The following is a 135,858-nucleotide window of genomic DNA, read 5'->3' as shown; positions in this document are numbered from 1 at the left end:
TTAAATATACATACAGTTATTATTATCATCATCCTTTATTTCATGTACTAGATCTTCTATTCGAATAAAACTTGAACAAGCCAAGCTTTCAGACTATTTCACAGTTCCTCTCCAATTCTTAACTCAGGCTCTGGACCTTCTACTGTGGCTCTGGATAACTTGAGCTGAAATTATTTTAAACCATCAACTGATTCTATAAATATAGATGAGCCCACAATAGAAAATGAAGGTTTAACTAGCTTTTCAGAGTTTTCATTGAATATTTTCCGCAACAGAATGACAGTAAAACTAACATTTTTAGATCTATTTCGGCTTGTTTTTAAATCATTTTCCACTTAAATCAGCATCCCATTGAAAAATATCCACACTTTTTGCTATTTGTTTTATTTATTTTTTCAAAAACAACAACAAATCTCTCATAGTAAATATTGAGGGGAGAGAAAAAACTTCACTGACTTTAATCTCTGAAAAAATTCAGATCTAATCTAGTAAAAATGACTTTTGTCCACAAAATTCAGAGAACATTTAATCAAGGATTCCATTTAATTCTCTCAGCATTTCTTCAATGTGCTTTAGAGTTTAGCTTGTGTGCATCTGAAGCACAGCACCTGTGTTTGTGGTAAACACTACTTTAGGTTATAGGATGGATCTGTCTAATTACTGGAAAGCCTGCTTCTGGCCAACATGTTTTATGTGACTCGGATTTTCTACTCAGCGCTGTGACACCAAAAAATGACTGAGAAAAAATACTCTGTCAGTCTCCCTGAAAACTTTCAACCCACAAGTTTAATCTAGCAGCATTTTCTCCACCGTGCTCATTGACGCTTCTGCTTTGGTGGTTGGGTTGCGCGCTCCATGTGCATCGGCGCAGAGGTAAAGTCCGCCTCCTAGTTCAGTTGACAGTGACAAGCAGCTTTCTCCACATAGTTTATGTAAAACTGAAACTCGAAACCGGAGAATGTCAACAATGCGGGACATTAGTCTCAATTTGCAGGATGTTGTCATGGTCTGCGTTTGCCCCTTCCTTCAAGTGCCTCCTGGTGTTCTCCACCCCTCTCTAGATTCCCTTTTGTGTCTTATAGCGCCCTCATGTGTCCTTTGTCTGCGTCTCATTTATATGTTTTCTGTTTGTAGGCATTCGATCATCCCCATCCCCTCCAGTTGTAGCTCCAGCCTCTTTGTCCCCAGCTCTGTGTCTGTGTGGGTGTGTGCGTGTCCATTCCCCAACTCAGTGTGTGTGTGTGTGAGTGTGTTGTCGGTTCATTGTCCATTTCTTGGTCAGCGTTGTTTTGTCTCCAGTCTCCAGTCTTTTGTCTCTAGTCTCAGTCTTTAGTTCTCTGCTCACAAGTTGAGCTTTTGGATTTTTGTCTTTGTTTGGTTATTGGGTTTTTGCCTTCGCCCCCTTGGATTTTTGGTTCTCCTCCTAAATAAAGGATTTTTACTTTATACCAACTCCTGCCTCTTGTCGTCTGGGTAATCAACACTTTGGGTCCTAACCATCCCCTCAACGTGACAGATGTGAGAAAAGTGATGAAAACGCGGGACTGTCCATCACAAAGCGGTACATCTGGTCACCCTACGAAGGAGCCTGCATGAGACGTTACAACTAGTGCAACATTGGCCAACTTTTAACCCTGTTGTGGTCTTTAAAACATCTTGCACTATTTTATAAATCTTACCATAAATTTAGCATCATGCAGTTGATCACATAGACCTCTGGTTATTTATAAGAGCAGACAAAAACATGTAAAGTGTAAAGATTTCTAAAATGATCACATGACATTTCTGCGATTAAAGTTGGCTAGTCGGATGCTAGCCATGCTCAGACTAGCCGTTAGCTCGTCCACCTTGTTAGAAATAGTCCATTCTCCAAACGGAGGTTGGTGAAAAAGCTACCTACAACAGTTAAAATGCTATCTGCAGCCTTGAAGTTTCACTCCAAGGCTGGACATTTCTACGCAGACAGTTTCTGGCAGATAATTGGCTGGTCCATCTATCACTGTCAATCACAATATAACGACTCAATTAAAAACCATCGGCTTTGAGTTCAGCTGGAGACTTTCTTTTATTCTACAAAGGAACTTTTTGGGGTTTTGAAAGGAAGTTTTGTCAACGTGTAAATGTATGTTTAAGTAAATCAGGTCTCTAGTTTTTTTTCCACCAACATCAGTTAGATATAATGCTATTTTTCAGAGGAAATGGTTCCTGTTTCTTCTGACAACTCCTCCACCAAGCTGCTCCGCGCTCCCCTGGGTGCATTTTAAGAATCCTGACATCTTTCAGAGCCTTTTGATGCCTTCGATTTCTGGGTCACAGGCAGGAGGGCAAAGTGGAGACACATTGTAGCGTTAAACCATTAATGTGGAGCATCCTTAAATAACCCTCAATAATCTTTATTGTCTATAGCCGCGTGTGTCCGTATAGTCTCTCCTCTCCAGAGTTGTGTGTGTTCTAACTACAGGCTGCATGAAAACACCACATGACTCACAGCTTTATATTCAGCAGCTCGCCACCTTTCAGCCAAAAAGCCAAGCATCAATTTGTTCCGTCTGCTCTGACAGTCCACGCTCCATCAGAAACTGTACGTAACCATGACCACCGAGGATGATCTGTCCACTGCTCCGTTGACTCATGGATGGGATGTACAGTGTGTAGGATTTGTAGAGCAGAACTTTCTGCCACAGCCTATTTCACTGACAAGCTGTTGCTCTGGAGAGGTGGAGCTGAAGCAAGCTTCTTACTGTTTGCTTGAAATATATTTTCCATCACAAAATGTGACTAGTTCCTCTTTCTTACAGCTTTAGAGAAACTCTATCAAATTATTAAATTATCAAAACAAACATCTGAGTCATGGGTGTGTGTTATATGACTGTTTTACAGACACACACACACACACACACACACACACACACACACACACACACACACACACACACACACACACACACACACACACACACACACACAACAACATGCATGAACTAGAACAAGATGTTGATCCAGATAACTTTTTTGATCATCTAAACAATAGCTGCTTCTATTATATGGATGATCAGTTCAACAGTATACTTACCCCTGACCAAGGTTTATCTATTATCCATTTTAACAGTAGAAGCCTGTATGCCAATCATGAAAACATTACAGAATATTTAAAACAGTTCAAAAAATCATGTGATATCATAGCTGTATCAGAAATCTGGTTGAAACCTGAAAAAGGAATAGATTTGGATTTGGATGGATCTATATTCAATTTTATGAACAGGAAAAACAAGGTGGGAGGAGGGGTTGCGCTGTACATAAACAATACTCTTCGTTGTAGAGTGGTGGAAAAGATGACATTCACAATTGTTGATGTCTTGGAATGTATAACTGTGGAGAAAAATATGGAAAAACATAAAAATGTGATAGTGAGTTGTGTATACAGGGCACCAGGATCTTGTATTGATATTTTTATGAGTAATATGGAAAAGATATTAGCTCAAAATAATCAGAAGGTCATGTTCCTCTGTAGAGACTTTAATATAGATCCGTTGAACTCAAACAAACACAAAATGACAGAAGAATTTATAAATACAATGCTCAGTATGAGTTTCTATCCATTGATCACAAAACCCAGTAGAATAACTAAGCATGGCTCAACTTTAATTCACAATATATTTACCAACAATATGGAAAGCACATTAATCAGTGGACCAATGATAAATGACATAAGTGACTATTTGCCAGTGTTTACAATCTATGATTGTGAGTGTGAAAGGATAACGAAGACATACCAAAGGAAATATATCAGACTGAAAACAGAAGAATCGATAGAAGCATTCAACAGTGATTTGCAAACTCAAACCTATTCACAACTGTATAATGAAACTAATGTCGACAGGGCATATGAATAATTCCTTAATATATTTAAGTCACTTTATGATAAACATTGTCCAATATGTACATATAATATACTAAAAAAATAAAACCCAACAAACCATGGATAGAAGGGACTGTTAAATGCTTGTAAAAAAAAGAATATTCTCTATAAACAGTATATAGCAAATTGAACGATAGAGGCAGAACAAAGGTACAAGAAAGATAATAATAAATTGACTACTGTAATGAGGGTATGTAGGAAGAAATATTATACAAACTTATTAATGAAAATAAAACCAATAGTAAAGACATATGGAAATTATTGAATGACATTATTAAGAAAAATAAGGCTAGTCATAATTATCCAGAATGTTTTATTGATGGAAATAGAGTGTTACGAGCCCTGAGTTCCCCAGCGCCCAGCTTCTACTCCGCTCCGTTTCAGCACCATGGTCAGCACCCTGGAGAGCGCCCAGATACACTCGCGCAGCTGATTCGCATCAGGGAATCCCCGGCTGGAGCAGATTAAAATCAGCGCTGCACAAGAGGAGGACCGAAGGAGAGGACTGGAGAGGAGGACAAGAGAGGATTATTGAGAGAGAGAGACTTGTGTTGGAGAACTTTAGAATTCATAGTTGCCCCCGAATGGTTAAAGTTTCCACCTGCATGGGAAAACCTTCGGGTTTTGAGACTTGGTTGTCCCTTGCTCTTGACTGAGCTTTTGGTTGTGTGGGTGAGTTAGTTCACCAGTGGACTTTTTGGGTAAGGCCTCTGGGCAAGCTTCTTTGTTCCTGGTTTTCCTTTTTGGAACCAGAGAGTCTTAGTTCTCATTCTAGTGCTCTCTGAGTTACTAAAGCTCTCAGTTGGTGGCCCCACGAATGAGAAGAAATTCACCAGAGCTTTTGTGACTGCCTTTGCAGTGATGGATGAAAGTGGGATGGCTTCAGGGAAACAGGTGGCAGTACACATTATAGTGACGAAAAACCGTTTTCCCGATTTGCTCCGTGGCAGAGGGCCCACACAGTCCACAACAACATGGTCGAACGGATCTCCTATAATAGGAATTGGTTTCAGAGGGGCCGGAGCCAGGGTCTGATTTGGTCTTTCCACTACTTGACAGAGATGACAGCTGTTACAGAACCGTACCACATCCTGGAGATATCCAAAACCTCATGTGTTTTCTTAGCTTGAGATCGTGTACACACACAAGCGGGGAGAACTCCTGCAGGAGCCTCCTCACATTCTCCAGATGAGATGCTCTCATTGCTCACCACTGGGGGAGGAATGACTGCACCACTGGCTAAGTCATTCCCTAAGAGAAGAGCTACACCTTCCACTGGCAAGGAAGGGCAGACTGCTACTTCACATGACCCAGTAAAAAGTCCACTCCATAAGTAAATCCTGTGGAGGGAGCGAGAAACAGGCACAGCATTTACTCCAGCCAACATTACAGAAGAGCCGGTAGAGCTCAGTTCGTCAAACGGCAACACCTTTTGCAAAATCAATGTTTGGGAAGCCCCAGTATCTCTTAAAATCTTTACAGGGGTCAGCGTGGCACAGCTTTCTGTAAGAGATACTTGTCCTTCTGACATAAAAGGACCGAAACCAAGATTATCATCTCCAGACTTGGAGACAAAACCCATGGGCTGCGTATCAGACCCTCTTTTTTCATTCCTCCGCTTGAGGATTACACAATCTCTCGCAACACGCTCTACCAGGTGGCAGTAATAACAGCGAGGTTTTTGAGGACGAGGAGGAGGAGTTTTAAAAGGTTTGACGGACACAGGGCAAGCAGATTTGCCCCGATGATCATTACCACCAACTCGGTGCGTTAACACAAACTCATCCGCCAGGAGGACGGCTGAGGAGAGAGAGGAGACTTTTTGCTCATTTAAATATATTGCTAGCATCTCTGGCAAACATTTCTTAAATTCTTCCATAAGAATTAGCTCTTTCAGATCCTGTAAAGATCTGACCTTGGAAGCAAGGATCCATTTTTCAAACATTAGAGCTTTCTCCCTAGAAAACTCAATGTAAGTTTGAGTGGAGGGTTTTATGCTCTGTGACCGAAACTTCTGACGGTAGGCTTCAGGAACCAACTCATAAGAAACAAGAACAGCAGCTTTTACTTTATCATAATCCATGCTGTCAGACAGAAAAAGAGAAGCAATTACCTCTTGAGCCTTTCCGGTTAACTTACACTGCAGGATAGTGGACCACACCTCCCGAGGCCAGTCCAGAGCAGCAGCAAAGACGCTCAAATGTAGCAAAGTAGCTGTCAACCTCATTCTCCCGGAAAATCGGCACCAGAACAATGCACTTGCTGACATCGCACTCTTTACTCCGTTTGTCCCTTGATCTCTCATGCTCCGAGTCTGTAGGAGAACCACCTCCATTCACTTGGTAATTCAACTCCATGCGTTTCAGCTTTAGCTTTGTTTCAGCCTCGATCTCACAGCGGCGGATCTCAAATTCAATTTGCTGCAATCGGGCTGTCTCCTCGGCCTGTCAGGCCTTTTCCTCAGCCGCATATTCCATGCGGGCCAGCCTGAGACGAAGACGGGCATTCTCCATACCAGCAACAGAGGAAGAAGAGGAAAAACTCCCTCCTGTGAGCGGCGTCTGTGGCGGAAGAGCATCCTGTTCATCTGGGACGGAAGGGCGCTCGGGTGCCGCACCCACAGTAGCAGAAGCAGCAGCATTCCCAGTCATTTCACCCCCAGAATCCTCAAAGTCCTGTTTCAGGGGCAAATTAGAAGTGTCACTCAAAGGAGACTGCAACAAACCTTCCTTTTGCAACGCGGCCATCACAGAATCCTTTAGGTCCTTTTTCAGCAAAGTCTGGATGCCTTGGAGACCAAGGTGTAGAGCTATCTCTGCCAGTTTGCTCTTTCTGCAGCTCTCGACCAGGTCCCGAGAAGGGGCAGCCAGAAACTCCTTCAAATTGAACATACTCATGTTATCACAAAAATCAGAATCAAAAGCACGGGTTCTCAAAGTGACCACTAATCATTCAGTGTAATCAAATTAAAACAAAATAATCCCGGACGAGCCCCCAATATGTTACGACCTCAACCTGGTCTAGGATACTGGGAGGCCTAACACAGAAACATGAATATGAACAATAAACGGTCTGACACCAAGTCACAACCAAAGAAGTAATTTTATTAACAGAAAGCATCCCTAAGGGAGAAAACCTGGTCAATAAACAAAGGAAGTTCCAATCTCAGCAGCAGAAACAAAACGGAGGACTTTAGTAACTTAAAGAGCACTAGAATGAGAACTAAGACTCTCTGGTTCCAAAAAGGAAAACCAGGAACAAAGAAGCTTGCCCAGAGGCCTTACCCAAAAAGTCCACTGGTGAACTAATTCACCCACACAACCAAAAGCTAGGTCAAGAGCAAGGTACAACCAAGTCTCAAAACCCGAAGGTTTTCCCATGCAGGTGGAAACTTAAACCATTCGGGGGCAACTATGAATTCTAAAGTTCTCCAACACAAGTCTCTCTCTCAATAATCCTCTCTTGTCCTCCTCTCCAGTCCTCTCCTTCGGTCCTCCTCTTGTGCAGCGCTGATTTTATCTGCTCCAGCCGGGGGATTCCCTGATGCGAATCAGCTGCGCGAGTGTGGCTGGGTGCTCTCCAGGGTGCTGACCATGGTGCTGAAACGGAGCGGAGTAGAAGCAGGGCGCTGGGGAACTCACAAGCCCCACAAAAGCCTACATGGGTCCATCAGACCCTTCGGATCTTCAGGAACTTTCATCAAACTTGAATCACAGTTTTCTCACCGTGACATTTTTAGGGTTGTCTCTCATGAATGGACAGGGAGCAAGGGACAAAGATGGGCTGTAACAATGGTAACCACAATGAGTGACTGGCAACGGCCTTCACATTTCTGTTTATCATGGTTCTCTTTGCATTGCTGATTCATTGTTTACATCCAAACATTGGGATTGTGCCGTGGTTTCGATTGTGACAAACGTAAGCAAATATTTGAATTTGTTAAAGAAAGTGGGTGTGTGTTGGAATTTCTTCAGTGGCTTCAAATTTTCTTCTGAAATGTTCAAGTAATTGATTAATCTTGAATCAAAATTAGATCAACAATAGGGAAGTTACTAACTTTCCTGTTCTGGAATTTATTTTACACCAAATTCTTTGGTCATCCCTGACCTTCGGTGCCACGACTGCATTAGAGCATCCATAGAAATGCATGGCCACGTGGATGCTGAGATATATGTGCTGCACATGTGCCGCACAATCAAACCCCAAAATATACGACGGCACGATTGAGTATGCAATCTGTGTGTTACATAAACCTGCAAGAAAGGTTTCAAAGGAGAATCTGCTGGGAAATTTATTTACCGTCTGGAGGCGAGGAACATAGCAAACAAGGATGCAGATACATTTGGAGAGGAGGCTATTAAAAGACACCCTTGCTGTGCGAGTGATGCATTGTCAAAACCAATGAGTTGCAAAGATCAGGTACACACACACACACACACACACACACACACACACACACACACACACACACACACACACACACACACACACACACACACACACACACACACACACACAAGACTGCTGCTCTAATAGTTTTCACTTTCAGTTCTGACTGGAAAAAGCTTGAAGTTGCTTATTTACTTTCTCTAACGACTACTGATTTATGTCACCCGATGCACATTTTGACAGCAAATACCCTTAAATAAACTAGCTCCACACTGTGCCACCTGTAGCTCATGGAAAGAAAACCTGCAAGATTTCCAGAACATGATCTCTTTAGAACCATCCGACCAATTCAAGATTCATGTTTTTGACCAAAGAACGTTAGTCAGGACCAATCAGCACCCAATGTAGCCCAGAAGGTTCAACACAAACAGCCACAACCAAAAGCAAACAGCCGCGTGTCAGTTGTTGTCACATTGTGTTGTTGTGTTGCCGCTTGTGTTGTGGCTTTTATATTCTGTTGATCATTCTGGGCCGTTACAGTTAGTACCAGGGCTCTCCAACTCGAGATCCCCTATCCAGCATGCTATAGTTGGTTGGGGGGGCTAGGTGTCTCCCCATCTGCCAAGGTCTAGTAGGGGTGGGTGGTTAGTGGGACTACAAAGAGGGGGCCGCCTTGAGTACCACCGGTTTCGGAGGTTTTCAGGTGTGATTTAAAAACGACGAGAGGGCGCTTGCCTAACCTGGAGAGGAAATCCCTTTCATTTTCAACTAATATGTCAGTCTTGTTTTGCACAGAATTTTTTGCAGTTCTTGACTCAATCCTTATATTGTATGCACCACCGGGTCTTTAAAGTCCCATTAGTTGTCACACACATAGGTGTGTGTGCGAAATTTGGTCTCCGCATTTGACCCATCCCCTGGGGGATCGGTGAGCTGCAGACACAGCCGCGCTCGAGAATTATTTGGTGGTTTAACCCCCCAATCTAACTACTTAATGCCGAGTGTCAAGCAGGGAGGCATTGGGTCCCATTTTTTCAAAGTCTTTGGTATGACCTGACCAGGAATCGAACCCCTGATCTCCCAGTCTCAGGGTGGACACTCTACCACTAGGCCACTGAGAAAGGTAGAAAGGTTAAAGCAGCAACTCAGAGATTTCCCCCTTTTAGAAATTATGCATGACCCAGCATTAGCCAATAGCATTACGCACAGATGTCAATCACAATGTGTGTGTGCGAGTGTTTGTGGATGTACTGATGCAGAGTGATTGACCTTTCTTACGGACAAGTCTTTAAACTATGTAACTATGAATAAACAGCATGATGTGAAAATACTAATTGTACAACATGTTTTAGCTCTGTTGGCCAGCTACAGGTGCAGAGGCCTTGCGTCCAGCCGTAATCATAGAAGTATGGAGAGGGGCTTAAGGTGCAATACATGTTTCTGCCTCTAGATGGGGCACAATCATCCTGATTCTAGAACCACATGTGAAGAAACTGGACCAAGTTCTGCGTTTGTGGTTTGCTGCAACTCTCCAACAATATGAGGTCAATATTATCCACAAAAGCGATAATGTACCAAATAACCACAACCACAATCAGCTGACAGAAAGAAGGGACTCCAATATAAAAAATTGCATCTGCTGAGAATGTTAATGTAAAATGCAGGGGAGACAGAAATGATGTACCAGATGTTTTATATGGACAAAAGTACACTACTGCTACTGGTAGTGTTGCCTCTGATCCCTGCTGGGATCCCTGCTGTGGTTTATTGAGCTGCACACTGGATCTGGATTTTTGGATTAGTGCTGATTAGTTTAACCCAAACAGAAGACTTGTTGTCTGACATTAATGATTAACCTTTAGTTCATAAAACAAGACATAAACGCATCTATAAATCCATCAGCAGGCAGCACTCGACCACCACATGTCAGCTGGGTCAGGAAGCATCAATGAGCTGGAGAACAGCACCATCTAGTGGTGTCTGTGTATTTATCACACCCATTTGTTCTAATAACTTTATTTGGTCAATTCACCTGATCTCTATATTCTTTTATTAATAATTTACACAGGTAATGACTTTGCTCTTATGCCGTTAGGGCTATGAAGAAAACACACAAGTGTAACTGAAATTCAGATGTTTGATAAACAAAATTAATCATTTAACAATTAATAAAATAGACCGACAATTCATTTTTTTATATCAAGTCAAAAATGTAAAAGTTCTGAAAACTATTTCACTGCATCAACATTTTATAGTTGACCCAACAACCTTATCGGACACACCGAGCTGTGGTTTAGTGAGTTTAACACTGGATGTTCTGCAAATGTTTTATTGAGTCAACCCATCCATCCATTTTCTGAACCTGCTTTGTCCATGCGGGGTCGGGGGGGGGTGGGGGTGGGGGGGGGCTGGGGGGGGGTGGCTAGTGCTTATCTCCAGCAGTCACCGGGCAAGTTGGCGGGGTGCACCCTGGACAGAGAGCCAGTCCATCGCTGGGCAACACAGAGACACACGGGACAGTCATGCACACACACACACACACACACCTAAGGACAATTTAGACAGACCAATCAACCTAAAAGTCATGATTTTGGACTGTGGGAGGAAGCTGGAGAGAACCCACGCATGCACAGGGAGAACATGCAAACTCCATGCAGAAAAATCCCAGGCCAGGAAGCGACCCCAGGACCTTCTCGCTGCAAGGCAACAGCTCTAACCACTGCACAGCCTATTGAGTCAACCCAACTATTTTATTTTTATTGAAATCTATAACTTTTTACTTCACACACCTAAAGCGCTGACTCACTGTTGTAGTGTTTTAGATGTGGCTACATATTAAATTAAATGATCAATAAGATGTGATATTTTATATGAATATGAATGATCAATCTGATTGGTCTTTGAATATTTGATTTAATATTACCTTTAGGCTCTTTGACTATTCAGGGAACACACACTTCATATTCATTCAGTCAGTCAAGGATATAGTTATAAAACTGAATTTAACTATCTTTCTAAACTAATGATTATGCATGACAAAGTATGAATGAAATTATGTTTGAAATTGTGGAAAGTAAGCTAGATGTTTGTAGCAAAACCTTATTAAGTATCTGAGAGACGTGATGTCTGGGTTGTAAAATCTGCCTGACTGTGTGGTTTAATAAGCTAGAGATTATTCAGAAAACCATCCGACCCCATTGTGCAGAGTCTAAGTTACCCTTGTGTAAGTCGCTCTCGGTGGACCGGAGGAAAAGCAGCCAGGAGTGGTGAGTATACCAGATGTTGTGGCTACAGGAATCTCAGAGTCGTAGCTCCCTTTGAATTCAGATTTCACCGGCCATGAGATGCAACCAGGGCCTGCAAGTTTGACGTTCCAAGTCTGAGGAGCTGTAGTGTCTGATATCACTCGCAAGCATTGCAGAGAGGCTCTGACCTTGGTCAAAGAGAGGATGGTTCTAAGTGCTTGCTCACTCAGTCGATCTGGGAGGTGGCGGAGAACTGAGGGATCAGGAAGTGATCTGCTTTTATCAACCGTTGTTGACAAATTTAGACAAATCAGAATTTGACAAGTTTAAAGAGGCATTACCAAATCACCTCAGATCCCTCCCTCCCTCAGATTCTTAAGAGAGGTTATTTTTTAGTGTGAAGTGAAAATGTTAAACAGATTGTGTAAAGCATGGATGTTTTAATATTAATATTACGAGGTGTGAATATACTGATAGCATTAAGATCAACAAACACTAATCTGGTGTCATTTAAGATCTGAAATGAATCAATACAGGAAAAATATTCATTTTAACCCACAATGTAAAGTATAGGGCACATTATTCAAACACTTTGGATTTAAAACAAATTGTTCATTCAACAGGGTTTAAAGTCCCATGTGAGCCAGGGAAGATAGACCTTATTCAGAGAGTAAAGGGTAAGAAGTCCTGTGTCTTGCAGCCTGGACGGCTCATGACACACGTAGGATGTGTTAAGAATATTGGCTCAAGTTCATTTCTTCATATCGGCATCAGGGTGAACTGTATGAAGCGGTTCGGCCATAGAGTTAAAAATTAACTTCTGGTCATTTTGATGAAATACTTGGCCTTTAGATCTAAAGTCTGTCCTGCTCAGGGTCATGGAGGTCTGGTTTCTGTCCCATCAGGATAAAGGGATGAAGATTATTTAACACGACGACTCACTGAGCCAATCCAGTGGAACTGCTATTAAATAGTAAATTAAAAACCCAGGGTGTGTTCCAACTACAGGGGGATCACACTCCTAAGCCTCCCAGGTAACGTCTAGTCAGGGGTTTAGGACAGGGGGGTCAATTGGATTGTCGAGTCTCAGATTCAGGAGGAACACTGCGGTTTTCGTCCAGGCCGTAGAACACTGGACCAGCTCTGGTCCTGGAGGGTGCGTGGGAGTTCACCCAACCAATCTACATGTGTTTTTTAGATTTGCAGAAGGTGTTTGACCACGTCCCTTGGGGGTTGGGGGGTGGGGGTGGGGGGATGCGCTGTGGGGGATACCCTGGGAGTATGGGGTACCAGACCATCTGATGCGGGGTGTTAGGTCCCTGTATGACCGGTGTCAGAGCTTAGCCTGCATTGCCAGCAGAACGTCGGGCTCGTTTCTGGTGAGTTAGATTCTACCAAGGCTGCCTGTTGTCACTGATTCTGTTCATAACCTTTATGGACAGGATTTCAAGCAACAGCCAAGGTGTGGAGGGCATCTGTTTTAGGTGGCCTGAGGATCAGGTCTCTGCTTTTTGCAGATGATGTGGTCCTGTTTGCTCCATCAGAACACGATCTCCGGCTTTCGCTGGAGCGGTTCGCGGCCGAGTGTGAAGCGGCTGGGATGAGAATCAGCTCCTCTAAATCCGATACCATGATCTTGATTTGGAAAAGGGTAGAATGCCTTCTCTGGGTCAGGGATGAGGTCCTGCCCCAAGCGGAGGAGTTTAAGTATCTCGGGGTCTTGTTCACGAGTGAGGGAAAGATGGAGCGTGAGATCGATAGGCGGATTGGTGCTGCATCTGCAGTGATGCGGGCGTTGTACCGCTCTGTCATGGTGAAGAGAGAGCTGAGTCAGAAGGCAAAGCTCTCAATTTATTGGTCGATCTACGTTCCTACCCTTACCTATGGTCATGAGCTTTGGGTAGTGACCGAAAGAACGAGGTCACGGAAACAAGCGGCCGAAATGAGTTTTCTCCAGAGTGGCTGGGCTCTCCCTTAAGCCGGGCGTACACTGTGCGACTTTTTAACTTTTTTGAGCCGATTTTCCAGTCGTGCGAGAATCCACGACATCGGGGCGAGTTTTGCGCCGAGCGGTCGTGTAGTGTACAGGGGGTTACGAGAGGCGATTAACACCACGTGACCAGCTGCCGATCAGCAGTCGTGAGGTCGCACGGACTTCTGGCGTGTTTAATATTTCGCTCGTCCCTCGTGAGGGTATCGCACTGTTGAAGCGGCGCTGCGAGCAGCTGCAACCCAAAATGTATCAGAACCGCTCACGGCGCATGCGCAATCCTGCATCAACGCCGCTCGCTCGCTTTTCCCTAATAACACACGCTGTTCGTTTTTGTTTCTACACGTCTTTTTTACACACATTGACAAAGATTGTCAAGAAAGCGTGTTTGTCGTGATCATGTCAAATTAAACTGATCACTAAACACAGATTTACTTTTTTTATTTCGTTTAACTCATCCAACCCCCATAAATCCCTGTGTGTCCTCCTGCAGCACTCCCGAAGGACAACAGGCAAAACAAGACAAAAAGTTTGACGTGTTGAGTAAAAACTGCTATTTTTAGCATATTTTTAGGGCCGACGTGTTGCTACCAGACGTACAATGTGAGCAGTCAGGTCGCATCCGAGAACTGGGTCGTGCAGTGTGAGCGCATGACTCGTGAGATCTGCTCTGCGAGGAAGTCGTACAGTTTGAGCTGAAGCGGAACGCTACGAGTGAAAAAGTCGCACAGTGTACGCCCGGCTTTAGAGATAGTGTGAGAAGCTCGGTCATCCGGGAGGGGCTCGGAGTAGACCCGCTGCTCCTCCACATCGAGAGGAGCCAGTTGAGGTGGCTTGGGCATCTGGTAAGGATGCCTCCTGGATGCCTCTCTTGTGAGGTTTTCTGGGCACGTCCAACTGAGAGGAAACCCAAAGGAAGACCCAGGACACACTGGAGGGACTATATCTCTCGGATGGCCAGGGAACATTTCCCCGTAGGAGATGGCCCAAGTAGCTGGGGAGAGGGAAGCCTAGGTGCCTCGGCTTAGGCTGCTGCCCCCGTGACCCGACTCCAGATAAGTGGCTGAAAATGGATGGATGGATGGATGGATGAATGGATGGAGCCTTCAATTCTCCTCTTCAGACAAAATAAACAGGAGTGTTGCATTGCGGCCCATCAAAATAAGAGCATGAATGTAAGCTGCTACAAAAGCTCACATGAGCGCTGATGCATGGAAACAAATCTGGACTGCACCGCAGAGGCATGGTCAGAGATGAGTTTATTGAAGAGTTCTTTATGAAAACATTGGCTCACAGGGTTTATGTTTGGTTTTAGTCCCGGTTTGTCGGTATATGTGGGTGGGGCCAGTTTCTGGACTGAAAGTAGCCCCTGAGCCCTTCTAGGTCCACAGCAGGGAAGTAAACTCCGATGCGTTTCCTCAGCCACCACTGGCCCTGCGCTGCACTGGCACTGCCCGGCTGGCTGAACTTGTATATGAAATGTTCTCCTCGAACCCACCTGAGGAAAAAGAAAAGCTGGGGTGAAGAGAAGGAAAATAATGATACTGCTACAATTACGTATTAGGGCCTCTCAAGAAAAAATACATATCCTTTTAGAATAAAGTTAAAGTGATGGGCAATAGTGGTGGAACAGTTAAGTAACCAGAGAATTGCAGATTTGCATCCCACTGAAACTTGGTTTATGCTTGACGCATTCACTTTCCGCTTGGTGATGCGGCTCGCGGATGGAACGCGCTTCACAACTTGCAGCGTTTATGGTTCATGCAGCTTGTCTCTGCGGTGAGCCAATATTCTCCCAAACTGTAGGGGGCAGCATGGAGCTCTACGGCATGCATCCAACTCTACACCATAGTAGAAGTAAAAATTACTGTTTACAACATGGCATTCCAGCATTTTTAACAGCGTCCTCGTCTTTTCCGACAGTGCGAGCTATTTCTCTCCAAGAATTATTAACAACATGTTGATCACGGTGATCTCTGAGAGCTGAATCATACAAATGTCTGTATTTACAAACCTCTGCCATACTAGTTCTTGCCGGTCCGCCATGTTTTTCCGCGTCCGACTGTCCGCATGGTTAGAAAATTTCCTAGGTGCGCGGTGCAGAAAGTTTGGGCCGTGTGGAGGCGCGGTGGAGGGGCCGTGCGGACCTCGCGGACGCGTCAAGCATAAACCAAGCTTCAGTCACAGTCATTGTGTCCATGGGCAAAACACCTCCCCCTCCGGGTCTGCTGGTGGTCAGAGAGGTTGGTGGCACCTGTGTCCAGCAGCATCGCCCAAGGGCAGCTGTGGCTATATCACCACCAGTGTGTGTGAATCGGAAATGACTTGTGTGGTAAAGTGCCTTTGGGGGTTGTAGAACTCTATTCTGTTCCTTATTACTTTACATCCCAGTCAGGTCAGACCAACTGGTTTTTACTCTTTATATATGTTACTTTATATAATATTTAGTAACAGTGAGTTTCTTCTGGGGCCAATCGAACAGACTGGAGACGTGTTCAGGGTGTCCTCTGCCTCTCACCTGATGACCAGCTCCCCACAACTAGGAATGGGTAATATATCGGCATCAGTATCGGTACTGGCCGATGTTAGTCATTTTTTAAACATATCGGTATCGGTTCGATAAAAACTGGGCCGACATTAACAAACGATATTTTTTCCATCTCGCCTCCATTTGCCTGTTTCGGGGGGGGGGGGGGGGGGGGGGGTGTGACGTGTATTTGTTTAGTCATGCCACAGTGAAATCATCTCAGAACTGTAAATGTGTGTGTTGTGTGTACATAATAACGTAAATCCAGCTTTCATAATTTTCATTCTATACAAAATCTGCTGATTTTAGAAGCCTTAATGTGATTATATCGGTACCGGCAAATATCTGTTATCGACCAAAACAGTGATCTTAATATCGGTATCGGCCCAAAAATGTCATATCGGTGCATCACTACCCACAACCCAACTGACACAGGCTATGATTATGACCTTATCTTGTAGTAATTTAAGTCTATTAGTTAGAAAATTATTTTTCCACATTTCTATTTTAGTCTTTAAACTGGTAAACAAACATCTTTCTCTTCACTAAAACTGTCTTTCAGTCTTCCGACATCAAAACGATATAAAACCCCAGAGCTGTAGCTGTTACACTAATCCTCCACCAGAGGCAGCTGTGGGACAGAAATCCAGACCAGGGGGGCAGCTAAACATGAAGGTGTGGTTAAGAGATCCCTCTTTACTTGGGGGGGTCTCTGCCCTGGAAGGGGTTATGATCCAGCAGTGAGAGCACGGTGCTGTCGTTGGATAGGAGTCGTCCTGCTATATGGATCACCCACTCGCTCTGCTCGTACGTCTGAATGAACACAGAGTTTAGGAACTATTAGAGCTACAGAAAGCAAACAAATGCAGAAAAGATGTGAACAGAAAAACAAAAACATTAGTGATAAACAAGCTGTTGGGTTAAATCTGCTCGAACCTGGAAGGCAGCAAACCACATGAGCCAGTCCAGCCTGTAGTGGTACGGTGAGATGAGGCATGGTCGTCTGGAAACCTCTCCTGGTTTACACCTGAACTGGTACTCCTCCCAAACTGCCCCAGGGTCCTTGGGATCCGGGCTCAGAGTTCCCTGGAAAATCACCTCGGTCCGCTCCTTAGTGATGCTGCTCAGAGGACAAAACGAGAAATGTCTGGGGAGGTTTTATTTATTAGAACACCTTTCATCCCCGATACTAATAAAGACTAATAAAGCATCAATCCTGTACCAGTGTAGCCTTTTTTCTTTCATAGAACAGATCTGCAGATATCCCAAAGTTACTCAAACCAAAGTTCTCATGTTACCTGCCAAAAGCTCCGTAGGTGTTGACGATGCGCAACGGGTCAAAGGAGGTGTTCATCACCTGTCTAGAGCTGAACAGGTTCATCACCACGGGGATGCTCAGGTAGCCAATGAGAACAGCCAAAGAAACGTTCACCACCCGACGAATCAACGTACCTAACACACACAAAGAATGAGTTAACATCTCAGTAGCTGACCTTTTGTTTTTACTAATAATCCAACTCAGTGAGAGGTTCCTGGGAATGACGCTGAATCCCCCAAAGGAAAACTGAAGCCCAGCAGCATGTCAGTCATTAGTAGCACCATGGATGTCTGTGATGATCACATTAGCGTTTCTCAGCGGAAGCATTTCCGCCCGTTCAATTAATCAATCAATCAAACTTTATTTATAAAGCACTTTTCATGCACAGGAAGCAACACAAAGTGCTTAACAGATTAAAACGACCCATATAACCCACATTCCCTCCCTTTCCCACACTTAAAACAATTATGACAGTTTCACCCCCAATACACACACACACACACACACACACACACACACACACACACACACACACACACACACACACACACACACACACACACTAAAAGACCACAGTAAACACTAGGCTGAGCTCAGATTGGACAGGTAATGAAAGACACGCCATCAAGGGAGCCATCTGCCTCGACGGCAGCAGATCCACAGCAGCAGCCAAGACACCAAACCAGGGCGCCCTGGGAGGGAGGGTGGCAACCCCCACCACTACCTGGCCACTACCCAAGGAGTGCCCCAGCCGCCGCCGCCGCCGCCACCGACCACCAGTCCCGAGGCAGAGGGCTCCACAGTTGCTTCAGACCCCTGCCTGCTTACCCCACCCATGTTAAAGACATCATCTGAGTCATGACTTTCCCACTTCGTCAGCCTGTGTGTGTCTGTTCTACCCATTAAAACACCCTCTAACCGATGGTATGACACGTTTTCAGCTCCTACAGTAAAAACAAACGAGACCAGCTGGAGAAGTTCACGCTCAGGGTTTACACTTTTAGATTCTGTGAAAGAGTCACTTTTCCAAGCTCCTCGGCCGTCTAACAGCGAATCACTTTTACTTCCCTGTCCCTCCATCACCACCACATCCATTCACTTTCACTAACGCAGGTGTTTTAGTGTAACTGCATCCTGCGGCTCGTGTCCGTCCCACAACAGAGTGTAACTTCAGGAACCTGAACACCTTTGGTGGGTTTGGGCGTGCGCCCGGCCGATTTCTCCTTCTGCAACTCCAACACAGATTGCTGAGCTCCAGAGCCGCGGCTGAACAAGAAGCCCAGCGATGCATCGTCAAAGCAGGCCAAGCTGGGAACAATGGTGAGCCAGTTGAGAAAGCTGAGGTTTCCACTGATTATTAAGACCACCTGCAGACAGAGAGGAAGCCTACATCATCCATAACAGCGGTTTCATTTTTCTCCAACGTTTATCTGGTTGAAGCTTCAGAAAAGCTCCGCAGCACTGATGAACGTGAGCTAACAACATCATGATAACACCAGCTCTCATCTGCACGTCTTCTGGAGTTTTCTCATGAAATATCAAGCAGCAATATTTTACATTTAGATGTTCTTTAGGGGGATTTTAACAGCTTGGACAGCCTGAGGGGAAAACAACTAAAGAATGAAATCAGAGTATCGTATCGAGTCAGTTATGGGCCACTTCCATCTGTACCTGGTCGGCCCGGCCCGGATAGCATAGCTTGCTTACATATCTTGGTGGCGTGTCATTTTTCAGGGTGCAACAAGACTGTTTTTCGGCCCTCTTTCTGAGGTGATCTGCTTCAGGCCGACCAGGGCCAACACACCCACTGCTGACTGTCAGTCAGCAAATTCACACCTTCCATTAGAGCACGCCTCTGATTGGTGGGTAGAATCAGCCCACATGGGCTTAAGGCATGCTCAATTCATTATCATTCATTATCATGCTGATTACCTAGAAGCTGAAAATGTCTCTGACTGCATTCCTTGCATACCTAAGCAAGGATGTGTGGAATCAACCGGGCCAGGCTGGGGCCGACTGGAGCTATCCGGGCAGGGCCAACCTGGTACAGAAGGGAATGGCCCATTAAAGGCAACAATGCAAAAGAGATTTTGCTCCTCCTTGGTCTTTGCTGCCTCTCAGTAGGTTTGATGTGATGTGTCTCCAGAGCAGAGACTCCAGAGCCCTTTTCAGACAGACATTCTGGAACATTTGTGGACAATTCAATCTGGTTTTTAACCGGAACTGTGTTTTCAGACACACCACTTTTGTACCGGAACTTGTCCTTTCGGCTGCGTTCACACAGCAGGGAAAAGTTCCAGATGTCTGACGGCGGCGGGGGGTGGTGGGGGGAGAGAGAATCGGACTCATGTCATGAAGAAGAAGAAGAAGAAAATATCATTTCTATAGCGCCTCTTAAGATAAAAATCACGAGGCTCTTAAGCAGAATTCTGCGCACACGAAGACGCATAAGAGACCTGGATGGTGAAGCTCAATGGTTAAAGGAATCATTGAAGCGGTGTGAAGCGCTCCGTCGCGCGTCTAGGCGGTACCGTAGGAGGCGAGCTGCCGTGGTTCGCCGCATGCTACAGCAGCGGGCTATCTAGGTGCGCACAGCGTCCCCCGGTCCCCTCCTCCTCCCCCTCCCCCTTGTCCGGAACTTTACCTCACCAGTCTGAAGAAGCCAGCCTGTCCGTAACAAGTCCGGACCTGTTACTAGGGGCTTCGTCCGGATAAATTCCGGAACACGTTATCCGGATGTTTGTATTCAGACAGAAAGGTCTTACGGACAGATTCCGGAACATTTCCGTTTTTCATGGCCTGTCTGAAGGGGGCTCAGGAAACAGTCGGACAGGGACACCAGTCCTTCACCCACCAGCAGGGACGTGTCTGCTCCTCCACCTCCAATGGGATGCTGGTGTGGATGCCTCTGACCAAACCTTTAGAACCAGACATTGGACCTATCCTGCTGCATCGGTTTTTCAGGTCATTTTCTGGGTGACTTTGCATGAAGACCTCTGTAGGTTGGTCATTTCATTTTCATCTTTGTGTTCCAAACGCACAACCCCTCGCAGATCAGGATGGAGACCCGGCAGGACTCGTTTTCTGGTTGACATGTTTTCAGTTCCTTATATTTTTGGTGCGTTTTCATAAGAATTAGTGGTAAAAAATGAACTTATTACATTTTATAATTCATCTTTAATGGCTGTTCTGAATTAAAGATACATCTAGAGTAATATGTTTGAGTTCATCTGCAGCGCTTACCTGAAACAGAATCTGAATGGCTCCGTTCACCATGCACATACGCCGACCCAGGAAGGTGAAGAAGGGGGCGATGAGCTCGATGAAGTGATTGGACAACGTCTCGAAGCGATGGAACCACCAGGGGAAGCGATGCATGTAGTAGGACACTGGGTTGGGCACTGGCTGGGTCTGGACAGACGACAAGGACAGGGGTGAACTTGGAGTCGGCCATCCCCCAAAGGGATGATTTTGTAGGGGGAAGATGGAGGGACTGTAACAACAGGTGGCGCTGTTGAGACATTTTACAACACCTACTTCTGAACATTTTCATCACTTTTTCACACGTTTGCATAACTCCAGAACTTTTCTAGCATGTTCAGACTTTCAAAGAAGCAAACCAATTAACCTAAGATGGAATAATAATACTAATAATTAAAGGCTACACTTTTAATATTCCACCTCAGCTCAGCCCAGGCTGGAGGGTTCGTCTGCTTTACCTCGGCGCTTGTCTCCCGGCGGGGCTGGAGAGTAATTTGTGGTGCCACACCGTCAGACTAAATAAAGATGGAACCTTATTTAAATGAAGGCAACCTTTCCTCCACACAAAAAACACTGTGTGTGTAAACTGAACACATACACAGAGTTAGGTTTGGTGGGGAAAAACAAATATAGCAGATATAGGTGGAGTGAGAAATTAAATGGGTGGGGGGTGGGGGGGAGGACAAGTCATCCAGAAAACTAATCAGTGTGCTCTTTGTGTTAATGGAACAGAAGGAACCGTGGGATTTTCAACAAGTAGTTCAGCAGAGCAGTCCTAACAGCTCGACGCTGGTCTGAAGCCCGAGGAGCTACGACAGCAGGGGGAACAGAGTAGCGACTGTCCTGCAGCGGGCCCACGCGCTCCCCCGAGAGTCCGGCCAGGAGGAGACCTGCAGTCCCTCCGCAGGCTGAAAGGGAGCAGTGTGTCCGACTGGCGCCGCTGGCTCCTGCCGTTCATGTGTGTGACTCACACACAAGCTGCAGACGATGGACCAGGTCAACCAACCTGACCCAGCAAGGAACAAGCGCCACACTGTAACCTGATCTGTCAGCTGGACTTAACTGATTAACTACATGTCAGCTGTGGGAGAAGAAAGACGCATCTTTAATGTTAACCCAAACTAAATCTACGTTAAAACTCTGCAGCTTCTGTTAGATACACAAAACTATCGGTCCAAACAGAGCAGCTGAAGCTTCTTCTGGGTAAATGACCTGTTTGCTTCTATTCTAAATCTCATAAGCAATGTTTGAGTTTGGACCACAGAACAGCATTAGGCTTTTAAAACTGATTTGTGGGGCTTTTATGGTAAAAACATTAAATCATAAATAAAAAACATAAATAAAAAAACTCAATAAACTGCCTTATACCACAGGATAACACACACACACACACACCTCGTAGTGGTAGTCCATACAGGTGAGGTCTCTCCAGCACTTGTCTCCTCTGATCTTAATGAGACCCTGAAACAGAAAGAAACCAGCTGGAGTCTGAATCTAGAGGCTGATGCTTATCCAACAAGCAGCAGCCTTTCTTAACTAAAGTGTGAAATCTGTTAGCTCTCAGAGGCTAATGGAAGTCTTCCATATTTAGCTTGGCAGTATTCTGTTCTCCGGTCAGGTCATCCCAAAGACCTCAACAATGCTTGACACTCAGCTTTAAGGGGTTGGATTGGAGGGATTAAAACCACCAAATAGTTCCTGAGCGCAGCCACAGCTGCAGCTCCCCACGGGGACGGGTCAAATGTGAAGATGTAGTGTCGCCAGTGTGTGATGATGACAGGGAGCCGAAGTCACGCCCATCCAAACCATGAGTCCCCATCAATGACAGGGAGTCTGAGCCGATAAAAGTTACGTATCATGCAACGTCTGACGTCCGTGAATTTTAAAGACAAACCTTGATGCCGTGACATTGCTTATTTTCTGCAGGCGGCAACAGTTATTTTAGGTTTTGTGTGAAAATACGTGTACGACTACAAATGTTTATGTCACCAAACAGACGTCATCGAAACAGACACAGAGAAGGTCGGCGAAGATCGAGCTTCACAACAGAAGGAGCGTTAAATGTGAAGAAAACCAGCATAAATCTGGCCACGTGCTACGTAGCAGCTACACTAAGGGAAGACATTCTCCTGTGATGTCATATATGAGACGTCTGATTTAGTCTTTTTAATTACCAACGTTTACAAGCTAACACATCTCAAAGGTGCGCCAAGGACGTAGTTGAAACCCACATCTTGTTTTGTTTTTAAATTTTAGAAGAACATATGTGGGGTTCAGGGCATTTATGGACTTTTGTTGTACATGGTCAAGATAAACCAACCAAACTCCGCCAGAAAACCTCAGCACACCGGCGACAGCCTGGAAGAACATTCTGTTCTCTCTGTAACGATTTCACAGTAAATGCTGTTCAACACTGAGCTGTTTATCAGGAATGTAACAGAAAAATTAAGCGACAGACTCAGTTCCCCAAGTCTGAATTCCATAAATGTCTAAAAACCTCTCCCATCACAGAGAGCCGCGTGTTACCAAGGGTTTCAGCGTTTTAAAGGCCGTCCCTGCAGACGTTCAAACCTCAAAGGCTAGAAGATCAGAATCATTTAACGCCCGCTGAGTTGATTTTACAAAAACTGTGACAAACTAAAACAGAACTAAACTACAACAGGCCTGACACATTTAGTTATAATCAGTATGGTTGGTTTCTGGTTTAGGCGGCCTGCAGTCAGCCCCCCCCCCCCCCCCCCCCCCCCCCCCCCCCTCAGTGTGTCTGCTGTACTCACAGCTCCCAGCATGATGCGAACAATGAGCCACCTGAAGGTCCAGATGCAGATAAGGGAGGGGGGGCAGCTGCGAGGCACCTGGGACAGAGTCCAGACTGGACACAAGAAAATGGCCAGGAAGCCCGTCTCCAGCAGCTGGCTCTCCCAGCCTGCACACATAACAACAACATCTGAGCTTACATGAGCAAAGAGAGGGATGAGGCTTTATTCGAGTTAGCCGAGTTTACTCTAACTAAGAGAGAGGTAGAAATACCACATAAATATAAGAAACATGTATTACATGCCAACTGTTTACACTCTGCACCATCATTGTGACATTAGCACCTAGCTCGTTCACACTTTAAAATCCTCGTCTTTGTTTACAATTTCTTCCAGGGTGGTGGTCCCCCTATCTAGCCACTCTCCTGGACAGACATTCCCCATCACGCGCTCTGCGCTCCTCTGACCAATGCCTGCTCGCTGTCCCTCGTTCTAGGTTAGGGGTGTCAAACATGCGGCCCGCGGGCTGGATCCGGCCCGCAAGCGGGTTAAATCCGGCCCGCGAGATGGTTGTGTAAACTTTATTTTCATACTTTACAATGTAGAGTGAAAATAAACTTATCTTTGTGAGCAAGTTTTCTCTGTAATGAGTATAAATAAAACAAAGCTGCGCTCAAGGCTCACACAAGAACTTGAGTCACATCCTGAAGTTGGCCACCACTCAGGATGTGACTTCTGATATTGATGTGCTGGTGAAAGCTAAAAGATGTAAAGTAAAATGAGTCAAATATACTTTAAGTGCTGCATGAAACTGATCTAGCCATGTGATCTGTAAGCTCTTTGAATCACTAAGGAATGTTTTTTTAGTTTATTGATTTTTTTATTTTATTTTTTTTTCAAGTACACTTCAGGTGTTGTACTTGTACTATTTTGGATACACTGTCCTCAGGCTCCAGGCTTGTTTTATATTGATTGTATTAAAAAAAAAGGAAACAATCTGAAGTTTTATTTTTTTTAATTTACCGGTCCGGCCCACTTGGGACTAGATTTCCCTCAATGTGGCCCCTGAGCTAAAATGAGTTTGACACCCCTGACCTAGGTGTCGTACTCGCGGGGACCGGGCTTTCTCAGTCCTAGCACCGTCACTCTGGAACCAGTTGCCACCCTCAGTTAGGCTGTCCCCATCTCTGCCAGTCTTCAAGAGTCGCCTAAAAACCCACCTCCTCCGCTTGGCGTTCCCTGAACATGTTTGAATTTGGCCCTCTTGTATGTTGATTTTATTTCCCTGTTTTCATTGGTCTCTCTATCCCTTGTTTTACCCATTTGTCTTCTACTTTAATGTTTTACCTTTTTTGCACTATTTGAATTGCTTTTATTTTCGATTTATTCATCATGTTTCACATCTCATGTACCGTGTTCAGCGCCTTGGGCTTCCCGACAGGGTCGCTCGTGGAAGGCGCTTTATAAATAAAGCTTTGATTGATTGATTGAAATCTGCAATGAGCCAATTTATTCCTCAGTTTGTTCTGATCTCGGTGCTGATCTGCATGATCTGTGTTGTGTTTGGGTTCAAAACAACGTTTGATGATTTGTATAAACCTGCCTCACTGGCTTCTAATCCGAATCGTCTTCTGGAGGAGAAACAAAGGAAGCTGTGGTGGAATTAGTCTGAAGATCACTTACCAAACGAGTACCTACAGAGAAACCAAGAGATCGGAAAATTAAAATTAGTTAATGATGGATTACAGATTATAACTTTAAATTAGATATACATTTGTATTCCTACTTATAGTTAAATTCATGCCTGGATTAAATCTGACAGTTTTTCATTCATTAACAAAAAATCACATTACATGTTTTTGTACACAAACATGCCTCCATGACTACGTTTACATGCAGCCAATATCCAGGTTATGATCGGCTTAAGGTCGGTATTCGGGTTTCTGAGTTGATCAGAATAACCCGTTTACAAGCATAAATAGAAAGATTTACCCCTAACTTGCATAACCCGATTTAAATGTGGACGTTGGGGTAGCGTCAGGACGTATGGACTACGTCAAGACACAATATGCGTCATATTTCGCTGTCTCTGTACTTTCGGCCGTCAACAAAAGACATAATGTTCATACTTTTCACCAGACCGATGAAGACAGGTTTCCTCGTCACTCCAAAAGTGTGGTGCTGTGCCGCGACTCGCCATGTTGCTCCGAACTTGTTGTTTACTTCTGGTGTTCTGGCGCATACAAGACGTCTCGCTACTCAAAAGACCAAGATTCCTTGTGAACAGCATGAGCAGAACACACGCTTTGATGGGGATATCCTGATATGCGTTTACACGACCAAACATTCGGGTTAGAGAAGGGTTACCCCAGGTGTAGTAACCCTGGGGTTATGAGCATATCCGGGTTTTTGGCGGTGTTTACATGGACCTGCGGAACCGGGTTATTGTGAATATTCAGGTTTTAAAAGGGTTACTGGCTGCATGTAGACGCACTCCATGATGGATTTCAACTGAAGCAACCTTTGTGATGGAAAATAAGCCTCGATAGGATCCAATAGGATGTAATCTACGGTTTCTCTATAGTTTTTCTACACATTGATATTTGGACAAATTAATGCTGCGTTGTGGTCAAAACTGAAAATACACATAAAAATGTGTATTTTTGGATGTGAAGAATATGACACAAGAGTATTTTCTATCATTTGGAAGAAATGACTAAATAAAGGCCTGCTTACAAAGTGGAATATGGCAAAATAACTAATACAGGTGTAATTGTTGTTTATTAACAATTGATACCAATACAATATTTGTCAGTGTATTTAGTACAAATAAGCCCATTGTTGGACTGTTTGTCAAACAAAATGAAAATTAAATTAACGATAATTAAGACAGGCAGACGTTGGATAAAAATTTACTCTTGTTTGCTAAAAGTGACAGAAAAGTATTCAGTTTTCCAAGTGTGCATAAACTCACCACAGCTGTCCCACGTTGACCAGGGAGTGATAAAGGACCCACAGTGTGACCATGATCACCATATTAGCCATTCCCGTCACCAGGACAAACCCTGACAGGGCCATCCCCACCAGGGCCATGCCATCTAGGTTGGCGTCCATGCTACTCCAGTCCAGGAACCACAGGATGGAGGGTGTGTAGGCCAAGGCCTCCAGTCCGATCTTTCCTCCCACATAGCGCTTGACACTGTTTAGGTAATTCTTACAGGGCATGAGGCCATTGTCTCCGATCAGCTGCTTGTTCTGATTGTAGGCCACGCTGAAGGCCACAACTAGAACCAGAGACAAAGGGAGATTCATGTGTAAACATATTTAGAAATATATTTTTCTGTATCCTTTAAAACTCCTCTTTACTGTACAACAGCAACACTGGTCGCCAATAAGTGAATTGTGTAAATATAAAATACTGTAAATCCTCTAATACAGGGCCGGGCCTGTATTTGACTCAAGCTCATCAAGCTCCAGGCCTTTATTGGAAGGAGGGCCAGAATTAGAGGCAGGCCTCTATTTCTATTTGAGCAAAATGAACTAATGGTTCGCTGGAGTTTTTGACAATTAAAATAGCGCCCACATTTTCAAAGTTAAACACATTTCTTTTAACAACGGTAGTTCCTGCTTCAGCCCTCTCCCCCCTCCCCCTGCGCAGCGGCCGCAAACTCACTGATGCGCCTGCAGCCTCTCAGAGTTCCTGCTGCTCTAAACATTAAAATAATTATTTCATTTTCTGTTCCTCACTTCTGATTACCTTCAATGGTGTCTGTTTGTTGCAACCAGCAGGTACAAAAACTAACTTGTTTTTATTTGACTACTTTTCCTGTCCTGCCTGTTTATTATCTTCCTGCATCTCCTCTCAATCCTAAAGAGAAACTGCTACCTGGGTTCATATATATTCACCTTATGAGTTACCTTTGAACTGCAGTTCTAAAAGATCAACCGACCCCCAAAACAGCGGAGTGCTCCCTGCTTGGCGGCCGCATCAGTGATCGGTGCGTCGGAGGACAAGGTGATGTGCCCCGCTCCACAGCAGCGAAACACATCAGATGCAAATAAAAGACAGAAAACATTAAAGGAAATGAACTGACATGAACGATCGCGTGTTAAATTAGTTTTTGAGGTGGCGACACCTGATTGTTACTGTGGCCGTGCTCAGGACGCAGATCTACCGACCGCAAAAACAGCGGAGTGCTTGCTGCTTGGCGGCCGCATCAGTGATCGGTGCATCACCGGAGGACAAGGTGATGTGCCCCGCTCCACAGCAGCGAAACACATCAGGTGCAAATAAAAGACAGAAAACATTAAAGGAAATGAACCGACATGAACGATCCCGTGTCATTACCGACGCTCTGGCTGAGCGCGTTACCCCCCCGAGCGCAGGAGCTTGTCACCTGCTGACAGCAGGCTGCTGTCTTTTCCGAGGGCTGCATCTTGCCGGTCATTATCACGTGACAGCGACTAGTCGATGACAGGCATAAAAAGTCACTATAGTGAAGTCGACTAGTTCATACAACCCCTATTGCTTCCCAGTGTTCTGCAGCGCATGTTCTCTTTGAACTTGATATCAAATTTTCGCCTCCTCTTCGTCTCCGCATGGTTAAAGTTACCCTCGCGGTCTATCACTGGCAAATCAAAAGTGAGACGATGACACAACCGCCCCCCGTACTTGCTTGTTACCACATTCCACCCGGCCACAATAAGAGACCGGCCATTATTCACCTCCGCCGACTCCGACACCGGCCAAAATTGGAGTCCCGGCCTTTAATTGAATAACGGCCTGTATTAGAGGATTTACGGTATCTCCAATAAACCTTTAGATCAGCTCAGTTCTATTTATCTGACTGACACTAATATGTTAAAAATGACTAACATCGGTCAGTATCTACACTGATACTAATATATTTGACTGATAAATTTTTTATGGTTGACATTCAATTGATGACGGATGTTTGGTTTGATTATGTGACAAAACGGCTTGCCATTTTCTCACTGCTTTCTGACCAGCAACCCTGAGAGAAATGAGAAAAATAACACTAATGCTATAAAATACATGCGTAAACGTTACAAAATAGACTGAACAAACTCATTCTAAATGGATATGACCTAAAGAATTAACACATCTGTGTGTTATTATGTTCATAGACAGTTAGAATCAAAGCAGCCGCGTTTTAGACGAGATTACGCCTTTTACGACGTTGCCTGGTGTAAGGAGGCTGGACTAACACAAAAGGTGAGTCCTCACTGTAAATAAAGGCGACGGAGCGCAGCAGAACAACACGGGTGAGCCAGAAAGTCCCCGGATGTAGCTGCGTCTCTTTGTCCGTGTCTCTGTTGTCTCCTGCTCCATTATCGGCGCTGCTAGGAACATGGTCCGTCTCTGTCCTCCTGCTGTCCACACGTCTTTTCCTCACAGTGCTCTCCGGGCTTCCACCGATGGTCGCCATGTTCGCGGAACTCATGCACGGTCACGTGACGTGACATGTTTGTTCAAACGTCATTTTCAAGGGACAGTGATCGTGTGGTTGTTGTTTTTAATTCGAGTCATTAACAATACAATCAAGATACATAAATGACTGAATGTCCAATATGAAGTACATGGAAACAGTACAAACACAACAAAAACATACCAACAGATTCAACGCCAGGGGATACTGTATGCAAATTATGAAACATATGAGAATGATGATCAAAACAGGAAACAATACGAGAAATGCAACTGAGTATGAACTATGGAAAAATCTGAAATTTTGAGCAGAGACTTAGTGTCTTAATGGCTTTGTTATTGTTCGAGGTGGAGATCGTTTTCAAATAAAGCTCGAGTTCTTTTTTCAAGACACAAAAGGAAGGTCTTGTTTTAAAACTTTACATTTATGGATGTAAAACTTGGTCAGCAATATGATAAGATTAGATAGGAACAGTTCATTTTCAAAATCTCTCTGGTCGTCTAGAAATCCAAACAGAACATTGTGAAAATGTAATACAAATGTCTCATGAATATGGTCCAATATAAATCTACAGAAGCCTTGCCTATCATAGTTTCCGAGTGTGTTCACAAGTCCAGAACAAGTGGTTGATAGTTTCTGGGTGCTCCTTGCAGAAAGTACAGGATACATCATAGTCTTTAATGAATCTCCTCAGGAATGTTTTAACAGGATAATAGCGATGAAGGAGTTTGAATGTGACTTCTCTGACTTGGTTTGTAAGCAAGTATCTGTTAGGAAGAGTCCATACTTTTTCCCACGACACGTTCTGAACAAGTGAATTCCATTTAGGGTGAACATGTGGTACAGAAACACAATCAGCTAGAAAAAGGGAGCGAATCTGCTTATTTGGTCGTAATCTCAATAGAAAACAAAGTTTCCCTATAATTGTGTCACTTGGATCAGGCAAAGTGGTCATGTTAGCTGGTGGGGTGGTACAACGTTTGAAAAGCATGATAACACCAGATGGAACAGCGTAGAAAACAATTGCAAATTCTTTAGGGGTTACAGGAGTTTTATAATGAAAAAGAAATTCTTGATAAGTAAATAAATTTCCTTCCTTATTAAAGAGCTGATTGATCTTCATAAAATATGCAATTCCTAAACCAATTGTCAAAGAATAAGGATTTCCTTTTGTAACAGGCACCTTTATTGTTCCATTTAAGGTTAGGGTTATGTTTATATATATATATATATATATATATATATATATTTTATATATATATAATCTTGACCCTCGTGAACTTGAAGTCTTAAGGACGGACTTTGTCTCATCTGACTCCTCCTGCTCCTTTTGGTTAAGTGAGGAGGAACAGGAGCCAACTGGACAACGGGGGTGGAGAGTTTTAAAAAGTGTGGAGCTATTAACGCGGTGCGTCAGTCCGTCAGGATCTGGAGGAGCTTGTGAAAAGTAATGTCAGTCAAAAACAAGAACTCACCTAAAAGGATTTCACATCTCTTGAGGATTTGTGCAGAACTTTGCGCCTTTACGCACTTGTAGAGTTCTTGGAGTTTTTGCGCCAGAAAATCGTCTCAGCCAAACATGACAGAGGAAAACAACACTGTTCGCAGACCAGAGGTTTGCGACACTTCCGTGTCCCAGCACGGTTTGGACTCGGATCATCCAACCTCTCCTAATGGGGCTCACGCACTGGAGGAGGCAGCCTCGTGCCTGCATGGGATTACGCCCAGAGCTCACAGCACCCCTGAGGACGAGCGGTTCCCAGCCTGCATCAGAGACGCGGTGTCGCAGGTGCTAAAAGGGTATGACTGGTCTCTGGTGCCTGTTCCGGGTCAGGGGGCGAGGGGTCTGAAGAGCAGACCTCACGTGAAGCGGCCGATGAATGCATTCATGGTGTGGGCGCAGGCGGCGCGGCGGAAGCTGGCGGACCAGTACCCTCACCTGCACAACGCTGAGCTGAGCAAGACACTGGGCAAACTGTGGCGGTGAGCATTCCCACTCCACAACCGAACCCACAGGTTTAGACATACAGAAAGCATTAGTGGGATAGTTTCAGAAAATGAATTGAATCGCTTGCACCTTTTTCTCTGATACCACAGAAATAGACTCATTCTACATGAATTATGACCAAATATCATTACCTGAAATTGAGATATATTGGGACTGAATTCAAGAAATATTTTTTCTTTTTTATGGTTAAATATGAAAAACGTTTTACATTTCAATCAGGTGTGAAGCATTTAAGTTGCACCATTTGTGAATAGCATTCCTACCCCCCCTCCTTTCAGGCTTCTCTCTGAATCAGAGAGGCGTCCCTTCGTTGAGGAGGCTGAGAGACTGAGAACACAGCACAAGAAAAACTACCCAGACTACAAGTACCAACCTCGGAGACGCAAGAGCTGTAAACCAGGTGAGGGGGACCCAGGACCTGGACTGGTGCAGCAGCAGCAGGCCTTTTATAAGATGGAACCTGGCCCAGCCACACACCCAGACAGGCCAGGTGATGTCACATTTCATCTGAAAGTTAAACCTTTTATGTTTCAGTATTATAATCAGACGCCTTCCTGATTTGTAGGTCAACCTCATGGTCCTCCCACACCTCCCACTACCCCTAAAACCGACCTCCACCCAGGAGCTAAACTCCAGAGAAGCAGCGTTCCTGCTCCACTTCCATCCCGCCAGAACATTGACTTCAGCAACGTGGACATCTCTGAGTTAAGCTCTGATGTCATCGGCACCATGGATGGCTTTGATGTCCACGAGTTGGACCAGTACCTGCCTCCAAACAGCCATGTCACTACCCTTCTAACCCCGATGGAAACCAGCAACCTGTCCGGACCTTTCATCACACAAAGCTGCCACCCAGACAGAACCCGTAACGGGACTTCCACAGCCATTTCTCCTTCCTCCAACCAAGAGATGCACGAGAACAGCTTAAAACCTCAAATTAAAACAGAGCAGATGAGCCCGGGCCACAGCTCTTCTACCTCTCCTCCTCCGTCTCACCCACCTAACTACACCCCCCTGAGCCCAGCCATCTGCCCTCCCTCCACCTCGTCCTCCTCCACGTCTCCTACTAACCAACCAGACTATGCTGAACCCCAGAGCTCCAGCTTCTACAGCGTGTTTTCAGGTTATCCTGCTGGCTTATACCAACACCCGTACTTTCACTCCTCCCGCAGGTCCTACACCTCACCACTTATCAATGGCCTGGCCTTGGCACCTCCTCCACCCAGCCCTCCCCTGGCCTGGGAGCAGCTGCACACAACACTCACCAGGCCTTGAGTGGGACAAGCATCTGGTCACTCTGGCTGGACTGTTACACCTTGGACATTTGGTAGCTTATATCTAATTTGGAAGAAGACATTTTGAATCAATGAAAAGTGCTTAACTCTTCTTTCCTGAACCGTATTAACCTCAGTCAGGTTTTCTTCAGTGCTCTTATTCACGTTTGACCTGATTTTGTTTTATTTTTTCACAGTGACCCTGTTCCTCGAGGGCAGCATGTTTTAGAGGTTTCTCCGAGTGAACACAGCTGATTTTAGTAGGTGATCTACGGGCTCCTGCTAAAGCTGCTAATCGGGTGTATCAGCGCAGGAAAGCAGCTGGATAGGGGCCCTGGAGAACCAGGGTTGGACCCTGCACACCCGTTTTACGTCACACTATTATTTCAGCAGAAATATCAAAAACCTGTAGAACCTGACCCCAGTGAACCAGAATCTGCTGTAGGTAATAATTATGCTTAATAAAAAATCATTTCCAATTGATGGCAGTGTAAAAATGTATTAAGTCATTCTGAACCTGATATGTAATCTGTAGATTGGAAACTTTTCAAAATGGCAGCTTGTTAGCCCCATTGGATTGCAATCTCTGTTTCTCTGAACAGAGGCTGTTCAGAACCCTATCAATGACAGGAAAATGGTAACGAGTAACACAATACCAACACTTTTTAGATTGCTGTTTCTTCTTTACACAAGGTTCCCCTCAGGTCAAGATCTCACCACATAGTATTTTAAATATCGGCAACATCTTCTTAAAGGAGACATCACGAAAAATCCACGTTTTTATCCCTTAATACAGTGTGTTGCACATTTTAAGTGTCTAAGTGTGCAAAAAGCCTTAGATTATTCTCTAGAGGTGCTATTTTGATATATTATTATAAAGTTTTTGTCAACCCGTTCTGTTTTTAAAATAGGTCTAATACATCTTTTGACTATGTCGTCAAGATAACTGCCAAAAATCACTGGACAGACGTGTTAGGTGGTCTGTTCCCTGGTAAGCTTATCAGCAATGTTTGTATAGCGTAAATCCTCTAATACAGGCCCGGGCCTGTATTTGACTCAAGCTCCAGGCCTTTATTGGAAGGAGGGCCAGAATTAGAGGCAGGCCTCTATTTCTATTTGAGCAAAATGAACTAATGGTTCGCTGGAGTTTTTGACAATTAAAATTGCGCCCACATTTTCCAAGTTAAACACATTTCTTTTAACAACGGTAGTTTCTGCTTCAGCCCTCTCCCCCCTCCCCCTGCGCAGCAGCCGCAAACTCACCGATGCGCCTGCAGCCTCTCGGAGTTCCTGCTGCTCTAAACACTAAAATAATTATTTCATTTTCTGTTCCTCACTTCTGATTACCTTCAATGGTGTCTGTTTGTTGCAACCACCAGGTACAAAAACTAACTTGTTTTTATTTGACTATTTTACTGTCCTGCCTGTTTATTATCTTCCTGCATCTCCTCTCAATCCTAAAGAGAAACTGCTACCTGGGTTCATATATATTCACCTTATGAGTTACCTTTGAGCTGCAGTTCTAAAAGATCTACCGACCGCAAAAACAGCAGAGCGCTCGCTGCTTGCCGGCCGCATCAGTGATCGGTGCGTCACCGGAGGACAAGGTGATGCGCCCCGCTCCACAGCGAAACACATCAGGTGCAAATAAAAGACAGAAAACATTAAAGGAAATGAACCGACATGAACGATCGCGTGTTAAATTAGTTTTTGAGGTGGCGACACCTGATTTGATAATGTTACTGTGGCCGTGCTCAGGACGCAGATCTACCGACCGCAAAAACAGCGGAGTGCTCCCTGCCTGGTGGCCGCATCAGTGATCAGTGCGTCACCGGAGGACAAGGTGATGTGCCCCGCTCCACAGCGAAACGCATCAGGCACAAATAAAAGACAGAAAACATTAAAGGAAATGAACCGACATGAACGATCGCGTGTCAGTACCGACGCCCTGGCACAGCGCGTTGCCCCCCCCCCCCCCCCCCCCCCCCCGAGCGCAGGAGCTTGTCACCTGCTGACAGCAGGCTGCTGTCTTTTCCGAGGGCTGCATCTTGCCGGTCATTATCACGTGACAGCGACTAGTCAACGACAGGCATAAAAAGTCACTATAATGAAGTCGACTAGTTCATACAACCCCTATTGCTAAAGTTACCCTCGCAGTCTATCACTGGCAAATCAAAAGTGAGACGATGACAGAACCACACCCCGTACTTGCTTTTTACCACAGTCCACCCAGCCACAATAAGAAACCGGCCATTATTTGCCTCCGCCGACTCCGACACCGGCCAAAATATGAGACCCGGCCGTTAATTGAATACAGGCCTGTATTAGAGGATTTACTGTATTTCAAAAAGACCATACTCAGGGTCACAACGACCTGAGGCTTTTATTTTGTAGCTCTAAAGCTGAAACGACTGGGAACCACTAGGCTAAATAGTCTAAAGAACAAACCCTTTCTCCATCCTACTACACCGATGACAGAGGTTTGCCACTTTTCAGTGACTGTTTTATCATGCAGATGAACACAGTAGCTGCTTAGTCCAGGCTCCGCCCTTATTAAACACTTCCTGTCTGGTTCCACCTGGCAACTACTGCTCACTGGTTCCCTGTTCCTGCATGACAACCCAGTTGCCAACGACAACAACGTGGCCAGACAGAGGAAACATTGATATAACGATACAATCCTAATGTGGAAGGTGGGGCGTCAGGATGGCGAGATCATCAGGTGACACGTTTACGCCAGCGGTCCTTCATCACTCACACACACACACACACACACACACACACACACACACACACACACACACACACACACACACACACACACCTTCCTTATTACTCAACATAAACCCGTTTACATCCATTAGAGGTCGATGACCGCCACCTGCTGTTTCAAAGGAAAACTCACACGTGATGCTGAAGTATTGAACAGCGTCTGTTTCCCGGATTTTTTGTTCAGGTCTTGTTTTTACATTTTTAAAAAGTCAGCTGAAGTATTCTTAGTAATATTAGTATCACAAAGTCGTGGAACGAGTAAGGAAAGGAGCATCTGTAGCCTTGCTGCTTCCAGTCTCAAGTCGAAGCTGCAGCTGCTCAGATTATGTGTGTAGTTTTGTTTTTTATGAAAGAAAATCTCAGATTAATTGAGATTAAAGAAGCTTTACATTTGAAGAGTCATTAGCTAATAAAGCAACACAAAATCCTGCCATTAGTCAAGAATAATGATGGACTTTTAAAACCAATTAAAGAAATATGGGCCACACCAGCTAGAGCAAGAAAACACGACACCTCATTTATGATGATGTAATGCAGACACTGATTTTCCAAAAGTCATGGAGAATACACACAGAGATAGGATTATGTTGCTGAGTTAATGGTGTGTGTGTGTGGTGCGCGTGCTATGGGCCGTCATGGAGAGTTTACAGCAGTCAGACCTGCTCACAGTAAGACTTGGGGTAAGATTTGACCCAAACACAGTCTTTATCTGAAAAATGTCTCACTGAACAAACAAACACATCCAGAGATCAAGCAGCAGGTAACAAGAAGTTTGTCATTTTCACCACGAATACAGATTTTCTGTCCAAAAAGAAAAAAAATCTAGAACCACATTTAAAGAACTACAAGACTCAGCTGGGCCATGTTAAGGTCGTAGGTGTGTGTGTGTGTGTGTGTGTGTGTGTGTGTGTGTGTGTGTGTGTGTGTGGTGTGTGGTGTGTGTGGTGCATATCGAAGGAATGCCAGAGCTAAACAATCTGCTGACCAAAGAAGAAACCTGTGACCTTTCTCACATTTACCAGAGATCATCTTGATGACTTTTGGGAAATAATCTGTGGACTGATGAGCCATGAGTGGAACCTCCTAGTAGGTGTGTGTCCCGGCCCATCAGGAGTAAAACTAACACAGCGTTTTAAAAAAAAAAACATAGCAACAGTCAGACATGGTGGTGGTAGTGTGATGGTCTGGGCCTACGCTGCTGTGGGTTAAACTTCCTCCACAGAAATGATGGAGACTCATCCCAAAGAGGATCACAATGAATGAACACCGGGAACATCTGGACTCTGCCACACGGCATGAGGACTTTTAATGATGGAACAAACTCTCACCATGACGCAAGAATCAACACAAAATGTCTTTAAAACAAGATACAAAAAGAGAACATGGTCACTCAGAAAAGTGTTATATAAATTACAATCCTGACACCTTTAAGTCCAGAAAGCAGCAATAATTATGTCTACAGTGACTTGGTATGTTAAACAGTACAAATGAATGAGAGTACAGCAGTCAGACTGAAGTTTTAAGGACCCCCCTGCTGTGTCAGCTGTGTTAGCAGCGGTGGTGTTCACTGAGCGTTTGTGCACGAGTTTTCTACACGTTTTTGTTGTTAACTGCACTTTGTAGATTCAGGTTTATCAGGGTTTCAAAGCCAGAGGTTCCACCTCAAAGTCCTCGATGAAAACATCCCAAAGCCACCACTGTCATTCAGACTACATTCAATAAATGACCAAAGCTTTGTCTTTGTTAAGCAACCAGTGAAATGACTCTAGCTTACATAATTACATTAGATTACAGGCAGGATGAACCATTCACAAGACAAAATCTAGGGATGCAGACGAGGGCTCCGCACGGCTGAGGTGAGGACGAGGGTCTTGGGTTTACACGAGGTCCGTGGGGTGATGGCATCATTTTCCCTTCAACCCAAGAGTTTGTGCATCACTCTTCTTCCGTGTCTTCATTATCATTTTTTTTTTAATCTCAGCCCATTCCTGACTCCAAACGCAACCCACAGCCTCCCGCTAAGGTCTCTGGTCTCAAGGTGCAAGCACTGATCTCAGTGAGACCGAGTCAACTCTGTTGAGTCCTGACTTGCTGCCAGCTTCAGGGCTTGTGTTTAAAATGGGCCTCCACTGTAGGGAGACACAAATCAAATCAGGTGTCACAAAGTGTAAAAAGAAATCTGGACGGAAGAACCTAAAAAACAGCAAGCACATATCCATCTTCCCAAGAACAACCTGCATACTCCTGCGGCCTCATCGGTCGATTGATGACTCTCTGGAAAGCGGCTATCCAATCCCGTTGCTCGGCTTCGGTTTCGCAGGCAAAGAGAAACTTCCTGTCTGGTGTGACGATGGTGATGCCGTGGTTCCAGTGGTAACCCTGTGTGGAAGGCGGCAGACCCGCTAGGACCGTGTAGCTGTTCTCCTTGCTACCGATGAACACCTCACCTCGGGCGTAGGCATCCTGAGAGAGGGAGAAAGATGTGGACGAGTCTCATGAACAAACTACAGATCCAACAAATCACAGGGCTGTTCTTACCAGCGGGTCTTTGAAGTACATGAGTCGCCTGTCGTCCATAGTAAACCACCGCTTCTTGAAACCCTCTGTGTGCTGTCATAAAGAAGATTTACGGGAGCTTGTTAGCACATTTTGAAACACACATTTTCAACGTAGTCCTAGATCAAAAGACCTACTCGAGGACATCAAATTATTCTTTACCATGCCTTTTAACGTAACAGTAGAACATTTTCTGAACTTTAAGCTAGAGCTTTAACTATGATCTCAGTGATTGTTGGGTAAAAAACATGACCAGTTTCATTTTTGCCACCACTCTGCAGCCTTCAGCTGAAAACCACTCTACATAGTTTTGTGGAGCAGGTAGATGTCCTAGGGGGCGCTCTTTACCTGCTTTACGGCTGTTAGCTGTAATGCTAGTGGTTAGCATGTTCGGTTCATCAATCGTCAGTAAAAAGCACAAGAAAAAGAAAACAAAGTTCACTTTTTCTTTTGGCATCATGGAAGCCTTGAAGTAAAAGTAAGTAAGTAACGTCTTTGGAGGCGAAGCAGAGAGCTAAAACCTGAGTGAACATCAGCGCAGCCTACACTAGTTTACGGGAGCTAAAGGAGGCTACAAACTCATGGACTGATGGTGACCTAGAGTTGTTGTTACTGGACTTGTAAGTAATCATATTCTGTCCAACAGTGTGGATCGTTTTATCCATCCATCCATTTTCATCCGCTTATCTGGAGTCGGGTCATGGGGGGGCAGTAGCCTAAGGCGAGAGGCCCAGACTTCCCTCTCCTCAGCCACTTGGGCCAGCTCCTCCGGGAAAATCCCAAGGCGTTCCCTGGCCAGGTGAGAGACATAGTCCCTCCAACGTGTCCTGGGTCTACCTTTAGACCTCCTCCCGGTTGGACGTGCCCGGAAAACCTCACCAGGGAAGCATCCAGGAGGCATCCTGACTAGATGCCCAGATCTTTTTACTCTGCAGTTGATTTTAGGTGGCTCATGTTAGCGTTAGCTTGCTGTTAGCACTAGTTGCATCAGACTGCTGCAGGGTTCTTTCTGATGGTTGCAATTCCACTTTCAACCAGTAGGGTAGAGTAGCAGGAAGCTGCTCACTGCATTCGAACATCGTGTAACTATAAATATATTTTGGAGATTAAAAAAACATTACAAAAAAAAGTGGTTTTCTCAGATTTGTGTAAAAACACATCTTGTAACATTTGCAAGCATTCTCAGTTTCCTTGTGAGTGCCTCAGGAACTGGAAATAGTCACACTGTCACTTAAAGCTTGAATATGGAACAGTTTAATAAAAAGCTACTTAAGCTACTGCAGAACGGAGATACAGTATTTCCTTTAAATTACAAAAATTATCAAGTATTTAAATGTAAATTCACATTTGTATAGCACCTTCTTAGGGTTCTACACCCTCCCAAGGCACTTCACAACACAATCAGTCATTCACCAATTCACACACACCGGCCCCTCAGCAGGCAGAGCGGTTGAGTGTCTTGCCCAAGGACAACAACAGCAGCATTCTCTGGTCAGAACCAACAATGAACCTTCAGATTACTGGAAAGTTGCATGTTCGATTTATTCTGATGGGCATGGCACTGTGTTTATGTTTACATCCACCAGCCAATAGAGGGCACAGGTGAAAAATATTTTCCACCAAGCAGTTAACCTGCTCGGCAACCGGCAAAAGCAGTGCAGGTAGAGAATCCGTCATTAGGCTACAGGAACACGTTTAGAAATAAAAACTTGGTTTTGACCTGATTATATGTGTAGTTTGGTCTGATTTTTGTTACTTAACAGTTAACACTTCTTAAACTTTAGCTGCACAACATTTTCATCACAAACCTTTGGACCAGTTTTCTCCATGAAGCCTTCTTTCATAAAGTTTCGCGTCAGTTTGGGCACCAGCTGGAGGTAAAACACAGGCGTGCGTTAACAACAACAGCATTTTAAATAGAATCATCAAACTCTGTGGTCAACCTGTGAGATTTTTTCTAAGTGTTTGATAAACGTGTTCACCTCTTCATCACTTGCACCTGGATAGGCCACCTGCAGGTAATGAAACCTGGCTGCTCTGATGGAGTTGAACCAGTCCACCATCTCCTGTGGAGAAACACACTCTCTCAGTGGAAACACGACCTTGTGGACTAGGAACGCCACCGCCCAGAGCCGACTCAAGGCAAAGGTGACGGTTTTATCTCCACTGATGGCTTCTCCTCCTCGCTGTGACCTGACAGCATCGGAACCTCAGTCGACAACTTCTCCAGTGATCCAGAATGACAGTGGCACTGAACCCGATGACCTCTTTCTGTTACAGCAACCGGCCAGCAGAGGGAGCTTCGCTTCCTCAGCTCCTGCTTTTCCTTCACTCCTGTTTACTTCTCCCTCTTTTTAATCTCATGTTTGATGGAATCCATATCTTCATCTATTTTGGTCATAAATCCCACAGATGTAACAATACTGTGAAGCTTAACGGCAGAAAATCCTCAGTGACACACAACGATGGGAGTGATGGGGATTAACATGGAAACGGGGCTGCGTATCATCATTTTTTATGCTGCAAGTTGAAAATATGAAACATTTTTCATTTCTATAAAGCTAATTTGCACCAAATTTGGCATAAAAATGAAGAAATCATAAAAGTTTTTGTAATAGACAACTTGAACAACTAATTTATGTTTTTAGGAGGAGTGAAATCCATCATATCAACAAGTTTACAGTAGCTAGTACAAGTTTTTAGTACGTTTTTGATGTTTATTCTGTGTTTAAACAGATTGTACCATATCTGTAGAAAGGGTCTTATCAGAATCAGAATGTCACACAGACATTTAACAGAGTATGATCTTTGGTGAAAAAATAAACAGCAAAAACAGAAGATAGGAAACAATATTTACTGAAAATGTAAAAAGATAGAGAAGCATAATAAAATAAGATATTTTTGAATGAAGGAACACTGAACAGGTGCCACTTAAACCGTTTGAATCTGGTGGAAAAGTTCATTTATGTCAGTAAATCAACTTAAAGGTGAAACTAATACATGAGATCAACTCATTCCATGCAAAACCAGATGTTTCAGCCTTTATCAGTTATAACTGTGATGATCACGCCTTACAGCTGACGAAAACCCAACACTCAAATTCTCAGATGGTTCAATATGTTAGAATCAAAGTGTCACACTCTGATCAGCTAATGGATCAAAAACACCTGCAAAGGGTTCCTGAGCCTTTAGATGGTATCTCAGTCTAAGCTGGACTACTGACATAAATGGATTTTTGCACCATATTGTAACTGTTAGAGTTTCACATGTACATGAATGTATGTAAGTGACATGCAGCATGAATCCTGGATGTTCAGCTGTGAGACAGAAACACAAACGGGGGCTTGTGTTTGCAAAGACGGCGGCGTACCTTAGCATCACTGTGGTAAACAAAGATGTTTCTTGTGCTGTTGTCTTTCAGGTAGGTGATCTGGAGGCCACAGGGGTTGCCGATCTTAGCCGGCTGGAACGTCGCATTGAGGGTTTCAATTTTAATCACCGCCTTTGGATCTCTGGCCTTAACGGGGTTGGGGGGAGGGGGGTACAAAAGCCTGCTGAGTACCACTGAGTGAATGTTTATTGTTATTTATTATTACTAGCAGCCATTTAAACTGGCAGCATCTCGCTTGCTTACATCCTGCTTGTTGAAGTATTTGAGCGCCCCCTCCCTCTCTGTCAGGACAAACTTTCTGCTGAGGAATTGACCGTTGTCTCTGCCTCGTTTCCATAGAAACCCCTCTCTGTACCCTGATTGCAGAGGGAAAGGAACGCAGAGTGGATGGAGGAACGACAGTAAATATCCTTCCAACGAGACGGGGGACCGAACACAAGAGTCATGGTGAGGCTAGAGGATGATTCTTGAGCCAAAATCAAAGATCATTAAGAATCTCATTTACACAAAGAAGCTGTGGGAGTGAGAAAACACACACACACAGAATGAGTCAGCTCTCAGGGATACTGATGCGTGTGCTGTCATGGTTAGCTCCATCTATAGTCAGTAAGATAAGCTTATTTAAGCAAGTCTCCGCCCACACGGCCTGCTTTTCTGTCTCCCTCTGTGGTGCTGTGTCTTTAATCGGGTTTATTTTAATGCCTTGAATGGAAGGAAGCTAGACTAAAACATAGACTGATTTACATTCTGAGCAGGAGCTTGATGCTGAACACTTCAGAATAAATGCTAACCGAGTGCCTCTCTTCAAACGGCATGGAAATATGTGTGAGAAAATGATTACAGAAGATTTTTTCCCCTTGAAAACTGAAAGTGGAGGGTTCTTCGACAAGTCTGCAACATCCAACACACACATTAAAACACTTGACACATATACTTCTTCCACCAATCACTCAAGGTTTCAGCTCACTCGCTTTTTCCGTTCCAAATAGAATCCCTACCATCGTTTTCACAGGTTGTAGTTTTGGATTGAGAGAAGCAGGCCCTGCCCACCTGCAACAACTCATTATGCTTATATGAAATTTGAATATTGAAAGGTAAAATAACAGCTTGACAAAATGTCGGATTCATGTTGTCAGAAAAAGCCCCGGCCCTTTAAAGAGCAAGTCACCCCCAAATCAACTGTTTTTGCTGTTAAACTACATAAATGAGAGTCTAATGGTGCTGTATGTGTGGTCAATAATTCAATAATTTGGCACTTTAGTGCATCTTAGCTAAAATTTAAATATTCTGCCTAAAACTGTCAGCGTTGCATCCTCTCCAGGTAAAAACTCTGCACTACATTTGAATTTAAATCTACCATCGCTATTGACTAAGAGCTACCCTTTGACATTAGCTGGTACCATATGATGTCACATTGGTGCTGTGAGCCTCTGTGTGTGTGTGTATTTTTGAGCGGCTTCACCCTCTCGGTCTGCTAGGGAACAGCATTTGTTGCATTTTTTTAAACAGGAAGTGGGAGTGGAGTAAGACTTTTGTAGGGGGTGACTTGACCTTTAAAGAAGGGGGAGGGGCTTAACACATTTTCTATAGCCTCCATCTAGGGGGCACATACTTTAATTCAACTTTAAACCTCTACCTGATGTTTAAAGTTTTCATTGTTATTAGTTGTACATCCCAACGTAGGTATTCTGTAAGCTGAGTTTATCACGCAGTAAGTCCCATGGGCTGATGGAGAGCTTTACATAAACGAACTGTTTAAAATCTGTACCACAGAGAAAACTATCCTGTCATTAAACACTGCTCGTATTCTCAGGCTCTCCACATCACAGACTTTCTGCCACGAAACAGCCACCTACAGGCATTACCTCATCAATCAATACCCCCCCCCCCCCCCCCCTCCATCGACATTCTTCCTCCTTCCTTTCCTTACATGCCATCAATGTTGGCTACTGGAAGGGCCAGGTTACAGTGCACACACACACACACGAAAACACGCACACACGCACACACACACACACAAACACATGCACGCACGCACACACACACACACACACACACACACACACACACACACACACACACACACACACACACGGCTGAGGGATGAGGCGAGCAGATATGCATTAAATGACTCATTCCCTTACACTTGTGTGTGTGTGTGTGTTCTTGACTGTATCAATAAAAGGGTGAGGTCATTGAAGCCAGCAGAGTAACTTAAGCATGGACACACATAGAAGAATACCGTTCACACACACACATGCACCTGTGTACAACTAAAGGGTGCAACCCCCTGAATATAACACAAAAAAGCCAAAAGAGGTAACAAAAATGAGGAGCATGTGCACACACACACACACACACACACACACACACACGCACGAAAGCACGCATACACACACACACACACACACACACACACACACACACACACACACACACACACACACGCACGCACACACTCACACACACACACACACACACACACACACACACACACACACACACACACACACACACACACACACAGATCAAATGGACTCCCCTTCCATCCTCCAGCATCAGGGACAATTACGATGTCATTGTCTGAATAAGCTCTTAACAGCACACGTACACACCACCACTTAGGAGAAGGATGAAAACGAATGTTCGAATACGTCGGTGGATGTTTCCGGGTAATTGAGTTTGTGGAAGTGGTATCTACTGTGTGGCGTTTGTTGAAGGAGTTCTCAAGGTTTGATTCACTAAAAGCTTAACAACAAACACTTCACACAACAAACAAGCAAATTCCCTTTTAGATGGGAAATAAGCACATTCAACAGGAACAACAAGCAATGTTCTTCCTTTACCTTTCCAGCCAGATGAAGACGTCTCTCGCTACAAGAAACTAAGACATCTGAAGACATTGTCACAACCAGCTTTGCTGCATGGACGAACACCATAACTGATGAGCGCTCTTAGACCAGTGATCCCACCAACCTGCAGAGTAAGGCTCTTGCTTCTCGGTGAACTCAAACTCGTTTCGTTCATACTTGGCTCGGATCCACTGCTCCCTCAGCAGCCTGGAGACAAAAAAATAAAAGAACCACAGCTAGCTTAATGTGAACTGCACACACATCACATAGATCTACACATGAGCTGTTAGCTTTTGTCACAGATTCAGCAAGTTTTTACATGAAATATAAAGTGTTTTGTGTGTTTGTTGATTCTGATTTTATTCTGTATGCGGATGAGAAAAGAGTAAACTGATCAAACTTTAACATTCTTGTACATCCCTGGATGTCGAAAACTGTGGAAGCTAACACTGATGTCTGAAGGTTTGTCCTCATAGCCTGGAAATCTAGACACATGGTAGCAATAGCTAAAAGATTTTGCTCTGCAGGTCGGTCAAGCCACGCTCTATTGTAGCCTCAGCAGGTCTACCACTGGACCAAACACAAACCTCTCCTTCTCATTCTCAAAGATCAGAATCTCACCTCATCTACATACTAAATAACGCTGAAGGCAAATTAAAGTGTATTTCAGGCCAGTTTTTGTAATACAGCTGTCCTTCTTGCCAGATCATACGTGGTTAGAAATTTGCAAAGAAAATTAAACAGGAAATGGTCTGGTCTAGATTGGTTATTTTAAACCTTTTAAACCCATCAAGAGGAAGAGGAATCAAGTAGAAGTAGTATGAACAACACGTGTGATCTACTGCTCAGTATTAGTTTCCTCTTTTAAGCCTCTTCCTGTCTGTGGTTTCTATTTGCATGTGTGACTACAAGTCAGAGTGGTAAGGACCTTATAGAGACCTTCATCATCCACACAAATTGCTAAATAAAAACAACAACAAAAAAAAGATAAAAAAAATTCCAACTGAAAAAAAAGGAAACAAAATATACAGAAATGACAGAAACGCCAGCGTGCAGAGAAGGTAGTGATGAAGAATCAACAGAAGGTCGCACCAAAGCCTGAACAGGTGAGTCTTAAGCTGCTTTTTAAAGGAGTTCACTGAGTCCACTGATCTCAGGCTCAGGGGGAGAGAGTTCCAGAGTCTGGGGGCCACAGCAGCAGATGATCTGTCACCTTTGGTCTTTAGCCTGGTGCTGCACAACCAGTAGGCTTTGATCACTGGACCTCAGGGACCTGCTGGGGTTGTAGGGACTAAGAAGATCACCAACATAAGATGGTGCTTGTCCATGTAAGGCCCTATAGACCAGAACCAGGATCTTGAAATGAACCCTGTGTCATGTTGTGAGGGTGGACCAAGTGTGGTGGAGGGTTCCAGGAGGCAGAAGAGCAGGCACGGATGAAATAAAAATGGATTTAATAGCAACGGGAGTGACAGGACAAAACGAGACATGCACATACAATGGTCCGACAAAGGACAGGAGCAAAACAGGTGGTATAAATACACAAGGCTAATTAGGAAAACATGGGCAGGTTAACGAGGGTCAGGTGAGAACAATACGGACTAATCAGGGCAGGAGAGAGACAGTCAGGAGGGCAGGGGCAGATCGTGACAGTACCCCCCCCCCCCCTCCCCCTTTAAGGGGCGGATACCAGACGCCCACAAGGCCACACAACACAGGAGACTGGGAAAACTTGACTTGACTCGGGACAGGACTCGGAACACTTGACTCGAACAGGGATGGGAACACTTGACTTGAACAGGGACTCGAAGACTTGACTCGAACAGGGACTCGAAGACTTGACTCGAACAGGGACTCAAAGACTTGACTCGAACACGAAGACTTGACCACGAAGACTTGACCAGGAACACGAAGACTTGACCACGAAGACTTGACTTGACCACGAAGACTTGACCATGAAGACTTGACTCGAACACAAAGACTTGACGACGAAGACTTGACCAGGAACACGAAGACTTGACCACGAAGACTTGACTGGAACACGAAACAAACTGCAGCAGCAGGCGTGGGACCCAGCAGGAACTGCAGCATGAAGGACCTGCAGGCATAGATCCTGCAGGCGTGGACCAGGAAGTGGGACGAAACAGCAGGAGCGACACGAGGGAACCAGGAGTAGTAGCAGGTACTCGACCACAGTTCTGAGCAGGTGCACACCATGACTCGACAGGATACACAGGCAGGCTCGGGTGAAGGGAAGCAGACCACGGAGCAGGAAGACCAGCCCTACCACCCCGGAGAATGATGGTGTGCGTAGGGGTTTTTACCTCCATCAAAACTCCAGGAAACAGCAGTTTCCGTAAAAAACAGGACGGGGCAGAACAGCAGGAGAGGAGAAAAGACCTTGACCACCCCGGAAACTGATAGGATGCGCCAGGATCACCCAGAGGGCTCGACCACCCCGAGAACAGGTAGGATGCGCCGAGAAACACAACTCCAGGCCGGAATCTCCCTCCGCTGAAAAGGGGAAAAAAAAAGAAAAAATAATCCTCCAGAAAAACAGGTGTTAGCTCACCACAGGTCCAGGTTTGGTCGGATCATTCTGTCATGTTGTGAGGGTGGAGATAGTGGACCAAGTGTGGTGGAGGGTTCCAGGAGGCAGAAGAGCAGGCACGGATGAAATAAAAATGGATTTAATAGCAACGGGAGTGACAGGACAAAACGAGACATGCACATACAATGATCCGACAAAGGACAGGAGCAAAACAGGTGGTATAAATACACAAGGCTAATTAGGAAAACATGGGCAGGTTAACGAGGGTCAGGTGAGAACAATACGGACTAATCAGGGCAGGAGAGAGACAGTCAGGAGGGCAGGGACAGATCGTGACAGTACCCCCCCCCCCCCTTAAGGGGCGGATACCAGACGCCCACAAGGCCACACAACACAGGAGACTGGGAACACTTGACTTGACTCGGGACAGGACTGGGAACACTTGACTCGAACAGGGATGGGAACACTTGTCTTGAACAGGGACTCGAAGACTTGACTCGAACAGGGACTCGAAGACTTGACTCGAACAGGGACTCAAAGACTTGACTCGAACACGAAGACTTGACCAGGAACACGAAGACTTGACCACGAAGACTTGACTTGACCACGAAGACTTGACTTGACCATGGAGACTTGACTCGAACACAAAGACTTGACGACGAAGACTTGACCAGGAACACGAAGACTTGACCACGAAGACTTGACCACGAAGACTTGACTGGAACACGAAACAAACTGCAGCAGCAGGCGTGGGACCCAGCAGGAACTGCAGCAGCAGGCATAGGACCCAGCAGGAACTGCAGCATGAAGGACCTGCAGGCATAGACCCTGCAGGCGTGGACCAGGAAGTGGGACGAAACAGCAGGAGCGACACGAGGGAACCAGGAGTAGTAGCAGGTACTCGACCACAGTTCTGAGCAGGTGCACACCATGACTCGACAGGATCCACAGGCAGGCTCGGGTGAAGGGAAGCAGACCACGGAGCAGGAAGACCAGCCCTACCACCCCGGAGAATGATGGTGTGCGTAGGGGTTTTTACCTCCATCAAAACTCCAGGAAACAGCAGCTTCCGTAAAAAACAGGACGGGGCAGAACAGCAGGAGAGGAGAAAAGACCTTGACCACCCCGGAAACTGATAGGATGCGCCAGGATCACCCAGAGGGCTCGACCACCCCGAGAACAGGTAGGATGCGCCGAGAAACACAACTCCAGGCCGGAATCTCCCTCCGCTGAAAAGGGGAAAAAAAAAGAAAAAATAATCCTCCAGAAAAACAGGTGTTAGCTCACCACAGGTCCAGGTTTGGTCGGATCATTCTGTCATGTTGTGAGGGTGGAGATGGTGGACCAAGTGTGGTGGAGGGTTCCAGGAGGCAGAAGAGCAGGCACGGATGAAATAAAAATGGATTTAATAGCAACGGGAGTGACAGGACAAAACGAGACATGCACATACAATGATCCGACAAAGGACAGGAGCAAAACAGCTGGTATAAATACACAAGGCTAATTAGGAAAACATGGACAGGTTAACGAGGGACAGGTGAGAACAATACGGACTGATCAGGGCAGGAGAGAGACAGTCAGGAGGGCAGGGGCAGATCGTAACACCCTGGAGTTAACTGGCAGCCAATGAAGCTGGAGGAGAAGCGGGGTGATGTGGGTGTATTTGGAGGACTTGGTCAGAAGCCGAGCACAGGCATTCTGAACCACCTGTAGATGGTTGAGGGAGGTTCTGCTCAGAACCGTGAAAAGAGAGTTACAGTAGTCTAAGCGTGAGGAGATGAAGGTGTGGAGAACTGTCTCAAGTTCAGAGCGGGACAAAATGGGACTCAGCTTAGCAACGTTCCTGAGATGGAAGAAGGAAGAGCGACCAAGAGAACTGACATGAGAATCCAGGGTGAGAGCTGGGTCAAAGGTCACACCAAGATTCCTGACAGAAGGTTTTGTGTGAGAAGCAAGCTGACCAAGAGAGTCTCTGACTTTGGGAACCAGCTTGTCTGGGGCACAGATGAGGATCTCAGTCTTATCTTCATTCAGCTGTAGAAAGCTCCCACCATCCAGGTTTTGATAGAGTCTAAGCAGGTGTGTAACAGCTGCAGCTTAGACATCTCATGGGGCTTAAAGGAGATGTACAGTTGGATGTCATCTGCATAAAGATGGTAGGAGATTCTTTTAACCCTCTGGAGGCAGGCGTTGCAGATTTGCAACAGTTAAAATCTACCTACCCGGTTACTCCACATACATATTTCATGAGTATTTTTTAACTCAGAAGTTCCCCTGAAGGTCTTAGTTGTTTGTCCTGTTATCAAAACGTATTCTGAGCCTGAGAGGGTTAAAAGAGCTCAGCTTGTGCTGGAGCGGGAGCAGATAAATGAGGAAGAGTAGAGATCCCAGCACAGAACCTTGTGGGATACCATGGGTGAGGGAGGTGGTGGAGGACCAAAACGTGGAGACAAGTTAGGTGGATAAAAAGTGTGTAAAACATCTGCTGCATTTTGGTGAAAGTCAGCTGAGTTCACAAAACAACAAATTGAACATGACTATGATTTTCCTGGACTTCAGCAGTCACCACAGTCTCCAGATTTCAGTCCAGTACAGGACCTACAGCAGATTCCCATCATGGATGTAAGTGTGTGATGCTGTCATGTCAGTATACACCAGAACCTCTAAGGAAGGTTTACAACACCTTGTTAGATGCATGACACAAAGCATTAAGGTGGTTCTGAGGGTTAGGGTTAGTCTGACCTGTTACTAACAAGGTGTATATAAAATAGATCTGGGTATAAAACTCAGAATTTGAAGCTAAAGCAATCACGTCACCCCCTGGTTACTGGTTTCAGGACTAGTTTAAATTCAAATAATGTTATGTCGTTCTCAAAAACAGAAACGGAAACATGAACATCAGCACTTTAGTGTTTAACAACAGAGAATAAATAATATACTACATAGTTTTATTCTTAAATAAAATCAAAAGGAGGCACAGTTACTTGCAGTCGGAGTGGGTTGGTCTGTAGTAGAATGCAGGGACCTTCTGCTCATATTTGGCCTTGGCTGCATTGTTTCCTACTGCAGCCATTAACTGTAAGAAAGACCAAACAAACACCTAATGTTAACATATTTACACTTCTGTAGAAGCTGTCAAACTAACAACTGCTGTCAAAACAGACTGCTACCTCTTTATAGCGACATTTCACAATAAAAGCAAGAACAAAGAAAAATCTAATTCTAACAAAACTGAAGTCATTAAAGATTCACTGAGAGACACATAATACTTTTTATTTTATTCAGTAACCCTGAATTTTACATGCAGGCTGAACATGAAAATAGTCTTCTACCCCTGTTTCTTGCATTAGCAGCTGAAAGAAAATAGAAGGGGTCAGAGAAAGCCAGTCAGCTTTACTTCACACTGTAAAATTCATGGATTCACCATGGGGGTGGGGGGGTGGGGTAGTGCAGAGCATGTCCCAGCAAGTAGAAGCTAACTGTTAGCATTAGCAGATCCACCACATGGCAGAATAAGTCGGGTTTGTGTTATTTGTGGAGATAAAACATCAGCGTTGCATCTTTTCTCCAAGAAAAAAAGAATAAACAGAGGCAGCGGAAGAGTTGTGTTGCTGTTAGCCAATCAAAGGCAAGATGTTCGCATATCCTGAGTTCTAATGAATAAGACTCCAAATCTTGCCATTTTTAGCACCCCCACACATCTGGCTAACATCTACTTCCTGAAACAGGAGCGCCAGAGCTTTTTTTCCCACTGACAACTATTCACAAGGCATTATTTCAGACTGTCCCTAAATTAATCTGAAACCGTCTATGTAGTCTATGCATATTTTGCAGAGGTGTGATGTTTTTCAAGGTGACAAAATCTCAACAATAATGCAGCACAACTACAAAAGCATTCATCAGAGAATAAAAAAACAGGTTTAGAGCATAAAAATCTCAACTAAGCATGTTCACTCAGGGGGAAAAAAGCCTGCACTGCAGTGGAACATGTCTGTGTTCCGCCCTCATTTCCTCCACTGTGTGCTTTACCCAAGGATAATTCCTGAGCCCAAACCAGCCGGATGAATCCCACAGCATGCCTCCCCTCACCCTCTGAAGGGCTTGGAGAGGGATGCAGTGCTGTACCGTTCTACTGTGAAGGTCAAAGCAGCAGGAAATCTCCCCACAGCATTAATTTTACACAAACAGACCTCAAATTACGAGTGACTTATCTGCCAATGATGGGAAATGTTTATCAGCGTGATAGATAATATTAGAACAGGTGATGCTTTGATGTTAAATTTTTAAGTCAGCGCTAAAATAATAGAAATATTTATGGAAACTTCCACAAAATGTGAAGGGTAAATTCTCTTGTGGTGGTGCGTTTAAACTTCAGTCCAAGCAAAGCTGGCAGAATGAGGACAAAACACAGTGGCCTTCATTATTTTCATTTATGACATCTACACTCTGTGAAGCAGTTTCCAGCAATATATTCAGTTCATTTTCCAAGCATCAACTCTCCTGAAAACCCCTTATGCACTCTCACTGACCTTTTATAAGACCCTTGGGTTCCCATTGCAGCTCTTCTGCGCTTTTTATAGCCTCTCCGTCCAACTAGATTAAGTATATCTAGAGGGTGTCTACACAGGATTTAAACTGATGTCTGAATTTTTGAAGTATTTCTTACCGTGAATAGGCCTAAACATTTCATATCAGTGCATATCGATTCTAGTAGAATACAACCAATTTGTGTTTGAACCACCACTAAGCAGATAATCTGCCTCATAAATCTGTGAACACTGTCTTTTTAAAATGTGAACTCTTGTTGTCTAATCTCATTGAGATCGTGTAACATTTCTTTAATGGCCGTAATAAAAGTTCATTAAGCCCCCTTCAGACAGGCCATGAAAAACGGAAACGTTCGGGACTTTGTCCGTAAGACCGACGGAGCGTTTCACACCGCTTCCGTGATTCCTTTAACCATTGAGTTTCATCATCCAGGTCTCTGATGCGTCTTCGTGTGCGCAGAAATATGCTTAACAAAAGTCCGACCAGTGGGAGGAATTATATCTCTTTGTCTGCCATGTTTGACTGAATAGCTTTGTTTGGGTAAATGATGCATGTACGCCCGCCGCACCATGTTTACGCAATATCTGGGTACAGCCATTTCATGTTGTTATAACATGTTAAATGCATGTTGTAAGAACATGAAATTACCATGTTGCAGAATCACAACATGCACTTTCCACAATCTCACAAAAGCCCCTTTTCAGTGTGTCTGTGCCCCTGTTTGTCTCTAGATCTTGTTGCACATGCTCCGTGTGATTCCCATGGGTGGTATTCTAGTCGGAGACACTGCTGAGTGCGTTTTGAACCTCGCTGTGTCCTTTTCAGTCCAGGCTTGGTTTTTGCTTATCAGCCAAAAGAACTACAGCTGTTTTTACCACATGCACAGTATATTTCATTTAATTTATAATACTTTAAATGTGAATTGAATTCAAACTGTAATCAATTGATTTATTTTAATTTATTTTAATTTTCATTTCATGAAACCTAATGGCAGATCATCGCCACACTCAAACCACTCATAATGTTACGTTGGAATATTGCTCACCCATTTTTGAAAGGCAATCAAAAACACACGGACTGAAGGAAGTGTGGCAATCTGATCAAGTTACTCCTATTCGTTAAACTTTATTTCATGTTAAACTCCAATCCAGATCCAAACATCCCCATTCAGAACCTTTCCATTAACAGATAATTTCAATAATCTCTTTAATGTAGACAAAAATAAAGCTCAGTGTGAGTACGCTGTGAAGTGCTGCATTGTGCTCTGTAATCATCTCGCAAATATGTGCTTTTTGTTCCCCGGCTAGCTTGTTTCTATGGAAACAATAGTGACATTTTAGTCTCATGTAGTTTCCGTAGACATTATTTCATGTTTTTTTCTCTGTATGTATCCAACATGGTGCTGTGTGCAGTTTTAGCTCACACACACAGAAACGTAAGCAGAGAGGATGCAAACCACTGAGGATTTCATCAAACTGAGATTCTGAAGAAATGGCTCAGCACTTTGGGAAATAAGCATATTTGCTTCCTCACTGAAAGATTGATACCACTAACTTCCTGGACTCTGTATTGGTTGCCTAGCAACTGCATCTTCCACTGAACAAGTCAGATAGATAAAATCCCCAATAGAAAACAGTCAAAATTTCTGATATGCTGCAAACACGGGAATACGTTTTCTTTTAGCAGCCGGTGCACACCAAAGTCGAGCTATGGCCATCATCAAAGTACTAACTTAGTCCGGCACTTTGATACTTTACTCTTGTGTTAACCATTCAGTTCCCGTTATTACCTACTGAATTATCACCCATCTTTAAATTTCAGCCCTTGTTCTATTGCTGTTTGTCTTCGTGTTTTAATTATTGCTATCTTGACTTTCACTGCAAAGCCTTTTGGTGCTGCTTTGTTATTTTTAAAGTGCTTTATAAATAAATAAATACACTGACATTGACGACATACATCCAGTAAATATTTCATCCTTCCTGTGTGGTATTCTGAGTTTCTGTGGATGATCACTATGTGGGGAGACACTTTATCTACATTCCATCCGTTAACTTTGCAAACTGTGTTCTAAACAACAGTTTTAAATGCTGTGATAATCTCAGATTGAATTTTGTAAATGAGCTACTGTAAATGAGAGCCACATGGACAGCAATAGCTCAGGTTGTCCAGTAAACGGAAGGTTGCAGGTTATATCCCGGCTGCCGCCTGAGAATGTTGTGTCCCTCCTTGCCTGCTGGTGGTGGTCGGAGGAACTGGTGGCACCAGATTTCAGCAGCCTTGCCTCTGTCACTGCGCCCCAGGACAGCTGTGGCTACACTGTAGCGCATCACCACCAGTGTGTGTGTGAATGAGTGGATGACTGACGGTGTTGTAAAGCGCCTGGGGGGTGTAGAACCCTATAGAAGGCGCTATACGAATACAAGTCATTCGTTCGTTCATTCATTCATTCATTCAAGGATCTCATGTATCAACACCCACTGGTCATTATAAACTGTAAACTGTTTATAAAGTCAGTTTGAAACAGCTCTAGGCATTTTTCTGACCTATTAACTACGTTAATGGACAATTAACCCTCCCACTGTCCTAATGGGTGTGACCCCGTGAGGAAAGTTGACCATTGAGCAGGATTCATGGTTTATCCCTTGGGTCCATGTGGCAGGGGTGAGGAGTGAGCACCACCTCATCCCTGCAACATGGACCTCAAGGGATAAGCCATCAATCCTGCTCAATGGTCAACTTTCCTCACGGGGTCACACCCATTAGGACAGTGGGAGGGTTAAATCATCTAAACTTCAGGAAGATGAGATAGTGAACTCATGATATTCAAATCCTTCTTTTACTACTTATTCACATTAAAGCTTAATCATGCATCGCAAAAGAGAAAATCTGAGATTTTAAACATAAAACATGCTGATCTCTACAAGCATGTCTCCCGCTCCTGTTCTTTGGCTGAACAAAGAGTTGGCACCAGCTTTTGGTGCCGAAGCCAGAGCGATCAGTAGAAACCGAACAAGCTGGGTCTAAATGAGCTCGGATCCTGATTTAACACGGGATCTGTTTGGTGTAACATAATTTAGCAAAGCATCAGCTCGACTTCTCCATCTCTTCAGGTGCCATAATGAGCGTGGAACTCTATACGACAAAATGTGCAAGAACAGGTACGTTTGTCCAAAAAGCAACACTGTCTGTCTTTTTCATAATAAGAAGCAGGAGCTGATCCAACACGAAGCATCCGCATTACTGTAGTGCCACCATACCTCCACCTCACTGGTTTCCCACGTGTCCTGGACGGACTTGACCCGGCTGATGTGAGGGATGCTCCGGTGAAGGAGGGAGCAGGCCTGGCAAACAAACACACCCAAAGTCAGCGACGCCCAATCTGGCTCTGCAGGAGAGGAAAAGGGGGAAGGGAAGGAGGAAGAGCCGAGGGAATGGATTAGAGCGGTGAGAGCAAACATGAAACCAGAGAAAGCTCATTTAGAGAGGGATGATGGGGAAGAAATGAATTTTGGAAAGCCGTCCAGGAGGTGATGGAGAGACATCGAGGGGAGATAAAGGAGGGGTGAGACAGTCTAGTCATAAAGGTGTGGCATTAAAGAGAGTAGCACTGCGATGAAACGTGGGAGCGCTCGCTGATAGCCGTGCTGCTTCGGGCAACTAAAGAGAAGTCTAGTGAGAGGAAGAGGACAGAAAATGTGATTTAGGGGAGAAATTCTATTTACTGCAACAGTAACAGGAAGCAGACCATCTGAGATCTGATCAGAAGTCAGCTGACGTATCATAACACACCTACAATACACACATGCAATGATTCCTCCACGAAATCCTTAAATGTAAAAGTAAACACACACACACACACACACACACACACACACACACACACACACACACACACACACACACACACGCACACACACACACACGCGCACACACACACACACACACACACACACACACGCACACACACACACACACACAGTGAAGCTCTCTTTGAGCGATGCTGAAGAAGACTTGTCTGAGACATGTCAAAAGTCAATAAACTTCCTTCAGCACTCCCTTTAGGTTTGGATCTATCTCAGTCTGCTGGGAGCAGGAGAACCACGGCTACTGCTCAGATAGAGGCAGAACAGTTCAAGACTTTGAGGGTCTTGGTGAGGTCTCCAAATGCATGATGGGAACAAAACGTTCCAAAGAAATCGAGATGTTGTGGATTGTTTTGAGCAAACACAAAACATCCGTATAAAGGAAATGATCACCTATCACAGCTGTAGCAGAGCATCAGGGTCGTGGATAGAGCATGATGGCAACAAGCATGCAAATAACAAGTCCAGGACATCCCTCTTCCCAGTGACACTCCAGGTCCCTCTGGGGGATTCCCAGGCCACAGGAAATATCTAATCACTATAAATCCCGAGTGCCCTCCCAGTGAGATGTGAACCTCCAGAGAGCAGAAGGCACCCTAATCAGATTTCTGTGAATCAGCCATGTGATAACAAGCTTTAGGAGGGACCAGAAGGATTGTAGCCCATTTCAAAATATTTATATTTGATATATTCTGGGTGAAATTAACTTTTCAGCGGGTCCTCTTGTTGCGCTTCTCACCCATTGATTCTAATCAGGTGTGTTGAAGGAACATGTAAGCATACCGGATGGTGGGCCATTAGGGCCAGGATCTGAAACCAGTGCTATAAGCAGTAAACCCCAGAAGTGGTCTTATAGCTCACCTACTTCTAAAAAAACAAGCTCATAACAACCCGTCAATCTGCATGAACCGATCTGAGTCTCTGTCTCTCAGGCTCCTCCATGTTTCACCTTCCAAGTGAGCAAACACACGCGCAGTGACAGCGTGAAACAACCGAGGGAATCATGTGACACAAAGGGCAGGGACGTTAAGGCATCAGTAAGCACAGATGGAGAAGCTAAAGGACCCAACTGAGAACCTGCAGAAAAGAAGAGAGGCTGAGCAATGGAGACTGCCCTGCAGTTACACCCTGCTGCCACTTAAGATGCCTCTTTCAATCTAAGGAAAGACATTCATCAATGTTCTTCCTTTGATCATTCTGAATAGGAGTCAAGACCCGTGGCCTTGGTGTGAAAACATCAACACTCACACATGCTGAATTTGTTTCCTCTTAGCTTCAAATGTGAACCATGTCTGTAGCTGGGTTTGTTTGCATTTCACTAACATGCTCAGAGGAAATGTTTAGAATTTTAGACACATAAATATGAAGAATTTTTGTGTTAACCATTTAGTTGTTTCAGTCGGACCAAAATTCTAACAAGACAGATGTATATGCTCTCACAGTCGGGGGCGGGATTCAGCTCTAGACCGGATCTGGTGTCTTTAGCCAGGGTATTGCTCCATGAGCCGCAGGCTTGTGGTAGTGAGGTTTGTTTTGTTTGGGTCCCCGCACATGTAGGGCTGGTGGGCAACGAACAGGTGGACTCAGTGGCCAAGGCAGCGCTTAAGAAGGGTTGGGGTTGGAGGTCGATATGGGATCCCCTGAGTATTGTTCTGCAATAGGCAGGGAGGTCTTGAAGCTGTGGCAGGCCTCCTGGAATGGTGGGGTGGTGGGCAGGGGGTTTTATGAGTTGCACCGGATGGTGGGTGGATGTGGGTTGGACCTGGATTTTGGGAGGAGGGACTCGGTGGTCCTGATCCTGACTCGGTTAAGGTTGGGCCATTGTAGTCTTCGTGGCGGCTTGTGGGGAAGACCGAGATGGGAGGTGTGACCGTGGGGAGCTGGAGACGGTGACTCATGTTCTGCTGCATTGTGGGAGGTACGACCGTGACCGGGGGACCTATTTTAGGAGGTTAGGGCCTACAGGCCTTGCTGGTTTTTCCCTGCGTACCTTGATGGGAGTGGAGGATCGACGTAGGGTGAGGGCGCTGCTGTGCTTTTTAACGAGAGACGGGGGTTTATGACAGGCTGTGACACCTATTGGCAGTGAGTAGTGCGGTTGCGGCAGCAATACGCCACGTGGGCGTCTAGCCTGCCATTTTCCCATTGAAGAAGAAGAAGTTTGAAACGGCTTTCACATCTGTTTTGGATTATTTGGGCTTGGCTTTATTAGAATCAGGAGCAGAAAAATGTATTAAAGTTATTTATTTAGAAAAAAAGGATGTATTTTTGCCCTTTTCAATTGCGAACTGCCTCATTTACTGACATCTGTTGCGGTGAGTACGTCACGTTGTTCATTGTCCACTAGCATGTGGAAATCGTTTGAAAGACAATGATAGAACCCGCTCTACGACCGAGCGCTGTCAATGGAGCTTGCCAGGCTACTGATCTCCCTCTTTCCTTTTCAGTTTCTTTCTCCCTTTCCTTACATCATTTTTAATCACATTTTTTCTCAAATTACAAACATATTTTTCTTCGTCTTCGTCTTCGTCTTCGTCTTCCTCCGCTTATCCGGGTCCGGGTCGCGGGGGCAGCATCCCAATTAGGGAGCTCCAGGCCATCCTCTCCCCGGCCTTCTCCACCAGCTCCTCCGGCAGGACCCCAAGGCGTTCCCGGACCAGATTGGAGATGTAACCTCTCCAACGTGTCCTGGGTCGACCCGGGGGCCTCCTGCCGGCAGGACATGCCCGAAACACCTCCCCGGGGAGGCGTCCAGGAGGCATCCTGACCAGATGCCCAAACCACCTCAACTGGCTCCTTTCGATCCGGAGGAGCAGCGGTTCTACTCCGAGTCCCTCCCGAATGTCCGAGCTCCTCACCCTATCTCTAAGGCTGAGCCCGGCCACCCTACGGAGGAAACTCATTTCGGCCGCTTGTATCCGCGATCTCGTTCTTTCGGTCATTACCCAAAGCTCATGACCATAGGTGAGGATTGGGACGTAGATCGACCGGTAAATCGAGAGCCTGGCTTTCTGGCTCAGCTCCCTCTTCACCACGACAGATCGGCTCAGCGTCCGCATCACTGCAGACGCCGAACCAATCCGCCTGTCGATCTCCCGATCCCTCCTACCCTCACTCGTGAACAAGAACATATTTTTCATTTTTTGAAATCTTTTCTATACTTTAATTATTATTTTTTGTTAAGTGCCTGATGATTCTTACCTTGAGAGGCGCTATAGAAAATATTTTCTTTCGTTCTGGTCAGTTACAACTAGGGATGGGTACTAAATTCAGTACTTTTTAAGGTACCGACCAAGTACCGATTCACATCATTTCAAACGGTGCCTCATTTTGGTACCCGTCCTTCATGACGAGAACTTGCCAAGACAGCTGTGCATGCCCAAGAGCGTTATGTTGTCGCTCGCTGCGAGCCAGTTATAAACAGAGCAGCATGGCAGAAAGAATGTACGCACTTTACTAAATGTGATGGGTAACTGGGTGATGATGAAACCAGCGACAACGATCTAAGGGAGACATCCTCATCTTAATCTACTCCGGTAGGTAAAAAAAATGTTTAAGATAACGTTAGCTTGATATGTTAGCTTCCATTTCGCTAATGGTGCGTTCGCTTTCTCCTCGGAACTTCGAATTTCTGACTAGAAGAACATGAACATGCTCTAAAGTTTGGCTTCACTTTACTAAATGCGACGGGTGATTGGGTGAAGATGAAACCAGTGATAACGATCTAAGTGTGAGGCATCATCGTTTGAATCTGCTCCAGCAGCTAAATAAACTGTTTAAGATAACGTTAGCTTGATATGTTAGCTCCATTGCTATCATTGTTATCAGCTAAATTCTAACTTCCCAGTAGGAAAAATCAAATGAAAAAGGACGGCAAAAGGAATGAAGATACACAGTCAATTTAGTTCACAGTAAAGATGTTTGCTTCAGTTTAATTATCAGCTTATAAAACTACAAGGACAATGTTAAAATACAAACAGTTGAATGCTATTTATCGTAATATGTATCAAATATTGTTATATATTGAGAAAAATATATATTTAATTATAAAAGAGAATTAAAATATTAAACACTCAAAAGTATCTAAAATTGGTACCGTTAAGTACCGGTATCGATTTCTAGGTACAGGGAATTAGTACTGAATCGATTCAAATTTCAAAGGTACCCATCCCTAGTTACAACTACATTTTAGTTGATTATCAGTCAGACTGACTGTACTGGAGTCCTTTATGATTGCTGATTAGCTGTTGCAGCGAACTTGAAGCTCGTCTAATAAAAATGCGTCAGTGAACACCCACTGGTTGCTTTCCTCCACAAATACAAAAGTAAAGGTAAAAGGAGTCAACAATGCTTGAATGAATAGCTTGTGCTATGCTAACCCAGCAGTCCAGTTTTCTTTACACTCTTCCATTTATAGCTCAGAGCAAAAACCCATTACAGCAAACCCCACCTCTACCTAATTGGCTGAAGTTGCTTTTCACTTATTCATTTTTTATGCTGCCTTCCCACAAGCAATGGAAAAGTTTTCTTACCCCAAATTTTCCTGAGTAAACATTAAAAACAGCAAGAGATGGCATGAGCGTTCTGCTAATAGCCTACAGGACTCGTATCTCATCAAAGCTCCCGCCGTTTTCGCTGCTCAATAAATATCTCCTGCCTCACTCCTCAGAGGACTGCTGCGGCTTTTCTGGTGGGAATAACTTATCAGTGTGTCCTTTGTAGAGGGCAGAACCACAATGCTGCTGAGCCACAGAGGAACCCTGCATTCTAAGCTCCCAGCTCAGCCTCTCTCTGTGAGCTCATCACGGCAAATCAGCAGAGAAAGCCTGCAATGGTAAGGAAGGGTAGGAATGAGTAAGCATAAAGAGTTTGTGTTTTTTGACCGATTCCAGCGTTTCTGTCTGTTGGGTTAATGGATTATGTAATGGAGGTGCAGAGTGAAGCTGATTTGTTGTTCTGCCATGAGAACAGGTCGATTCACAGACAATAAGGGATGCTAAATGATGTCATGCAGCAGCCACAATGGAAGGACTTATCTTTCATCCAAACTTGATTAAGTTCTCCCCAACTTCTAACTGGAAACAGAAAAGGTCATCACTAATGCATCTGAGATATTCTGCAGCAGGGTTTGGTCCCAGCAGCATTTCCTTTAAGAGGTTCACTTTACAGGTTTCACACAACATTTTCTGTCTAAACTCTACTTTTCCATCATGACCCAAAGTCACAAAGCTGGCATTAAGCCCCGACCCTCTGGCTCTGCCAGCGTCCGCATCTATAAGATCCCATCAAACAAAAAATACATTCCTTCCTTTGGTGTTATTCTCCAAATAGCACAAGAACACAACCAACCTCAAACTGATACACCATTTACCTTATTAGTTTGGTCCATATTAAAATCCAGATTATTTAACACGTTTCCTGAGTCAGTTGGCGGACAAAGGTTCAAAATTTCATGGTTTCTGAAGGTTTTTAACAAAAGCACAGTAGAACATGTATTTTAACAACCACTTTTTGTCAATGATATATTTTAATGATCGCTTGGAGCTGACACTGACATAGCTGAGAGGATTAAATGCACAACTCTAGAGTCAAAAATCTCAACATTTAGCTGCTGTCACTCAGTTTGTTATTTCATTATGCTGTTGTGTAAAAATTCATGATACATTTTCATTACATATTTGCATAAAGTACTGGGTTTAGGGCTGTTAAAGCTGAAGAGTACTACTTAGGGCTGGACGACAATTCAATACTTCAATATATCTATCGAGACATGTGGTGCGAAAGAAAAAAAATGGGTTGATAAAACTTTGATAAAAAAAATTCCTTTTTGCATTTATAACCTATCAGGTAGCAGCATACTAGACTCAATACATACTTCTAATCGATCAAAACCACAGACTCGAGTACGCTACGTCACCAGGCCCTCCCCTCTCAAACCAACACAGAGCATGAGGCAGCAAGATGCTGCAGCAAGAAGATGCGGAGAAAATATATAAATACCAGAAATAAAATGGCCAAATATATTGTTTTACATTTTTTTTATTTAATGTAAAAAATTAACATTTTAATTGAAAAAATTAAATTTTTAATTATTTTTCAATAATTATCGATATCGATCAATATAAATAGTTTTTATCGATATACTACTTTTCTATATCTATATCGTCCAGCCGTACTACTACAAGAATGGAGTGTTTGATTGCTGTAGCATCAAGCCTAGTTTATGCTTCTGCATCAGATCCACGAGGGAGAGACCCACACACATTTACGGAGATGTTGTGCTTTCGGACTTCTCCGTCGCCTGGAGAGTGTTGCAAAGCAATTCTCCTTCAGGACATCAGAGGGCGTAATGCTGTTCTGGTGTATAATCAATCAATCAATCAATCAATCAATCAAATAGCTCCTCACCCTATCTCTAAGGCTGAGTCCGGCCACCCTACGGAGGAAACTCATTTCGGCCGCTTGTATCCGCAATCTCGTTCTTTCGGTCATTACCCAAAGCTCATGACCATAGGTGAGTATTGGGACGTAGATCGACCGGTAAATCGAGAGCCTGGCTTTCCGACTCAGCTCCCTCTTCACCACGACAGATCTGCCTGTCGATCTCCCGATCCTTCCTACCCTCACTCGTGAACAAGACCCCAAGATATTTAAACTCCTCCACTTGAGGTAGGACCTCTGTCCCGACCCGGAGATGGCAAGCCACCCTTTTCCAGTCGAGAACCATGGTCTCAGATTTGGAGGTGCTGATTCTCATCCCAGCCGCTTCACACTTGGCTGCGAACCTACCCAGCAAGAGCTGAAGGTCAGAGCTGGATGAAGCTAGGAGGACCACAGCATCGGCAAAAAGCAGAGACGAGATTCTCCTGCCACCAAACTCGACACACTCCACACCACGGCTGCGCCTAGAAATTCTGTCCATAAAGGTAATGAACAGAACCGGTGACAAAGGGCAGTGCTGGCGTAGTCCAACCCTCACCGGGAACAGATCCGACTTACTAACGGCTATGCGGACCAAACTCACGCTCCTCTGGTAAAGGGACTGAATGGCTCTTAACAGAAAGCCACCCACCCCATACTCCTGGAGCGTTCCCCACAGGGTGCCCCCGGGGACACGGTCATAAGCCTTCTTCAAATCCACAACACACACGTGGATTGGTTGGGCAAACTCCCATGCCCCCTCCATCACCCTTGCAAGGGTATAGAGCTGGTCCACAGTTCCAAGGCCAGGACGAAAACCAAATTGCTCCTCCTCAATCTGAGATTCAACTATCGATCGGACCCTCCTCTCCAGTACCTTGGAGTAGACCTTTCCATGGAGGCTGAGGAGTGTGATCCCCTATAGTTGGAACACACCCTCAGGTCACCCTTCTTAAAGATGGGGACCACCACCCCGGTCAGCCACTCCACAGGAACTGCCCCCGATGACCACACAATGTTGCAGAAATGTGTCAGCCACGGCAGCCCTACAACATCCATAGCCTTGAGATACCCAGGACGAATCTCATCCGCCCCCGGGGCTCCGCCGCTGTGAAGTTGTTTGACTACCTCAGCAACTTCTGCCCCCGAGATTGGACAGTCCATCCCCGGGTCTCCCAGCTATGGTTCCTCCTCGGAAAGCATGTAGGTGGGATTGAGGAGCTCCTCAAAGTATTCCTTCCACCGTCCGACTATAGCCCCAGTTGACGTCAGCAGCTCCCCATCCCCACTATAAACAGTGTGAGTGAGTTGCATCCTCCCTCTCCTGAGGCGCCGGACAGTTTGCCAGAACCTCTTTGGAGCCGATTGATAGTCTTTCTCCATGGCCTCACCAAACTCCTCAAATGCCCAATATTTTTCCTTGGCAACTGCCACTGCTGCACCCCGCTTGGCTATCCGGTACCTGTCTGCTACCTCCGGAGACCCACAGACCAGCCACACCCTGTAGGCCTCCATCTTCAGCCTGACGGCTCCCCGAACTTCTGGTGTCCACCAGCAGGTACGGGGGTTGCCACCACGACTGGCACCGGCCACCTTGCGACCACAGCTAGCAACAGCCGCCTCAACAATCGCAGAGTGGAACAAGGCCCACTCGGAGTCAATGTTCCCCACTGCTCTCGGAACACGGTCAAAGCTCTGCCGGAGGTGGGAGTTGAAGACTGTCTTGACAGGTTCTTCTGCTAGGCGTTCCCAGCAGACCCTCACTATGCATTTGGGTCTGCCAGGTCTACACGGCATCTTCCCCTGCCATCTGATCCAACTCACCACCAGGTGGTGATCAGTTGACAGCGCCGCTCCTCTCTTCACTCGGGTGTCCAAAACATAAGGCCGCAGGTCAGATGATACGACTACAAAGTCTATCATCGACCTGAGACCTAGGCTGCCCTGGTACCAAGTGTACCGATGGGCATCCTAATGTTCGAACATGGTGTTCGTTATGGCCAAACTGCGGCTTGCACAGAAGTCCAATAACGAAACACCACTCGAGTTCAGATCAGGCGGGCCGTTCCTCCCAATCACACCCATCCAGGTCATGCTGTCATTGCCCTCGTGAGCATTGAAGTTCCCCCAGCAGGACAATGGAGTCCCCTGATGGAGCTCTATCTAGCACTCGTCCCAGGGACTCCAAAAAGGGTGGGTACTCTGGACTGATATTTGGCCCATAAGCACAAACAACAGTCAGGACCCGTTCCCCAATCCGAAGGCGCAGGGAAGCTACCCTCTCGTCCCCCGGGGTAAACCCCAACACACAGGCAGAGCGTCTTGGGGCTAACAAAAAGCCAACCCCAGCCCTCTGCCTCTCACCCGGGGCAACTCCAGCAAAGGAGAGTGTCCACCTCCTCTCAAGGACTTGGGTTCCAGAGCCAATGCTATGTATCGAGGTGAGTCTGACTATATCTTGCCGGTATCGCTCAACCTCTGCCACAAGCTCCTGCTCCTTCCCTGCCAGCGAGGTGACGTTCCATGTCCCAAAAACCAGCTTTCTAATCTGGGGATCGGACCACCAAGGCTCCTGCCTTGGTCTGCCACCCGATCCACATTGCACCGGACCCTTCATGTTTCTCCTGCAGGTGGTGGGTCCACAGTTGGATGAGCCCATGTATCCGGTTCGGGCTGGGCCCGGCCGGGCCCCATGGGCGAAAGCCCGGCCACCAGGCGCTCGCTCACGGGCTCCAACCCCAGGCTTGGCTCCAGGGTGGGACCCCGATAACCCTCCGGGCCGGGTACTCTGACTCCTAGATAGTTCATCCATGAACGATCCTCGAGACGAGACGGTACATGATAAAAGCGTATACCACTGTTTCCAAATGGACTTTTGACAAGAGAGGTTTTATCTTGGAAAGCTGTCTAAAATTTAAAAAACCATGCCCAAACAACCATGTTTATTTGCTCGTCAAATTTAAGGGCTGCATCGATATGAGTGACCACCTTATCTTAATACCGTGCCAAGGAAGCAAGATCAATCTCAACACCTGCTCCAGCTCTTTCACCAGGGCTGAGTACTATGACCTAAGTTTTTGACTCATTTAAATAGTGGAAGTTAGAGGCCATCCATGCCTTAACAGTCCAACAATGCAGACACAGAGCCTTCTGTATAATTGACTTATAATTGGCCAACATTAATGAATCTAGTCCAGGTTTTTTAAGAGTTGGATGAACTGCTTTTTTTAGAGAGCTCGGGACCACACCTGCAAGAAGGCTGCTATTTATAATTGACTCAATATAAAGGGCCAGTGTTGACAATGCCTCCTTATAGATTTGAGGTGGGAGAATATCGCAAGATGAGCCAGATGGCTTCAACTGACCCTAACCGATTTATTTAACTCAGACACAGAAACTGATTTAAATGTCTCAAGCGTTGCCCGGGGAGGCAACAGGTCCATAGCGACAGGTGGTGAGGCTGAAAATGCAGCTTGAATATTAGAAACTTTCTCCACAAAGTAGTGAAGGAAGTTTTACAATTTCCAACAAATGGGGACAGCTGACCAGATTCAGAAAAAAATCATCACTGAACTGAGCACAATAAGAAGGGTGCATGGATCTTGACAGTTTGATGCCACAATGTCAGGAAAGTACTTAATCCTTGCTGTCTTGACTGCATTCTAGTAGGCTGATAAAGAGTCTGTAAAAATATCCCGAGAGATCTGGAGACCATCTCTTATCCATTTCCTCTCCCCTCTCCTACAAACCAGTTTACAGGTCAGCTTATCCTCAGATAGCCGAGGTTTCCTCAGCTTCACAGGAGCAGTTTTATCCAGAATGTGCTTGCAAGTCAAGTCAAACTGAAGGGTAAACTCTTCAGCGTTGAGTGGCACTGAATGGAGCTTAAGCCCTCAAAGTATCAGCAAACTCAGCAACCTTAGCTATATTGACAGCCCAACAAAGCCTCATATTTACAGCAGGTTGGCATGCTAAAATGAAATTACACAAAATCGGTGAGTGATCAGAAAAACAGGACTCATAATCTCTACATTACCAACATGGAGACCAAGAGAGAGCACCAAGTCCTATGTCTGTGTGTTCATGAGTGGGACCCACTGTGACAAATGAAAAGAACTCCATCCATTTGGCCATCGGCTTATCTGGACAGCATACATGAATATGAAAATCACCAAGAATTAAGACGTGATCATACATCATGACGTTAAGACAGGATATCAGCAAAGTCCTTTAGAAAGTCAGCACTGAACTTTGGTGGGTGATATATCAGCGCCACGAGTAAGCAAGGAGACGGGCCAAGTTCAACAGGAGGACACAATTCAAAACTGTCATATCCTGCCATGTATCCAGGGCATTTACTATTGTATTTTTATTGTGTTTTTGTATTTCAGATACTTTTTAACACGGACAAATTTGTCCTTCATTCTCCTCCAACTCTTCTTGCACTTGCCACTTCTAAACCCATGTTTCCCCTCATTTCCGTCCACGAATAAAAGGCTTGATATATATCTTTAAACCTCTGGTCACTGGTGAATAAAACGTCTGTATCTTTTAGAATATTTCCACAAGGTATTGTTCAAGCTGCTCCATGTCTTCCTCTAAATATCTTTGGCTCTCTTTGTGTTTTTGAGGCACAATGGCAGTGCTGTAGAAAAAAGCAGCGTCCTGACCAATCACAAGCGTGCGTTCCCAATCTTGTTCGACAGGTGTTTAGATAAGTGAGCTTGACTCAGTCCCTCTTTGGGTGCCTGTTGGAGAGCCCTTGCAACGGCGGATAATGGCGTTGCATGTCTCTATAGCAGCACAGGTGGAGAAGCGTAAACTAAGCTTAAGCGTTGTGGTGTGACTACTTCGGAGGATATGGGTGTAAAGGGGAAATCCACATTGCTGTTTTAAAACCTTCAAATTTGTTCAAAGGCAACACTCCGTGTAGATGTTGAGAACTAATTGTGAAGGACTGTGGAAAGTTGTAAAAGTAAGTTGCAACTCCCTTCCCCAGGAGCCAGTATCCAGCATGTTTTAGTTGTTTCCCTTCTTAACCCCCCTATGAATTTGAATTAGTGATGTGTCAGTCATGAACAAAACGGCTCTCAGAGCCGGCTCAGTGACGTCACCGATAGGAGCCAGCGCCCTCATAGAGAAGCCAGCGTGAGCAGCTAAAAAGAGGAAAAATGTGCTTGGTGCGGCTGTGCACACATGTTGAATAAAAGAGCATTTGAAAGAATGTATATTGTAGATTAGTAATTCATTTTATGCACAGTTTTGTATCATTTCTGGTGATGAATTCATTTAAGAAACAACAAATGCAAGGTGCCGTTTGAGAGCCAAATGATATGGCTCGCTTTAGTGAGCCGACTCGTAAGAACTGGTTCTTTTAAATGAGCCGGAGTTCCCATCACTAACTTCAATCAGCAGGTGATTAACAGGCTTCTACAGAGCCGGATGAGCTGCTGCACGGGTAATTCAATCACTGAATCAAGTGTGGTGGAGCAAAGAAACCACTAAAACATGCAGGATGCCGGCACTCCAGGACCAGAATTGAAAAAGGAGCCTAAGCCACTTCTGCATCGCGGGTCCCCGAAAGAACGAAAAAATGAATGCAAGTCAACGGGGCTAAAAACGCTATTTTCTAATCCACTTTGCCTTACGCCCTGGATCACATATATGTTGTACTGCAATTTAAATGAAAAGTAATGTTGAGTGTTTCGGCCACGCCAGTCACATACTTTGAGATTTATCAGCTTGTAAAAGTTTGTAATTAGCATGACTACAAACCAGAAATCGGCACGTCATATTTATGGAGTCATCACATAACCTCCTCTCCCCTAGCGTAGCTGCTACTCACCACATGACCAGATTTATGGTGGTTCTTTCCTCCTGTGGGAAGTTTGCTGAACATACATTCCTTTTCCCTCAGTTTTCTCCATGTCTGGTCTTTCATGAAGTGCATTTGTGGTCCTGGACTTATTTTCACAAATAACCTAAAACAGTGGTTCCCAACCTTTTTCCCAAGGGACCCCGTTTTTTACCAGTGAAATTTTTGACGACCCCCTCCTATTCTCTCTTCCAGTACAAACAGTGTTAAGAAATTATAAAATTGTTCAAGCACATTTTAATATGCTTTGATTCAATAGATAACAGTAATAGTAGGCTCCAGTACAGAACAAAGTCATTAACAAAACCAACCAGAGCATAATGTGCTTGACAGTTTGTATTACTTTTCTGAACACATTGTTTCTTGTAAACACTGATAAATCAATCATTCCTTTCAATAAACGTTTGACACATAAAAAATACACTGAGCAAAATGTACTTAAATGTGTAACTGTTTATACTAGATTATTTACTGTAAAGGCTGTGATTAACCAACCAGTCCTATCTTTAATGAGCTTTTGACACTTGAAAATAAAACAGTGGGCTGAGCAAAATGTTCTTAAAAGTGTGTTACTTTTTCTGTACTAATTATTTCCTGTCTTAATATCAGTAAACTTTTCACTCATGAAAAAAAATGTGAGCAAAATGTAGGCTATAAACAAGTAATAAATGAAGTTTTAACCCCTTAAAGTGGAGAGGTCCTGGCGACCCACTGAGAGGCTTTGGCGCCCCCTTGTGGGGGTCGGGACCCCCAGGTTAGGAACCACTGACCTAAAATATCGTTCCCTGCGTTCGAAAATAGGCACATTCTTGGTATCAAAATGTGTCTTTAAAATTCATGGACACCATATGTGTCAAGACGGTCTTCAACTCCCACCTCCGGCAGAGCTCGTCCCGAGAGCAGTGGGGGACATTGAGTCCGAGTGGGCCTTGTTCCACTCTGCGATTGTCGAGGCGGCTGTTGCTAGCTGTGGTCGTAAGGTGGCCGGTGCCAGTCGTGGTGGCAACCCCCGTACCCGCTGGTGGACACCAGAGGTTCGGGGAGCCGTCAAGCTGAAGAAGGAGGCCTACAGGGCGTGGTTGGTCAGTGGGTCTCCGGAGGCAGCAGACAGGTACCGGATAGCCAAGCGGGGTGCAGCAGTGGCAGTTGCCGAGGCAAAATCTCGGGCGTGGGAGGAGTTTGGTGAGGCCATGGAGAAAGACTATCGATCGGCTCCAAAGAGGTTCTGGCAAACTGTCCGGCGCCTCAGGAGAGGAAGGCAGCAACTCGCTCACACTGTTTACAGTGGGGATGGGGAGCTGCTGACGTCAACTGAGGCTATAGTCGGACGGTGGAAGGAATACTTTGAGGAGCTCCTCAATCCCACCAATGCGCATTCCGAGGAGGAACCAGAGCTGGGAGGCCTGGGGATGGACTGTCCGATCTCGGGGGCAGAAGTTGCTGAGGTAGTCAAACAACTACACAGCGGCGGAGCCCCGGGGGCGGATGAGGTTCGTCCTGGGTATCTCAAGGCTATGGATGTTGTAGGGCTGTCATGGTTGACACGTCTCTACAACATTGCGTGGTCATTGGGGGCAGTTCCTAGGGAGTGGCAGACCGGGGTGGTGGTCCCCATCTTTAAGAAGGGTGACCTGAGGGTGTGTTCCAACTATAGGGGGATCACACTCCTCAGCCTCCCTGGAAAGGTCTACTCCAAGGTACTGGAGAGGAGGGTCCGATCGATAGTTGAATCTCAGATAGAGGAGGAGCAATGTGGTTTTCGTCCTGGCCGTGGAACTGTGGACCAGCTCTATACCCTTGCAAGGGTGATGGAGGGGGCATGGGAGTTTGCCCAACCAATCCACATGTGCTTTGTGGATTTGGAGAAGGCTTATGACCGTGTCCCCAGGGGCACCCTGTGGGGGACGCTCCAGGAGTATGGGGTGGGTGGCTTTCTGTTAAGGGCCATTCAGTCCCTTTACCAGAGGAGCGTGAGTTTGGTCCGCATAGCCGTTAGTAAGTCGGACCTGTTCCCAGTGAGGGTTGGACTCCGCCAAGGCTGCCCTTTGTCACCGGTTCTGTTCATCACTTTTATGGACAGAATTTCTAGACGCAGCCGTGGTGTGGAGTGTGTCGAGTTTGGTGGCAGGAGAATCTCGTCTCTGCTTTTTGCGGATGATGTGGTCCTCCTAGCTTCATCCAGCTCTGACCTTCAGCTCTTGCTGGGTAGGTTCGTGGACGAGTGTGAAGCAGCTGGGATGAGGATCAGCACCTCCAAATCTGAGACCATGGTTCTCGACCGGAAAAGGGTGGCTTGCCACCTCCGGGTCGGGGGAGAGGTCCTACCTCAAGTGGAGGAGTTTAAGTATCTCGGGGTCTTGTTCACGAGTGAGGGTAGGAGGGATCGGGAGATCGACAGGCGGATTGGTTCGGCGTCTGCAGTGATGCGGACGCTGAGCCGATCTGTCGTGGGGAAGAGGGAGCTGAGCCAGAAAGCCAGGCTCTCGATTTACCGGTCGATCTACGTCCCAATCCTCACCTATGGTCAGAGCTTTGGGTAATGACCGAAAGAACGAGATCGCGGATACAAGCAGCCGAAATGAGTTTCCTCCGTAGGGTGGCCGGGCTCAGCCTTAGAGATAGGGTGAGGAGCTCGGACATTCGGGAGGGACTCGGAGTAGAACCGCTGCTCCTCCGAATCGAAAGGAGCCAGTTGAGGTGGTTTGGGCATCTGGTCAGGATGCCTCCTGGACGCCTCCCCGGGGAGGTGTTTCGGGCATGTCCTGCCGGCAGAAGGCCCCCGGGTCGACCCAGGACACGTTGGAGAGGTTACATCTCCAATCTGGTCCGGGAACGCCTTGGGGTCCTGCCGGAGGAGCTGGTGGACAAGGCCGGGGAGAGGACGGCCTGGAGCTCCCTAGTTGGGATGCTGCCCCCGCGACCCGGACCCGGATAAGCGGAGGAAGACGACGACGACATATGTGAAACCCATAGCACAAAACATGTGGAGTTAGAAAATAAGGTTTTTAGCCCCATTGACTTGCATTCATTCTTTCGTTCTTCCGGGGACCCATGATGCAGAACTGACTTAGGCTCCCTATAGCCCTGGTCTGAGAAAAAACACTGTCAGGCGAAACGCTCGTCGGGTGTTACTAATGGAACACTGCAGCCGGCCACTAGGGGGCATTTTACCATACCATACCATTCCAACTTTATTTCTATAGCACAATTTAAGACACAGCGTGACCAATTCTGGTGCTTGTCAGCTTCAACTTTTACATTAAGTTACTATTTCTAGTTAAAAAGAATGCTGGCATCAAAACAAGGCTGAGGCAGGTCTGTCACAGCAGCAGCATCAGGTTACAACTGATTTATCTTTTTGATCAACAGAATTATACAATCTGGTGCAAGTTGTAAAGTTGGTAGTTAGATGCCTGGCTTCCCACTCTCCAGTGGGTCTATCAGTGTATGAGTGTGTTTAAAACATAGAAAAGGCACTTTGTATTCTGTTAAAGACCAGATGGACCAAAGACCAGCTGTGGAAATGTGCGTGTGAATGGGTGAACCTTCTTTATAGCGTAAGGGTGCTTAGAATGATCAAACAGTCCCAGAAATAAGAAGCGTATTCATCATTGGTTAAAGGCATAAGGGAAACCTCGACTGAATTCAGAATTCAGGTTCAAAAGTGGAACAGAGATTTACGTTATCAAAGGAACCAAACATGGATTCAATTCAATTCAATTCAAGTTTATTTATATAGCGCCAAATCACGACAAGAGTCGTCTCAAGGCACTTCACATAATAAACATTCCAATTCACAGTTCATTAAGCCAATCAGAAATAATGTTTCCTATATAAGGAACCCACCTCAAGACGGTTTCAAACTGAAAATGTTTTAGTTGCAACATTTCTGAAATTCCCCTAACTCACGTGAAAGCTTCTGTTTTCTTCCACATGTTGGGTTCTAGTCAGAGTGACCTACATTTGTGGGAGAAGCTTGATGTAAGCTCATCATTACATCACACAGCTTTAAAGTAACCGAGTGACAAACATCTTTATAAGAAAAAAATACGCCAGTAAGACAGAGCTGCTTGGAAAAGCAGAGAAGAGCTGCTAATTGACCCTTTAAACGTGAAGCCATGCTGCTCATGGGACCGACCCCCTTAGCCATTGTGGACAATAGAAAGACCATTTACAAGTTTGCAAATGGAGTTAAAACTTTTACGTTTAAACTCTATTGAAGCTATTCAAAATAAGCCAGTTTGTAGCCTTTTATCGCTTTGATTCTGTTGATTTCACAGTAAAACGGTAATAGTTGGTAGCACTAACAGGTGAGGTTGTTAACTCAACTTTTTTTTTTAAATAAGTTTGATAGATACCAAAAACAGGAATGAACTGCGGCAATCAATCAAACGGACTAGCAACCCTCAAAGTAATTTCAGATCTGCAGCAAACACGTTTTACCAGGTAAGATTAATGTTCATTTATTTCATGAAGAAGACGGAAACTGAAATGATGAATGTTTAAATTACTTATTTAGTATTAATAATCCTATATTTCATCATGGAGGACGTGCGTTACCGTCCACTATAGTGAATTGCGAGGTAATTATTTATTACAATAATACTGTTCCAATGTGTGTGAAAATAACATTATTTATTTTGCCTGATGAGGGATGCTGTTATGATATCTTGTCTCACCCCGGCGTGGGAATAGGGAGCCTAAGTCTCCTCCCTTTCCAGTCTGTTCACGGGTCCCCAGAAGAACGAAAAAATGAATGCAAGTCAACGGGGCTAAAAACGCTATTTTCTAATCCGCCTTACCTTACGCCCTGGATCACACATGTTGTACTGCAATTGAAATGAAAAGTAATGATGGAGTTTCGACCACACCAGTCACGTACTTTGACATTTATCAGCTTGTAAAAATTTGTAATTAGACTACACACCAGAAATCGGCACGTTGCATATGTGACGTCACCACATAATCTCCTCTCCCCAAAGTAGCCACTGCTTACCACATGACCAGCTTTTTGATGGTTCTTTCCTCCGGTGGGAAGTTTGCTGAACTTACAGCCATTTTCCCTCAGATTTGACCGTGTCTGTTCGATGACGTCACTTTAGTGACGCGCATTTGTAGTCCTGGACTTATTTTTCACACAAAACCTAAAACAGCGTTCCCCCCTGTTAAAAAATAAGCTCGTTCTTGGTATTCATGTCTCATTCATGTGTCTTTAAAATTCACAGACATCATATTTGAAATCCATGGCACCCACGTTTTCTGTTTGTGGTTGAAACTGTAGCTTTTGACGATAAATTAGGTACATTTTAGAGCTCCGGATTCAAATACACTTTAAGCCTCAAGCTGAAGCAGCTTCATCTGTTGAGTTTAAAAGGCAGCACCTAATCATTCAGTCTATTTTGTGCAATCTGTGAGATTAACCAGCTGCCAAAATGCTGCCACACTGAACGACCGTTAGGGCTTCTTGGTCAGTCGTCCTTTTCCAGTGGAACAGAAACACTGTTGTTCCAACTGCTTCCAGTGTATGTGAGGCCTGGATGTTTGGGTATTCCCCAGAACTAAATACTCAATCAACCTCTGTGGATGATGATACAATCAGATTTCAAACAACTCCCAATAAATCAACCAGAACCGAAGGGAAAATGGCCCCAGATTTTCTGTTAAGTTTGATACATTTCATTTGACAGATTGACCTCTATTAATAATGTATCCTCACTCTACATCCCACACATCTGATCCCCTTTATCTGTCAGTCCACAACAGAGGACACAGGTCTAAAAGTAAATACATGCTAAATAGTTTTCTTTCATCTATCCAGGGAAATTATTAGACCAGACTTTCAAAGCAAGTTTCAGTCAGGTTTTTAAGACAAAACAGTTTTCCCCCAATAAAAGAACTCCAGTGTTGGGTCAGAATGTGAACACTTCTGTACTGGTTTTACAAGAGGAATCGGGAACTCTGTGATGAAACTGTGGGGTTTTTGGAAAATTCTTCCAGCATCAAACTGTTTCATTTCAGGTCCAAGTAAAAGTCAGCGATTAGACAGTATCTTAATGTTTTTGGTGCAGTCACAAACTTTACGGTTTTTAACGGGTTTTTGAAAGTTTTGAGTGACGTCAGAGGAACTTCACTCATATGTTTGATACATCTGCAGCGGCTTCTATTAAGAATGAATGCCTTGTGACTCGCACTCTGAGGGAAAAAAGCTCCATGCACCAGTTTCAGAATGGAGAATTTAGCCAGAGGAAGCAGCTTCACACGGAAGGATTTGGAGTCTTATTTCCTGATATTTGGACATCTTGCCTCTGATTGGCTAACAGCAATGCGACTCTACTGCTGACTTTGTTTGCTCTGCAACGTTGATGTTTTATTTCCACAATTAACACAAGCCTGGAGAAGTTCTGCTGTGTGGTGGAGCTGTTAATGCTAATGGTTAGCTTCTACTAGCCGAGATGTTCTCTTTCCTAGATGCTGAACCAACAACAGCCTTCCTCGTCATGAGTCGAGATGGGTGAGTCCATGAATGTGACAGTGTGCTGTAGAGCCGTCAGGATTTTCAAATCCTAGAGTTTCACAGTCGATTTTATATCAGAAGCTGATGCAGGAGATAGGTGTAGATTATTCTCATTATCAGCCTGAATGTTAAATTCAAAGTGGCTGAAAAATAATAAGTAAAAAATGGTTTCTCAATGAAGGACCTCTTAGTTCAATACAAGAAAAAAAAAAAAGAAATTCAGCCAACCCTCGTGAACCTGGCACTCAGCCACTCTCAAATCTCTGTGAAGGTGACCTGATGGGATCTTGTCCCCATCTTCAAACTGAGTCGCCAAACGGGCATTACTTATTCATGTCCAGACCATTATGAGACAAGAAATATGAGTCTGGGAATCCTGGAACCAGACAGTTAAGTGGTTATTGCTGCACCTTCTTTAGATGGTATATTAGACCAAGTGTCCTGGCAAGATCCTGCCATGTTGTCCTTTTACAACAAGGCCACTTGCAGCCCTCTATGGTGTGATTCCGGCTAGGGATACGAGTGTGTAGGGTGTCTCGATTCTCAAGTGCGGAAGTTGATCATGCCCCTTTGGCACCCTTGACCCTTGCATCCTTCACCCCTTCACCAAATGTATTACCCACAATCCATTGCTGTGGGAAAAAAGTGCCTTTTCTGATGCAATGCTCCCTGTCTCAGTTTGGTGATTATTTGCAGACTTGTGTACTACACACTCAAAGCTTTACTGCACATCTCTTCCAAGTGCACTTCACAGAAGACCGTATGGCACAGGGCAAATAACCCTCCCACTGTCCTAATGGGTGTGACCCCGTGAGGAAAGTTGACCATTGAGCAGGATTGATGGTTTATCCCTTGGGTCCATGAGGCAGGGGTGAGGAGTGAGCACCACCTCATCCCTGCCACGTGGACCTTAAGGGATAAACCATCAATCCTGATCAATGGTCAACTTTCCTCGCAGGGTCACCCATAAAGACAGTGGGAGGGGTATTGGGATTGGGATTGGGATTTGGATTGGGCCCAACAGTTTGACAACTCTGGATGTTGAACTGAAAGACCCACCTACTCTTCCTCACACACATTAAGTATCAAATAACTCAATTACAACTAAATGCGTTGGAGAAATTAAAATTTGAACAAACAGCAGCAAGGTAAAAACTATGAAAAGAGAGAATTTAATACCCGTAAAAAGTATAACTGAGATTCTTTTTAATTTTTGTTTGGGATTTGTTTTCTGGGATGGGGCTTAAATGTTTACAGGAACCAGCCAATAGAGCTCCGGGAGTTGACGTCACTTCTCCCAGCATGCAACAGTTCAAATCGAAACGGCGCCATCTTGGCAGGCAGAAGCCCGCAGCTGGACTATTTGTTATTGTCAGAAAACTCAATCAAACGGGAAATATGGTAGATTCCTGTTGTGCCCCAGGATGCAGAACAGACGCGGATGACTTTTTCGCTTATGCAGCGACCGCTTTATATCAGGTACTTAAACCAACGTTTCCTCAACTGTGTATGGTATTTATTTTAAATGCTTTTATTACGATTCTTAGTGGGCTTCCTAAACTTATTTTGGCGTGGCTTTTTCTGTCTTATTACTCATAGCAACAAGTAAACGTCATGTAAAACGTTGCCTCGTGAGTTCTGCGTGCTGCCGTTTACGTGTTTTATGATCACAGCAATTAACCAGCTAAGCTGTATTTAATTTTTAAGCAATGGTTGATCAATTGTCAGATCAACATAAAAAGCACTTTGGATCTGTCTCACCGAGACAGATCTCAGACAGATCCTGAGACGCTCCTGCCTGACATATTTATTTTATTCACGGAAAACAATCAGACTAGTGATTTCTCTTGGTGTTCAGTTTATACATTCAAACAGCACAGCACTGTATTTAAACTACTTACGTGTAAACCTGTTATTTGTCCATCCATCCATCCATCCATTTTCATCCACTTATCTGGAGTCGGGTAGCGGGGCAGTAGCGTCGAGAGGCCCAGACTTCCCTCTCCCTAGCCACTTGGGCCAGCTCCTCCGGGGGAATCCCAAGGCGTTCCCCGGCCAGGTCCGGTAAGAAGTCCGCTCCGACAGCTTCTGGCGTTTTAAAAAAGTATCCCAGGGGCACGGTAAGGGTCGGAGATGTTTAGTCTATTTAATTTCTGACTATATAAAACGATTTCTTCGGTTTTAAAGTGTGAAGTAAACTCCGACAAAGTAAAATCCAAGCCGATCCTGTTCATTTTGTTTACATTTGTTGCCTGCCAACATGGTGTCTACTCTCTGAGAGTCACATGACGTCCGGAGCTCTATAGAGGGGTGGTTGTTTGTCCAAGCTTCAACTTGTACGTTCAGTTGGAATGTTTTTTATATATCGCGAATGGAGCCCCTCCTGAAATACTATAAATTAAACCACGCAAATGTGGGTGAAAAAGCAATGACATGTATACTTCGTTTCACCAGATGAAGTACTTTAAGTGCCGTCTTAATAGAACCCTCCGGACCTGATGAGGAACACTTCTTGCACCTTCCTCAGAACAATAGGACAAAAAACTGAGCCCTCTTGTGGCGGGCTGCAGAATATGTTTTAAGCCACGCCCTTCCACATAAACAAATGAACCATTTTCCTAAAAAATAAAAGTACATCTGATATAAGTGCTGACTTCTGTTGAATGACACAGTTCTTGTATGACTGAATAGTTTCTGAAAGTTTAGTTGCGATTAGTCATCTGAAGCCTAAAACACATCATGACTGTGAGCAGGAGAGTGGGCAGAACCTTCAGCAACACGGGTCAACTGTTCACACTCCGGGTCTAAAAACACAACATGGGTGTGCTTATGAATGGGACATTTTGTTTTCATACAAAAGAAAAGGAGATTGAGACACAACATCTTAATTCTAAACCTTTACACTGCTGTCAACGTTTTACAGCGTCATGCAACAGAAATAAAGCCTCTGAAAAACGAAAATGAAAAAATATGAGCAAAACTTAAAAAAAAACAATAAAAATTCTTCAGAAATCTAGAGAATAACTGATCAAAACCACTTAAAAAAAAACACATAGAAAATTTAAATATGCCTATCACTGGACGAAGCCCCTAATGTGTAAGGACATGATATCCTCAGCTATTTACACACCCTGGTGAGCACAAGTATTGGGTGACAGAGTATTTTGCAGATGGTAGTAAATAAAACATCACATCTTGTTTGCACTAATAAGTGCTGCTATTGTAAGTTGAAATCACAGATGAAATGTTTATTTAATGGTTCGCTCTATCCTCATCGAAACCATTACATCAAATTTCCTTGAAATTTGTTTATATGGGTCTGAGGTTCTATAGCTGAGTCCTATGTGAGTAAAGCCTTGTGGTTGTGTTGCTTGGCTCTTGTGGATCTAGGTCACCACACACACACACACACACACACACACACACACACACACACACACACACACACACACACACACACACACACACACACACACACACACACACACACACACACACACACACACACACAACTTCTCTCATAATAAACCCAAAACGTCCGTTTATAAATTCTCACCAGCCGCTATAGGTACACCTGTTCAACAGGTTACAGCAGACATCACATCAGCCAATCACACGGCAGTGACTCAGACATCTAGATGTCAACCTGGTGAAATTCAGATGCACCATCAGAATGAAGAAAGGACGTTCGCAGGGTCGTTGTCTGGTTGCATTGTTTAAACCCCACAGCCTTCTGAGCAGTGTTGCTGACCATGTCCATCCCTTTGTGACTACATGGAACCATCTTCTGCTCCAGCAGGATCATGCACCACGCATGTCACTGAGCTCAGATCGTCTCTAACTGGTTTCTAGAACATGACCATGAGTTAACTGGACTCCAACCAGCTCCACAGCCACCAGATCTCAGTCCAGTCCAGAACCTTGTGGTGGATTGGGGGAATCTCATCCTGGATGTAGCTGATGATGTCACGTCAGTATGGACCAGAACCTCTGAGGAATGTTTACACCACCTGTTTTGACAGGTTCTACATCATGAAGGACTAGGGCAAATCTGAAGGCAGAAGTTGGTCCAAGCTGATACTAGACACGCTTTTTCACAACAAAAGTCACTTCAGAGCACACGTAAACAGATCAGTCTAGTGATTGCCTCTATGCCTTCCAATTTCACTAGCACCACAGGTTCTGGAGAGCTGCTCTGCTACAGCCGGTCCTCGCTGGAGCTCCAACCAGAGAACAGGAGTGGTGACGGGCTCAGCTCCAAGTTCTGGGCGTTCAGCCCGTCCTGGAGCTTAAGAGGCCACTTAATGATTTACTGCCATATCAGTGAGGACAAAGGAGAAGTACAAAAGTGAGGGATGAAGGAAATGTAAAAGAGATGGATGTGGAGGAGAAAACAACTCGGAGAAGTGAGTTGCTGTCATCTGCAGATCATTTAATACCCATGCAGCAACAGATTGTGGTTTATCACCTTTGATGAAAAGCAAAACAAAGACACAAAGGGAAGAGTAGCTGAGTGCCCCCCCCCCCCCCCTCCAACACACACACGCACACACACACACACACACACACCTATGATGGTTTTATAGAGCAGTTTTAATCCAGAGTTCAGCCTCGCCTTATTCTAACAGAAATGATCTGTTCAAACCCTCATTAACACAAATGGACGCGGATCTACAGACATGTTGACTTTATTCCTCTCATCTGCCTGGACCGGAGGCACCGGGGCACCGGTCCGGGGAGACGAGCAGCGGGTCTCACCTGGGTTGCCGCAGTCAGCGCATGTTTGGTTCCCGGGTCTAGACAGCACGTCCTGCAGCCGCAGCGCGTTCCCCTCCGGCTCCAGCGCCATTTATCCTACCTGCCTCGCCGCGGTGATGGAAGCAGCCTGGCCAAGAACATCCGACAGACAGGCCTGGCTGACCGATTGATCACCTGTCACGTGCAATCGGAGCTGGACCGGAGCGAGCCGGGCGGAACGGAAGAGACTGGTGCGTCCTCTGTCCCTGCTGGTCTCTGACAGCTTCAGGTCTCCCTGACTACAACATAATCATGACTCCCGTAGAAGACCTCCTCTACCTCCCTCACCCGGCTCACGATGTTCAGGGGAAGTGAGACATCTAGCGGCGAGTGTTTAAAAACACACCGCCACCGCCAAAAGCCTGCGAAGTCAAATGATACTGTTTCTAATTGAACTAGTGAAATGTGAGCTTTAAAAACAAAGTATCACTGAAATAACATCAATAAATAGGAACTCAATTATCTCATCATCTGAATGCCATAAATGTGCCCGAGTATGAACCAGGCTCTGAAAATACTAAAACATTCAAAATTAATAAAATGTTGGATGTTTATTTTATATTTGATAATAATAATAATAATAATAATAATAATAATAATAATAGTTATTGATATGATTATTAAACTGTATGTTTAAACATTTTCTGTCAAAATTTTAATTTAAATTTATTAAATAAAAGTAACATTTTGTTCACATTTATTAGTCGACTAATTTGCAATAGCTATGTTTTATCTTTTAAATTACACCTAATACAATTTTGGGTCTCAGAAGGTTAAAGTTAAATTTAACATAATCTAACAAGACCTTGGCCCATGAAAGGAAATAAAGTTTAGCCAGAACTTCGGACACAGCAGCACCATTTTGTTACAAGGATTTATTTCCCTGTCCCTAAAAAGGAGACGCGTCTGATCATCATCATCAGTGACAGTCGCTGTTTCTCAGCTGGTATCCACCCCCGTACCTCCGCAGAAGCGCGTGCTAAAAATTCCACCCTAAACTGGTTCTCCAAACATGATCACTTACAAGCCGGAATGCACTCGAGTTATGTTTAATTAGCAAACACACACAGATCATACCATGATGAATATTAATGCGTCTCATGTCTGAGTTGAGATGCGTCCTCATCTCCGCTGTTGCGCGGCTGGCCGACTCTCCAAACCCCCAACCCCCCCCCCCCCCCCCTCTCTCTCTCTCTCTCTCTCTTTTCCGGACCCCTCTCTGGGCCCACCCATTGCACCGACGCACGTCGGTGGCTTCTGTAACCTGTCCAATTGTTTTTGTGTGTAATGGGTAATTATACAAAAATCTCATTTTATCTCATATCTTTTCTAAATACTCTAAATAAATAAACAGACAAACCACAGTTAATTCGTTCTACTTTGTCCCGTTTCACCGTTGATAATGTGTTTTTGGTTTATTTATGAAGAACTCGTTCCTGATGTTAAGCTATTCTTTTATTCAGTTTTGTGCATCAAATAAGTCCAACAGCTAGGCTAGCTGTCAGAATTCACCATTATTTATTTTAAATTTTATTGCATTTTGTCTTTTACGTTTAATGTTTATGTAAAATCTGATTTTGTGGGGGGAAAAAAACGATCGGTCATCAATGTGGTTGTTATTGATTAGTAATGTCTGCTCACACAGCAGCTTTCAAAACAATGTGTCGTCATATTAATGCGCCGCTAGAGTCATACCCAGTCGGTAAAAAGCTAATGGATTCTTTTTCTTTTAAATAAAACAAACAGCAGATAAACATGTCTACTGCCATGAATTTCGGCTCGAAGGCGTTTAAACCTCGAGCTCCAGACAAAGGCTCGTTCCCTCTGGACCACTTCGGTGAGTCAGGCCGTCCTGTTCGGTGGTTGTCGGTGGTACATGAAATAACACTTTCACGAGTTTTCTGTTAAAAATGTTAAACTTATTTTTACACGTGGACTAAATGAAATAAAATGTGTACAAATGCTTTTTAATACGTTGGTTTAATTACGTAACTTTATACAAGTATGTTAAATGGTCGTTGTTCCTATTGTGGCAATACGGGAGTGGTCTATGACCTGTTGACGCCAGGTATGGCAATTGTATCTGCTCGAGTGCAATTTCATTAACAACGCCACCATGGGAATTTCACCCAAGGAATTAAAGCATGTAGATTCATTCCATTTAATTCAGACAGAGACGTGGTTTCAGGAGTTACAATTCATGTATTTTAGTTTATTGAAAATAACTGCTTAAAAGACATTTAAAAAAAACTGGCCATGTAAAATATCATAAAAATGCTAAAATTAATGACAACAGGAACAGAACCAACGAATTTAAACCAAACAAAAATATGTTCACAAGCAGGACTGAGGCTAGTGATGGAGGCGGGTGACTCGGGGCAGAGAAGCCCCAACCAGCAAAAAAAAAAAAAAAAAAAAAAAGAAAGAAAATATAAATGATTCACCCCCGGCAGTGAGCGTTCATACCAACGTGAGAACCCAGCACCATCACACTCGCACACGGGACCACCACCTCCGAGGCCACACCCCACACCTCCTGCCTCAGCCTGCACAAATAAAACAAAATTAAAAGAGAACTGTATAAAATCTGTACGACGTTGATCAGCTGTTCCTCCTCCTGGACTCCAGCCAGCAGTAGCGGTTTTAGGCACGGGCAGACAGGGCAGTTGCCCGGGGCGGCATTTTTTCATGACACAAAAGGGGCGCACAGGCGCTGATTTAAAAGAAAAAAAGAAATCTGCGCCGCACCGAGGTTTTCTCTTATCGGTTATATGACAGTGTCTGGATTGGAAACAGCGAGTTGGCGCCCCCTGCAGCTGCAGGCGCTCCTGCTGACCGAGAACGTTCACGTGCTCCGTGTGTGTGTAAGAAGAGGAAGGGGAGGGGTGTGGCGGGGGAATTCACCTCTGCGTCTTTCCAAATGAAAAGCGCGGTTAGGGGCTGAATCAACTGTATTAACATGGCTAAAGTCAATCTTGATGTTCTTCCATTTAACGCACATTTCATTCATAATATCATAAACACAGGCCTATCGTTCTTTCAGGTGTTTCTGAATTGTGTGAAATGACCAAATAAAAAAAGGAAAAACAAAACGATCGAGGTCAAATTGTTTAGTCCTGACTAAAGGAAACTTATTGAGTCAAGAGCCAAACAGAAGAGATGAACATAAAAAGGCTAAAACCACCAGGTGCCCGATTCAGGAAGAAAAGAGGAGATGATGCATGTTTGCAATTTTTTGAACCAGGTAACTGGGATTTTAACGGTTAAATTCGGTCAACTAGTTGCTAACAGAGCTAATAGGGCTGAAATATTGAAACGAATATTCAAATGGTTCGAAAAAATTCATTGAATCGTTTTTTACTGATTCAAACTAGGATTTGTTAAATGCTCGCTGCAGCCTGTGGCCTGCGTGAACAACAACACATGTTGATCATGTTCACATAATAATAAATAAAACAACTCTACAAGCAGAAGAAAACTCCCCAGTCACCACTAACTATCCTATTTATTTATTGCAGATGCCTGCACTGATTATTTTTACATGATTTGTTCTGTAAAAATTGGCATTTTTGGTAGTCTACAGTTTTTTATGTTAGTTTAAATTACAATTTCAGAGGCCATTCTAAAATATTATAGATCATGATAAAGATCTATTGGAGATCTACCCCAACTTTTGGACTGCTCTGCCAGTCACTGTGGCTCAAGCTGAGAGGAGCTTTTCAAAACTTGATCAAGTCATACCTGAGGTCAACTATGTTTCAGGGGTGGCTCACTCACCTGGCTCTGATTAGTATCAATCACTCAGTAGGGGAGCAGATTTCATATGATGACATTATTGATGACGTTGCATCAAGGTTAGGTTTTAATTTTAGTTTGTGTTTTCTGTTTTAAGTGCAATGCTGTAGTGATTATCTTTAGTTTGTTATGTGTGAAATATTTTTGCTATTTAGAATATTTATTATATATTATGTTCATATATTCTTAATATTTAGTTATTGTTTGTTTTTGTATATTTGATTCTATATATTTTGATACAGTATATAATGTATATTGCTTTACATTCTGACAACTTCATAGTAATTAATGTAAATATGTGCAACTTAGAAAAATGAATGTTCAATAGTCGTTCTAATAAAACAAGCCTGTTTGTAGAAAACATGCGTGTGTTCGTGCAGGTGGGGTGGTGTGGCGGTGGGTGGGGGTGGGGGTGGGGGGGCGCACAAAGGGTTCCTCGCCCAGGGAGTAATTCCATGTAGAACCGCCACTGCCAGCCAGGAGCCAGGGGAACTTCCTTCAACCAGCTGATTTAAAATGTGGTAAAGAGAAACCAGACGAAACAGCGGCGCCTCCGGCCGGACCACGGAGGAATCGGTCCTCCCGCTAGTAACGCCTGAACAGAAGGGAACTCTCTGCCCAGAAGCAACGAGGATTCAGCAGGCAAGCGATGACATTAGTGATGTTACCTGTGACACGCAGGATTCGAAGCTTGTATCACCAAAACGAACCACCGCAGAGCAAAGCACTGTGTCGGAGCTTGATTTGTTTACTGAAAGTCACGTGACCAATGAGCAACGATGCTTCATTCACTCTTCCACCCACGTGACCGCTTCACACGTTGTTTCAAATATTTAAAGCAACGCAAACCGAGAGGCGCAAGTTTATGGCAAGCCGAATGAAGATTTATTCTGATATCAGGATGTCAGCCAGAATTGTCATGAACATGTAAGCCATTTCTGTCCACTAGTTAACTAGTTAGCCATGTTTGTGTCAACTAGTTAAATAGTGACAGCCTAAATGTCAACTAGTTAACTAGTAAGGCCTAAATTCTCTCTAGTTAACTAGTTAAAATGTTTCATATCTTACTAGTTAACTAGTATTGCTCAGTGTGCTCACTAGTTAACTAGTGTGCATTTATGTCTACCACAAGTTAACTAGTGTGCACATTTTGACCCTCACTAGTTAACTAGTGAGACAAATACCTTCAAGTAGCTGACTGGTATGCATTTCTGCTTTTACTAGTTAACTAGTGAGCAGTTTTTGTGTCAACTAGTTAACTACTGAAGCCTAAATGTGTTCACTAGTTAACTAGTGCGCATTTCTGCTGTCACTAGTTAACTAGTGGGCACATTTTCACCCTCGATATTTAACTAGTTGACACAAACATGGCTAACTAGTTAACTAGTGGACAGAAATGGCTTACATGTTCATGACAATTCTGGCTGATATCCTGATATCAGAATAAATGCTTATTTGGCTTGCCATAGTCTTGCCATACAGGTTTGTATGACCTGACCCCGGGTTTCCACGGGAGCCGTCAGCAGCACGTTACTGCAGCAGCACGTCTTGCTCGCGTAAGCTGCTGCTTGGCCCTTCTCACGAGAGGCGAAGCAGCAGGGGAGCAGCTGTCACCGACAGGGCACGAAGTCACACGAGTGACTTCGTCAGTAAACACAACAACAAGCAGGAGAAAACTAAAGCATGGTTTGTGTTTTATGTTCTGTCCGTTTTATAATTGCCAATACGGACCTGAAAAACAAAGGAGACCGCTAGCTAGGTGATAACTTCTCACGGGGACGCACAGTTAGTAACATTTTTTAAAAGTAAAGCAACCGGAAGGCAGTACGTTCTTTATTCTGAAAATCTCTGTAGCTTCTCTCCATTTCCGCGTTCGATTTCCTGTCTTTCCTTCCCCAAAAATGTCGAACTTGACCCGTTTCAGAGGCGTCGCGCGTAGAAAATAGATCCGGCGCGTAAAGGCCGCGACATGCTGCTCCTGAGACGCGGCCGACTCGCGCTGCTGACGGCTCCAGTGGAAAAGGTTCTGTTGACCACAGCGGTTCCTATCAGCAGCTATGACCTGCTGCTGCAGTAACGTGCTGCTGACGGCTCCCGTGGAAAGCCGGGGTGAGATTGACGGTTCAGGATTCAGTATTCAGTGATTAAACACCGAGTCGCAAAAATGGACCCTGTAGCAAAAAGAGGGCGTTCTGAGATGTGGGAATGTTTCAATTTAATCTCTCCAAATAAGGTTTGAAAATGTATATGGTCTAGTCTGGTAAATTACCTTTATACTTGGTGCATATTGTAGGGCTATATCTTTTAGACCGTCTGTCATTTTCCTTTAATTAAATTAAAATCTAGTTTGGTATGATTTTTCTTCTTTTATTGGTAATTAATATAATAGTTGATGAGCTTTTCAGTTTGGTTGTACATGTAATGGAATTTAGTATGTCCTATCCTTATGTGAATTTTCTAATCTTCATTTTGTTACTCTATTTCTAAAAAAGATACATAAATTGAGCTAATTATTCCTGCCTAATAATCCAATAGAAATGTGAAAAGTAAAATATTTGAATATGTAGAGAATGTTAATATGTGTAAATTAGATATATTTCATCACGTATCCCATAAAAATAAACATTGTTTCATTTCAAGTATTCACACCAAGAAAAGCAATTTTAGTATATTTAATGTAATGTTCAAATTCAAGATACTATTATATGATCCTGAGGAAGCTTTTTAATGCTTTATTTGTCCATAAAGTTCAATACACCATTCATTTTCAGTAGAATTGGCTGACAATACAATGAAATACAAACATTAACCAGCAGATGTCCTCCCAGAGTTTTGAAGCATTGAACCTTGAACCTTTTTTCAATACAATTGGATTGTAAAGCTTTGTTGGTTCAAAAGGCTTCACATCATCATCACTAGATGACATCACACCCAACACTGACCCAAATGCCCAAGCACGGTTGAAGCAGAGCCGATCGCACCATAAACGCAGCCTGAGGACACGGGCTGGCAGCACCAAAACGCAGCGGCATAATGGCACCAGCTGTTTCCCGAACCTACTTATTTACCGGAAGAGCTCCCCTTTTATAGCAGCAGCGCCCTCCTATGTACGGAGGGCGTACTGCTCTAAACCAATAAAATTGGAGCATGCGTTTCATAATGCTACACTATAACAGGTTCTAGTTAATATTGTTGATAAATGTGACAACAAACAAGAACATTGTAGAGTTTCTCTTTTATAACACATTGGTTTCAAAAGCACGTGAAGCAAATTGCTGTTATCATTAGTAACTTTAACTGATAACAGCTTTGAAATAGTTCCATTAAAAACATGATTTGTTCCGTTCATCCTGATCTTGTTGAGACACAGTACCAGGCAGGATCCATCCTCTCAGATGATGTTCATATTTAAAGTGTTGAGCCCTTTTATTATTTTCTGGAAGACTCCATCTTGTTTATAGAAGACACTTTTATTAAATTTTGAATTTCACTCATCTGGTTTGGTTGAAGAAAACAAAGAACACCATTAAATGGAACCTAGCATTCTTCTAAATGAAGCTTTTGACTGAAGATCAAATAAAACACAATGTTAGCAGAGTGTCGTCGTACGCAGCGGTCGATCCAAATATCCCAAGCGGAGTCCCAGGTTCAAAGGTAGGAAATAAACGATAGATAAAGAGCTTCTTGTTTCAATGGGCTTTCACTGGCGCTAGCACCCTTGCAGACACCAATGCTCCCCTTTTATTGGTGCATCTATAAGGTTAAAGGTCAACACACATGTCTGTCATTGGTTACCTTATTGTGACAGTGTGAGCGTCCTGTCACAGTGACCCGATTGATCATGAGCCCTGGCTACTTGGCCAAGGGGATGTCCCTTTGGCTGACTGGTTAGCGCGCGTGACTCTCACTCGGGAGTCTGGGTATCGAATCCCGCCCGGGCCCTCGTTTCTCCACCTTGCCACATTATTATGATGTCATCCTCACTTCCTCTTTTGCCCTTTTCACAATAAAAGCATTCGTATTTACAGATATATACACACACATGCAACATACAAGAGGGCATATTGTACTGATGCTTAACACACAAGATTCAAATCATTTGAGTTTGAAGCATCGACATATAAAAAGGATGGACATAGCCCGCCCATTGTTCCGCAGGGGCAGGTTGATGCCAAAAATAGGAGGTTCCCACCACTGACTTTTTTGCTGTGTCACATGTCACGTCACCCCCAGACAATCCAAAATGGGTGTTATAGAAAGAGGTGGAGCTGAGGGCGGGACTGTCTACCGGCTCTGGGAGCGTCGACTCGGCCCCTGGCTCCGTGTCGTGCTCTCGGCCGTAGACAGGAGGGCCGACTTGGCTACCAGCGTTGTGACGACAAGGAGCCGGGAGCCATGGTGACACTCTCAGAGCTGGGAGCGTTGACAACGGCAGACTCGCGGATCTTTCAGTGCGGTGGAACAGCTAAGTCCGATATCTCTGCTGTGCTTGGTCAGATATGAAGCTCTAGTTCTGGTACCCAGCAGCCACACCAACACGTTGTATTTCAACGATGCAGTGCTATGGTAAACACACAGAATTTCCCCCCATTCAACCAGCAAACTATTAGCCAAAGAAATGCTGTTGAGCGACTCAAAAGTGCAGCAGCGTCAACTAAAAGAGCTGTGGTGTTCCTGTGGTCTCCCTCAGAGTTCCACAAGTGACCAGCATGACTACAGCCTTGCATGGGAGTCAGTCATCGCGTCCCCACTGCCCTGGGAGAAGGGAACAGCCAGCCACCTGCTCTAGCAACTGTTCCCGGGCAGGAGACAGGAGAAGCCGGGCACCCGCTCAAGTTTCTCATGCAGCCCCTCTAACATGTTTGACCAAGCAGTTAAATGGCACAGCATTTCCTCCATTCAACCAGCGAGATAAAGTACAGAAATATCATTTTACTTACTGATAAAAAGAAGCAGAAACTGCTTGGATGATCTGCTTGTGCAGTCAGTATAACCACAGCTCGCCCTCTGTCCAAATAATTCCACAATTACATCCAAACACACAGAGGACACAACTAAAGTTCAGAGAGTCAAAATGGCTGAACATCTGTCAACGTGAGGCCTTGTTTTGAAATTGATGAGTGGAACAAATCACTAGCTGTTAGCTGACCAGTCCTGTCTGATGAAGTGTTCCCCTGAACAGAGACGGTTAAGGAATGTACAACAGGCACGGTAGTTATTTATTTAAAGAGGTCCTTCACTGAGAAACCATTTTTTAGTTATTATTTTTGATACTGATGGTCACTCTGAGTTTTTCATGCAGGCTGAACATGAAAATAGTCTCCTACACCTATCTCCTGCATTAGCTTCTGATAGAAGACGGTGAAACTGTAGGATTAGCAAATCCTGACAGATGTACGTCACACTGCCACTTAACACTCATGGACTCACCCATCTTGTCTGGTGACGGGGAAGGCTGCTGTTGGTTTAGCGTCCAGGAAACAGCAGAGAACGTCTTGGCTAGTAGCAGCTAACCATTAGCATTAGCAACTCCACCACACAGCAGACCTCCTCCAGGCTTGTGTTGTTTGTGGAGATAAAACATCCACGGTGCATAGCGGACAGAGTCAGTGGCGGAGTTGTTGTTAGCCAATCAGAGGTGAGATGTACAAATATCAGGAAATGAGACTCCGAATCCTGCCGTCTGAAGCTACTTTATCCTCTGGCTGAATTCTCTGTTCTAAAACTGGTGTACCGGAGCTTTTTTCTTTGAGTATGACTTACGAGGTATTCATTCCTAATAGAGACCACTGCAAATGTATTAAACATGAGTGAAGGTCCTCTTTAAAATGGCCAACATGCCTGTTTAAGACCAGCCCATCTACCACAGCTTGGACACCTCTGCACACCTGGCCCTGATGTAGTTACCTGGTTAGAGTCTGAGGCTGATTTCTGGTTAACCTTTGTTTCAGGAGAATGCAAAGCCTTCAAGGAGACGTTCATGAAGTGTCTGAGGGAGAACAGCTTTGATAACTCCAGGTGCCGGCTACAGTCTAAAAACTACCTGGAGTGCAGGATGGATAAGTAAGAAAACCAGAGCACTAACTCTGTTATCACACACTGACTGCTAATGTGCCTTCTTGTGTTTTTCAGCCAGCTCATGGCCAAGGAGCCTCTAGAGAAGCTGGGGTTCAGGGACCTGATGGATCCTCCTCCCAGCCCAGAGGCTCGAGGCTCTAAACCTTAACACGACAAATGGACACATGTGACCTGAACAGATCCAGGAATTAGTTGTGAATGAGCTGATGACACGTGTCCTGCTGAAGCTTTAGGTAAAGAGACGCTGAACTGAGACTGTGAAAACAAACTTCTACAGACTGAGAAAGTAAACCCCAGGAGGACGGTGGCCTACGAGGTCACAGACCGTAATCCGCTCATGTTCCACACTAAAGGAGATTATTTAATATATGCAGATATCTGAAAATCAACAGGTCTGGATGCATTAGTCAGACAGAGAAAGTTCATCTTTAGGGGTTAGTTCTGATGATGCCCCAGTTTGCTGTGGTGTGTTGAATGTTCATCAGACACAAATAAAGTCATATTGTCTTTTGTACGTTCGTTCTGTGTAATCTGTCAAATTCCATTGCTTGGTTGTTTCCTAAAGACAGCGTGGTAAAGATTTGTTTTTAACTTTTAGGCAGACAAGTTTCGGCTAACACCACCGACGTTTGTTTTTGTACACGGCTGAGATTAGCATATATCTATATGAGATTAGCATTTATCTATATGAGATTAGCATTTATCTATATGAGATTAGTTTATATCAGACCTGGGCATTTTACGGCCCGCGGGCCACATACGGCCCTTTGGTTGACTTTGACCGGCCCGCGTAAGGTTAATTGGAAATTACAAAATAAATGTATTTTCTCATTTTACCTCATGCATGGGCTAAGGCTGCATTGCTTTTATTTTGAAGTTGTTTTTTACGTGCACAATGTGCCCGCGATTGACATGGTGATTGTAGCCCCAGAAATGTCCGCTCATGCAAAAAAAAAAAAAAAAAGAAACGAAAGAAAGATGCCAAATGCAGGATTTTCAACAAAAATTGGACTGATAAGTATTTTTTTACTAAAGTCGGAGGTAAAGCCGTGTGTTTGGTTTGTGGGGAAAAGATTGCCGTGTTGACTACAATTTGAGTCGGCATTACGACAAGAAACACTGGGGAAAAATACAAGAACTTGTCTGATGCTGAGAGGGCACGGACATCCGAAGCTTTGCTAGCAAATTTGCAAAAGCAGCAAGGCTGTTTTACTAAGCTTCACACATCCAGGGATGCAGCAACCAGGACCAGCTTTGTGATATCCCACAAAATAGCTAAAAACAGCAAGCCGTTTTCGGAGGGAGAGTTTGTCTAAGAGTGCATGGTGGACTCCGCAGCACTAATATGCCCTGAAAAAAGGCGCATTTGAGCAAATCCCGCTGTCCAGGCGAACCGTGACCAGGAGGATTGAGGACATTGTGGGGGACCTGGAGCTTCAGCTGCAACGTGAAGTGGCAAGTTTTGACTTTTTCTCATTGGCCTTAGACGAGAGCTGTGATGTCCGCGACACAGCCCAGCTGCTCGTATTTGTTCGGGGGATAATGGAGCTCACAGAGGAGCTGGCAGCAATGCGGTCGATGAAAGGGACAACGACAAGGAGTGATCTTTCTACAGAGGTAAATGCGTGCATGGACACTCTGGGATTGAAATGGGAGAGACTGTCAGGTGTCACAACAGACGGTTGTCCAAATCTTACAGGGAAAAATGTTGGACTTTTGAAACACATGTAAGATAAAGTGACAGAATTCGATGCAGATCAAACATAGGTGTTTTTGCATTGAATTATACACCACCATGTGTTGTGCAAGTCAGTGTTAAAAATCAACCATGTTACTGATGTTGTTACCAAAATAATAAACTTCATCAGGGCACGGGCAATGGATCACAGACAGTTTGTCGCTCTTTTGGAGGACTCCACACAGCTGTCAGATGGCTCAGCCTGGGGAAAGTGCTGAAGAGGGTTTGGGACTTGAAAGCAGAGATTCAGGATCTCTGCTGGATTTCTACTCTTCTCTTAAGGAGGAGAACTTTCCAAACCTGAGGAGACGTGCTCAGAAGATGTTGGTTCTCTTCGGCTCTACCTACATTTGTGAACAAACATTTTCATTGATGAAGTTTACAAAATCCAGGTATAGATCCTCTCTCACTGATGATCATTTGTCAGCTGTGCTTCGCATCTCCACCTCAGACATTCAACCTGACTTTGATGCACTCGTTAAAGCCCAGCAGAGACTAGATTTCTCTCACTGAATAAGAAAAAAATCGCTTAAAATCACAAAATAAGGTGTTTGGACCACAAATGTAGGCAACTAGCAGTGAACTGGGACACTTTTTTTTAAACCTCTTTCTCAAGATCACAGTTCAGTGATTTTATTTTACAGACAATACTGTGTGTCTGTAGAATGCTAAGAACCTCTTTCCAACAATATTTGAAACTCAAAATGTGTTTAGGAGTGAATGTGACTGAAACTGTTAACTAATATAAGTCACAAATGTTTAACAAAAACCAAATGCGCACTTTGTTTACCATTGCCTTGGGAAATTTGAATAAATCACATTTTTGAAAGCCAACCTCACTTTTTCCTTTTTGCTCATTTATAACACATAGTCTACTCTTACCAGCTTGAAAAAACAATGGGATTTACTGCTTTTTATAAAGAAATACCATTAATATTATGCATAATTGACTTCAGCCTTTTGGCCTGGCCCTCCACAATATTTTCTGTTTCTCATGTGGCCCCATGGAAAAATAATTGCCCACCCCTGGTTTATATCTATATGAGATTAGCATTTATTTATATGGAAAGCACTTTATAAATAAAGCTTTGATTGACTGATTGATTGATTGATATGCGATTAGCATATATCTATATGAGATTAGCATTTATCTATATGAGATTAGCATTTATCTATGAGATTAGCATTTATCTATATGAGATTAGCATATATCTATATGAGATTAGCATTTATCTATATGAGATTATCATATATCTATATGATTAGCATTTATATATATGAGATTAGCATATATCTATATGAGATTAGCATTTATCTATATGAGATTATCATATATCTATATGAGATTAGCATTTATCTATATGAGATTAGCATATATCTATATGAGATTAGCATAAATCTATATGAGATTAGCATTTATCTATATGAGATTATCATATATCTATATGAGATTAGCATTTATCTATATGAGATTAGCATATATCTATATGAGATGAGCATATATCTAAATGAGATTAGCATGTATCTATATGAGATTAGCATATATCTATATGAGATTAGCATTTATCTATATGAGATTAGCATATATCTATATGCTAATTTCAGCCATGTACAACGAAAACGTCTGTCTTGAATGTAATCTAAAAGCAAAGAAAAGTCTAACACTGATGTTAATCTTTAAATGTCTTTTTCGGCAGCTTTGTTGTCGATCTAAGCCCTTCGATATGCAAACCCGTCATCCGTGTCAGAAATCCAAAGGACATCTGAACTAAAATGTCCTGGAACTCCTGTAGCTGAAGATTCTTTTTTTCTGCTCAGTTCAGGATTTCTTCACCTCACCATGGCTCCTTCCTGCAGACCGGTGACACAGTTGGACGTTCTAGGCCTTCTTTTCCTTTTTAAGGAACCTCAGCTCTTTGTAGCATGCATAGGCGGGCCCCATATGGGTGCCAACAGGGTTTGTCTGCACAGTCCATGGTGACCTCACAGGGGTTTGCACACATGGGTTTTATCGGGCCCTACATGGTTTTTCTGAAAGATCCAGATGGTTTGACTCATTTGGGCTTATTAAAATTTTTATGGGCAAACCTCTGTGGGGCCATCATGGAAATCATGGACAAACCCTGTTGGCACCCATATGGTTAGTCCATACATATCCTATCCATATGGGGCTCAGGAGGTAGAGTGGGTTGTCCAGCATCTGAGGGGTTGTAGGTTCCAGCGGAGCCAATACTGGACAGCCTCACCTCTGTCAGTGTGTCCCAGGGCAGCTGTGGCTACAATGTAGCTCATCACCAACAGGAAGTGAATGTGTGTTTGAATGGGTGAATGACTGATCGTGTTGCCTTGGGGAGTTGTAGAATCCTAGAAGGCGCTTTATCAAATACAAGCTATTGACCATTATATGTTTTAATCTAAACTCATTTCATTTTGTTGTTGGTTTTTCAGACAGAATCAAAAAAAGAATCAACAGATTTGTCTAAATTGTGAAACAAAATTCCTAAAGCTGTGGTGACACGGTGGCGCCCTCCGCAGGTTCAAAGGAAACAGATCAGCTAAATGATCAAACCTATTTAGTTGTCGGCCCAACAACCGCGCAGAGAGCTCGTGAGGGACAGAGAAGGCTAGCTGCCGATATATTCAGCTCAAGTCAAATCAGAGCAGCACCACCTTCATCACCGCAGATGAAGACCCGATCCGTCGGTCCAACCCTAGCTCCACCCTGACATCCATCATGATGACAGCATGAGACTGGAGGAGGGAGTGTAACCATGGCGATTCACCAGAGACACACTTTATGGCAGCAGTTTTGAAACTGAGTCTGAGAATCATCTTTAAAATCCTGTTTTTCAGATCCTGTAACAGTTTATTTTTTTATTGATTCAATTAAAGGAGACTTAATAGATCCCAGATTGAAATGAAATATTAATAATAATTTGATATTTTTCAAAGACGTTATACGGATGCTGATGGCTGTGGACAGGAAGAATCTCCTGGATTTTCTTTATGGGAATAAATGCACCTGTCAATACGTTTTGTTTTGATGCTTTTCAGCGAACAATCCCTGTTCAAATAAGATATTAAGTTACTTAAATTAAAGCTGAAAGATTACCTATATTATTTATTTATGTAACAGGGTCAGCTGGCCTGTATGAAGTCAGGGGCTCACCTCAGCCTGCTCACTGAGGATTACGGACGGCGGGATTGAAAGGAAATATCCAGCCTTCACTTTCTACATTGCAAGAGAAATTTGAATGAAAATATCTGACACATTAAGGCTTTTCTTTGTTCTAATTTAATAACTTGTTGTGACTTTATTCAAAGAATTGTACTTTTGTATTTTATTGGAATTCTGTTGTTTCCTTTTTTTATTTTTTTCAAAAAATAAATAAATAAATTGCAACAGCCAGCTGACAGGCGGATTGGTTCGGTGAGCCGATCTGTCGTGGTGAAGAGGGAACTGAGCCAGAAAGCCAGGCTCTCGATTTACCGGTCGATCTACGTCCCAATCCTCACCTATGGTCATGAGCTTTGGGTAATGACCGAAAGAACGAGATCGCGGATACAAGCGGCCGAAATTAGTTTCCTCCGTAGGGTGGCCGGGCTCAGCCTTAGAGATAGGGTGAGGAGCTTGGACATTTGGGAGGGACTCGGAGTAGAACCGCTGCTCCTCCGGATCGAAAGGAGCCAGTTGAGGTGGTTTGGGCATCTGGTCAGGATGCCTCCTGGCCGCCTCCCCGGGGAGGTGTTTCGGGCATGTCCTGCCGGCAGGAGGCCCCCGGGTCGACCCAGGACACGTTGGAGAGGTTACATCTCCAATCTGGTCCGGGAACGCCTTGGGGTCCTGCCGGAGGAGCTGGTGGAGAAGGCCGGGGAGAGGATGGTCTGGAGCTCCCTAGTTGGGATGCTGCCCCCGCGACCCGGACCCGGATAAGCGGAGGAAGATGACGACGACAACAGCCAGCTTCCCATGCAAAGCATGAAGGGCGTTGTCGACGCCGAGTGGCATAATCGAGTAAGTGCAGCTGATCTCCCACATGAAACATTTGATCTGCTGGAATCAAACCACATTCAGGAGGTGGAGGGTGGGTCTTCCTGCTGACCTTGAGTGGACACATCGAAAAGAAAACAAAAAAAAACAAAACATCATACAATAAAAAGGAATATTGGTTAAAATGCCATGTCCCTTTAGTCTCAGTGCTCCAAACACTATTACAACATTTAAAGCATTTAAGATTTTAAAAGAGTGAAGGAAAATAAGTTTCTAGGGGTCATTTTCGTTGAAGATACTACATGGAAGCCACGTGTAATGCTGTAAATGCTGAGTTAAGAGTAGCTTATTAAAGTTTCCAGATTTAGTGGATCATAACTTATTTTATCATTACCAATAAATATTCTAATGAAATTTGACAAAAGACAAAGTTGCTACAATTTAAAAGGGCACGAGATATTTATGAAACCTAGATTTAGGACTAAAAAGTTGGAGCGCTGTGTTTCTGTACATGGAGTCGGGATACGGAACAGGCTGGAATACGTAATGAAAGAGGCCAAATCAACTATAAAGTTTAAACAGAATGTAAAAAACTACATGTTAAGAAATTATATGGAATAATATTGGGAGGATTTTCTATTTTAGTGTTCTTTTTTCTGTATTGATCAGCAATGATTTCTAACTAATGTGTTGAAACTCCATTCAAGGATTGTTAGTTAATTAGTGGCAAGCTGCTTGGCAGCTGTCTCAGTAATCTTTGTTAGCATGTTTTTATTTTGTGTTGATGGTGAGAATGGGGCAGATTACATATAAGATTTTCTTCTATCTGCACCTTTCGTTGTATTGTAAGTTGTATTCAATATTTTTATTATTTTGTAAAGTTACTATGTTTTTAAATGAAATAAAAGCTGAAAAAATAACAGCTGGACACAATGTAACAGGGCCACTTGTTTCACTTAATTAGATTCAATCAATTCAATTTTCCACTCAGTTTATTTATATAGCGCCAAAGAGCCGTCCCGATGCACTTTACAGAGTAAACCCAACTGTTTCTTCTTTTCATTTGTTTTTCAGTTATTAAACCTGCACAATATGCAGGAATCAGTCCTAACCTGATTTTCAATCAGTGTTCAGCAGCTGAAGGCACATCAGTCCGATCAAAGGTTAAATGCCCGGTTCTGTTAGTTGTTTTTAACAATGCCAGTGTCCGCAGGTCAGTCAGAGGCTGAAGCTCATCAATAGTTTTTCTTAAACGTTTTTTTTTTAGAATTGTAAATAATTGTCTTCAGAATAAAGTTTCTTTGAATAAAAGCACTACCCACAAACAGGAAATGACGAGCTAGATGCGTGGGAAATTTTATGCCCCGAGTGTAGACTGTCAGGCAGACCTTACAGTTTTACCACATTGGTTTTGATCTTTTATATCCTTTCATACAAGCTGTGTTTTTATAATAATTTTACTGCTTGCATCTTTGCTGCCTGCAACACTTACGTTCTAACTTCCTCCTGTAAATTTGTGAGAAGGCTTTTAATGCAATGATAAAGGAATTTGCCTGACAGTTTATACTGAGGATAAAACTACTCTTGAGCCGGCTTGTTGCTGTGGAGCATTTTTCTTGCTTTCAGACACACAAGGTTAAAAAGAAGAAGGCGAGACAGTCCAGAGATGTTCTGTTTTCCATCCAGTTTTAATTAAAAGTGCATGTTTGGGATTTAATGATTTAGAACCTGGAGAACATGGACAGCAAGCATCCAGATGAACTCTACAGGGAGCCAGAGGAAACCAACAAACCTGCAGGCAGTAGCAGGACTCTTGTCCTAACTGTGTGCTCTGCTGCCATTGGAGGCACCTTCCAGTATGGCTACAACATCTCCATCATTAATGCTCCCACCAACTACATCCAGAGCTTCATCAACAACACCTACATGGAGCGCTGGGGTGACGGGCTGGATACCCCTCAGGTGACCCTGGTGTGGACACTAATTGTCTCAGCGTTCTCACTGGGTGGCTTGCTGGGTGCCCTGCTAGCAGGGCCGATGGCAGTCCACTTTGGTAGGAAGAAGTCTTTACTTCTCAACAACTCCTTTCTGCTTGTTGGCGCTGTGCTTGTGCTGACGTGTCAGGTGGCAAAAGCTTTCGAGATGATCATCCTTGCCCGTTTCCTGGTGGGGATGAACTGTGGTGTCAGCATGAACGTCCAACCTATGTACTTTGGAGAAAGTGCTCCCAAACACCTCAGAGGGGCTGTGGCGTTTTCCTCTGCGGTTTTTACTTCATTTGGCATTGTCTTTGGTCAAATTGTGGGGCTTACCGAGCTGCTTGGCACAGAGCCTTTTTGGCCTTACTTACTGGCTAGCAATGCTGTACCAGCACTGATCCAGTTAATCGCCCTTCCCTGGTTCCCCGAAAGCCCCAGATACCTTCTGATTGACCGGGGAGACAGGGACGCTTGCATCCAGGCCCTTCGAAGACTTCGTGGAGGAGAGGTTCCCTCCTTGGAGATGGAGGAGATGCTTCAGGAGCAGCAGCAAATGTCCGCAGCCTTAAAATCAGGTTCTACAGCTCTAGCCAAGACGCCTTGGTCCCTGTTTAAAGATCCTGGCCTACGATACCAGCTCAGGACGATCATGGCAGCAAGTAGTGCCATGATGCTCTGTGGAAATGACTCCATTTACTTCTATGCATCCTACATATTTCAGGAAGCGGGAATTCCACAAGAGAACATCCAGTATGTGACCATTGGAACTGGGGCCTCTGAGTTTACTGCTTCTGTCCTGAGCAACCTTCTGATTGAGCACGTGGGCCGGAGGTACCTTCTCATTGGCGGATACATTCTGATGACTTGTTGGTCGATAGTCTTCACTGTAGCACTTAGCCTCCAGAGCCATGGAGTGGCCGGGATGTCTTATCTCAGCATGACATGTGTGTTTGCCTACATCCTCAGCTTTGGCCTAGGCCCAGCAGGGGTAACGGGTATCCTGCCTGCTGAGATCTTTGACCAGGCAGCTCGCCCAGCAGCCTACATGGTTGCCGGATCGTTGATGTGGATCAGCCTGTTCTTGGTGGGAATGCTGTTTCCTTTTATCATAAACAGCCTAGGGAACTACTGCTTCCTACCTTTCCTGGCTGTTTGTCTGGTGTCTGCCGTCTTTTTGGGGCTAACCTTGCCGGAGACAAAGGGCAAGACTTTAGCTCAGATTACGACAGAGTTTGATAAAAAGAACAGAGGCAAAATGACAGAGAAAAGATCTGAGATGGTGGTAAATGAGCCGGAACAGTAGCACCTAGGAACAACATGGTCCTTTACCAGCTTGTCACATAAATCTGATTCTGAATGTAAACAGAGTGGATGAATTAAACTTGACTTCAAGGAAAGTTCAAAGTGAAAATGGCACGGCATCACTGTTACTCTGTTAATGCACTTTTATATATATTTATGTGATGATAGTTTGGAGTAATCAGTGTCATCCTCTGTGATAAGTGCCTGCCTATAAGAAGAGGGTTGCAGGTTCATGGCCCATTTAATAATTGTGTCCTTGAGCAAGACACTTTACCTTCCTTACCTGCTGATGGTGGTCGGAGGGACTGGTGGCACCAGTGTACAGCAGCTTCACCTCTGTCAGTGTTCCCCAGGGCATCACCATCAGTGTGTGAATGAGTGAACGTCTGATCTATTGTAAAGTACCTTGGGGGTTTTTAGGACACTTGAACGTGCTCTATAAATGCGGGCCATTTATGACTAAATGTGAATAAGTTAAACTTGTTACTTTGGTGAAGTTATAAATAATGACTTTAAACATGTTGAGTTGCTAAGCAATGGCTTGTCCTGATAAACCTGAATACCACATTTCACAGCCATCCTGAAACAGCTCCGAACTCCATGAAAACATCGTTTTATTACTCTTTTCACTGCGGTCAGTTTTGCATTATTGGGTTACCTCTACAAAAATATTAAGACATTCCTGTTGGAGTTGACCCAGGGACTAACCCTATCCCTAATCCTAACCCTACCCCTCCCCTACCCCTCTGGTCCAGAGGGCTGCTAAGTTTTACATTTGTAAATAGGCCCAGCAACATAATTCCATGCAAATAACCATAAAGCCAAACTGATGGGGGTGTAATGGTTAATAACACAATGTTGCGTGAATAGGAGCTGTTTTAAGATACTAACTGTTAGTAAACACCGTTTCCTCAAACAGGATGTTCATGTCGCTATCTACAACAGATAAGATAGAAGCTAACTTTTACAACTATAGATATTAAAATCTAACCTTCACCTGATGCCTAAAACTGTCCTAAACAAGATAAAGAATTTACTCAAATAACGTCATCAATGTACGGCGAGAAGTTACGTTGGATAGTGTAGTAAAAGTAGTAAAGGTGTCTGTGATGCAAATGATTGAGGATCCACATGCTTCACGTTTAACCATCTTCATCTTGTTAACAAGTCACGTGTTAGCAGTAGAGAGAGCTATGATTAGAACTGCATGTATTCAATGATTCATCCACTCTGGTTAAGCTAATCTGTAACAAGGACACAACTGATTTGTGTCATCTTTTCCAGCTAACTTCCCATGCATGAGATCATGTCTTACATTGCATGAAGCAGAAATATGTGTATTGCCAAAGATACCAGTAGATGTCATCATTGTCCCACCGTTCATCGTCTCCCAGCTGAAACTTGAAGCTTTAGTTCAACAGCTGGCTCTTTACAACCCCTCCGGTCTTCTGTGGACTATCTGTCATATCCTGTGTTCCCCAATCGATCCATGCTCATGCACTATTATCTCATTTTGCACGAGGCAGATAATTTGCACTGGATTAACTTGAGTCTTTTGATATTCTGTGGAACTGAGTTACCAAAGGATTTTATGACAATCTCGTGTGTTGATAAAAGTAAACGTTGTGATTCTCAGGCTGTATTTTTGAGCTGATGTTTATTTAAATATTTAAATCATAAAAGAAAGTATGCTGTTATTTAAAAATATATATTTATTGAAATGTCTTACTGCACGTTCAAGGAATAAACACTGCTGACATCTGCTTTGGCACTGGTCTGGTTGCTTTGACCTGAAACTGCTTTTATTTTATCTCATTTCTGTCATATGTTTACCGTAGATACGCTGTTCCCCGTTGCACAAAAGCAAACAAGGGTTAGGGTTGAGATTAAAGTCAAAATGCTGAAAAATGAAGATAATCTTTACTTTTAGCATTATAAAATTTCTCAAAAAACAGTATTTTAAAACATTTATTTACATTTTAACTTTAATATGGACTATTTGGACTTTTTACTGCACATTTTAAATTTAGTCTGGAAAAAATATTAAAATTTTATCCAAACATTTAAATTTTTTTCTAGATTGTATTCAGATGTCTCATAATGTCAATTTACAACTAGAATGGATTTGAGTCATTTTCTATAACCTTTCTTAACATTATTTTAGAAATTTTTATACCTCCCTTATTTAAAAATTTTAAATTTAGCCTCGAAATAATATTTTCAACATATTTTAATCATTTTTAACATGCTCCAGGAATACGTTTAAACTGATTTGGAATTGTTTTACATTGTTGTTTTCTGGAAACCGTTTCTCTTGAGATGTTGAATTTAATCTTAACCTGATCATTATACCTGATCATCATACCTTCAGGTGTGAAGCTGATGAACCATGGAAAACAGTGCTGCTTGAGAACACCCCACTGTTAAGCTGAAATTACTTTATTCATTTTCATTTTCTCTGGATTTTGAAATTTAGTAGAACTGATTGTACACAGGTTTTTATGCTGCCCTTCTTCATTAACCCACTGGGGCTTGTTGACCGTTTCCAATAACTCAAACTACTGTGCTAAAAATACTGCTCTATTCAGGATAAACCATCATGGCGATGTTCTAAGTGTAAGACCAGCCCACACGGTGTGGGGATTAGTCTAATCCTGAGAGACTGGCTGGACAAATACAGGTGCAGATTTAAACATTTTTATTTTGGGTTTAAATTAGAATACGATTAAAAACCTTTAATGGGGGGGGGGGGGGGGGGCAGCAGGTGTCTGTACCCCCAGGATAATGAAATTCCAACACAACATAAGGCAGGATATAAGAAATCCATGATAATCTATTTGGAAAGAGAACATGTGTTCTTTTACCACATTTTGATTAAATAAACCTAAATCCATTTAAGTGTGTCTACATTTTATAGAAAGTCTCAGGTGCAAAGTAAGCCTGACAACATGTTGAACGATGATTTATGAATTCACAGTATTGAGAGGGGTTGGACTTTCTACCACTCTGGAGTTGCTCCCACTGTGAGGCGCTGAGCAAGGGTGGGCATACTAGTTGCCCCCCTTCTTGGTGCCTGTACGTTGGGGTTTACCCCAGTGAATGAGAGGGTAGCCTCTCTCCGCCTACGTGTGGGGGGACGGGTTCTGACTGTGGTCTGTGGATGCCTTGGAAGGGGTGCTAGAAAGCGCTCCTTCCGGTGACTCCCTCGTTCTGCTGGGGGACTTTAACGCTCACGTGGGCAATGACAGTGAGACCTGGAGAGGTATGGTTGGGAGGAACGGCCCCCCTGATCTGAATTAGAGTGGTGTTTTGTTATTGGACTTCTGTGCCAGCCATGGATTGTCCATAATGAACACCATGTTCAGACATAATGGTGTCCATATGTGTTCTTGGTACCAGGATACCTTAGGCCGTAGCTTGATGATCAACTTTGTTGTTGTTTCATCTGACCTGCGGCCGCATGCTTTGGACACTCGGGTGAAGAGAGGGGTGGAGCTGTCAACTGACCACTACCTGGGGGTGAGTTGGCTCAGATGGTGGGGGAGGATGCCAGTCAGACCAGGCAGGCCCAAACGTATCGCGAGGGTCTGCTGGGAACATCTGGCAGAGTCTCCTGTCAGAAGGCGCTTCAATTCCCACCTCCGACAGAACTTCCTAAATGTTCTGGGGAGATGGGGGGCATTGAGTCTGAATGGACCCTGTTCTATGCCTCCATTGTTGAGGCGGCCGACCAGAGCTGTGGTCGCAGGATCGTCGGTGCCTGTCATGGTGGCAACCCCCGAACCCGCTGGTGGACACCGGCGGTTAGAGATGCTGTCAAGCTGAAGAAAGAGTCCTATCAGGTCTTTTTGGCCTGTGGGACTCCAGAGGCAGCTGACGGGTACCGGCAGTCCAAGCGGAACACGGCTCGGGTGGTCGCCAATAGGGCTGCAACAAACGATTATTTGGATAATCGATTAATCGGATGGGGTCTCGACACGATTAATCGATTAATCGGATTACATGGGGAAATTTTTAAAAACTGCTAGGGAAACGTTATTTCTCTCCTTCCTTCACTTTATTTAACACAACATTATTAGAAAACAGTTCAATAGCAGAAAAACAACATGCCATCACCTAAATTGTCTTATAAGGTGTATAGACAGAGACCCTAAGCTACATCTATCTGTGACCTAAAATGCTTGGTCCAAGTTAAACAGCTTAAGGGCAATTCTCATCTGTTTTGTTTGATCTCATCTGTTGACATTTATTTTAAATGTAATTAAACATAGGCTGTGAATTAATCAAAATTGATCACTATTTCCAAAAATGACTGAAAAAATACCAAATAAAACAAAAGTAAATGAATGCCATCCTCCTTGCGATGATGCCCTGGGCAACTGCCATAAAGTCACATCAAGAAATGCTGCTGATCATTCCAATGATCCCAAATAGACTCACATTAGGCCACATGAAAGCAACTGAACCCAAAAATATATTAACCAGTATATAACTGCACTCTCACACAACACGCCTGCAGCAACAGTTAGGACTCCTCCCTCCCTTTTAAAAGCGTTTTTGCTTCTGAGGACATTGTGGTTGTAAAACCACATGCTAGTAGTCTGGCCCCAGTGTGATCAACCAGTTTCTGCGGGAATGTGACGGCGGAACCAGGGCCAGATTAACACTTTGTTGTACCCTGGGCAACAATATTCAAGGGCTCCATCATCACGACCCAAGGATCACCATAATGTGGTCACATACAGAATATTTTACTGTAATATGCAGTAAATATACTCAATACTTGAATGCCTGACAACACGTAACCCGCCCAGAGTAACCTTTGACCCACCTCGTGTGGACTGACCAATGAGGAGAGGGTCTTAACTTGAGGCCCTCTCTTCATTGGTCAGTCTGCATGAGACTGACTCTCAACTGACGTTCAGTCATAGGCAGCGAAGCGTCTCTGTGCAGCGCAAAAGCCCGGGTGGACAGTTTGTTTAATGTAGGGTGACCATATTTCCATTTCCAAACAAGAGGACAGGGGATCTGTGCCTATGACGTCACACTATGGCAACGCCACACAAACCATGTTGGGACCCATTTTTTGTAAGAACTAAATTAATATCAGATTCTGCCAATTAAAGGGCTCTAAAACAATTCATATGTAAATATTTTGCATATTTATTGCAACATCTAATTTTTCTGCTTTAGTGCTGCAACAAGGTTTTATTAATAATAAATTATTATACCTTTTGTTTTACTACAGCATCGGTACGCTTCCTGTGCACAGATTATTAAGGATGCTTGTTTCAGCTGTGAGATTAGACGATAGGATCAATGAAAAAATAAGTTGTCGCACACTCCATGGAAACTTTCAGAGAATCCACAAATAGTGGCTTTCAAATGGTTTTGTTACTTTTTGCAAGTTTAAAAAAGAAGCAGATGAGACAGCATGTCTGATAATTTAGTTTTTCTTCTGATAATATTAGAACATGTCAGTAATGTCTGAGGGGCTTTTATAAACACCATATAACTAACACTACTGGAGAGGGCATGAATTACACAGAGGCTTCTGGGGAGCCCAGTTATTGGGGGGGGGGGGGGGGGGGCATTTTGCCTTGGCCCCCAAAATGTCTTGAAACGGCCCTGGGTGTGTGACTGAGTTTTGAAGGTGATCTGAATTGTATCAGATGTATAAATATGACATGTGTATAACTTATTGTTTTTTACTGGTAAAAACGTGTCATGGAGATAACTCTACCTACATTTTACTTTTCAACACTTTGTTTTGTTTTCTTGTTTTTATTGAACTATTTTCCTGTCCTGTCTGTCTCTCATCTTCCTGCATCTCCTCTTAATTCTCCAGAAAATCTGTTGCCTGGATTCTTACCTTTTCACCTCTTCAGTTACTTTTGAGCAGGTCAAAGGGATCTCCTGACCAAAAAGCGCAGAGCGCGTTTTCGATGCTGCGTGAGGTGACATCACCACAGCACAGGTGATGAGCTCCGCAGTAGCGAGCTTCAGGCACAAATAAGACAGAAAATAGAGAACATGTGCGGACATGAACGATCGTGTGCTAATTATAGTTTTTTGGTTGCGCCACTTTGAGAATGGACCGTGCGCTGGAAGCAGCTGCCTGGATTGCTGTGCAACAATGCGGAACCGGTTCGCAGCAGCGCAAGTCTGCAGGCTCTCCCTCGCGCTGATCTGCCGGTACCGGCTCTCCCTCACGCTGATCTGCGGCTCTCCCTCGCGCTGATCTGCCGGCTCTCCCTTGTGCTGATCTGCCGGCTCTCCCTCGCGCTGATCTGCGGCTCTCCCTCGCGCTGATCTGCCGGCTCTCCCTCGCGCTGATCTGACTTGCTCTGGTCTGCGCGCAACGGCGGGCGGGAAGGGGGGACGCTTTTGGAAGAGTTGTGCGACACAACGAATCGATGACGCAATTCGTTGCCAACGCTTTTAGTAATCGATTTTCATCGAATTTATCGATTCGTTGTTGCAGCCCTAGTCGCCAAGGCAAAAACCCGGGCATGGGAGGAGTTCAGTGAGACCATGGAGCAAGACTTCCGTACGGCTTCGAGGAGATTCTGGTCCACCATCTGGCGCCTCAGGGGGAAAGCCGTGCACTACCAACACTATCTATAGTGGGGAAGGTGTGCTGCTGACCTCTACTCAGGATGTTGTGGATCGGTGGGCAGAATACTTCGAAGACCTCCTCAATCCAACCGACAAATCTTCCAGTGAGGAAGCAGTGTCTGGGTACTTTGGGTTGGCCTCTCAAATCTCTGGTGCTGAGGTCACTGAGGTAGTTAAAAAGCTCCTCTGTGGCAAGGCTCCAGGGGTGGATGAGATCCGCCCAGAGTTCCTTAAGGCTCTGGATGTTGTGGGGCTGTGTTGGCTGACGCGGCTCTGCAATATCGCGTGGACATCGGGGGTAGTCCCACTGGACTGGCAGACTGGGGTGGTGGTCCCCTTATTTAATAAGGGGGAGCACAGGGTGTGTTCAAACTACAGGGGGATCACATTCCTGAGTCTTCCTGATAAGGTCTATTCAGGGGTTCTGGAGAGGAGGGTCCATCGGATTGTTGAACCTCAGATTCAGGAGGAGCAATGTGGTTTTCGTCCTGGGCGTGGAACACTGGACCAGCTCTATACCCTTAGGGGGATCCTGGCGGGTGCGTGGGAATTTGCCCAACCAATCTACCTGTGTTTTGTGGATTTGGAGAAGGCGTTTGACCGCGTCCCTCGGAGAGCCCTGTGGGGGTACTCCAGGAGTATGGGATACCAGACCCTCTGATATGGGCTGTTAGGTCTCTGTATGACCGGTGTCAGAGCTTGGTCCGCATTGCCGGCAGTAAGTCGGGCTTGCTCCCAGTGAGAGTTGGATTCCGCCAAGGCTGCCCTTTGTCACTGATTCTGTTCATAACCTTTATGGACAGGATTTCTAGGCGCAGCCAAGGTGTGGAGGACACCCGTTTCGGTGACCTGAGGATCAGGTCTCTGCTTTTTGCAGATGATGTGGTCCTGTTGACTTCATCAGAACGTGATCTTCAGCTTTCGCTGGAGTGGTTCGCAGTTGAGTGTGAAGCAGCTGGGATGAGAATCAGCTCCTCTAAATCTGAGACCATGGTCTTGATTCGGAAAAGGGTGGAATGCCTTCTCCGGGTCAGGGATGAGGTCCTGCCCCAAGTGGAGGAGTTTAAGTATCTCAGGGTCTTGTTCACGAGTGAGGGAAAACTGGAGCGTGAGATCAGTAGGCGGATTGGTGTTGCATCTGCAGTGATGCGGGCGTTGTACCGGTCTGTCGTGGTGAAGAGAGAGCTGAGTCAGAAGGTGAAGTTCTCGATTTACCGGTCGATCTACGTTCCTACCCTCACCTATGGTTATGAGCTTTGGGTGGTGAACGAAAGTACGAGATCGCGGATACAAGCGGCCGAAATGAGTTTTCTCCGAAGAGTGGCTGGGCTCTCCATTAGAGATAGGGTGAGAAGCTCATCTATTCGGGAGGGGCCCAGAGTAGACCCGCTGCTCTTCCACATCGAGAGGAGCCATTGAGGTGGCTCGGGCATCTGGTCAGGATGCCTCCTGGACGCCTCCCTGGTGAGGTTTTCCGGGCACTTCCAATCGGGAGGAGACCTAAAGGTAGATCCAGGACACGGTTGAGGGACTATGTCTCTCACCTGGCCAGGGAACGCCTTGGGATTCCCCCGGAGGAGCTGGCCCATTTGGCTGGGGAGAGGGAAGTCTGGGCCTTGCCTTAGGCTACTGCCCCCGTGACCCGACTCCGGATAAGCGGATGAAAATGGATGGATGGATGGAATTCACAGTATGAGGGCTTGGCCCAAAGCAACCTGAAGGACATCCAACAGCACCATGACTCACTGGGGTGGAGGTAGCTCAGGAAAATTACTGTCCTGTCTTTTCAACCGGTACTTCTTAGAGTCCTTGGAAAAATTCACACCCTTCAGGCTCACAGATTAAACACAGAAACTTGTGTTTTAACTCATCAATAAGATCACTACCATTAAGATAGAACAAACAGGAATAATGTATGTAAAACACACAGCTATCCCAAAAATGTCCCCACTTGGATTTTATTATTCCCTTAATGCCTTTCAGTTATCTTAGATCAGCTTTAGCAGTTTTCCATGATTGATACATTCCAATGCTTTGACCATTCTTTACCCTTTCGCTGCCTTGTTAACTAATTGGTAGAGCTCATCATAAGTCCCTAGATCTCATTGAAGCATTAAATGAACCGTCTTTAATATAGCCACTGGCTAGTTCAGTAATATCTTAGAAGCAGGGTTTGAAGTACGGGGGAGCTAGGGGGAGCCCGGCTCCCCCCAAAATGGGATGGCCTCCCCCAGAAGCCCTCAACTGACACACCCAGGGGAGGGCCCAAAAATTATCTAGTTTCAGCCCATTTTACATTTTTATAAATCTCTCAGCCCACCAGGACATCTTTTGAGTACATGCCGCAGTGTTATCACTCATTTTTCTTTCATTAAATTATTTGTTGAAGTCACCTGTGTTCCTCCTGGATGATTCACCTGCACCTTGGGTTCTACAACAATCGAAAATGTGAACAATTTAAATATGGTACGAGGGTTAGATCTAGGTAAAGAAGAAGCAGATCACCCTCTCAGTTGCATTTCATGGTGAACAAAGCCCATGTAGTCTAGTGAAGTGTAGTGTGACCGACATTTGTATAATATTGCTCATTAAGCTTTTGATCTAATGTGAATGTGTATTTAATGAATATTCTTTACAAATCCAACAAACGATGAGCATCTGTTTCATGGTTTTCTTTTGCTGTTTGAAGAGCATGTTTCCTTTGGTGACGCGAAGCTGAATGCATAAATACCGAGGCGTTTGAGTGGACTCTTTGTAACCATGAAGACATTAAAAGAAGTTGCCAGGCACCTGAGAGACAAAAAACAAGTGGTGATGTCCTTTCTCAGACAAACAGAGCCTATTAAAAGGAAATAAAATCATTTTATCACTCAGGATTTCTGGAAAGGGTTTTCACACTTCTGTAAACATTTGCATTAGACAAAAATAACGTCAGTCCTAAAAGTAGCCCAGGAGCTGCAGAGATCTCTGTATTCAGTAGCTAATCAACCTGATGAAGCCATTATGGAGGAGAGAGCAGGTCACGGCAGAATTAAGAGAGAGAGGGAGGCTCATCATCATCATCATCATCATCATCATCATCATCATCATCATCATCATCATCATCACCATCACCACAGGTTTTCAATGCCAGGTTAACCTGCAGGTTTAACATGAGCAGATGACATGCAAGAACAGGATCATTGTTACAATTTGACCTTTTGTCTTACAAAAATAATTGTGGGAAACCTCATTAAAAACACACCAGTTCATCATCATCATCATCACCTTTATTTATAAAAGCACCTGTTATTGTTCAGGTCTGTAGAAAGCTCTTTTCCTGTCTGGATCCTCTCGGACCTTAATTTCCTGGTTCTTTACTTCCAGGGGAGGAAGACCAGTAACACTCAGTTCCTGATACAATATCACAAATGATCATTATTCAATAAGTTGGTTTTAGATTGGTTTATATAGAAAAGGCACTGAAAATGATACAAACAAGACAATGTGAGCCCCTGAAGCCAGCCCCCATTGTCACCAGTCGAAAGGGCCCCGAATGCTCCCAGACATTAGTTTTTATCTTTAGCTTGACCCTGCCCATTTGGTGACATGGTACATCTCTATTGAATCAGTACATGGAAATGTGTCAAGATCTGTGTGTCACGAATCTTATCCTCAACGAACAAGATGTGAAAATCATGGGTGTTGCTGCATAGTCTGATTGTGTAAGAACAAACACTCCAGCATACTTTGTGTACAGATAAATAAGAGGGACGTGACATTAGCCATGTCCCAGATGAAAAATATTATCCAACAGACTCCCTTAAGTGGTCACGAAGATACCTCTCCCATAAGGCCTGCTGGATAATTTGGCTAGTCAAACAAAAAAAAAAACATCTTGAAGTGTTTGTACTTCGGGCCCCCCTTCTGGCTATTGCATTTTGCCCTGGCAGGTTGCTCGTTGCCTTATCTCCGGGAGACCCTACCTGCTCCTACGATGTGTGCATGTCAGGTGTGGGCTAAGCTAAGTGGAAAAAGAAAAACTAAAAAGCTAATTTTCATCTGTGATAGGAAAGGAAAAGAAGACTAAGAGGTTCCCAAGTCTGAGATATCTGATCAAATAAATTATCCAACAGTCCCAACCTCATTCCAGACATTTCTCACACGCTAAGTCTCATTGGAATGAAAATGAATGTGTTTGAGAAGGAAGCTTGTAACACCTCATTTACTGTTCTGATTGATAATCCGTCTCAAAGTTTTACACTCACCTAAAGGATTATTAGGAACACCTGTTCAACTTCTCCTTAATGCAATTATATAATCAATCAATCACATGGCAGTTGTCAATGCATTTAGGGGTGTGGTCCTGGTCAAGACAATCTCCTGAACTCCAAACTGAATGTCAGAATGGGAAAGAAAGGTGATTTAAGCTATTTTGAGCATGGCATGGCTGTTGGTGCCAGATGGACAAAGAAGTAGATGATGAAGCACTGGAGGTCTAAGGAGGTTAAGATTTCATTTAGTGACTGTTCAGGAAGAGGCTTTATCCTGACTGGTGTTCTTGTCTTTGCAGTGAGTCCAAAGATCAATGGACACAAAGAATCAACCAAAGGAGCAATGAGGAGGCAGCAGTGGACTGGGGTGGTCCCGAGGGCAGGCTAAGGGGAGCAGTGATGTTGAGGTTTATTTCATGGAAGTGAGAAAGCACAAATGTAGGTAAAACTCAAATTAGAATATGGTGCAAAAGTTCATTTATGTCACCTAAAAGGTTAAACTAATACACGAGATAGACTCATTACTTGCAGAGCCAGATGTTTCAGCCTTTATTTGTTATAATTGTGATGATTATGGCACACAGCTTATGAAAACCCTGCATTCAAAATATCAAAGGCTCATAAACTGGGTTTATGTTTCTATTATATTTCTACTGATGATCACAAATTGAAGCTAGTCACCATGACATGTGGAGTCCCCCAAGGCTCAATTCTTGGACCACTGATCTTCAATCTCTACATGCCACTCCTGGGTCAGGCCATGTACAATAGCAACATTACCTATTATTGTTATACAGATGACACCCAAATCCACCTAGCTCAATCACCTAGTGACTGTGGTTCCCTAAGCCCTTTTTTTACAAGACATACCATGCCAGCAAAGTGGCATAATATTACCATCCTATAAATGCCTCATGCCGGCATGGCATTGTGCAAAATTTGCCGCATCCGTTCCACCTCACTTGGTAGTAATATTGCGGTAATGATCTGTCTTGTAAACAGCTGTTGCACGATGGCACAACAGAGGGAGGTATCATGATGCCATGGTGAGTTAATGCCGAGCTCTGGTCGTCAAATATATTGAAAATGAAAGTAAACACGGGCAATAATAGTTTTATTATTTATTTATTATTTAATAGTTGGGGCCCTCCCTGTGTTGGTCCCCTTCATTTTGGACATTGTAAACAGCAGTTTATCTACAGGCATATTTCCAATGGCATTTAAGAATGCGGTCGTTCAACCGCTATTGAAAAAACCTGACTTGGATCATACTGTGCTTGCCAATTACCGCCCCATTTCCAAACTTCCATTTTTATTCAAAGTCTTTTTTTTTTTTTACCGTGTCCTGTCTGGCTGTGAAGCAAGCAGAATTGATGCCTGAATGCTGGTAACAAGCCTTACAGATTTACTCTCAGGTGGAGCATCAAAGCGTCTGCTTTCAATGTCACGCCTGATACTTAAAACGTTATTGTTATTGTTTTTGAATGCTTTGTAATTCCGACCAGAGACGGAGACAGAGGTGAAAGAGAAAGGAAAAGAAAAGGTGGGAAGAGGGGGGGCACGAAAATAAACAATAATGAACAAGAGTCTGCTTCTAGACCTGCAGAAAAAGACAAAAAAAGGCAAAAGGGCAAAAAAAAAAGGACACAACAACAATACAACAAGATCAAGCTATCACTGCCTCAACTTGATGAAGAAACATATAATCAACATTGCTTAACAGAAGAATCACGATAATAAATCACAGTGCATTAGGTGCCCACCATAGTCTTAAGACCTGTGTTTAACGTGCCCAAGCCCATACTTTGAGAGCACCATGTGAGCACCTGTGTGTGTACACGCGCTTGTTTATGTAAGGTTTCTCTATAGGAGCGTCCAACAGAGAGTGTGAGGGACCATAGATCCGCCCCCCAAAGATGCGCAGGAGACGGGGGGAGCTCCAAGTCCCAGAGATCCAGGCGCTGCCCCAGAACACAGGAACCCCAAGGAGACTGCAACCAGAAAGGCCCCTGCCCCCCTCTAGAGGCACAGAGGATCGCCCCGGGGGGCCACAACCAGCAAACGGCAGAGTCCCGGGAGACATCAGTGGCAAGCCCACAGGCCCGCCCGCAGCCTCCCACCCCCTAGCCGACCGAGCCCGGGACCCAGCGACCCGGGACCCAGGGGCGACCACCCCCGTTGCGGACCCAGCAGAGCCCAGGGACCCAGATCCCACCAGGCAGCCACCGGGCTCTATCAGGCAGATGCCAAAATCTTAAACCCCCAGACCCGGTTGCCACGAACACTCAGGCAGACCAAGGCACAACCCCTCACACCAGGTGTGGCAGGGGGAGGGGGGATGAAGATCCATATCATCAAAAGAAGTTCCAGGAGAGGGGAGGAGTCAAAGGCCCCACCTGACATATACAGTGACACACAAACACAGTCACACACTCCCTCCATCATGCTCACACATGCACATACAACCCAAGACTTACAAAAATGCACGGACACCCACTCATGCTCGACATACACACCCTATTCACTCTGGTCCCGGTACTGCTGCACATTGGGTACAACCATCACCGGTAACCAGAGTTTGACCCTTTCTGCTGGGGTGCTGATGAGCAGGCTCCCCCGCCCAACGCTGAGCACAGCAACCTACCACCCCAGACCCCAACCAGACGGCCAGATCTCCCTCCTAGCCTCCAGCCCCAGGAAGCCAAGCAACAACAGAGGTGGCTAAGACCCCTAGTCTCCCTCCGCCTGCTCCAATATAGTGTTGTGTGATCATAAGGTATATTCCATGGCTGTGGTGAGCGGGCTGTGCGGGCATCATCCGGCCTATGCCAGCTGATGCCACCGCACCACCCCACTTACACCCTCAGCCCTCGGTGTCTAAGTGCGGTTTAAAATTGGAAGTGGGCACCGGAACCCAGGAGGAGGCTGAGATATCACCCTGCCAAATGCCGTTGAATCTGCTCACTCCCAAGGCCCTAAGTGTGTGTTTGTGTGGAATGTCGTCAGTGGAAGTGTATAAGTTGCAAATAAAATTGTGGGGCAGGTTGCCACAGGAATGTGGAAATGGAGTCCATACCCGCACTCCCTGACTTGCCCACCCCCCAAGGTCCTATGTGTATGTTTGTGTGATGATGTGAGGGAGCAGGAGGAGAAAACTATGCGGGGATGGGGAGGAATGGCTGGTTGGGCTTAGCCCTCCAGGGAGCCAGCTCCCCTACTGGCCCCAATAGGCACCTCTGTTGTCAAACTGCCACCCAGGGCATGGAGACCCCAGCCCATCCTGCCAGGGCCCAAAGCAGCAGCATTACAGAGCCTCATGGAGTCCGAGGGCACCAACCCAGCCCCACCCCAGCAGAATATCTATGCCCATCCCTGCATTTGCACAACTTCCAGAATATATAAGACATGGGACATCCAGGTAAGGTTGGGTCCTCCCCCTCCCCTGTGATGGAACGGCAGAGAAGCCAAGGTCTACCTGAGGCCCCCGAACCCAGGCCAGGCACTGCTGCATGTTCCTGCCTTCTTCCCGGCAGCATACATGTCAGGACCCAACCCCCAAGGCCCCACCCAGATCCCCACACGGGGCTGGCCAACCCCCAAACCCAGAGTCCCCAGGCCCCCACCCAGACCCGCCCAGGGGCAATGCAGCTGCCAGGCAGTGACCCATGGTTGCCGCCAAGATCCCCAAGGGGCCCCACTCACAACCGCCAGTAGTCCACCCCCCGAGGCAACCGAAGCACCTCCAGAGGGGGGCAACGGCCCCCCAGTCCCAGACACCCCCAGTGAACCCACCTCCAGGGAACATCCGGATACTCCAAACTCAGACCCCCCAACCCCCACCCCCCCACCCACACCATCCCGCAGGGCAACATTAACAGCCCCCCACCCTCGCTATGTGATGGAACCGATCAAAGGAGCCCAGAGAGATTGATCTGAAGTGGAAGCAGAGGCTATATCAAGTGTAATATGATCTAACAAAAGATTTCTATACTGCTAATGCAGAGAGTTTCTCTATTTTTCCAATACAAGAGGATAGTTTTCTTAGCGATGCATATGGCAGTCAGAACCACTTGAACCAAAGATGTTTCAATCGGGACATCGTCCAGGTTTCCCAGTAAACAAAGAGAGGGGGTGGTTGGGATATGACATTTCAGAGACTTTGACAGGTCTTCACACACTCTACCCCAAAATTCCTGGACAGGTGGACAGGACCACAGTGCATGAATGTAATTGTCAGGAATGTTGATTGTGCAGTGTGTACAGGTGTCGGATGACACAAACCCCATCTTGAACATCCGATGACCTGTATAGTGTACTCTGTGTGGAATTTTGTACTGAATTAATTGTAAATTGAAGTGTCTGATCATTTTAAAAGTTTTTAAACAAGTTTGGGACCAGAAGCTCTGGTCAAAGCTGACTGATAGATCCACCTACAATTTTTCAATAGGGATTGTTATTCTATCGTCTATTTTGGACAGTGTCTTATATACTTTAGACAGTAGTTTGGGGGGTTGAGATTATAGAAGTCTAATACCCTTGGTGGTGTTTGTAATTCTATTTTATTGAGCTTAAATTTTTGTTTGACTACAGATTTAATTTGGTGGTATTCTAAAAAGCTATTCTTATCTATTCCAAATTGGGAGACTATTCTATTAAATGGGATGAAGTCCAATCCTTCATATATGTGTTCCAGGTATAGGATTCCTTTATTTTTCCAGTCCGGAAGGTTCATCATTTTATTATTTTGCAAAATATTAGGATAATTCCAGATAGGTGTGCGTCTGCATGGTACTAGTGAAGACTGTCATTTTTAGATACTCCCACCATGCTGTCAGAGAGGTGCTGATACTAATACTTTTGAAGCCTTCATGTTTTCTTATGCTTGAGCTAATAAATGGTAAATCTGAAAGCTCTATCGGATTGCAAAGTGTCTGTTCTATGTCTAACCAAGACTCATCTAGTGGGTTATCTTGCAACCATCTTCATATATATTGCAGCCTGTTGGCTAAGAAATAATAACAAAAGTTGGGTAGATCCAGTCCTTCTCTGTCATTGGTCTTCTGAAGCGTTTTTAAGCTAATTCATGGAGGTTAATCCTGCCAAAGGAATTTGGTAATTGAGGAGTCCAGAGATCTAAACCAGTCAGCTGGTGGTTTGTTTGGGATCATTGAAAAGAAGTAATTTATTCTGGGTAAGACCATCATTTTAATTGTAGCAACTCTCCCCATGAGTGATCTTCGTAAGGATTTCCATCTTGCAAGATCGTTATCCACTTTCTTTAAAAGTGGGATACAGTTTAGTTTGGTTAGATCTGCTAACTTGGGAGAGACATTAATTCCCAGGTATGTGATATTCCCTGACTCCAATTGTGTATTAAGTAAATTGACAAAAGAGAAATTAATTGGTAGAACTGTGGATTTTAACCAGTTTATAGAGTAATCTGAAACGTTTGAAAAAGAGTTTATCAGTTCTATTGAATGAGAGAGAGAGGATTGAGAATTCCAGAGAAAGAGTAAAACATCATCTGCATAAAGACTGATCTTATGTTCTATTTTCTTACACTTTATCCCTTTAATACCTGTTGTTTGCCTAATTGCTGCTGCTAGTGGTTCAATAAAGATATCAAACAGTGAGGGGGAGGGTGGGCATCCCTGCCTGGTCCCCCTCCGAAGACAGAAGCTAGCTGATATTTGGTCGTTTGTCCTAACACGTGCTGTTGGTGAACTGTATAATGTTTGTAGCATGTTTATGAAGAAGTTCCCAAAGCCAAACTTATGTAAAGTTGCAAATAAGAACTTCCAGTTAACTCTATCAAAAGCCTTTTCTGCATCTAGAGATAATATACTAGTTTCTATGTTTCTACTGTAAGAGAAATCTATCAAATTAAGCAATCTACGTGAGTTAGTGGATGACTGTCTACCCTTGATTAAACCAGTTTGGTCAGGGTGTATTATGAAGGGGGTTACCTTCTCTAATCTTTTTGCCAGCGCTTTACAAATTATTTTGAGATCAACATTAATAAGAGAAATTGGGCGATAGCGGGTAGGAATTGTAGGGTCTTTGCCTGGTTTTAACAAGAGACTACTATTGGCTGAGTTCATGTTTGGCTGTAATCTGCCACTCTCTTCGATTTCCATCACCATTCTGAAAAATATTGGAGCCAGAATGATCCAGAATTCTTTGTAGAACTCAGCTGGAAGCCCGTCTGGACCTGGAGCTTTCCTATTAGTCATGGATTTAACGGCTTCCTGGAGCTCCGCTGATGTTAGTGGCGAGTCCAGGACTAACTTGGCTGTCTGATAATTTAGGAAGTGTTATCCTGTCAAGGAACTCATTGATCTCGTTATCTGATGGGTTTATCTGTGGTGAGTAGAAAATTTGGTAAAAGTCTCTGAAAGTGTTGTTTATGCTTTCAGGGTCATAAACTATATTCCTGGTTGAGTCTTTAACAGCAGATATGGTAGTTTTCTCTTTATTAATTTTTAACTGGCTAGCTAAAAATTTACCTGATTTATTACTATGTTCAAAGTTTTCTATTCATAGTCTTTGTGCAAAAAATTGTGTCTTTTTGTCAATAATTCCATAAAGTTCTAATTTAGCTTTACATAATTTGCTCATTAACTCTTCTTCTGTGGATGTCTCTAAAGATTTAATGATTTCCTCTAACTCCTGAATACGTTTGTTTTCAGTTTTTTTCTTATGTGATGAGAAAGAGATTATTTTACCTCTCATCACTGCCTTTCCTGCCTCCCAGAGAACAGATGCTGATGTTCCAGGCAGGTCATTATGTTCTAAATATAAAGCCCACTCCTTTTAAAAAAATTCTATAAAACCTTCATCTTTAAGCAGTGATGTATTAAACCTCCAGTTTTTGCTTGGTGGGATTGTCTTCTTGTATACCAGAGTTAAAGAAACCAGAGCATGGTCGATGACAACTATGGGGTGTATCTTAGTGTCTGAAATGTCAGCCAACAATGAGCTGCTGACTAGAAAATAATCCAAATGTGAATGAGAGTGATGGACGTGTGAGAAAAAAAAGTATACTCTCTACGGTTTGGATGAAGAGATCGCCATGCATCACAAAGCCCATAATCACTCATGTACTGTTTAACTATATTAGTGGATTGCCAATTGAGCTGAGTCCCAGCTGTACTGAGCCTGTCTGTTGAAGAATTCATCCAAAAATTAAAATCGCCTCCAAGTATAAGTGGACAGTCCAAGTGTTCGGAGAGTACAGAGAAAAAATTATGAAAGAATGAAGGGTCATCAATATTTGGACAGTATATGCTGATAATACATAAGCTTTGATTCTGTACAGATATTTTTAACATTATAAATCTACCCTCTGGATCAGAGATTGTGTCCAATACTGTGAAATTGATGTTTTTGTGTATTAAAATAGCTACACCTCTTTGCCTAGAATTATAGCAGGCAGAGAACATGCTGGGAAACTCAGGTGTTTTAAGTTCATCTGCGGATGTGGCAGATCTATGAGTCTCTTGTAATAATATTACGTCTGCTTGCACTCTCTTTAGCTGATCGAAAATCTTTAATCTTTTCTCTATGGAGCCAGCTCCATGTACGTTCCATGAGACAAACTTTAGTGCACCCATAGATGTGTGTGTGAGTAGCTAAAATATGACGCTTTCATGTGAATAAGATGGAATAAGTATCTAAATGTATAAAATAGTATGTTAATAAATAACAGAAAAGTAAATAATAATAATAATAAAGATCCAACAGTGTTTGTGGTTGTATTATTTGACGCGTAAATTATGATATTGTGCTGTGGATTTAATATATGTATTTGTGTGTGTGTGTGTGTGTGTGTGTGTCTGTCGAGTCTGACGCAGGGTTGGAAAGTTGTGTGGTTGTGCCATACAGGTGTAAAGGTACAGAAGCAGGTAAAGAGGAAAGGAAAATACAGATACAGGTTAAAAAAGAAGAAAGAACTAAAAAGAAAAGGTGATAGGGGTGTGAGGTGGTTATGAACAGGTGATCTCATTATCTAGAAAACGGATTTAGCAGCTGTTTAATTCTTACGTGCTCAAACCCAGTGAATCCTGTTAAGAATAGTAAATGTCTGACCTGATGTTGGGCTAATACAGCCAGTCTGTCACTCCTCGCTCCTTGTAAAGCTTATTGTCCACATAAAACTTATCCACCAAGAGGACGGCCCTCTTCCCATCCTGGATAAACTTTGGGCGCAGCGGAAAGAGGACTCGGCGCCGATCCAGAATTTCCTTAGGGAACTGATCATTAACGCTGAAGTCTTTCCCTTTGAGCTCTCTTCCATGACTTTTAACAAGATCCTTCTGCTTAAAATGCTCAAATTTAGCCACGATGGGACGAGGTCTTCTGCTGTCCACTCTTTTAGCTCCAAGGCGATGTACCCGGTGAAAGGTGTTGTTTTTTACTGTTTCTTTGGGTATCTTCATTTGGGTCTGGAGAAATTTTTTTATCGTTTGCTCGCAGTTCTCCGCCCCTCCTGCCTGCTCCGGCAGGCCTGCGAAAACCAAATTATCCCTCATGCTACGGGCCTGAAGGTCCAAAACAGTCTCCTTCAGAATATTGTTGTCCAGGGTGATCCGCGTCATTCCCTATTCCAGGGAAGAAACGGACTCCCGCAGAGATGCGTTCTCAGCGGCGAGCCGCTCCACCTGCTCCTGGCTGAACTCCAGAGACTGACAGAGGTTCTGAAACTCCTGGTGTAGAACCTCTAGCAGATGAAGTTGCCCCTCAAATCCCAGAAGCCATTTATCTATAGAATACAATAATTCTAATATGTTCTTACGGGGAGATGAGGCCTCAGGCGAGTCCTGAGGACGGCTCCTCTTGGTCCCAGGTGTTTCAGGCTCAGCTGCTGATTTCTTCGGACCCATAACGAATAACTCAATAACTTCGTCAATATAATTTAGTAAACTTTCTAAATTTTCTTCACTTACCTCCAGATTGAGTGAGTTATACTTACCAGATTATTTTTTGCATTGTCAGTAGATAAATTAGGCAAAAATGCGTCTTAACGAGCTGCCTTCAGCTTCAAATGCTGCCGTGTATCCGGTGATCGGCCGTCAGCGCATGTTCATCTCAACAAGTGGAAGTGCTAAAAGCCTTGTTTCTAAAGAAAGATGTTTGCGCTGTCTCCAAACTCCATTTTTGACTACAGCTAAAAAACTGTAGCGTCGCGGACGTCACACACAGCGACGCTCAGTTTCTCATGAACAAGGAAGACAGCGGTGGAGTTTGATGCGACTCTTTCCTCTGCTCTAAATGACTTGAATGTCTTTAAAACCACAAGTAGAAGTGCTAAAAGCCTTTCTTCTAAAAAAAAATAAAAGAAGTTTGCGCCGTTGCCAGACGTCTTTCTTTACTACAGCGTCGCGCAGTACTGTCGGCATTTCCGTCTTTTTTCTGATTGGTTATTATTGAGCTGCCTAGTCCTGCCCTTCAAGTGCCTCTCTGCCTGTAAGTAACCTGACTCTTTCTCTGTGCAGAATTAAACAGAAGACGAGTCTGGCAGGCCAGGTGAAATTCAAATTGCTTTACAATGATCAGGACATGATATGAAAGCAACATAAAAACACAAATTAATATGCACACAAATGGAATTACAGTTTAGATCTAAAGGAGAAGACCAAGTTCAGTGCAGATTACAGTGGAGGCGATGCATTATAAGAAACAATTCATGTAAAGGCTGTTGAGTACATTAGGGTTTTAGTTTTGATGTAAACAACACTAGGCTTGTGGCACATCTGAGGTCATGGGGAAGCTGATTCCATATGTGAGCAGCATAGTAACTAAATGCATCTTCACCATGTTTTGTTCTGACCTGTGGTTCTACCAGCTGATAGTTTCCTAAGGATCTCAGAGCCCTATTGGGTGTATATACAGGAATGAGATCAGACATGTATTTTGGTCCCATGCCATTGAGTGATTTATAAACTAGTAGAAGCACTTTGAAATCTCTTCTGTAGTTTACTGGTAACCAGTGTAGAGATCTAAGAACAGGAGTGATGTGCTCCTTTCTCTTAGTTCTTGTTAAGACTCTAGCAGCAGCATTCTGAACAAGCTGCAGTTGCTTCACAGCTTTTTTGGAAAGACCAGTTTGGAGACCATTACAGCAGTCCAGCCGACTAGCAATAAAAGCATGAATATATAGTGATTAAAGAGTAGTGGTCCTAGAATTGAGCCCTGGGGGGCCCCAAATGTCATGGTGATCCACTTTGATTGGCAGTTCCTAATAGAGACAACATAGCCCCTGTCTTTGAGATAGGATTGGAACCAGCCAAGCACTGTGCCTGATAGTCTCACCCAGTTTGTGAGTCTGTCCAGAAGGATGTTATGATCCACTGTATCAAAAGCTACACTGAGGTCTAGCACCATCAGGACAGATGCTTTACCTGAAGCAGTGTTGAGACAAATGTAATTTAATACCTTGACCAGTGCAGTCTCTGTGCTGTGGTGCTGTCTAAAGCCTGACTGAAAACCACCCATAATGATATTTGAATCTAAATACTTGTTTATTTGGATCGTTACCGCCTTTTCAATGATTACAAAGCATACAAAGTCCGAGATGGTACGGCTCCCATCTACCTGAATCCTCTTGCAAAGGCTTACATCTCGGCCAGGCTGCTCCGGTCATCACAGGATCATCGGCTAGCAGTGCCTACACCATGCTCAGAACAATCCATACTTTTCTCATGCATCGTTCCACAAATGTGGAATGACCTTCCAAGCACTACCAGAACTGCGGCTTCCTTTTCAATTTTCAAGAAACTCCTGAAGACCCTGCTCTTCAGAGAGCATCTTCTTAACTAGCACCTTGCCTGCACCCGTCCCCCCTCTCTACTGTCCACTCCTTGTTCCCTACTCTCCATGACTGATGTCAATGTTGTTGTTGTTATTGTTGTTGTTAGCCTCAAGGGCAATATGCCGATTATCACTTGTATGTCGCTTTGGACAAAAGCGTCTGCTAAATACATAAACATAAACATTTTCCAATCAGAGGGAGATTAGAGCACAGCCCTCATTACTGGGTGAAGCCCAGCAATGATATGGAGTAATGAAATTGGGTATGGGGACAAGCCAAGGTCAAAATATAAATAAAGTGAACTTGTGAGCAACGTTGCAAAAACGTTTCCCTCACAATCTGCAGCCGATGTAATTGGCAGTCCATGCAGAAGCTGCACAGATTCTGGGGTACATCCTTTCCGCACTCAGTGTTAAAGAGGCACAGCCCTGACTAAATTAGAGTGAAATCCTGGACTGCTGTTGCAGGGACTCAGACAGTCTGAAAAACTGTGCGGAGGAGTAAAGATGCCTAAATGAGGTGGTCACAGGTGACAAAGATTAGTTGATTGCAGGAACCCAGCTGTGCCTGATAAGTGACACCAGTTTAGTCACATCTTTGCCTAAATCTCCATCCACCCATCCTATTTCATCCACTTATCCGGTGTCGGGTCGTGGGGACAACAGCCTAAGCCGAGACGCCCAGACTTCCCTCCTCAGCTACTTGGACCAGCTCTTCTGGGGGAATCCCAAGGCATACCCTCGCCAGCCGAGAGACATAGTCCTGGGTCTTTGGATGTGCCCGGAAATCCTCACCAGGGAGGCATCCAGGAGGCATCCTGACCTCTTCCTGGGCTGCCACCTTAACGTGGTGGAGGGGTTTGAGTGTTCCAATGATCCTAGGAGCTATGTTGTCTGAGGCTTTATGCCTCTGGTAGGTTCACCCATGGTAAACAGGTCCTAGGTAAGTGATCAGACAAAGTGCAGCCCAAAAACCCCTTATGAAGAACAAGACAAATGGAAACAGAGTTCCCTTGCTCAGATGCGGGTCACCGGGGCCCCCCTCTGGCGCCAGGCCTGGAGTTGGGGCACGGTGGTGAGTGCCTTGTGGCTGAGCTTTTACCCATGGAGCCTGACCAGGCACAGCCTGGTGAGGAGACGTGGGTTCCCCTTTCCAAGAGCTCACCACTTGTGGGAGGGGCCAAAGGGGGCAGGTGCAATGTGAGTCGGGTGGTAGCCGAAGACAGGGACCTTGGCAGTCTGATCCTCGACAAAAACTAGGTCTAAATATTGGTCTATAATTCATTAGGTCATCTGGATCCAAAAAAGGTTTCTAAACATTTCATTACAGCACCTTTAAAAACCTGTGGTACATATCCATTTACTAAGGATAGATTTATTACTGTATACCTAAAATGAGGGCAGTAACCAAAGGAAATGCATCTTTAAATAATTCGGTTAGGACTGGGTCTAAAATACAAGTTGAAGGTTTAGATGAAGCTAATGTTTTAAATAACTCTGATTTCAGTCTTTTAATGACATGTTTACATACCATACCGTATTATACATAAAACTCTTCGATTATTTCTCCTCTCTCTGAAAATGTCAAAATATGACAGATCTAAGGTGAAGTTCTTGAGATATCTTACTTGACTTGACACAACTTGTGAAGTAGAAACATGCCTCATAGCATGCAGCTAGCTAGCTAGCTAACAAACAACTTTAACAAAAGCAAGAATCTTCATCCAAGGCTTGCTTTTCTCCTCTGAAGATCTTTATAAATGTTTTAACACCAAAGCTACAATATACAGAAAAAGTATAAATACACGACTAACTAATAAACACATCTTAGTGTCACGCTTAGAGCGAATGATACCTAGCTGCTGTTGGAGACAAAACAAACATGGCACTTTTTCTACTGACTAAATTTAGTTGTCATTTTGCACAGAAAGTGTTTAAATGTAAGCAAGCATGATCGAAGAAGTGTGATGTTAGTAACCTAAAATGTTTAGTTTTTCTTTTTTATCAGAGGGAGACACAGCATAGGTCAGTACTGGTTTATCAGAAATAAAGAGATAGACATATCTATATCAGATATCGATAAAAAGCCAAAATCGAGCGTCCCTGGTATTAAATCATCTGGGCTGGCTGAAGGTACCAGCTGTATCATATGCTTCGCTATCAGTAGATTGCTAATCGGTATGTCTAGAAACAAACTGGTTTTTAGCTTTCATTCATATTCACAAAGATGCACATTAAACTTTTCTGTATTGCAGTTTTAACATTTATTTATTAAGCATTTAGTCACCTGCATAATTTATTTCAGCTTCATATTTATTTAAAGAGCATGTCATTTACTGGCCATTTTCACCACACATTCACTCTAATTAGTCAATTCTTTTATAAAAAAAAGTGTCTCAGACTCAGATGATTCATTCTACTTAGGTGTTATTTCAGTCTAATGTTGTCTTTACAAAAGTGTTTACAAACTGTGATGAAGTTACTCAGTCACTCAAGTCTCAGAGAAACAAGCTTTCGTATCCATATTCTGGCTTTTTAATGGCATAGCAACATTTTGCTGGAATATATTTGATCTAAAAGTCCACAGATTTAACCCATTATCCATTTAAGTAGTTTACACATCTATTTTAAGGCCACTAAGGAATCGTTCATCATAAATCTAATTAACTAAAGCCCATTTGGATGAATTCATTGTCTTTTCCAATCAGCGATCACCCTATCTGGTTTCTACATGAATGTCCAGCACAGCCAGCACATCTCTTCTCTTGAGCCCTCCATTACTATCAGTTTAACCCCTGCATCACCTCTCTTACCCCTCATCTTCTCCCCATTCATCCATCCATCATGCACCTGCTCTCTAAGAATCCCATTGGATGGTTTTGTCATCCTCTCATCAAGTTCTCAGTTCTATCTAGCCAGAATAAATGCTTTCAGACAGTGCCGAGTGACTCATCACCCTCCTCCTGGGGGTCACTGATAATTTACGCCAATGCCAGTGGGACCAGATGGCTGGGTTTTTGGCCCAAGGTCAACAGTGGCACATGAAATATACTTCCTGCCTTATGGTGTTAGTAGTGATGAGCTTCAAATGATATAAGCTAGTTTTCATGGATTTACTATACAAACATAATCAAGAATGAATGGATTATGTATCAAACAACAGAGCAAAAAGCTGCAGTTCTGCATCAGGGAATTTTTAACACCTGACTTTTTGCAAAATTGTATCTATTTTCTTACATTTTGTGATCAAGTGTTGATAGATTCAACAGCCTATGTGTGTTAATAGCATGTCTCCTACATCACTTTGACATAAATGCTCTTCATGTCAGGCCTTTGAGGTCTACAGATGTCTGAGTGCCCTGCTCAACTTTCAGGTGCTGGTTAAAGGAGCAGGGTCCAGCCAGTTGCGGTGCATTTCTGTTTGGGCTACAAAATGCCTAGTGGGGGTTACTGTAGCTCCTCACCTACCAACTAGAATGGGCATCAAAATACGAAAATTTCCCTGCTAGACATTTATCAAAATAAAATTCTACACTAATTGATTGTGTCGCACCACCACGACAAAATATAAGCCGCCACACCTATAGAATATATTTTTGTTGATTTAACGTAATGACTCCAAATTGTTCTTTTCGTTTCAGATCTTTATTCCGGGTCAAGCTTGGTTTATGCTTGACGCATTCACTTTACGCGCGGTGATGCGGCTCGCGGATGGAACGCGCTTCATAACTCGCAGTGTTTATGGTTCGTGCGGCTCGTCTCTGCGGTGAGCCAATATTCTCCCAAACTGAATGGGGCAGCATGGAGCTCTACGGCATGCATCCAACACTACACCATAGTAGAAGCAGAAATTACTGTTTACAACATGGCATTCTAGCATTTTTAACAGCGTCCTCGTCTTTTCCGACAGTGCGAGCTATTTCTCTCCAAGAATTATTAACAACATGTTGATCACGGTGATCTTTGAGAGCTGAATCATACAAATGTCTGTATTTACGAAACTCTGCCGTACTGGTTCTTGCCGGTCCGCCATGTTTTTCCACGTCCGTCCGTCCGTCCGCGTGGTTAGACATTTTCCGAGGTGCGCGTTGCGGAAATTCTGGGCCGTGGGGAGGCACGGTGGAGGGGCGTGGTTGTTAAAATGACGCAAAATGACGCAACTTTTCCGCACGGAGCCGTGCGGACCTCGCGGACGCGCCAAGCATAAACCAACCTTCACTGTTGGCCGCAACCCACCAGCCAGCCCCATGCTTCCTTATGGGAAGCACCGAGTCTGGGAACTCTTCTATTCAAATGATCCCACCCCTTGAGAATTCTAACCAAGCCATCAGAGCTCAGCAGCGTACATCACACACGCGCACACACACACGCGCACACACACACACACACACACACACACACACACACACACACACACACACACACACACACACACACACACACACACACACACACACTCTGAAGCAGAGTTTGCTGCAGGTCTTTCCTCTCTTCTAAACAACTTCGACATGTCTTTACCACAACAAGTAGAAGCACTAAAGGCCTTCCTTCTAAAGCAAGATGTTTGCGCCATCGCAAGACGCCATTGTTGACTACAGCTGAAAAACTACAGCGTTGCGTGGTACAGTCGGCATTTCTGCCTTTTTTCCTGATTGGTTATTTTGAGCTGGCTAGTTCTGCCTCTCTTGTGCATCTCTGACTGTGAGTAACCAGACTAGTTCTCTGTGTAGACAAAGGATGCCTGGCAGGCCATACTAGCAACCCATGCCTTAACTCCAGGAAAAACAACGTTAACAATCTCCGTTCAAACCATCTCGTTTTCGCTTTCTAAACAACTGAACCGGAACTCTCCACCCAACCGACCAAAAACACCCCTTCAACATAAAAGTCCAACCCTAACAAATTGTAACACATTACACTATGGTTAAACAATGTAAAGCGTGAGATATGTAGCCTATGTTTGCACACTTAAAATAACCATAATCGTAGTGTGAAATGAATTTAAATGTCATAAAACATTTAAAATTTACTTTATTTTGAAAAGCCACTGCCTTTTGCTTGTCTAGCTGCGGTGCATTGGGTGCACTTTTCATGAGAGACGACAGTCCGAAGTAGAAGAGAAAAGTATGTGTCCCGCCTTATTGACAGTCTCCCATTTCGAGTTAATTCCTTGTCTCATGCTTCGAGTTTAGTATTTGTATAAACTGTGGATAAAGCAGGAGGCGGGACTTAAACGCAGGTTCGGATTCGGAGCGTGGAACATGCTCAAACCAGCAACACAAAATGAAAGAGCGTGGTGACCCCAGAGGACCTACAACTGTATAAAAAAGACAAAGAACAGATATCATTTATCATATGAGCGGAGAAAATATCTTATTTTGAAATATCGGAGGTGAAGTAACGACCAGGTAACAGCTCAAGAGCGAATAAGAACAAAGAGGTGTTTCTATTTTCGAAGGGGGTGTTCTCGTTCACAAACCAAAAAGCCTCTTTTAGCTTTTTTTGGCCTGATGATATTGGGCTAAAGGGGAAATGAGCAGTTTTGGCTGTCTTTTAGCACCCCTAATGTCCAGTTAGTGAAACCAAAAGTAAAAGTCACCCCCTTGCTGTGCGTTTCTTTTTTTAACACCTTGATCTAGCTGCTCAAATGCCTCCTCAGCCACCGTTCATGTCTACAGGAGTGGTTCATCACTAAATCAAACACATCAGCTGTGTTCATGATCTAAGTCATGCAGCCAATGTCTGCAGCAATATTCTGGCCACAGAGGGCGATAGGGTGACATTTTATTAACCTTGTAAAGGCACATACTGACTCAAGGAAATTATTTAAAAATATGAAAAAGTTGCGTGGTATGGCTGTAAGGTCTGAATGTTGACTCAATCATTGCAACACTTTGACTTATGATAAGTCGTAGATTTATTGGTTATCATGGAATCGTGTTTTAGGCTTGGCTCAGCTTCAGGATTTAGGCAATGTTGTTCAGTCATGGTTCCAGATGTACGCTATCCTGCATGTTTTAGTGGGTTTTCTGCTCCAACACACCTGATCTGAACTCTACGATTGTGGCCCTCAAAAGAAAAAGGACATGTGTCTCATTTATCAAACATTGTGTAGAATCCTTACTAAAACCGTACTTAAGCTCAGTAAAAAAAATGTTCTTACGCCAAGCAGGTTTGTGATCTATCAAACACGGAGTACACACAGCTGCATGCAATCTCCACTTCATAAATCAGAAACTGTCTAGAATGTTTCTCAGCTGCATTTTAGTCACATCCCGTCCTCACCACGCCCACTTACTGCCATAAATAGTCAATGCAAAGTGCCTTGTGGATCTCATGCATATACATAAGCCGGCTGTTGCAGCGCTCCGCCAATGACATGGTGACCGTAGATCAAGGCAGATCAAGGAAGCGTTATTTCACAGAAGCAGAAGTTGAGGTACCTGTGGGTGAGGTGGAGAAATGAAAGGAAGTGCAACAACAACAAACAAATAAGAGAAAATCCACGGAGTGGCACAGCGTTGCTGAAGCCGTCAATGCTGAGTTCTTCAGAGAGATCTGTGGCGGATATAAAAAAAGGTCCAATTGAGAATTGATCCCCAGACTCCCAGGTGAAAGTCACACGTGCTAACCAGTCAGCCAAACAGAGATCTCCCATGTACAAGTAGCCAGGGCGCATGATCAATCGAGTCACAGTGACAGGACACACACTGTCACAGACGCATGATGTTCTGTCTCAATCTGACCCCCTGCTGATATTCTGCATTCTGTATTCTGCGCTTCAGTCTGTGTGTGTGTGTGTGTGTGTGTGTGTGTGTGTGTGTGGGGGGGGGGTCTTGTTCTGTCTGAAAACGAAGCGGTACAAGTGATAATGCTGCACTGCAGGTGCTCTCCATGTCCAACATGTGTGTAAGCCAGGTCCTTATTCAACTTAAAGTTGCGCACATTTTTCCGCTAAGTTTTCTTTCATAAATCCCAACGTTTGCGTGGAAAGTTGCTTACGCAGTTTTCCGACCCGGTTTTGTGCGTTAGAAAGCTTGATAAATGAGGCCCCTGGATGACACTGAGTTCAGTTCAAGTCGATTCAGTTTATTTATACAGCTCCAAATAACAACCAGAGTCGTCTCAGCGCACTTCCTAAAGCAACATTCCACTGTTGAACTGAAGAAACAAACAAGTCAAATGTCAGAGGAACTGAGGTGTGTTGGTGATTACAAAAACACCTAACAAACACTCCTTTTGCTGATACTTTCAGACGATTCCCAGGTATAAATCATGTATGTTCTGCTGTTGCCTGCTGTGTGGGATGTCACCTGCCCAGATGCAGCCGATGTGAGAAGACACAGCAGGAGTTCCTGTTGTCGCCGCTCATTTTAAATATCACTTTGGTTTATAACAGGCTTCAAACTGAATGAAAATCTGCTGCAAGGTTTGCTTGCCAGGTCTTCATTATGTTTCCAATGGTCCTCATTCATTGCAAAATGCATTTTCTCCAGATGATGGATGATGATAGAATAAAATGAGTATATTTTTCAGTCATCGTGCCATACAATCCAGAGGAATGTACAGGGAGGCTGCATACCTGCTATAAATATCTGTTTCTCTGGCTGCACCACATCAGTTACGTCCCTCGAAACGCCCTTGGGCCTCCCTGGGAATATGAGTTTAATGTAGACCCTGCTCTAGATCCTGGCTGAGATCATACGACCGTACTTCAGGAATTCAGCTCTTTTTTATATTTAATGTAAAACCATCCCACTCATTGTCCTCATCATGTTATCTATTCCATCGTTCTTTTACTGAGGTCTTCATTTGACCTTAGTTTGATGAATCCACCAGAATCTGTGTGGTCTGGCCAAATAAGACAGTTGAATGCTAAGATGTGGATAAGTATGGGTCCATATGGAGATATGCACTTGAGATCAGCTACATCTACGTTTATTACTCGAAAAAACAGGAATTTTTCTGAAAACTTTCTGCTAATTTGTTTTGTGTGAAGTATTCCCTAATTGTTTAGTGGCATGATCAAATGAAGCAGTTAGCACATATAGAAGCCCCTTTCTTCCACCGGTGACCGACCTGTTAATTAAAAGTTACAAAAATGTTCATTTCAGATGAGGGATGTCCCATCAGGTTTTTTGCCCTTGAGTCCGAGTCACTTGATTTTGAGAATCTGGCGATACAGAGTCCCTATCCGATACTTTTGATGCATAAAAATAGAATAAAGAAAGCAAAGAAACAGATCCAGAATGTTCCTTACATTTTATTTATTGATTTATTTTAACATTTAACAACACTGTTAACAAACAGATCACTTCTTGAACAGTCAAGTAATAAATAACAAATTCTTCACATTTGGACTTTATTGCCAGTATGAAAAAGTCTAATATAAAAACAAATAGCACCTAAACTTTAAACCTGGCAGGGGTCTGTTTTGCCTCGGCCCCCAAAATGCCTTGATGCCTCTCTAGGCATGGGACCTAGTTTTGAAGGTGATCTGAATTGTATCAAATATATAAATATGCTGATAAATTATTGCTTTATAAAGTTAAAAACATGGATTAATAGACCTACATTTTATGCTTCAAAAGCTTTGTTTTGCTTTCTAGGTTTTCATTTTCCTGTTTTCCTGTCGAGTCTGTCTCTGATTTTCCTGCATCTCCTCTCAGCTCTCCAGAAAAACTGCTGACTGCTTCCTCCTGTTTCACCTCAAGCGTTACTTTTTAACTAAGCAGATCAAATGGATCTACTGATCACAAAAATAGCGGAGTGTGCGCCGCGCTGCCCAGACACGCTAGTGAGGGGAAGTCATCGGACCACAGGTGCTGAGCGCTGCAGTGGCAGAGTGCGTCTATGCACGTGGAGTGCATGACTAATCAGTGGTCTGGCGCTCTCTGCGTCTCCGCTCAAAAGATTCCCCGCTATACTGAGAGTTCATATAAATAATATAATATAGGTAGACATGGGATCTTTTTTCAGGCTCTCTCTGGGTGTGTAAGTTGAGGACTTCAGGGGAGCCCGACGACCTTTTAGGAGAGGAGATCCCATTAGCTCTCCTGTAACCTTGTATCCAAGTCCGGATTGGGAAGTAACGCCCGATCCCGATCAAGTCTGAAACCATGTGATCGGGACAGATTTCCGATCACGTGATCAGCTCGAACATCCCATTTTCAGATATCATTATCTTGATGGGTGGTGCTCTTATAGATGTGAAGTCAACTTTTATGTTACCTACAAGAGGAGGTCCTGCACACTGAAGCACCTATGACTCTTCCACTCCACGGTCCTCTGGCTTTTTAAAAGTGACCAAACAGTCCACTTCGTCTTTTTGGGAAGGGGAACTTATTCTGGAGGCCCTCTCCTTCCACCATGAGAAGTATCTATGTAACTGCTAACCTTTCAGCATCATGAAAGGAAGAGGTTTAGATCTTGTCTTTGGAAAATGTCTAAAAGGTATTTAAATCACAGGAATATCATGACATTCACTGTGACTCTTGCTTTCCTTGAAACATGACCCATAATTAGTTTTAAGGATACCGTTAAATTAGTTTGTTACTAGAAAGTGATTGTTGGTGACAAATTGTGATCTGCAATTGGGAGAGTCTCCAAAATATGTCAATTCAGTTTGTTTGTATAGCACAGATTCACAAGAGTCATCTCAAGGCACTTTACAAGCAAGCATTCAAAATGAAATACTCGGCAGTGCATTGAGTTCAGTTCATTGTTCCAATTGGTTCAATTTTTTCACCTAAGAAAACACAGCAGATGATGTCGAGTCACTGACTAGTGTCAGTGTCTTTACAGCAATTCTCATACTAAGAAAGCATGTAGCGACAGTGGAGAACTCTCCTTTAACAGGAAGAAACCTAGAGCAGAACCTGGATCAGTATGGGAAGCCATCTTCCGTGACTGACTGGTAGTTTAGATACAACAGAGCAGTTACACACACACACACACACACACACACACACACATACACACACACACACACACACACACACACACACACACACACACACACAAATCTAAAAACATGTTATGTGAGTGACAGGGTCTTTTTAACTGCCTTAATTCTACGTGGCATTGATTCAACAAGGTGCTGAAAGCGTTCTTTAGAAATGTTGGCCCACATTGATAGGATAGCATCTTGCAGTTGATGGAGATGTGTGGGATGCACATCAAGGGCACGAAGCTCCCGTTCCACCACATCCCAAAGATGCTCTATCAGGTAGAGATCTGGTGACTGTGGGGGCCGTTGTAGTACAGTGAACTCATCGTCATGTTCAAGAAACCAATTTGAGATGATTGGAGCTTAATGACATGGTGCATTATCCTGCTGCAAGTAGCCTTCAGTGGATGGGTACATGGTGGTCATGAAGGGATGGACATGGTTAGAAACAATGATCACCTTTTCATTTTAAGTTCTTTCTTATTTTTTAACCTGTATCTGTAGTTTCCTTTCCTCTTTACCTGCTTCTGTACCTTTACACCTGTATGGCACAACCACACAACTTTCCAACACTGCGTCAGACTCGACACACACACACACACACGCACGCACGCACGCGCGCGCACACACACACACACACACAAATATATATATATTAAATCCACAATACAATATCATAATTTACGCGTCAAATAATACAACCACAAACACAGTTGGATCTTTTTTATTATTATTATTATTATTATTATTATTATTATTATTATTATTTACTTTTCTGTTATTTATTAACATACTATTTTATACATTTATATACTTATTCAATCTTATTCACATGAAGGCGTCATATTTTAGCTACTCACACACATCTATGGGTGCACTAAAGTTTGTCTCATGGAACATACATGGAGCTGGCTCCATAGAGAAAAGATTAAAGATTTTTGATCAGCTAAAGAGAGTGCAAGCAGACGTAATATTATTACAAGAGACTCATAGATCTGCCACATCCGCAGATGAACTTAAAACACCTGAGTTTCCCAGCACGTTCTCTGCATGCTATAACTTGGATTGGACACAATCTCTGATCCAGAGGGTAGATTTATAATGTTAAAAATATCTGTACAGAATCAAAGCTTATGTATTGTCAGCACATACTGTCCAAATATTGATGACCCTTCATTCTTTCATAATTTTTTCTCTGTACTCTCCGAACACTTGGACTGTCCACTTATACTCGGAGGTGATTTTAATTTTTTTGATGAACTTTTTAACAGACAGGTTCAGTACAGCTGGAACTCAGCGCAATTGGCAATCCACTAACATAGTTAAAACAGTACATGAGTGATTATGGGCTTTGTGATGCATGGCGATCTCTTCATCCTAACTGTAGAGAGTATACTTTTTTCTCACATGTCCATCACTCTCATTCACGTTTGGATTATTTTCTAGTCAGCAGCTCATTGTTGGCTGACATTTCAGACACTGAGATACACCCCATAGTTGTCAGCGACCATGCTCCGGTTTCTTTAACTCTGGTAAACAAGAAGACAATCCCACCAAGCAAAAACTGGAGGTTTAATACATCACTGCTTAAAGATGGTTTTATAGAATTTTTTTAAAAGGAGTGGGCTTTATATTTAGAACATAATGACCTGCCTGGAACATCAGCATCTGTTCTCTGGGAGGCAGGAAAGGCAGTGATGAGAGGTAAAATAATCTCTTTCTCATCACATAGGAAAACAACAGAAAACAAACGTATTCAAGAGTTAGAGGAAATCATTAAGTCTTTAGAGGCATCCACAGAAGAAGAGTCAATGAGCAAATTACGTAAAGCTAAATTAGAACTTCATGGAATTACTGAAAAAAAGACAATTTTTAGAACAAAGACTACGAATAGAACACTTTAAACATAGTAATAAATCAGGTAAATTTTTAGCTAGCTGGTTAAAAATTCATAAAGAGAAAACTACCATATCTGCTGTTAAAAGACTCAACCGGGAATATAGTTTATGACCCTGAAAGCATAAACAACACTTTCAGAGACTTTTACCAAACTTTCTACTCACCACAGATAAACCCATCAGATAATGAGATCAATGAGTTCCTTGACAGGATAACAGTTCCTAAATTATCATACAGCCAAGTTACAGTCCTGGACTCGCCGTTAACATCAGCGGAGCTCCAGGAAGCCGTTAAATCCATGACTAATAGGAAAGCTCCAGGTCCAGACGGGCTTCCAGCAGAGTTCTACAAAGTATTTTGGATCATTCTGGCTCCAATATTTCTTCAGAATGGTGAGGGAAATCAAAGAGAGTGGCAGATTACAGCCAAACATGAATTCAGCCAATATTAGTCTCTTGTTAAAACCAGGGAAAGACCCTGCATTTCCTACCAGCTATTGCCCAATTTCTCTTATTAATGTTGATCTCAAAATAATTTGTAAAGCGCTGGCAAAAAGATTAGAGAAGGTAACCCCCTTCATAATACACCCTGACCAAACTGGTTTAATAAAGGGTAGACAGTCATCCACTAATTCACGTAGATTACTTAATTTGATAGATTTCTCTTACAGTAGAAACATAGAAACTAGTATAGTATCTCTAGATGCAGAAAAGGCTTTTGATAGAGTTAACTGGAAGTTCTTATTTGCAACTTTACATAAGTTTGGGTTTGGGAACTTCTTCATAAACATGCTACAAACATTATACAGTTCACCAACAGCACGTGTTAGGACAAATGACCAAATATCAGCTAGCTTCTGTCTTCAGAGGGGGACCAGGCAGGGATGCCCACTCTCCCCTCACTGTTTGCTAAACTGGTTAAAATCCACAGTTCTACCAATTAATTTCTCTTTTGTCAATTTACTTAATACACAATTGGAGTCAGGGAATATCACATACCTGGGATATAATGTCTCTCCCAAGTTAGCAGATCTAACCAAACTAAACTACATCCCACTTTTAAGGAAAGTGGAAGATGATCTTGCAAGATGGAAATCCTTACCAATATCACTCATGGGGAGAGTTGCTACAATTAAAATGATGGTCTTACCCAGAATAAATTACTTATTTTCAATGATCCCAAACAAACCACCAGCTGACTTGTTTAGATCTCTGGACTCCTCAATTACCAAATTCCTTTGGCAGGATTAACCTCCACGAATTAGCTTAAAAACGCTTCAGAAGACCAAAGACAGAGGAGGACTGGATCTACCCAACTTTTATTATTATTTCTTAGCCAACAAGCTGCAATATATACCAAGATGGTTGCAAGATAACCCACTAGATGAGTCTTGATTAGACATAGAACAGACACTTTGCAATCCGATAGAGCTTTCAGACTTACCATTTATTAGCTCAAGCATAAGAAAACATGAAGGCTTCAAAAGTATTAGTATCAGCACCTCTGACAGCATGGTGGGAGTATCTTAAAATGACAGAGTCTTCACTAGTACCATGCAGACGCACACCTATCTGAAATTATCCTAATATTTTGCAAAATAATAAAATGATGAACCTTCCAGACTGGAAAAATAAAGGAATCCTATACCTGGAACACATATATGAAGGATTGGACTTCATCCCATTTAATAGAATAGTCTCCCAATTTGGAATAGATAAGAATAGCTTTTTTTTTTTTTTTTTTTTTTTTTTTTTTTACCGTGTCCTGTCTGGCTGTGAAGCAAGCAGAATTGATGTCTGAATGCTGGTGACAAGCCTTACAGATTTACTCTCAGGTGGAGCATCAAAGCGTTTGCTTTTAATGTCACGCCTGATACTTAAAACTTTATTGTTATTGTTGTTAATGCTTTGTAATTCCGACCAGACACGGAGACAGAGGTGAAAGAGAAAGGAAGAGAAAAGGTGGAGAGAGGGGGGGGGGGGGTGTTCCACAAAAATAAACAATGAACAAGAGTCTGCTTCTAGACCTGCAGAAAAAGACAAAAAAAAAAAAAAAACAAACGGACACAAAAAAGGGACACAAAAACATTACAACAAGATCTACCTATCACTGCGTCAACTTGACGAAAAAAAAAAAAAAAAATATATATATATATATATATATATAAAATCAACATTGCTTAACTGAAGAATCACGATAATAAATCACAATGCATTAAAGGCCCCGTGTGTGAAATTCACAGAAATCATAGTAAAAAGATCCGACTCTTTAGCACCACGCAGTTTAGAGTCGGTATTGCAGCTATTGGAGCCCCCGAGGATCAAAAAGGGTTTTTTTAATCATTATTTAAAACTTTATTAACAAATATAACAAATACAATACAAAATCGTGTTGCTGTAAATGGCAGCATGTCATCATCTAATTCCAGCTTTCAAGTCAGCGAACAGGTTAGTTGTTTTCATCAAACTTATTTTATTAATTTAATCTAAATAGGTTTTGAATGAGAAAAACTTTTTTATGTCAGTTATGTTTGCTAATAGCAAACGGCAGCTAGTTAGTGATGACTTCTGACTACAAAAAATGACAATATTTTGTTCATTTTATTTGAGAAATGTTATATTTCTATTTGCCATTTTGGAAATATACAAGGTAGTGTAGTCTGTAATTGTTTTCTCTCCGTAAACAGAGTCAGATATCATCCGATGGTTCATCAGTGGAGACAGACAGAGGACGAGGGAGAGGAAGAGGGAGAGGGAGAGGACAGACGTGTGCCAGCGCACAGAGAGGCAGAGGTGTTAGACATGCGACAGAAGCAGGGCAAGCATCCCAAGATGAAGGAGCCGAATTTGCTCAAACCAGCCGCAACGTATATTTGCTCCTATATTTACTCTGGTTTTCTCATGACGACGGTCTTGTTCACTTTTCAAAATCCTTTTTCTTTTACTTGGATGAGACAAACTATCCCGTTTCTCAAGTTTGCTTGTAGAATATGTGTGATCCTCCATCGCTAGAAGTACGGTGTGGCTAGTTTCTTCTTCTTCTTAGTTACTTTGTCAGACTGCATGCTTACAAGGCGCACTTCTGCCCCCTGCTGTTTCTTTGAGGTTACATCATTTAAAAACGCAAACTTCAAATGCGAAGCTTAATATGTTGTATGTCCCTAAAAGGTCACTGTATTTTAAGATGGCGCATGCCATATGGAGCACCGGTCTGCTTCTTTTGTCTAAAATATTAAAATATAAAGCTAATAATAATGCTTAGAATAAATGCTTGCTTGAATTATCATTAAAAAAAACAAATTTGAGAATGTGATACAAGAAATTTGATAACTTATAAGATGAAATATCACACATTGGGCCTTTAAGTGCCCCCCATAGTCTTAAGACATGTGTTGAACTTGCCCAAGCCCATACTTTTGAGAGCACCATGTGAGCACCTGTGTGCGTACACGCGCTTGTTTAAGGTTTCTCTATAGGAGCGTCCAACAGAGAGTGTGAGGGACCACAGATCCGCCCCCCAAAGATGCGCAGAAGATGGGGGGGAGCTCCAAGTCCCAGAGATCCAGGCGTTGCCCCAGAAAGCAGGAACCCCAAGGAGACTGCAACCAGAAAGGCCCCCGCCCCCCTCGAGAGGCACAGAGGATCTCCCCGGGGGACCACAACCAGCAGCCGGCAGAGTCCCTGGAGATATCAGCGGCAAACCCACAGGCCCGCCCGCAGCCTCCCACCCCCTAGCCGGCCGAGCCCGGGACCCAGCGACCCGGGACCCAGGGGTGTCCACCCCCGCCGGGGACCCAGCAGAGCCCACGGACTCAGACCCCACCAGGCAGCCACTGGGATCTATCAGGCAGATGCCAAAATCTTAAACCCCCAGACCCGGTTGCCACGAACACTCAGGCAGACCATGGCACAAGCCCCCACACCAGGTGTGGCAGGGGGAGGGGGGACAAAGATCTATATCATAAAGAGAAGTTCCAGGAGAGGGGAGGACCCAAAGGCCCCACCTGACATATACAGTCATACACAAACACAGTCACACACTCCCTCCCTCATGCTCACACATGCACATACAACCCAAGACTTACAAAAATGCACGCCGGACACTCACTCATGCTCCCCATACACACCCTATTAACTCTGGTCCCGGTACTGCTGCACATGGGGTACAACCATCACCGGTAACCAGAGTTTGACCCCTTTCTGCTGGGGTGCTGATGAGCAGGCTCCCCCGCCCAACGCTGAGCACAGCAACCCACCACCCCAGACCCCAACCAGACGGCCAGATCTCCCTCCTAGCCTCCAGCCCCAGGAAGCCTAGCAACAACAGAGGTGGCTAAGACCCCTAGTCTCCCTCCACCTGCTCCAATATAGTGTTGTGTGATCATGAGGTGTATTCCATGGCTGTGGTGAGTGGGCAGTGCGGGCATCATCCGGCATATGCCAGCTGATGCCACCGCACCACCCCACTTACACCCTCAGCCATCAGTGTCTAAGTGCGGTTTAAAATTGGAAGTGGGCACCGGCACTCGGGAGGAGGCTGAAATATCCCCCTGCCAAATGCCGTTGAATCTGCTCACTCCCAAGGCCCTAAGTGTGTGTTTGTGTGGAATGTCGTCAGTGGAAGTGTATAAGGTGCAAATAAAATTGGGGGGCAGGTTGCCACAGGAATACGGAAATGGGGTCCATACCCGCACTCCCTGACTTGCCCACCCCCCAAGGTCCTATGTGTATGTTTGTGTGATGATGTGAGGGAGCAGGAGGAGAGAAATATGCGGGGATGGGGAGGAATGGCTGGTTGGGCTTAGCCCTCCAGGGAGCCAGCTCCCCTACTGGCCCCAATAGGCACCTCTGTTGTCAAACTGCCACCCAGGGCATGGAGACCCCAGCCCATCCTGCCAGGGCCCAAAGCAGCAGCATTACAGAGCCTCACGGAGTTCGAGGGCACCAACCCAGCCCCATCCCAGCAGAATATCTATGCCCACCCCTGCATTTGCACAACTTCCAGAATATATAAGACATGGGACATCCAGGTAAGGTTTGGTCCTCCCCGTCCTGGACCTCCCCCTCCCCTGTGATGGAACGGCAGAGGAGCCAAAGTCTACCTGATGCCCCCGAACCCAGGCCAGGCACTGCTGAGTGTTCCTGCCTTCTTCCCGGCAGCATACATGTCAG

General features: G+C 44.1%; 5 protein-coding genes across 11 annotated transcripts; 3 read left to right on the top strand and 2 right to left on the bottom strand.

Moving 5' to 3' along the window:
- Positions 1-14,785: 14,785 nt before the first annotated feature.
- Positions 14,786-30,464, bottom strand: lmf1 (lipase maturation factor 1). Of its 2 annotated transcripts, none has more exons than XM_054749010.2 (11): positions 30,331-30,464; positions 26,380-26,689; positions 25,089-25,099; positions 23,427-23,575; positions 22,045-22,110; positions 20,632-20,799; positions 18,575-18,755; positions 17,369-17,522; positions 17,007-17,190; positions 16,771-16,883; positions 14,786-15,041 (listed from the first exon to the last, which is right to left on the bottom strand). In XM_054749010.2, exons 2-11 carry the CDS (start codon positions 26,628-26,630, stop codon positions 14,855-14,857), a joined length of 1,464 nt encoding a protein of 487 aa, XP_054604985.1. In that variant the 5' UTR covers positions 26,631-26,689; positions 30,331-30,464; the 3' UTR covers positions 14,786-14,854. The 2 variants fall into 2 exon arrangements, with proteins under 2 accessions (XP_054604985.1, XP_054604984.1); XM_054749009.2 differs by lacking the exon at positions 30,331-30,464 and adding an exon at positions 28,654-28,995.
- On the top strand, positions 30,435-32,620 carry LOC107388257 (SRY-box transcription factor 8a). Of its 3 annotated transcripts, none has more exons than XR_011516843.1 (4): positions 30,435-30,838; positions 31,142-31,353; positions 31,429-32,190; positions 32,335-32,620. XR_011516843.1 is itself a non-coding variant. In XM_054749011.1 (4 exons), the coding sequence occupies exons 1-4, from the start codon at positions 30,435-30,437 to the stop codon at positions 32,364-32,366; spliced, it is 1,206 nt and encodes a 401-aa protein (XP_054604986.1). In that variant the 3' UTR covers positions 32,367-32,620. The 3 variants fall into 3 exon arrangements, 2 of the variants coding, with proteins under 2 accessions (XP_054604986.1, XP_015819190.1); XM_054749011.1 differs by having other exon boundaries at positions 31,429-31,986; XM_015963704.2 differs by having other exon boundaries at positions 31,429-32,620.
- Positions 32,621-36,184: 3,564 nt separating this feature from the next.
- LOC107388258 (arf-GAP with dual PH domain-containing protein 1) lies at positions 36,185-78,554 on the bottom strand. Of its 4 annotated transcripts, none has more exons than XM_054749006.2 (11): positions 78,238-78,554; positions 54,065-54,148; positions 49,244-49,335; positions 43,833-43,915; positions 41,100-41,266; positions 40,836-40,982; positions 39,448-39,531; positions 39,274-39,336; positions 37,448-37,519; positions 37,144-37,372; positions 36,185-37,038 (listed from the first exon to the last, which is right to left on the bottom strand). In XM_054749006.2, exons 3-11 carry the CDS (start codon positions 49,330-49,332, stop codon positions 37,010-37,012), a joined length of 963 nt encoding a protein of 320 aa, XP_054604981.1. In that variant the 5' UTR covers positions 49,333-49,335; positions 54,065-54,148; positions 78,238-78,554; the 3' UTR covers positions 36,185-37,009. The 4 variants fall into 4 exon arrangements, with proteins under 4 accessions (XP_054604981.1, XP_054604980.1, XP_015819191.1 ...); XM_054749005.2 differs by having other exon boundaries at positions 54,065-54,192; positions 78,238-78,553; XM_015963705.3 differs by having other exon boundaries at positions 41,100-41,212; positions 54,065-54,192; positions 78,238-78,551.
- Positions 78,555-79,925: 1,371 nt separating this feature from the next.
- On the top strand, positions 79,926-88,661 carry cox19 (cytochrome c oxidase assembly factor COX19). The gene is made up of 3 exons (XM_015963707.3): positions 79,926-80,113; positions 88,023-88,134; positions 88,204-88,661. Exons 1-3 carry the CDS (start codon positions 80,032-80,034, stop codon positions 88,295-88,297), a joined length of 288 nt encoding a protein of 95 aa, XP_015819193.1. The 5' UTR covers positions 79,926-80,031; the 3' UTR covers positions 88,298-88,661.
- A 6,803-nt stretch (positions 88,662-95,464) lies between these two features.
- Positions 95,465-98,932, top strand: LOC107388261 (solute carrier family 2, facilitated glucose transporter member 11). The gene has a single exon (XM_054749003.2). The coding sequence runs from the start codon at positions 95,616-95,618 to the stop codon at positions 97,158-97,160; it is 1,545 nt and encodes a 514-aa protein (XP_054604978.1). The 5' UTR covers positions 95,465-95,615; the 3' UTR covers positions 97,161-98,932.
- Positions 98,933-135,858: the final 36,926 nt, after the last annotated feature.

The sequence above is a fragment of the Nothobranchius furzeri genome, chromosome 16 (genome assembly GCF_043380555.1).
Source record: "Nothobranchius furzeri strain GRZ-AD chromosome 16, NfurGRZ-RIMD1, whole genome shotgun sequence".
NCBI classification, from domain to species: Eukaryota; Metazoa; Chordata; class Actinopteri; order Cyprinodontiformes; family Nothobranchiidae; genus Nothobranchius; species Nothobranchius furzeri.
This window is presented reverse-complemented; position numbering and strand designations above follow the sequence as displayed.

What these genes read in the sequence shown, in the direction of transcription:
- LOC107388257 (XM_015963704.2), top strand. Translation starts at nt 30,435, where the DNA reads ATGACAGAGGAAAACAACACTGTTCGCAGACCAGAGGTTTGCGACACT. An exon ending in ACACTGGGCAAACTGTGGCG is followed by an intron (nt 30,839 to 31,141) that starts GTGAGCATTCCC and finishes CCCTCCTTTCAG; the next exon opens with GCTTCTCTCTGAATCAGAGA. An exon ending in CACACACCCAGACAGGCCAG is followed by an intron (nt 31,354 to 31,428) that starts GTGATGTCACAT and finishes CCTGATTTGTAG; the next exon opens with GTCAACCTCATGGTCCTCCC.
- LOC107388258 (XM_054749005.2), bottom strand. Translation starts at nt 78,328, where the DNA reads ATGGCGCTGGAGCCGGAGGGGAACGCGCTGCGGCTGCAGGACGTGCTG. An exon ending in CGCTGACTGCGGCAACCCAG is followed by an intron (nt 54,193 to 78,237) that starts GTGAGACCCGCT and finishes CCTCTCCTGCAG; the next exon opens with AGCCAGATTGGGCGTCGCTG. An exon ending in TGTACTTCAAAGACCCGCTG is followed by an intron (nt 37,373 to 37,447) that starts GTAAGAACAGCC and finishes TCCCTCTCTCAG; the next exon opens with GATGCCTACGCCCGAGGTGA.
- cox19 (XM_015963707.3), top strand. Translation starts at nt 80,032, where the DNA reads ATGTCTACTGCCATGAATTTCGGCTCGAAGGCGTTTAAACCTCGAGCT. An exon ending in GTTCCCTCTGGACCACTTCG is followed by an intron (nt 80,114 to 88,022) that starts GTGAGTCAGGCC and finishes CCTTTGTTTCAG; the next exon opens with GAGAATGCAAAGCCTTCAAG. An exon ending in CTGGAGTGCAGGATGGATAA is followed by an intron (nt 88,135 to 88,203) that starts GTAAGAAAACCA and finishes TGTGTTTTTCAG; the next exon opens with CCAGCTCATGGCCAAGGAGC.
- LOC107388261 (XM_054749003.2), top strand. Translation starts at nt 95,616, where the DNA reads ATGGACAGCAAGCATCCAGATGAACTCTACAGGGAGCCAGAGGAAACC.
- lmf1 (XM_054749009.2), bottom strand. Translation starts at nt 28,870, where the DNA reads ATGAGTTCCGCGAACATGGCGACCATCGGTGGAAGCCCGGAGAGCACT. An exon ending in CTCCGTCGCCTTTATTTACA is followed by an intron (nt 26,690 to 28,653) that starts GTGAGGACTCAC and finishes CTCTGGTTCTAG; the next exon opens with TTGTGGCCTTCAGCGTGGCC. An exon ending in TTCGCATCATGCTGGGAGCT is followed by an intron (nt 22,111 to 23,426) that starts GTGAGTACAGCA and finishes TTTCTGTTTCAG; the next exon opens with GGTCTCATTAAGATCAGAGG.